This window comes from Mustelus asterias, unplaced genomic scaffold (assembly GCF_964213995.1).
Source record: "Mustelus asterias unplaced genomic scaffold, sMusAst1.hap1.1 HAP1_SCAFFOLD_342, whole genome shotgun sequence".
In the NCBI taxonomy this organism is placed as follows: Eukaryota; Metazoa; Chordata; class Chondrichthyes; order Carcharhiniformes; family Triakidae; genus Mustelus; species Mustelus asterias.
Genome location: NW_027590302.1, coordinates 15,573 through 159,751, shown reverse-complemented (window position 1 = coordinate 159,751; position 144,179 = coordinate 15,573). Strand labels below are relative to the sequence as shown.

Sequence of the window (144,179 nt, the reverse complement as noted above, 5' to 3'; positions counted from 1 at the left end):
GTTCTATGATTTTTCCCCATAACGCTGTTTACCTTTCCTGTGCCAGTACTTAATCATAACCAGTTAATAATTCACTGTTGAATCTGCTCCCACCACTCATTCTAATCGTGCAATCCAGATCAGAAATACTTGCTGTGTAATATAAAATATCACGTCAGTCCTCACTGGTTTGTATTGTAATAACAGTGAATATAGTTCCATCAGATTTAATATAATAGCAACACCGCAAAAGAATAGATTTGTTCCCGTGCTTTCCACATTGCACGGGTAGAAAAGTGCATAAACACTCCATTTTTTAAAATCCTCCAGATTCCAGTTCCCTCGTGTCCAAGAACCCGCCCCTTCAAACCTCTGCTGCCGTTGACACGGTTGCTCTACGATGTGAATATTCAGGAACTTGTCAGTACATAACACACTGGCACAGTCAGTCCCCAGGACAGACTCCGAAATGCCTGCTTCAGACACACACTTCAGGAACGGCAAGTAAAGAAAATGCTGCCGGGGGGATCATTTCTGCTTAGAGTCATCGAGTCATAGAGGTTTACAGCATGGAAACAGGCATTCAGCATGCTTGGTTTCATTGGTCAGAACATTGAATGCAGGATTGGGACATCTTGTTGAAGTTGTACAAGACATGGGTAAGGCCACACTTGGAATATTGTTTTCAGTTTTGGTCACCCTATTATAGAATGGATATTATTAAACCAGAAAGAGTGCAGAAAAGATTTACTAAGATGCTACCGGGACTTGATGGTTTGAGTTATAATGAGAGGATGGATAGACTGGGACTTTTTTCTCTGGTGCATAGAAGGCTGAGGGGTGATCTTATCGAGGTCTATAAAATAATGAGCGACACAGATCAGCTAGATAATCAATACATTTTCCCAAAGGGAGGGGAGTCTAAAACTAGAGGGCGTAGGTTTAAGGCGAGAGGGGAGACATTCAAAAGTGTCCAAAGGGGCATTTTTTCACACAGAGGGTGGGGAATGCCCAACTTGTCCATGCCACCCTTTTTTTTAAAACCCCTAAGCTAATCACAATTGCCCTGTTTGGCCCATATCCCTCTATACCCATCTTACCTATGTAACTGTCCAAATGCTTTTAAAAGACAAAATTGTACCCGCCTATACTACTACCTCTGGCAGTTTGTTCCAGACCTCTGTGTGAAAACATTGCCCCTCTGGACACGTTTGCATCTCTCCCCTCTCACCTTCAACCTATGCCCTCTAGTTTTAAACTCTCCTACCTTTGGGAAAATATATGGACTATCTAGCTGATCTGTGCCCCTCATTAGGTCGAATCAGATGAAAGAATATAACATTAAGGGTAAGACGGTTGGCAGTGTGGAAGATCAGAAGGATCTTGGGGTCCGGGTTCATAGGACGCTCAAAGCAGCGTCGCAGGTAGAGGCTGTGGTTAAAAAGCCGTATGGAATACTGGCCTTCATCAATAGAGGAATTGAGTTCAGAAATATGGAGATAATGCTGCAGCTGTATAGGGCCCTGGTCAGACCTCACCTGGAGTACTGTGCCCAGTTCTGGTCGCCTCATTGCAGAAAGGATGTGGAAGCCATAGAAAGGGTGCAGAGCAGATTTACAAGGATGTTGCCTGGATTAGGTGGCATGCCTTAGGAGGATAGGTTGAGAGAGCTGGGTCTTTTCTCCGTGGAGAGGCGAAGGTGACCTGATAGAGGTGTATAGGATGTTGAGAGGTATTGATAGAGTGAATTCTCAGAGGCTTTTACCCAGGGCTGAAATGGTTGCCACAAGAAGTCACAGGTTTAGGGTGCTGGGGAGTAGGTACAGAGGAGATGTGGGGGGTACGTCTTTCACTCAGAAGGTGATGGGTGCGTAGAATCGGCTGCCGGTGGTGGAGGCGGATTCGATAAGGTCTTTTAAGAGACTTTTGGATAAGTTCATGGAAGTTAGTAAAATAGAGGGTTATAGGTAAGCCTAGTAGGTAGGGACATGTTCGGCGCAACTCGTGGGCCAAAGGGCCTGTTTGTGCTGTAGCTTTTCTATGTTCCATGTTCTATTATTTTATAGACCTCTATAAGATCGCTCCTCAGCCTTCTACGCTCCAGAGAAAGAAATTCCAGTCTGTCCAGCCTCTCCTTGTAACTCAAACCATCAAGTCACAGTCGCATGCTAATAAATCTTTTCTGCACTCTTTCTAGTTTCATAATATTCTTTCTATAATAGGGTGACCAGAACGGTACTCAGAATTCCACGTGTGGCCTTACCAATGTCTTGCAGAACTTCAACAAGACGTCCCAACTCCTGCATTCAATGTTCTGACCAATGAAACCAACATGCTGAATGACTTCTTCACCACTCTCTCCACCTGTGACTCCACTTTCAAGGAGCTATGAACATGTACCCCGAGATCTCTTTGTTCTGTAACTGTCCCCAACGCCCCCCCATTAACTGAGTAAGTCCTGCCCTGGTTCAATCTACCGAAATGCATCGCATCTATCTCAGTTAAACCCCATTCGTCAGCCTAGAATTTATATCGATTCTGCCGAGAAGATCAGCCGGTTAGAAATCTCGAAATTGCAACTGAACGACTCTGCTAATTATTACTGCGCACTGAGTCGGCACACAGCACAGTGACACAGTAACACGGAGAGATCTGTGCAAAAACCTGAACATAGTGAGGATTACAGACACAGTGATGCAGAACACGGAGAGAGCTGCACATAAACCTGCACATGATGAGGATTGCCGACACTCGTCTGTAATCTGACTGGAGATTAAAAATCGGATATTATTGTTTGTTTAGTTATTGTTTCCATGGGGAATCATGTTATTTGGATTATTTTTGTTTTGGCATTCCTGGCAGTTCTATTGATTTGTAACCTTTTCTAACTGTATTTAATTTTGATGAAATATAACACGGTAAAGGATCAGGTGATGCTCTATTTTAAACAACGATCTGGAAAGCACTGTTGGAATGAAGGGTGAATATGGTCAACAGTAACGTTCAAACGGATAATTGCTCAGTGCTGGGGAAGGAAGACAATAGGGTCAACGCTCCAGAGCAATGCATGGAGAGCGGAAATAATTAGATTAGACCTTTAAAAGGACAGTATCTAATCAAAGGCCGTATTTCATCCTTCAGCGCTGTATGATTCCACGAAGGATGTTATATTTTCAGGCAGTTGCTATCAGCCTTTTTCTCTATTTGTTTATTTGTTGAGTGAATTCAATTTTCTCCCTGCTTCTGGGATTTGAAATATCTACAGTTTTTATTATTTTGATTCCTAGTTTGACTTTATGGTGGTTGGGGTTCTTGCAATCGCGGGAACTTGTCCCAAAGTCTCTCAGTTGTCGTTTGGGATCAGAATGTTCAGCTTCCGCAGTGGTTTTATTGTTACTCACTGGGTGCTGCCTCTTCCGGCTCTCTGGCAATTTCAATTATTTCTGTCCATCAAATCATCCTCTCCCGAGAACTCTGGGCAGAGTATTCTCTAAGTTGTACATTGTACTGAAGCTGCAGAAGAGGGATCGCTCATTCAGTTCAACAGATTCATGTACGTGTAGACTCCATACTATTCAGCCCCCACCAGTAATCTAATTGCCCATTTCACACACCCTGTATTGGTCTATCGTTTCAAACTTACCCATAAATGTATCAGTACACCCTGGTCCAAACACGCGGGGTGGCAACAAGTTCTAAATTCTGACGTCTCTTTGTTTAAATTCCTTCATTTTAATACCTTTTAATAACGTTTCTGTTCGTGACGATAACATGTTCATGGCCCAATGCTCTGGAGATTACCCACAAATAAACAATAGTTCCACAATCACTCCATTGAACCCATCCATAATTTAAGTCATGTCTGCGTATCCTCCTCCCGGTTCTCCATTCTCCAGAGAAGAGAGACTCAGCACGTTACACCTTTCAGTGAGATGTGGAATGTTGCTGATTTCTTTACTTATATGTGCATAACGAGAGTCGGAAAATTCTAACTGATAGAAGTAGGAGCGGTCCGACCAACTTACGAAGCTGCTCTGCCATTCAGGAATGACGTGGATGATCTATTACTTCACCAACAACTTTCTACATTGTCCTCAAAATCCTTGGATTATTTTAATATCCAACTATCAATCGAATACAGCCTTGCATACACCCTGCAATGATAATCCACAACTCTCTGTGGGATAGAGTCTACAGATTCACAACAGTGGTTTGATTGAAGACATTCCTCTCTTCTGGGTTCAAATGTCTGTACCCTTATTCTGAAACTGTGACATCAAGTTATAGACTCCACAGATTGGATATATCGGCCACGTATCTGTTCTATCAACAACTTAATAATATTGTGTGTTTCAATGAGTGTACCTCTAATTCCTCCCAATTCTAGGATTAAAGGCCCGGGCTACTCAATTTATTCACATTGGACAATCCTGTTATCTGAAAACTCGGTACTCACTCAGGGTGAAAACAAAGAGGATTCCCATCGTTCTGCTGCCTGGAACAAATGATCAGATGACCGGGAGCTGGAGACTGCAGACCTGCGCTTCTCTGGGAGACTGAACTTCAGAGCTGCACTGAAATACTTCAAACCCGAGCACTGGTAACTTGTGCCAAAGCCAAAGTTCACGACGAAAAAAAACTTGAGGATTCAAATGCGACGCTCATCTGTTAATATTCAGTCCATTATCCACGACCGCTATTTCTGCCTTGGAGCTTCCAAAATCATTTTGCCACCGCACCGCCCGCCCCCCCCCCCCCCCCCCCCCCACCGCCTCCCTGGCTGTTGCGAGCCGCATTTTTGGAATATTCTATGGTCTGTAGTTGAGTGGAAGAGGGCCGTGCTCACGAGACCTTTGATGGAGCGTACGGACCTGCAGTTTCTTATGCTATATTGTATGAATGACGGTCAGTTTTAATGAGTGAGCTGACATTCATCGTTTCCTTGGATCTGTGAGCTGCGTTTCAAAATCCCACCCACGTTAGGCTGCTGTACAGGAGATAGGAGATGGCGTTGTTTTGTCAGTGGAAGCTCCCACCCTCTTTTCCCCGCAGTAGTGAGTTGGGAGATCGGTCAATGTGATTTTATTGGATGGTATTATTTCCGCTCTTATTTCTGTAGTGCCCCTTTCCTTTAGCAACACCCTGAGGGGGTTTGCGGGAACTCAGTTACATGTTTGAGCAGAATGCCGGAGCCTCAGAACAGGCAGCTTCCCTCAGTCCAGAAAGTGATGATCAGGTTACAATATCACACCTTCCACTGACAACATCCACGCATTAATTTACCACATACCCAGCGATTCCTACACCATCGATATTGTCTAAATTAGATTATTGTGTGCACCATATTTGATTAATGATTTGAGGATCTTGTGCAAGATGCGGGCCTATATATATTGAAATATTGGAGAAAGTGGGACTCTTCGCTGTCGAACAAGGAAGTTTGAGATAATATTTGATTAATATTGACAGTTATTCCAGTTGAATAAATAAGGAAACGTGGCACCTAATGGCAGAAGGTTTGTCACCAGATGACTGACATTGAAAGGCATGGCATTTGAGAAAGAACCAGCGGCAATTTGAGCAGGCATTTGCTTTACAATGTGATTTGTTGTCATATGGAATATACTCTGAAAGACTTGTGGAAGAAGAGTTAATAGTAAATGTCAACAATGAATTGGACAACTAAAGCCATGGAAACATTAGCAAGGCAGTCGTGTAGGCACAGTGGAATGATAATAAATTGGTAACTCTGCAAAAGTGGCCACCGAGGCACGATGTGCTGAATGATATCATTCTATAATTGAATGATGAAGGAAGTTCTAGATGTTCCCAGTATCTAAAAATATTTCAGTTTGCTGAACATTGACTGTTCGAAGGTCCGTGCTATTTTTACGCAAATTATTAAAGTTTGCCGTCAGCAGCCTCTTTGCAGAAAGAATTTATGGTTTTGCCCGATTCACACTGCACAGACAGCCACAGGTATCATGTGCTCTGGTACCGATAAAAACACTACAGGAGGCGCTGACGTGTTTTGTGGGAGGAGTCAAAGAATCATAGAATCCCTCCAGTGCAGAAAGAGGCCATTTGTCCCATCGAGTCTGCACCGACCACAATCCCACCCAGTCCCTGCCCCCATATCCCTACATATTTACCGACTAATCTCTCTAACCAACGCATCTCAGGACACTCGGGGCAATTTTAGCATAGCCAATCAATCTAGCCCGCACATCTTTGGACTGTGGGAGAAAACCGGAGCACCCGGAGGAAACACACGGAGACAATGTGCAAACTCCACACAGCCAGTGACCCAAGCCGGGAATCGAACCCAGGTCCTTGGAGCTGTGACACAGCAGTGCTAAACATTGTGCTACCGTGCCGCCCGATTGGCAGCTGATTTTCTTCAGCCCACTAAGTATCGGGTTGCTTCTTCGGTTTAACGCTGAAGATGTATATCTGGGAGACGTGGGAAGTTTCAAATTGTGCTGAATATTCACAGTTATACAGATTGACAGTGCAGAAACTATCTTTGGATTGTAATATAACCTAAGTGATGAGAGTTCAGTGTGTGAGCAGCGTATCTGCCCCCTCTGGCAGCTGCAGAAACGGGCTGAGTGATTGTATTCGGATTTTCAAGAAAATCTGATTGCCAAGATGTTTACAATTGCAAAAAGATATCTTCTGAACAAAAATGTAGAAATAGTACTTAATGTCTGGTTTAAAAACAAAGTTGCTGAATGTCAATATGAGATAGGCACTCAGTGGATTCTATAATCACTGAATCGGAAAATTGTGCAGCCTCCATCGTGCCATAACTGTCTTTTAAAGAGCTATTGGATTTTGTTCCTGATACCTCCTTTTTGTCGACAGCTCTGAAGATCCCACCCCCATACCCCATCAGTTTATGCAATTCCCTTTTGAAGATTTCCAGTGAATCTTCAGTGACATATTCCATATTAAAGTAGTATAGTTTAACAATGTTCTATTTATCTCCCTTCAGGATATTTTAACAATTATTGTAAACCTTGGAACTGTTCTTTGGAAACAGTTTTGCCTTACTCTCTCAAAGTTCAATGTTAATTTGAATTAGATTCCCCATTCACCATCATGGATTAAAGGAGAACAATTACAGTTTCTCTAATCTCTCTATGCAACTGAAATCCGTCATTTCCTGACATCATTCCAGTCAACATCTTCTTTGAACTCTCCAAGACCCTCATATCCCTTCTTCTACCTACTGACCAGAATGAGACACAATTCCTCAGTTCAATGACGTATAAAATTTTAACATAGCTTCCTTACTTTTGTACTATGTCTCAAATTATAGACAAACATCCTCTGCGGATTATGAACAATTTTATAATCTGCTCATCCCAGTGATATCCATGCGTGCCTGCATTCATTCTGTTGCGGCACACGTTTAAAATAGTCGCGTTTAGTTTACATTGCATCGCCTGATTAGCGTCATAGATAGAGTCATAGAGGTTTACAACATGGAAACAGGCCCTTCGGCTCAACTTGTCCATGCCGCCCTTTTTTTAAACCCCTGAGCTAATCGCAATTGCCCGCATTTGGACCATATCCCTCGATACCCATCGTACCCATGTAACTATCTAAATGCTTTTTAAAAGACAAAATTGTACTCACCTCTACTACTACCTCTGGCAGCTTGTTCCAGACATTCACCACTCTCTGTGTGAAAACATTGCTCCTCTGGACACTTTTGTATCGCTCCCCTCTCACCTTAAACCCATGCCCTCTAATTTTAGACTCCCCTACCTTTGGGAAAATATATTGACTATCTTGCTGATCTGTGCCCCTCATTATTTTATCGACCTTTATAAGATCACCCATCAAACTCTTACGCTCCAGAGAAAAAAGTCCCTATCTATCCAGCCTCTCCTTCTAACTCAATCCATCAAAATCCGATAGCATCCTAGTAAATCTTTTCTGCACTCTTTCTAGTTTAATAATATCCTTTCTATAATAGGGTGACCTGAATTGCACACAGTATTCCAAGTGTGGCCTTACCAATGTCTTGTACAGCTTCCACAAGACGTCCCAACTCCTGTATTCAATGTCTGACGGATGAAACCAAACATGCCGAATGCCTTCTTCGCCATTCTGTCCACCTGTGACTCCACTTTCAAGCAGCTATGAACATGTACCCCTAGATCTCTTTGTTCGGTAACTCTCCCCAACGCCATACCATTCACTGAGTAAGTCCTACCCTGGTTCAATCTAACAAAATGCATCACCTTGCATGTGTCTAAATTTAACTCCATCTGCGATTCGTCAGCCCACTGGCCCAATTGATCAAGATCCCGTTGCAATTGGAGATAACTTTCTTCTCTGTCCACTATGCCACCAATCTTGACGTCATCTGCAAACTTACTAACCATGCCTCCTATATTCTCATCCAAATGATTAATATTAAGGATGTAATATGAATTCCTTCTCAAAACTTTGTCTTTCACACATCGCTGCATTAGGTTCCGTTTGCTTCGTGTCTCTTCATAACCAAAGGATATGGGGAAGACAGGATCAGACTACTGAGTTGCACGAACAACCTTTATCATAATGAATGTCGCAGCAGTCTCTCAGGTCCGAATGGACTCTCCTGCTCATATTTTCTATTTTTATATGTTTCTAGAATCTGTGTATATCCTTCTGAATCTTACTACTATCCTCCTCAGTGTTTCACACTCTGAATTCCAAATCTGAAAGTGTGGAACTTCTTTTTTAGAAGTTGGAGTTATTTTTCTGCACCATAAGGAGTAGTGGTCCTAATATTGACTCCAGTTAACATCATTGTATATTCTACTGCAGACAGAATAACCATCGTTCACGACCTCTCACTTCTTTCTGTTTGTTATCCAATATAATAATCACACTGTTGCTATCCCTTTAATACACGTGGCGCAGCTTCTGAACAACTTCATTAAATGAGACTTAATCAAACGACATTATCAAATGCCTTCCAGAAATCCACATACACCACATCCATCGGTTCCCCATTGTCCACTGCGCACGTAATGTTCTCAAAAAATTCTACCAAATTAGTCAGGCATGACCTGCCCTTCATGAACTCATGCTGTGTCTTCCCAATAGGACAATTGATATTCAGATGTCTTGCTATTTCTTCCTTGATGATAGATTAAATACTTTTCCATGCTGCCGAAGTTAGGCTAACCAGCCTATACTTACCCGCCTTTTGTCTACCTCCTTTCTTAAACCGTAGCCTCACATTTGCTGTTTTCTGCTGGAACCACCCCAGAGTCCAGCGAATTTTGGTAAATTACCACTAGCGCATTTGTTATTTCCCCTGCCATCTCTTTTAGTACGTGGGATACATTCCATCAGGGCCAGGAGGCTTGTCTACTTGTAGCCCCATTTGCTTGCCCAACGCTACCTCTTTAGTGATAATGATAGTTTCTAGAAACTGTGATAGCCTTCTTGTCATCAATTATTGTCATGTTATTTGTGTCTTTCACTGTGACGGGGAACACAAAATACATGTTCATTGCCTCAGCCATTTCCTCATTGCCAGTTATTACATCTCCCTTCTCATCCTCTGAGGGACTGATGTTTACTTTAGCCACTTTTTTTCGTTTTAGATATTTGCAGAAATGTTTGCTATCTCTTTTGATATTCTGAGCTAGTTTACTCTCATAATACATCTTACTTCGCTTTGTAGCTTTTTTCGTGACTATCCGTTGACCTTTAAAGATTTCCCAATCCTCTCGTTTCCCACTAATGTTTGCCAATTTGTATGCATTTTCTTTCAATCTGACACCCACTTTATTCCCTTAGATATCCATGGCTGATTATCTATTTTTCTATGGTCCTTCCTTATCACTAGTATAAATGTTTGCTCAGCACTGTGAAAAATCGCTTTGAAGATCCTCCACTGTTCCTCAATTGTCCCACAATAAAGTTTTTGTTCTTCGGCTTCCTGAGCCAAATCCTCCCTCATCCCAATGTAGACTCATTTGTTTAAACACAAGATACTGGTATTGGATTTTACCTTGTCACGCTCCATCTGTACTTTCATAGAAATCATAGAAACCCTACAGTACAGAAGGAGGCCATTCGGCCCATCGAGTCTGCACCGACCACAATCCCACCCAGGCCCTACCCCCACATATTTACCCGCTAATCCCTCTAACCTACGCATCTCAGGACTCTAAGGGGCAATTTTTAACCTGGCCAATCAACCTAACCCGCACATCTTTGGACTGTGGGAGGAAACCGGAGCACCCGGAGGAAACCCACGCAGACACGAGGAGAATGTGCAAACTCCACACAGACAGTGACCCGAGCCGGGAATCGAACCCAGGTCCCTGGAGCTGTGAAGCAGCAGGGCTAACCACTGTGCTACCGTGCCGCCTTTAAATTCAACCATACTGTGATCACTTCTTCCGAGGGGAACCCTAACTGTAAGATCATTAATTATTCCTGCCTCATTGCACAGGACCAGATTTAGGATAGCTTGCTCCCTCGCAGGTTCCATTACATACTGTTGAAACAAGCTATCGCGGATGCATTCTATGAAATCCTCCACAAGGCTGCCTTGATCAACCTGTTTTGCACAATTTTAATGTTATCCTAGCCATATTACTCCAGTTCCACATATTCATGAACGACAGGTCAACAAAAACTGTCTGCATCTTAACACACAATTTGTGCTCACCATTGTTCCTCTGCTCTCCTACAATGGTTTCCATTCGGCAGAAATTCATTTTTAATATTTTCAAGCTTGTAGTTAAATTCTTCTATGGCTCCATCCCAGCAAATAATCCCGATTGCCCTTTCCATTTCCCATATTCCAGCAAACGGTTACTTATCCTTTTGCTTCTGGATCCTGTTATGTTGCGAGAAAGTTAATGACGCTGCTGTGGATGGGTTTCTGGAGGTTGCGTTGTGAGCTGTTGCATACATGCATTCCTGTTAGAGGATATTTTGACTCAGTGCTCGGAAACATATCAGAAATGCAGATTCAGTGCATCTCAGTATCCAACATGACCAACAAACGGAGCAAGCGCTACGGAGAGGAGAAGCTCTGGAAAACGGGAGATGGAGAGGAAACCAACCCCAGCTTTTACCAATCTCCACATTACCAAGGACCAGAACACCAAGCGTTGCTGATTCAACAAGTCCATGGCCATTGATCTGTTCTGCCTCCTTGAACAAGATGTGGAGCCTTATGTCAGCGTAAAACAGTGTTGTCCATGGCAACTAAGTTCACAGTTTCCGTCAAATTCTCTGGATGTGGAAATTTTCCAAACAGTGCATATGACATATCGATTCCCATTCACAGATTATTCTCTCAGCTCTGTCAGAAGCAAAGAAGTGGAAAACTGAGTGATGGGCAGGACAACAAGCCGAACAACTGAACAATAGTTAGCTTTTGAACTTGGGAGAGAAAAGATAAGTTTAAATCAAGATTAAAGTCAAAAATGAAACAGGAACTGGAATCTGAGCAGGGCACAGTTAATGATTGTTGCAGCATGGTGCACAGATGTTAGAGTGGCATTGGAGCTGAAGTGTGGACAGAATAATAGCTGCTGTGCAAAGCAGGGGAAATGTTCTTAATGAACCAACTCCCACAGCACATCAATTCTTTGTCGCTCAGCAGCATGCCCGTAAGCATTTACAGTTGATAGATCAGAATTCTCATCTAGTGGTTACTTAGGGTCGTATTCAACAATGTAAAATAGCGCCTTGAATGCCGTTCTAATGTGCAGAGGGCAGGTAAGATCATACCCGAGCTCTTCAGAGTTTGAACTCGAGCCCACACCCAACACAGAGTTGGACATTCACCCTTATCTCGTCCCCGTTTCTCCCAGATGAACATATGGTCGGACTTATGTGAGTATGAGCTTGTAGGTTTCAAAACTGGAGAATTAATCCAACTCGTGTTGTACGGGTTTGATACGCAAAGCCAGCGCATCATCTGCCTATCTGTCCCTGCACCTGATTTCAAATTTGCCTCTTTAGTTATTAATGTCTTCCATGCTCTTCGCTTCAAACTCCATTGAATTATCGCACATCTGTCCTCTGCCCATAACAGAACGCCACCTCTTGCTCCTCTAGTTACCCATTGGCTAATCCTTTACTTCTGGTTCTCTCCACCACCTTTGCATGCCACATCATTCTTGCCTCCCCTCTCTTCTCACATTTTGTTTTTTTTTTCACATCTGCTTCTCCCAGACCTTCCTGTTTCTCCTTTCTGGTCTATTTATTTCAGTACATCACAGGATGCAGTAGCACATCTCATTATTTATTCTACTCAAATGGCCTGATGTATAATTTTAGTGTTTATGTTCCTCCTTACAGCGAACTTAATCACGATTTTCATTCTGACGTGCAAAAAATGTGGTCTCTCCAAATGTGTTGCTTGTTATCTGGTGGCGATGTCAGTGGCTGATCTACTAGTCCTTATCCTTGACCTGATATTGAGACAAATTCCAGTAGTTTATGAGAAATCGTTTTATTTCCTGTATTCTATTCCCGTGTGCAATTTTCATGCTGTTCTGCTTTATACAGCTACTGACTGTTCAGTCTGGTTCACCGTCACTTTCACCGTTGATCGATTTGTGGCCATTTGTTGCCAGAAGCTGAAAAGTAAATATTGCAGCGAGAAAACGGCGGCTGTGGTTCTGGGAACAGTGTCAGCTCTGAGCTGTCTAAAGAACATTTTCTGGTGCTTCATGTTATTAGGTAGTTATACGTTGTTAAACGACCCCTGGTTTTGTGCTTACAGAAGAGATATTCTGTTCTCTTCATTCGGGGTAACAATCGAATTCATGCACAACATTCTAACGCCATGTGTTCCATTTGTCCTAATTCTGCTCCTGAATGTTTTCACAATCAGACACATTTTGGTGATGAGCAGGGCCCGCAGCAGACTGCGGTCTCACAGAAGTGAGGAAAATTACAAAGATCCAGAGATGGAGAGTCGAAGGAAATCCATAATTTTAGTGTTGGTTATTTCGGTCAATTTCGTTCTTTTATGGTCAACATTAATGATATTTTCCATATGGAGACGGATGCATGGTTTAGGATTTCCGTCTATGCACTTAGATTTTTACGTTCTGGAATTGAGCTTCATGACGCAGCTCCTGAGTTGCTGCACAAACACTGGGATTTATGCCGTCACCCAAACTAAGTTCAGAGAGCAGTTGAAGAATGTGGTGAAAAACCCCTTCATTGTAATTGTCCAATTCATTCAAAAATGAGACCAACTGAAATACTGAGAGTTTTCAAAAGTATACCATTTTTTAAAATATGCAGGGGTACTGGTATGGGGCATTGACATGAGTTCAAAACAGAAACCCTTGCAATTCCTCCTCTCTCGTTGGCCAATCCAACTGTCCAACACCCTGCTCCTTCACACAAGTTCAAAAGAAAACAGTCCCTGAAAGCTCCGCTCGACAACTTGCTGGTGCAACTATTCATGAATTCACCATTGCACGCTCATTGGATAGAAATCCTTACCCACTCACCCTATAGGAACTGGGATTACAGGGAGAGTGGGGAGGGGCTGGAGCTTCTGTAGAGGATGTGAGGCCATTCAGATGCCGTGAGAGAAGTGTGACATCTACTTAATCCCGCAGAATTCGAATTAAGGAAGTGGGGGTGGGCAGGGCGGTTGGGGGGGGGGGGGAGCTAAGGGAGGTGTAAATATCCGTGGCATCCAAGCTCACAACGGACTCTCCACATTCAATATTTCACACTGACATAGTCAGATTGTCTCTGAGCTCACACTGGACCCCACATTCCATATTTCACACGGCCATAGAGTCATATTGTCTCTGAGCTTGCACCGCATGCACCACATTCAATATTTCATACTTACGTCATCGACTCATACTGTCTCTAGACTCACACCCGCACCCTCTACATTCAATATTTCACATGGGCATAGACTCACACTGTCTCTGAACTCACACCTAATAATCAAGGATGGGCACAAATCAAAATCGAGTATTTTCGTTAGTGAAGGCTGGTGAATAATTTGCAATGTCTATGCGCACACGTGTGTGTGTACGTGTGTGTCTATGTGCACGTGTGTGTGTGTGTCTCTCTGTGTGTATGCATCTTTGTTTGCCTGTGTGCGTACGCATCTCTGTATATGTATGCATCTGTTAGTCTCAGTGTGTGTGAGTGCAAGTGGTTCTGTCTTTTTCTGAGTGTGTTTGCTTTGTCTGTTTGCATCTGTGTGCGTTTATGTGTGTGTGCGTGTGTCTGCCTCTGTCTCTGAGTGTGCCTGTGTCTGTGTGTGCATATGTGTGTATGTTTGTGTAGGTGCGTGTCTATGTATATGTGTTTGTGTGTGTGTGGCTGTTTGTGTGTGTGTGCGTGTGTGTGTGTGTGTGCGTGTGTGCGCGTGCGTAGGTTTTCGTGTCTGTGTCTGCAAGTGACAGAAAGTTCTTAGTCCTGATTGCCGAAGGACTGAACATGTTGTGCAAACTGGTCTCTCAGTCTCCATTTGGTCTCCTTAATGTATGTTCTCCCCGTATCTGCTTGGGTTTCCTCTAGGTACTAAGGTTTTCTCCTACAGTCCAAAGATGTGCAGGTTAGGTTAATTAACCATGGTGAATGCAGTGTTACGGGGATAGCTGGGGGAAATTGCCTGGGTAACGAACTCTGTCAGCGCGTCGGTGCAAATTCGATGGGCTGATGGCCTCCTTCTGCATTGTAGCGACTCTATGACTCTAAATCAGTTGTGTGTGTGTTCATGTATGTTTGTGTGTGGGCGTGTGTGTATGTGTGCGTATTCATGTGTGTGTGTGAGCGTATGTGCGTCTGCCTGTGTATGTATGTAACTCTGTGTGTGTGTGTCTGTGTGTGTGTGTGTGCGTGTGTATGTATGTAACTCTGTTAACTTTAGGATAGTAATGGACAAGGATGAGTGCTGTCCTACGGGCAGGGGGCTAAATTGGGGGAAGGCTAACTATAGCCGGATTAGGCACAAATTTGGTGGAGTTTTTTGCGGAAGTGACAAAAACGGTTGATGAAGGAAGGGCTGTGGATGTCGTCTATATGGATTTCAGTAAGGCATTTGACAAAGTCCCTCATGGCAGGTTGGTTAAGAAGGTTAAGGCTCATGGGATACAAGGAGAAGTGGCTAGATGAGTGGAGAACTGGCTTGGCCATAGGAGACAGAGAGTAGTGGTCGAAGGGTCTTTTTCCGGCTGGAGGTCTGTGACCAGTGGTGTTCCGCAGGGTTCTGTACTGGGACCTCTGCTGTTTGTGATATATATAAATGATTTGGAAGAAGGTGTAACTGATGTAATCAGCAAGTTTGCGGATGACACGAAGATGGCTGGACTTGCGGATAGCAAAGAGCATTGTCGGGCAATACAACAGGATATAGATAGGCTGGAAAATTGGGCGGAGAGGTGGCAGATGGAGTTTAATCCGGATAAATGCGAAGTGATGCATTTTGGAAGAAATAATGTAGGGAGGAGTTATACATTAAATGGCAGAGTCATCAGGAGTATAGAAACACCGAGGGACCTAGGTGTGCAAGTCCACAAATCCATGAAGGTGGCAACACAGGTGGAGAGGGTGGTGAAGAAGGCATATGGTATGCTTGCCTTTATAGGACGGGGTGTAGAGTATAAAAGCTGGAGTCTGATGATGCAGCTGTATAGAACGCTGGTTAGGCCACATTTGGCGTACTGCATCCAGTTCTGGTCGCTGCACTACCAGAAGGACGTGGAGGCGTTAGAGAGAGTGCAGAGAAGGTTTACCAGGATGTTGCCTGGTATGGAGGGTCTTAGCTATGAGGAGAGATTGGGTAAACTGGGGTTGTTCTCCCTGGAAAGACGGAGAATGAGGGGAGATCTAATAGAGGTGTACAAGATTATGAAGGTTATAGATAGGGTGAACGGTGGGAAGCTTTTTCCCAGATCAGAAGTGACGTTCACGAGGGGTCACGGGCTCAAGGTGAGAGGGGCGAAGTATAACTCGGATATCAGAGGGACGTTTTTTACACAGAGGGTGGTGGGGGCCTGGAATGCGCTGCCAAGTAGGGTGGTGGAGGCAGGCACGCTGACATCGTTTAAGACTTACCTGGATAGTCACATGAGCAGCCTGGGAATGGAGGAATACAAACGATTGGTCTTGTTGGACCAAGGAGAGGCACAGGCTTGGAGGGCCGAAGGGCCTATTTCCTCTGCTGTACTGTTCTTTGTTCTTGGTTTGTTCTTTGTATGTGCGTATTCGTGTGTGTGTGAGTGTGCGTGTGTCTGTGCGTGCCTGTTGGTCGCCATTCAAAAAAATTAACAAGAAACATTGGTCACCAATAATTTCTCCTTGTCCCCTTTTTTAATTAAACAATGTCAGGATAGGCCGAGCATATGTATGATACAAAATAAATCTTTCCTTATACCGCTCAAGCACTCTTTTTCAGAAGTTAAAATCACAGATGGGTTTACACAAAATGAAGTTCCATCAGCACCTTGGAAGCAAATAATTCGAGGGCATTTGCAGCAGGGAAGAGCTACAGACTAAATCTCCCTCTGCAGTGCACCAACTGCAATACCCAGGATACTGCACAAGTGAACGCAAAATGATTCTGGGTCGATGAGAACCAGTCTTGTGGAAAACGGTAAATGAATTGGGGTTCAAGTTCTAAGTTAGTAGAAATGAAATTGTATTTTCTTAAATTAAACAACTTATTTAGAATGATAGCGTCCAACAATTGAGAAGGATGCTACCGATTCTCTGATAGATTATTTCACCCAGGCCAGTTCATCCACCCTATCCCCATAACACTACATTTACCATGGAAAATCAATCTAACCTGCACATCTTTGGAATGTGGAAGGAAACCAGAGTACCGGGAGGAAACCCAGGCATACACGGGGAGAATATACATCGGAGAGACCAAATGGAAACTGGGCTACCAGTTTGCGAAACACCTTCGGTCCTTCTGCAATCAGGACCCAGAGCTTCATGATGCCTACCATTTGAACACAACACCCTGTTGTCCTGCCAGCATGTCCGATCTGGGCCTTTTCCAATGTTCCTGTGAACCTTAACGTAGAATGGTGGAATAGCAATTCATCTTCCGACTTTACAGCTTTCTGGACTAAGCTGTGAGTTCAAAAATTTCAGAACGTGAACTCTTTATTTCACCTTCGCCCCATTTCTATTTCTTTTACTTCATTACTTCGTTTCCTCGTGTTCATCCATTTTTATTATTTTGCATTCTTATTTCTATTTTTCCATTTCGAAAATCTCACCTTTTCGCTCTCCCCGATGCCTTCTCAGCTCGGGCACGCTACCGCATTCCTACACCCTGCACCTTTGTTCTGCCATTTGCACATTCCGATTAATGGACGCTTTTATCACCATGCTCGGCCTTTATCATCACCATTTACATTCCATTTTTCTTTTTGATCATTCCATTCCTATCAATTTTAGCACCGACCCAACCCACCCCCCGCCCCGCCCCCGCCCAACGCACACCCATACCCCTCACCTTCACAGTAGAGATATTGTCTGATTTTCCATTTCTTCAACTCTGACGAAGTATCATCCTGACTCAAAACGTTGGCACAATTCCCTCTCCACAGATACTGTCATACCTGCTGAGATTTTCCAGAATATTCCGTTTTTATCTCACGCATGGAATCGCTGAATAAGGAACTGAAAACAATAACAATGTTCCTACCGAACGTTATATAACTCTCCTTTTCTCTTGGAACTGCCGTCGTTTCACGTTAATTTAATACTGGTGGGAAGCAAGGTCAAAGCAGGCGGCTCAGGCTTCGTGAATTATTCCGTATCGAACGAAATCTGCATTACCAATCTCAGAGAAAATTGGGGATAATCTATGGCAGAGAGGATGGAATAGTTCAAAGAAGTATCAATAGTGTGAAAAGTTTAAACAAAAGACCAGGGCAAGTAAATGCCGGACATTCTGGGTGACATGTGGAGACAGGGATTGATAAAGAACAAGGAGACAGGGGAAGGCATGAAAAGGAAATCAAAGGCTGAATTATAGCAACATGGATCAAATGCAATGAGGGGATATGAGCAAGCTCTGTAGGGGAAATCCCAAGATATTCTATAAGTATATCAATGGGAAGAGGAAAACCAGGGACAGAATAGGGCCCACTAGGGGCGAAGGGGTGAAGCCAGAGGATATTGGTAGAGTGTTGAATGAATACTTCGCATCAGTCTTCACCCAAGAGAATGAAGGCAAAGATGTGGAATGCAGGGTGAGGGACTATGAGGTTCTTGACTAAATTGACATCGGGAAGGACAAACTATTTGAGATGTTGGCAGCCTTGGAAGTAAATAAATCTCCAGGTCCAGCTGTTGTGGGAGGCAAAGGGAGAGATTGCAGGGGCTCTGACACAAATTTTGAATTCTTCTCTGCCGACGGGAGAGGTGCCAGACGTTTGGAGAACAGTTAATATAATTCCATTATTTAAGAAGGGTTGTAGAGAGAACTACAGACCAGTGAACCTCACGTCAGTGGTGGGGAGCCTATTAGAGAAACGTCTGAATTAGATCACCTTTCTCCAGTTGGAGAAACAAAGCTTGATCAGGGATAGTCTGCTTGGCTTCGTCAGAGGGAGGTCATGCCTAACAAATGAGATTGATTTTTTTGAGGAGGTGGCCAGATGCGTAGTTGAGGATAGCACAGTCGATGTAGTTTATATGGATTTCCACAAACTTTTTGGCAAGTCCCACATGAGAGACTTGGAAAAGAATGCAAATTCACATGGGATATAGGATAATTTGATTAAGTGGATTGAATTGGCTGAGTTTTAGGAGACGGAGGGTGATGACAGAAGGCTGCTTTAGTGACTGAAGCCTGTGTCCAGTGCTGTACCACAGGATGTGTTGGGCCCCCTATTATTTGTCATTGATATAAATGAAATTGATAAATATCTGGGCGCGAGGATTAGTAAGCTTGCGGATGACACAAAGATTGGACTGGTGGTTAACAGTGAAAGGGAGTGTCATGGGCTACAAGAAGAGAATGAATGGTCAAATGAGCAGTAAGTGGCAGATGGAACAGAACCCTGAAAAGTGTAAGTTGATACACTTTGAAAGGAGTAATTTGACAAGAAAATAATCAATGAATGATAGGGCAGTTAGAAGTTCTGTGGAACAAAGTGTCCTTTGCATGTTTGTCTACAGATCTCTGAAAGCGGAAGGGCATGTTAGTAAGATGGTGAAAAAGGCACATGAGACACTTGCCTTTATCAATCGTGACATAGATTACAAAAGCAGGGAAGTCCTGATGGAGTTGTTTGGAACTTTGATGACGCCATTGCTCTACTCTCATCGATCATCTTGGTGAACTCCTCGGAAAAATCAATCAAATTAGTTAACTTAACCTGCCCCTCTGACTTTCCCTCATTGGACCATGCTTTTCCAAATGTTCATATATCCTATCACGAAGAATCCTCTCCAATGACTTCCAAAACACCGATGTGAGAATTACCCGTCTACAATTTCCTGGATTTCTTTTTCTTGAACAGAAGAACAACATTAACTACTCGCTCTGGGACTTCTCCAGTGGTAGTGGTGGTACAAAGATCTTTGTCAAGGCCCCAGCAATCTCCTTTCCTACCTCTTACAGTAAGTTGGTGTAGATCCCATCATGCCCTGGGGATGTATACACCTTAGTGCTCGTCAAACGACCCAACACGACTTCTTTCTGGATCTCGAAAAGCCCTAACACATTAGCATGCTCCACGCTACTCCAAAAATCCTGCATATCATTCTCCTTCGTGAACACAGATGGAAAGTACTCCTTTAGGATCTCGCTCAAATACTCTTCCTCCAAGATCATGTTCCCTCCTTTATCCTTGAGTGGACTTACATTCTCCCTCGTTTTCTCTCCCTCAATGTCAACAAAACGAAGGAGATAGTCATCAGTTTCAGGAAGTGTAGTGGAAGAACAAGTGGAAATGGTCGAGGGCTTCAAATTCCTAGGTGCCCCGATCACCAGCAAACTGTCCGGGTCCCTCCATGCCGACGCTCACCAACGCCTCTACTTTTTCAGGGGACGAAGGAAATCTGACGTGTCCGCTGCGAATCTCACCAAAGCTTACAGATGCACCACAGAAAGCATTATTTCTGGTTGTATCACAGCTTGGTGTGACTCCTGTTCTGTGCCAAGAACGTACAAAACTACAAGGCGTCGTGAAAGAAGCCCAGTCCATCATTTAGACCAGTCTCCCACCCATTGATACTGTGTACACTTCCCGCTGTCTTGGAAAAGTAGCCAGCATAATTAAGGATCCCACGCACCCCGGACATAATCTTTTCCACCTTCTTCCGTCGGGAAAATGATCCAAAAGTCTGAGGACAAGTACCAACCGACTCAAGAAAAGCTTCTTCCCTGGTGCCATCAGACCTTTGAATGGACCTACCTCGCATTAAGTTGATGTTTCTGCACAACCTCGCTTTGACTGTAACCATACATTCTGAACTCTGTCCCCTACTTCATAGATGAACAGTATGCTTTGTCTGTGTAGCACGCACGAAAGAATACTTTTCACTGTATACTAATACAGGTAACAATAATAAATCAGATCAAATCATAAAAGAAACGGCAAGTAAAATTGCCATGGTGGTACACTGGTGGGCCCTCACAGCGCCAGGGCCCCGGGTTCAATTCCGGCCTCGGATCACTGTCTGTGTGGAGTTTACACGTTCTCCCCGTGTCTGCGTGGGTTTCCTCCTGGTGCTCCGGTTTCTTCCCACAGTCCAAAGATGTGCTGGTTGGGTTGATTAACCATGCAATGTTGACCCGTGTGTCAGGGGTCTGAGTGGGATTGTAGTCGTTGCAGATTCGATGGGCCGAATGGCCTCCTTCTGCACTGTCGGGATCCGATGGGATTCTATGATTTTCACCACATCTGCAATAGCAAAGTGTGTCCAATAGATGGCTATGAAACCTCGATTTTTGGCATTACAGGTAACGGAGTTTGTCTCAATTATTACTGCAAAGGTCTCGGTCTCTGCTCATCTTGAAATGCACCCAGCCTCTGTTTATACGCCACGAAATCACATTTCTGAATGTATGACAATAATTCAGTTATTTCTGTACTCGGCAAATTCCCAATTGTTATTATGGTTATTCAGAATTTAACTGATATACAGCAGCATTGAATTAAATCTTGGCTAATGTCATAATACTCCATTTCTGAATTTTTACTTGACGAGAACCTGTCTGTCCTGATTCTGTACCAGAAGGTGTTACTGTTTGCATTTCGCAAGGCTCTGGAACCTGCCACGTATACACGACATCTCAGTCACTGCTGCACCAGCCCAGCTTCCTGTTTATAACCAACAACATCCCGTCACTGTTCGTATTGTGTTATGTCATGTTTCTTTATTGCTGCACTTGTCCCTGTCAAAGCTTATATTAATGGAAGGTCTTTGCCATTAATTACTGTGCCAGGCTTTGTCTCAGTTTCTATTATCCAATGTCAGGAATCAGATAAAACTACACGAGGCCCTGGGTCAGCCTAATTATGTTCGATCCTCTTTTGTTATTAATGCGCCAGACCAAACCCCTGTTCATTTCCTGCAAGATACAGTCTCAATTTTACTTTATTCAGTACTGCCCCACTTTTTCTTCCACTGAGCCACCTCTCAATTCATTTCACATTATATCATGTCGTTGTTTATATTCCAGTAGTGTCTATTTTAGCCTACATTATAATAAAACCTTTTTCAGATTTTATTATTGCAGAATTTGTCCTTGTTTATATTAGAATAGATCTGGTCGTTTCCATAATTGCACCACTCTATTTGTATTACAGAAAACCACGCTGATTATTAATATACTAGATCCTGTTTCAATAAATACTAAACTGGACCCAGTATCCGCCTGTATCCATATACTGTATCCATAATTAGTGCACTGTGCCCTGCCTCTGTATTACTGCACAAAAGTCTGTCCTTATTTATGTTAAAATAGACGACGTCGATGAAATATCACATCGGCTCTTCTCTTTGGTATTTGAGTGCTTATTATTTCAAATAGTCTATTTCCTAATAACCCTCTTTGGAGAAAATTCACTTTCTCTTTACAATTTCCCTTTAATTGTCTCAATCATCAGTTTCATACATCTCCAGCTTCCGTGAATGTATGAAAATCACAAACAGTCCATGTATTTTAATTGAAGATTATTTAATACTGTAATAATTAATTGATTAGCTTTCTGTTGTATACTCTTGTTTCTACAGTAACTTTTTGTGTACGTGTCGGATTATCTCGCTTTCGAGATCAGATGGAAAATGAACTGAAATCCATCGCGAATGATGAGCAGATTAATGGAAAATCACCATCTCAGCATGTCACAGACGCTGCTGATATAAACCTCTGATGTTTGCTGACTTGTGCAAATGATTCCAAAAATGAACCTGGACCTTTCCCTGAAAGGAGATAAATGCACCTGTAGTTCTCAGACTTCGTATTGCTATTGATGCAAAGGACTGAAACGTTTGCTGCTCTCCAGAGAAGGTTCAATATTTATGTTTCTATTGTTTTTAACCGTTGCATTCACCAATTCCATGGTAATGAAACGTTTTGGTAGATTGAACTTCCTGTAGGTATTATTCTCCAGGTAATCGAATATAAGACAGGGCCACCTGTATCATAACGACTTGTGTGATATTCACAGCGACCCGAGCTGGTGAACGTGGACTGCATCGGATCAGGAAGGCAGCTCATCTCCACCTTCTAAAAGGCAATTAGGGAAGGGCAACCGATGCCAGTGACGCCCGCATAAATGATTTGAAATAGTGCAGCAATACAAGACAATAAATCTGGTCGAATATAAACAGATATACCAGCGCAATGATAACATGAAATGTGCGTTAGAGTAATATAAGCCAATTTGTGGGTTATATTGAATAAGAGAGTCATGATCAGATATAACATAAAAATAAACAGTTATTTGTGTGATCTTTGTAGAAAAAGTGCTTTGTGGAAAAATAACTAGTGGGAGTCAAATATAACAAAACGATGTACAGGTTTTTATTCAGAATTGATCAGGTAATGGTTTCCAAAAATAATCATGGAGAAGTAGAGCATTAGAATTTTAATGACCGCTCCAGTGTATCAATAACAGAGACTGCTGGGCCCGGGGTCAGACTGGAGTCTGATATAAGGAAACAATGAATTTTAGGGCCTTAGTGCAAGGTTTTTGTGTCATGGTGAGTGACACAGGGATCTCTGTAGCAATCACAGAGTGGAAGCATCATTACAGAGGAACGAGTGACTGACTCCACCTGACGAAGAGCTGATATTCTGAAGGAGACAATCATGGCAGATTTCTGAAATCTGCGGGACAATGCTGCATTTGTCAGAGGAACAGAAAACAATCTGTTCTTTCCCTTTCTGAGCAGCTATTTACACAGACAAACTGGGGTCAGGTCCTTGCAGAAACTAAGGTTTAAATTTTCAGCTAAGGACATATAATGACTGAAAAGTTTAAATACCAAAACGTCATCAGAGCGGAAAACAAAACTGTGCAACATATGTCAAGGGTAATTGTGCTTTTCCTAAAAAAGTTCTATCCAGTGTCATTCTGTTCAAAGTGATGGTTTGTGAATAGTAATTAATGTATGAATGTTTCCTGGCATTTACCGACATGTACAGACACGCAGATTCTGTCAAAAGACAGAATCAGCACAAGATGACAGCTGTATAAATATTGCATTTTATTCAGTCTCAATTCAGGACAGAGGTAGATCCAGAAAGGATGCTGGCACAATTATATGGATGGACCGTTCAAATGGCCCTATTGTCATAATCCTTCAAATTTTAACCCCATCAAGGATTTTCCTAATTTGTTTTCCAAAGCCACGGTAAAATCTGATTCCATCACCATTTCAGGCTGTCCATTCCAGTTCACTCACTGTGTAAAAGTATATAAATATCCTTCTGTCCTCCTGTTCAAAAAAAAGATCTGAACCGATTGATGACAGACCGCCCTCCCAGTTGAAAAGAAGTATTAATTTAATTACCCCTCCCCCAACTTCATGATTTTCAGCAGTTATGAAATAGAGTCACAAGAAGATGGATTGAGATACAGGGAGAGATAGGAAAATTGAAACGAGAAAGAACTACAGGGTGCTGACAGATAAAAAGCTCAGAAACAAAAAGAAAAGACAGAAAGGCAGAGAAAATGATAAAATTATGAAAGGTATGAAGAATTTTGTCCTCCATTGCTAGAGTGGTGAAGTTTAAAAACAGCGAGGTTATTTTGCAGCTGTATAAAGGGCTGGTGAGGCCACACCAAGAGTACTGTGTACAGTTTTGGTCTCCCTACTTGAGAAAGGATATACTGGCACTGGAGGAGGTGCAGAGGAGATTCTGGAGTTGAGAAGTTTGGCTTCTGAGGAGAGACTGAGTAGACTGGGGCTGTAATCATTGGAATTGAGAAGAATGAGCGAAGATCTTATACAAAGACATGAGATTATGATGGGAATAGATACGATAGAAACAGGGCAGGTGAAACTGGAACTAGGAGGCATGGCCTCAAAATAAAGGGGAGCAGATTTAGGACTGAGTTGAGGAGGTATTTCTTCACCCAACGGGTTGTGAATCTGTGGAATTCCCTGCTTGATGCTACTTATTGATGTTTTTAAGGCAATGGTAGATACATTTCTGAGTAGTAAAGGAATTAAGAGTTATGGTGTGCGGGCGGAGTCCACGAAGAGATCGGCCATGCTCATGTTGAACTGCGGAACAGGTTAGAGGGGCCAGATGGCCTTCTCCTGCTCCTCGTTCTTATGATCTTATGTTCTTATGTAAGAAGCTATTATTTCCTGCCTTCACGGAACCCGAGTGAGCTGAGTGACTGATCCATTGGCCGTCCAGTTATGACCTGGAATGGAAACTTAAAACAGATCACAGGCTCATTTGTAAATGTCACCTCAATTTGATCTGTGTGTCTCTGCCCTGACTCTCTGGACAGATATAGGCCGCATTTACAGATGTCCTCACCAGATTGTGTCCCTTGGATTTATTTTCTGCTCAGAAGTGAGATGTGCGGTTTGGAACCGGTAGCAGAGAAACAGGAAGATGTGTTACCTGAGAATGAAACAGTCGGCGTCAGTTTGATGTTATCGCCGTGAACAGCCTTCCTGCCTGTGAGGGTGAGCTCACCCTGACAGCATCAAGAACAACAACACAGATTGGTGCCGGTCTCAGTATTACATTCAACTCCATTTCTATTTTAAAGAATAAAATAAATTATAACATGTGGATTAACAACATTAGAATCATAGAAACCCTAAAGTGCAGAAACAGACCATTTGGCCCATCGAGTCTGCACCGACCACAATCCCACCCAGACCCTACCCCCATATCCCGACATATTTATCCGTTAATCCCTCTAACCTACGCATCTCAGGACAATAAGGGGCAATTTTAGCATGGCCAATCAACCGAACCCGCGCATCTTTGGACTGTGGGAAGAAACCGGAGCACCCGGAGGAAACCCACGCAGACACGAGGAGAATGTGCAAACTCCACACACACAGTGGCCCAAGCCGGGAATCGAACCCAGATCCCTGGCGCTGTGAAGCTAACCACAGCATTTTGCGCTGAGATAACGGATGCAGAGTCCGAATTAATAAAAACTGAGACCGTGGCCGGAAAGTTATTGTCCCGTCTGCACGGGAATCGGAACGGGTGAGAGGCGGACCATGCAAAGGTCCGTTGCTGTCGGGATTCTTTTGGTCCAAGGACTGTTTATTCTGCCATGAACACTTCATTGAAACCAATGAGGTATTTATGGAAATAAACACAGAAATAGAAATCCCAGATTACGTTGTTGACTGACAGAAACACAACAAATATTTCCCCACCAACACAGCACAGACACAAAGAGAAACACGAAAATAAATCAACGGCTTCTAATAGGGATTGTATATTATTTTGGAAATTTTTTTCTTCATCAATTATTTATGATAAACAATTGATGATGAAATTTATGTTCAGAATTAGGAAAAACTAATTCTAATCCCGAAATATAATGGCACGGCCAATGTTTTTGTGGAGACATCCTGTGTTTGCATGTCTCCTCTGTCCGTCTTTTTCCTGTCTAATTATGTGTCGTTTCCCTCCATAATAGGTCCACAACATGAAGTCAACTTCCAGCCAATATATCACCGCAGCCCTATTCACAGGCTTTTAACTAAATGGATCTAATTCAATGAATTGGAATCCGTAGAGGAAACGTTACTCCAACATGTGTCATGAGCATTCAATGACCTCAGAGTGTTCAATGGGAACTGTAGGGGAAATTTAACAATGTATCCAACCGGGTCTGTACCTCGTGGCGGGGTTTGATGTGGCAGTACCAAAGGATCTTTCTCTGTACCTACCCAGTGCTTTCCCTGCTCTTGGCCCTGCCTCTTTTCATATTGCAGTATACCCTGTCTCTGTTCATATTAATGGAGTCATAGAATCATAGAATCATCGATTCATACAGCGCAAAAGAGGCCCTTCATTCCACCTAGTCCACATTAACACACCTAGACAAGCTGACTGTTCATACTAAGCTGGACACCTTTCATTTTTATATTACACGTCACCATGTCTCTGCTTATATTAAATAAGGCCCTGACGATGTTTATATGAATTTCAACCTGTCTCTGCTTGTAGTTAACTGGATTCAGTCCCAGTTCTGCACTTTAATATGCTCATGTTTATGTTACATTCGACACGGCCTGCTCGTAGTAATGTGGAAACTGGCTGGGGGAACATAATTCTCTGTATCCTCCGACACATACAACTCTATGGAGTAGAATGTTGTCTTCTGCACTGGCAAGCAACAATATCTGAAATCTAATTCTGCTGACTACTATGAAAATCGCCATTAAGCCCTGCATAACATGTGCAGTTGATCTAATACTGTCCGTTTCAGGAAACTCCCGGGAACCTATTTTTAACCCAATATATTTATTTATTATATTCTCTCCATTTCGCAAATAAACTGCAGTAATGTAGCCATAATTCAAACAGAGGCATAATCTAGAGCATTAGTAACAGTGACCCAGAGTTAAATATAGACAGAGTAAGGAAAAGCTATCATGTAAGCCGAGATTAGGTCTCGTGCAACATAAATTAAGATCTGGCCTGGTGGAGTAATCACAGTAAGAAGTTTAACAACACCAGGTTAAAGTCCAACAGGTTTATTTGGTAGCAAAAGCCACACTTTTGCTGCCAAATAAACCTGTTGGACTTTAACCTGGTGTTGTTAAACTTCTTACTGTGTTCACCCCAGTCCAACGCCGGCATCTCCACATCATGACTAGTGGAGTAATAACAGGGACAGCCTGTAGTTTACTATAAGCAGTGGCCTTATTCAAGTAATGAGGTAGTGCCGACTGCCAATGGGGGATGGTCAAAGGTCAAATGCTGGTATTTCCAATGACGCCTGCATCCCAGGAAATAAACATTAAAACGTATGTATGACATGGTCCAGTGAGGGAAAACTGAGACAATGCCTCGTGTATTTCTAACGGATGCAGGAATTTGTGCGATACAAACAGGGACAGAATCTCATGTATTATTGTAATTCCAATTGCAGAAGCCAGATCGATATTCACTGAGGCAGAAACTAGTGTATTAGCTATGATTATTAATACAGGACCTATACTAAAATAAATTGAGACACACCCTCGTACATTAGTAGGAATTTCTGATATGGGATGTCGACCGGTGCACACTGAGACATGTAATGCAGCAAAAAGGGTAGCCAATAATAAAATAACGGAGAGAACATGGTTCAAAGGATACAAATACATGGACTGCTGCAGCACCAACTGAAACAAGGTCGAGTTTATTAGAAACTACTTAATTAGTAGCGCAATAACTCTGACCAAACCGTGGGTTAATGCAAGAAAGATAGCGCTGTTCCCAATTATTATGCAGAGATAAATGTTCCAAGACAATAACAATTGAGACAGAGCTTCTTGCCAGATTAATTTAGCCATAGTTCAGTGCAGTCACAACGAAGAAGGTGTAACATAAACAGGGCCCTGGCCTTGTATGTGAACAACTGATATTGAGCCGAGTGCAGAAACAATGTAGAAAGTGCCTGCTGTAATATGATCAGAGACATCACCTCGTGTAACATAAAGAGAGGGGGATAGGGTATGGACTATGTGAATATAAGCACAGATTTGATTTGTTTAAAATTATTTAATGGGATTTGGCGTCACTGGGAAGTTCAGGTTTTGTGGCTCGTTCCTAATTTCCCTTGAGAATGCAGTGCTGAGCCTTCTTCTTGAACCATTGCATTCCATACTGAGGAAGTACATCCACAGTGGTAATAGCAAAGGAATTCCTAGATTTTGATCCAGTGACAGTGAATGAACAACAGTATAGTTCCCCGTCCAGATGGTGTGTGGCTTGATGGGGAACTTGTAGGTAGTTGCATTCCCACCCATCTACTGCCCAATCCTTTGAAGTATCAGAGTTAATACATTGGAGTGTCCTATTGAACTTGTTGCTGCATATCTGGTACATGGTTCACACTGCTAGAGTTGTGCGTCCATGATGCAGGGAGCGAATGTTTAAGGTGGTGGATAGCTATTTTGTCCTGGATGGTGTCGAACTTCTCGGGTGTTGCTTGAGAGACACACGTCAGGCAAGTGAAGAATATTCAATCGCATTCCTGATTTCTGCCTTATAGATGATGGACAGGGTTTCGAAAATGAAGATCGGGTTATTCACCGCAGAACTCCCAGCCTCTGACCTGTTGCTGCAGCCACATTATTTAAATAGATGTCCCAGTTCAGATTTCCATCAAGGATAAACCCCAGGATGTTGATAGTGGGGGATTCAGCGATGGTAATTTCATTTAATGTCAAAGGAAGATGGTTGGAATCTCCCTTATTGGAGAAAGTCATTGCCTGCTACCTTTGTGCCATGAATGTAACCTGCCACTCCTCAGCAAAACCATGGCTGTATTCTAAGTCTATCTGCATACGCGCCCGGACTGTTTCAGTATCTAAGGAGTCAAAACTGGTGCTGAACACTGTGCAGTTATCAGCTAATATCCCACTTCTGACCTTTTGATAAAGCGATAAGCTGAGGGCTCAGATATTATCCCGAGGAACTCCTTCAACAATGCCCTGTGACTGAGATGATTGGCTTTCAACAACCACAACCATGTTCCTTTGTGCCAGATATGCCTCCAAACGGTGGAATGTTTTCCCTTTTTGATCAAGTGACTGCGGTTTTTCTCGAGATTCTTGATGTCACAACCGGTCAAGTGCTGTGTTGATGCCAACGGCATGCTTTCTCATCTCACCCCTTTAAAACAGAAATCACAGGCATCCTTCCATATGCAGTAGAAGATGGGCATACAGGAAGCACATCCATTTGAGATTAGTTTTTTTCTCATACGTTACCTTTATTGATGACTGAGGAGGCCAATTTTAGAGAGCTTACTTCTGTCACACGTGCTGCACATAAAGTCGTGTGTATGGTCGTTTTCTGTGTTACGAATAAGACTGGGAAGATTTAGTGGAGAGAACATTTTTCCCAAAATCTTATAGTCCCCGCTTTGCTGATGGTGTCGAAAGTTTTTGTTGGATTGACAAAAATAGGGTAAAGAACGTACAAAGCAGATGTTGTCCAGAGCAAATATTCCAACACAAACATTGCACTGCACATCAGATAACCCAGTCTGCCAGCAGATGAAGAATTTAAAGTGTCGGTTTTGTTTTTAGACAGTGTGATGTTTTTGAATCATGCACCTCTTGTTTTTAGACAGTGTGATGTTTTTGAATCATGCACCTCCTGTGGAACTGATCCTATTTTCCAATAGAGAAGGAGAAGGTCGTAAATATTCAGAAAGATAGCAATTGTTTTCACCACTTAACAGCCTTTCACGAAGTTAAATGATTTCATTCACCAATAACATCCGTTCATGAAGATGAATATATTGCAACATTAATCTCCAGGTTGCAGGCGTCAATGGCCAGGCCAGAATTTATTACTCATCGCTACTTGCCCTTGATAAGAACAAAGGACAATTAAGAGTACAGCACAGGAACAGGCCCTTCGCCCCTGCAAGCCTGTGCCGATCATGATACCCTAACTAAACTAAAGGAACCTTCTGTCCTTACTCCGACAGTACCCCTCGATTCCCTCTCTATTCATGTACCCATTAGTTGCCTTCTTGAACCGCTGCAGTCCCTGAGGTGTAGGTACAACCACAATGCTGTTAGGGAGGGTGTTCCCAGCGACAGTTAAGAAATGGTGATATATTTCCAAGTCAGGTTTATTAGTGAATTGGTGGGGAATTTCGAGGTGGTGATGTTCCTAGGTAAATGTTACGGTTGTCCTTCTAAATGGTAACTGTCAGTCGTATGGAATACGCTGCCGAAGGGTCCTTGGTGAGTTTCTAAAGTGCATCACATGGAAGATACACCATTTTTTTCCTGTTGAGTGAATGTCGATGGAGTGCATGCTAGCAACTGTTGTACCAATCAAGCAGGTCGACTTGCCCTAAATGGTAGTAATCTTCTTGAATGATATTTCAGCTGCACTCATCTAGCAAAGTGATGATAATCCCATGACACTTCTGACTTGTGCCTTGTAGATGTTGGACACGTTTCGAGGAGGATACAGGAAGTGAGTTACTCACCACACGATTCCTAGCATATGACCCGATACCCGGAGCATTTCTATAGCTGGCGTCACTGGGAAGTTCAGGTTTTGTGGCCAGTTCCTAATTTCCCTTGAGAATGCAGTGCTGAGCCTTCTTCTTGAACCATTGCATTCCATACACATCGGTGGCTGGTCAGTGGTAACCCCCAAGATATTTATAGTTGGGGATCCAGCGATTGTAATGCCATTGAATGTCAAGGGACGATGGTTTGATCCTCTTTGTTGGTGATGGTCAGTGCCTGACAATCCTGTTGCTCGAACATTACCAATAATCATAAATCATTAAGGACAAAAAACCATTTGCACTACCTGTCATCAATTCACAAAGCAAAATCATTATTTCACCAATTATTTTCAGCATTTTATTTGATAGAAAATGTAAATGCAACTTATTCAATATGATTTATTTCGATTATGTTGTACTGCTGTCACACTGACCTTCCTGTCAGCAAGGAATCAGATCTGTCCCAGAATTCAGTGGGAAATGGAATTAAATCAGCCCGAGGATACGGAGCAGCTACCCAGCAGCCTCTACGCTTCATTGACAAGTAATCACCTCATCATCCCACAGAAAGTCCTGGTATATAACTGGAATGTATGATTATTTTAAAGGTGACGGTGTAAATGATACTACCTGTACATAATGTGAAGTGATTGATCATAAAATCCCGAATCATTACTACGCTATTTTGGACAGCAATTTAACTCTTGTAACTGTCTAGTGAGTGCCACATTTTTTATGTTGCCACATTGTTACATTTTCTACCCTGTTACCTTCACTAATTCGAGTGAGGATTTGTTGAGTGATTTGTTGCACATGAAAGGATGTCATGTTCCATATACTACAATACTCCCTCCTCAACCCAATCATGTTCTCGTTTTCTAATTTGGATATGAAGATTTATCATCAGCAGAGAAAAGAACAATCAGTGCCAGAAGACAGTTCCCTCCTTTTGTTCGTGAGGTTCACCTTCTTAGTTCCCGATAACATAGGGTTCAATTTCACCTCGAAAATCTGGAAGGATTGAAAGAAATAGGCTGACGCAAATGAAAAAAAGAACCAGTTTCAATTGATGAAGTTGCTAAAACGAGTATGAGGATGTCGAACAGCATCTTTCAGGCCCATCTAACGAGGCATCGATCAGTCCTTTCACTGATTCCTCAATCAAGATATTCAGGCTTCCAACTATCATTCATTGTTGCATCAACGCTTTGGGGACATGACCTAACAGTAATGTCATTGGACCAGTGATACAGAGGCCCAAGCCAGTGATGTGAGGACACAGATGTATATCCGATCATGACAGCTGGTGGAATTTGAATTAAATTCATAAATATTGAATGCATACTAACTGCGACCATGGAGACTCTCTGATTTCCCAATGAAGGAAATCTTTCATCCCTACCTGATCTCACCAAAATGTGGCTCCATATTGGCAGCAATATAGCTGACTGTTCAACGTCTTCTGAAAAGCCCTAGCAAACTATTCAGTTCAAGATCAATTCGGCATAGGGAACGGATGTTGGTGCCGACGGTGAGTTCCACGACCCATGGAACATTAAAGGGATAGAAAACACAAATATACGTGTTTATGTAATACAACATGTATCCTCTCTCTGAGCCCTCTCTCACACTCTGCCTGTGTTTCTTTCTATCCATGCATCACAATGACCTGATGTGTTGCAGAGAATATCATTGTTGCTAATAGGATGCGAGAGAAGCGGAATAACTTTCCTTTCCTGAGAAGTGGGAACATTCATATAGGTTAACAACTTTGAAAAGGTAAATTGCCTCCAGTATTGTTGCTGGGTGGATTTGTTTACAAAAAGGCCCCATTGACAATGTGGATAGTTTGAAGATGGCCTGCAGCCAAGCGCTCAGTCCTGAGGAAACAGATTATTGATTTACTGAACAGTACCTCCAGATGCTTCCTGTAAGTAACTCTGGGCATTTGGCAGCAACCTGGATTGCTGCCAAATACTGTGTGGGACGGATTAGCTTGAAGGTGAATGGAAAAAAAATGGACAAGGCCATTTCAACAATAAATGTTTCATTATCACAGAAAGACAGCATTTTAAGTAGTATTCCTTCACATATTTTCAATGAATGCGTTATTCATAACACGATTAAATAGTTCAGAAAATAGTAGGATGACCGGATGGCATTTAATTTGTATAACTTTCAATTAAATGTCATTCCAATAATTAAAGCATGTTTGTGAACAACTTCATGAAATATGAGAGAGAGATGTTGATGGTCACAATCCACCAGCCCAATGAGATCAGTGAAATGGCAAAAAATTGAAATGAATAAAATTGAAAGAAAATCATAAAACTGCCCTGGATATCGGGGATTCCTGGAATATTCTGAACGCACCTCATTTAAACGGCAACGTCTCTGATACCTGATTAGCACCGTGTTCTGTTGTACAGTAAAATCTGATTTCTATTATTTACCAGTCCCTCTCATAGCTGCCATTGAATGGAGAAATTATCAGTTTGTATCCTGATTCAATGAAGGATGAAATATTTTTCTTTTGATATTGTGTGATATGCCGCAAAGTCCTGATATCCTGTGTTCCCCGTACCAGTGAATGTTAGACAGCCGGTGCCAATAAAATGAGCTGCAATGATTTGGATGCTGAAGGAGAAGCTTACTGATCACCGTGTCCTCTCTGATTCATTAGCTTTACTGCCAACCGTCGATGCCAATTTTATGTTTCTCCGTCAACTCACTGATTATCAGGCAGGCGGCTTCCTGATATCACTAGTTTCCGCAGGGGTGTCTTATGTTCAGCGGCATTTTGAGAAATGTCAGGACACACTTAATAATACCAGGAAATTCTTGTTATCTACAAGCCCAAATTGCACAATGATAGCCATCTGCACTCTAAATAGATTTTTAAAAAAATCTAGTTACTTAGTTACAGAAATCGATAATAATTCATCTGATCAATTAAGCTTTATTATTGTAATTTGACAGAGACCCGGAATTGTTGCAAAATAGACTGACGGTCCCTTTATTCTCTGAAAATGTAATTTATGAATTTTAGTTTTGTCTTCGTGTTAGGGGCGTGCACATAAATTGACGATATTAACAATGAAATTAGCTTTTTTATGAAGCGATGATGAACTGCAATAATACCATGAGAAATAATGGGCGCATTACATTCAGTCAAACAAATATCCCGATACAGATAAAATGTCCATTTTAATATTAACCTCTTGTAAATCTCGGAGTCCATTCTGTTGGGGTGTGGAAGGTGGGACGTGGATCCAGTCGCCGCCTCCAGCAGGGAATCAACAGGCGGCGCCTGGAAAGCCGCCCCCTTCTGCCGGGTATTTAAATGCCACTCACGGGACCGGAATCCTACAGTCTCCGGGAGCTGGTTTGTTCACTGAGTTCCTGACACAACCATTTCCCTAAAATGACCAGAAAGATGAGGTCGGCGATTTCTCTCAGTTTGTTGCTGACTTTCTTATCCGGTGAGTAGTTTTTTATTGTCCAAGTCTCTCACTGTTACTGTCTCATTGTTAGTCTATCTCTGGCATGTTCCAGAAACAGGAATCATTTCACCAGGATTAATTCTCGTGTTTTTTTAAATATATATTTACACAGGTGTCCAGTCGGAGGTTATCTTGACTCAGCCAGAAGCAGAGAGCGGGCGTCCCGGTGGCTCCCTGAGACTGACTTGTAAAACCAGCGGCTTCGATCTTGATCGTTACGTCATGCACTGGATCCGACAGGTTCCCGGACAGGGGCTGGAGTGGTTGGTTCACTACTATTCTCCATCGGATAAACGGTACTCCCCAATCCTTCAGAGCCGATTTACTGCGTCCAAAGACACTTCAAACAACTTTTTCGCTTTGACAATGAACAATCTGAAGATTGAAGACACCGCCAACTATTACTGTGCAAGACACAGCAGTGGTAGTGATTACCGGGTATCACAGCAATTTCTCTCAATACAAAAAGCTCCTCAGCAGTAATCGACTGAGATTGCGTCGGTGCTCAGTTTTACAACCCAACTCTATTTGCAGAGAAGGGTTGTTGATGTCCAACACTCGTCAAATAGCACATTTTAACATGGGAGATCTGTCAGAGTAATTCAGTTATCAGTTTACAATAACATGCTCACGTGTTCTTCTATGAAATCTAAAATATTTGTGCCAATTATGAAGAAGAAATAATATAAAAGCTGCAATTATATGAAAATTCATGGTGACTTTACTTTGGTAGATTTTGTGAATATTTAAAGTAATTGTCGATATCTGTCTATTCTGAGCAGGGACGGTTATTGTATGACCCAGCCCAGGTATTGTAACACTGTGATTTATTCGGCGACTGGGGAAAAGGGACCATGGTGGTGGTGACTGTAGGTAAGAACCATGCATTTATTCGGTAACAGCTTCATTTATGTTTTTGTTCAATATTTTTATCTGTTTTACCTGTAATGTGGGTTTTGTGGAATCTGAACTGAGAAATTTTAGCAATGTGATTCTGCTGAAAAGGGGTTATGGAATTCATTCCTTTCTTGTGATTTGGTATTTATCTGCTGAGGATACTGTGTCGCTTATTTAGAAAATAATCTCCGATGGGATGTGGGATAATTCCAGAGTTTTATTGTTTTATTGTTCTACCTCCATTTGTTTCAAATCTCGGGCTCCAGATCTTTCCCTGGGTCTCGAGATTACTCGCCCAGTGAAAGTACCACTATGTCACCAGTTCCCCAAGCATCGTAAACCGTTTGGCGTTTTTACGAGGTTTAATCTAGTGTCATCTGATGGCTGCAGGTTGTATCATCAACAGTATAAGTATTTGTAAACTTACCCAATGTTAACAAAATATACTGAGTTTTCTATATTAATTTACTGTACCTGTCCCGCTTACCCACAATGCTGATATTTATGTTTTGCTAAACTATCCATTCACTTGGTAGCAGATGGATTTGGTAGATTCGAGATTGAGATTTCCTTGCAATGTTGCATTTGATTTTGCTGGAAATCAATTGTAGAATTGAACTGCTTCTAAATGAAACGTGTTTGAATCCCTCAGTGATATAATTTGGTGTTTTTTGCGATGAATAGATTGTGAGTTTGAATGAATTCGAATATGTAGAATTTTTGAAACGGTTTGGAGTTTCTGCGTTATTTAATCTAGGTGCCACTGAGCGGTTACAGGTTTTCTGTTTCATACAGAAAATATAAGCGTTTGAAACTGCTTGAAGCACGATTGTGGACAGTAAACAGGCTGTTAGTGCATTTATACATTTTCAATGATTAAACGAAGCCACCGTTTACGACGCTCGTTCACAACATAGTTTGGCGTTTGTGCAATATTTCATCTCGGTGTCATCCGATGGCGACAGGTTTTACCATCCACTTCAAATATTAATGCTTAAAATGTTTGATATATGAGCCAATATGAATAAAATGCGGTGAAGTTTCAAGACTAATTCGTCAGACATGTTCCACCTGCTCACAATACTATCGCTACTGTTAGTATCAAATTAATATAATTGAAAGAATCAAAATTCTGATCTTAAGAAATTTTCTGAGAGGTGGAAGTCGCTGGTAGTTAAGAAATTGTTCAGATGATTTTATTTGCTTTGTAGGAATGTTCAGACTGCATATCACTAGAGAGTGAAAAGAGGAAGCTTGAAATTTAAACAGATTGATTCAACTGCAAAAGGTTGAATTAACTTTGCATTTAATAATAACATCCTGTCTCTTGTCCATGTGCTATACACGAGACATAATTATAAGTGGAAACGATGACATGATCGAAGAACAGATTATACCTGAGCCTTATACTTGATTCATATTAAATATTTAATTGAACAACAAAATACAGTCTCAATTTGTTCATCATGCTTCAGTGCCACAGGCGATCTAATGAGTTGTTCTGATCAGGTTTTACAGTCATTAAACTGGATCATCTTCAATGGAACAATATAATTAATAAGATACAGCGATAGTCAGTGTTATTAACTCTAATAAACACTTTTATTCATGACAAACTGCTGAGATATCTATATTATATACAATGTTTAAAATATTGATTTTATGATTTACCAATGCGCTCAAAAATAAACATTTTTTATTTTTTGTAAGTTAAATCGGGACATATGGAGTAAAAGTACAAAAAGCAAAACATTCAAATGTGAATGAAGTTAAGCAAAAGTAACATACATGTCTCAATATTTCCATCCACTGTCTTGAAATGTATTGTTTAATACTGTTGAATTGTTTGGGTATTTTAATTAAACCCCAATTATTCCACAAAGTTCTAAGTAGAAACAATGTTTGGATTTTTGAAACCTACTTATTTAAATTATTTTCATTACAGTGTGCAAAGCAACTCATTGCAAAACTAACAGACGATTAATAATAAATTACAACATAATATTAGTACTGAGTAATTCAACATAAACAAGTTCCTACAATTGAGTTGTACACAGGTGTGCAAAATATCAAAAGATTTTACGAATTTTAGTTGCACCTGAAATTAACTTAGAAAACAATACTTTATTTATTTAGCTGTGCTCAGCTCAATAGGCTGTTTTGTTTTGATTATTTTTTTGAAAAACTTTAATTATGGAACCAGAGCAAATCAGTCGGTATCGGTTTGTAACATGAATATTTCCTGATGTGTTTAATTCTTACCATACCACTATGTCTTCGTTACGGACGCCCATTCAATACGAATCTGTTAGATTTGATGTGCTCCATTTCAGTCAAGCTACATTGTCCCAGTATTCGAGATTTCAGACGGACAACGAGACTCGACTGGAGTCTAGAAATGAATATCAGCTTATATTTAAAGTGGTTATTGATTTTTTTGTTATTGCAAGTTAACCATTGATCAATTAGAATCAAACGGTTTGCATGAAATTGGCTGATTAAACAGACCTATCTGCTCGGAGCTCGATTGGTGCACCGTTTGTGCGTGTCATGTTTCTGTGCGCGTCCTCACTTTCCTGACTGGTTGTGGACCTTCTGGTTTCTTCTCCTGTGCTTCAGGGAGTGAAAGTTGATCAACTTGTATCTGCGAGGAATGTGAAAGTGTGACTTGATGTTTGACCAGGCGCCTCAGAAATGAGATCCCGAACCCAGATTGTGACAGTCAGAAAGAACAATTCGGAAATGTCAGGCAGACTGTAGAAGAAGATTTGGTTATTTTTTACCAGCGATGTATCGGTCTTGGGAATGTTGAATTAGGAAGTACAGAGGGCGGTTTGTTTTATTTCAATCCTTCCTTCAGCAGTTTTTGGCCTATTTAATGGGGCAATGTTTATTTATTAGTATCGCAAGTAGGTTTAAATAAACATTGCAATGAAGTTACAGTGAAAAGCCCCTAGTGACCATTGTTCGGCTCCTGTTCGGATACACTGAGGGAAAATTTAGCATGGCCAATGCACCTAACCAACACGTCTTTCGAACTGTGGGAAGAAACCGGAGCAGCAGGAGGAAAGCGAAGCAGACACTAGTAGAACATGTATATTCCACATAGAGTCACCCAAGCCGGAAATCAAATCCGAGTCCCTGACGCGGTGAGCCAGCACTGATAACCACTGTACCACCGTGCTGCCAGTAGGGGTTTAATCAGTCTAGCACATTTTTAATCCAATCATGGAATTTTAGGGGGCTGGCTAGGCCAGAGCTTGTTGTCTATACCTAACTACCTTTTGGAAAAAATGCTTATGTTTCGCCTCCTTGAACTGCTGCAGTCCACGTGGTGTGCGAACACTCACAATTTTATGGACGGGAGTTCCAGGATTTTGACCAAGCGGCAGTGAAGGAACGGCGCTCTATTTACAAGTGCAAATGGTCAGTGGTTTGGAGGGGAACTTGCAGCTGCTCCCAATATCTGATACACCTGTACTTCTTGGTGACGAAAATTGTGGGTGTGGGAGACACTGTAGAAGGGGTTCTGGCAAGTTGCTGCAGTGCATCTTGTATATGTTATACAGTGCTGCCATGTGCGTCCTGGTGGAGAGGATGAATGTTCAAGACGGTGACAGGGGGCTAGTTTGTGGGCTTCTTTGTCCTGGACAGTACCGAATTTCTGAGAGTTTCCCGCGTTTCACTTATTGAGCCAAGTGGAAATTATCAAATCACAGACCTGCTTTGCAGGCAGCAAAATCCTTTTGGGCGAAGTGGATTGGATTACTCATAACCGGATTCCAAGCTTCTGACTGTGTCTTGTAGCTGTTGCATTTCTAACGAAACTGAATTGAACACTCCCGCGGGCATATCTCATGGGACAATGTAGTGGGAGTTACATTTTACATCAAAGCAATCTTGTACCTCGAGAGCAGCAGAGGACAGGAGCTTTTGCATGAAGGAATGTGAATTTGTTCCCAGTTTTAAACGGAATCAGCATCGAACTAACTAGTTGTGAGTTCCCGAGCCCGATAAATAGAAATCAAATTTTCACTTTCTCAGGTAAAATGATGCACGTTAATTGATCTGAGCAAGATTTCTCAACTAAATGCATTAATTTGAATGAAGTAATTCTATTGAAGAACTTTGAGTGTTAGAAATTCATTGACTATAAGTGAGCTGAGCTTCAGCACAATGTCAGAATAAACAGTATCAGGAAGTGACAGTAACTCTCCAGAGAGTGGAGCCTGGTCTGATCTGATGGGAAGTTGCCAGTTATTCTGACAACTTAAATAGATAATGACGAGACTCCCACTCCATATATCCATCATAATGAATAAATGTTTCAAAATGTAATATTGTTCTTTTACACATTTCATGAGTCATGAGTAAGCTGGAGTGAGATCCAATTGTCTAACTCTGTTACAAATCAGTGAACAGCATTTCTGTGAAAGATTTAAATGTTTATCCAACCCATGGCCATGTTGTGCTCAGTTACTCACCCCACTCACTGTGAGAGTGGGAGAGTTTGATTGGAGTGTGAGACTGATTGAGAATATTGAGACTGGGAGTGAGCCAGGCAAAGACGTACACACATTACACGCACGCACGCATGCTCTCTCTCCCCACCATATATCTCTCAGATACACAAACCACTTTCAAAAACACCTCTCTCTCTCTCTCTCTCTCTCTCTCACACACACACACACACACAGGTTTCCCTCTTACACACAGAAAACCCATATATACCAACGCTCTTCCATAAATTCTCTCACACACCCACACACAAACTCACTCTCTCACACAGTCTTTCTCTTACACACACACACACACAGAGAAGTACTCTCGCTCTCCCATACACTTTCTCACACACCCACATATGATCGCACTCTCACACACTGTCCCTCACACAGCCTCTCTCTCAAACACAGTCTCTCATACACACACACCCCCACACAAAAACACGCACACAAATACACATGGTTTATCTCCCTTACACATATAGACAATAAGAAGTCTCACAACACCAGGTCAAAATCCAACAGATTTGTTTGGAATCAGGAGTTTCGGAGCACTGCTCCTTCATCAGGTGAGCTGGTGATTCCAAATAAACCTGTTGGACTTTAACCTGGTGCTGTGAGACTTCTTACTGTGCCTAGCCCAGTCCAACGCCGGCATTTCCACATTATGGCAGACAGACATGTTCTCTCACACACAAATTCCCACTCTCGCACACATATTCTTTCTCTCACACACATTGTCACATATGCGCGCTCTCTCATGCACTCATTCTCTCATAAGCTGTCTCTCATCTGAAAACTTTCTCAAAACCACTGTCTCTGGCAAACACACTCCATTTCTCTCTTTGACAGGAACACTCTGTCATACACACATTATTTCCCACACGATCTCCCTCACACAACTCTCTCGCACAGTCACTCGCTCACACACTCTATCTCTCACACACAAAAGCAGTCTCTCTCTCACACACACACACACACTCACACAAACAAATTATCTCACAGACAGAATCTTGCGCTCAAACACACATTCCTTTCTCTCTCAACAACGCATTTTCACGAACATTCTCTCAAATGTTTTCTCAGACATTCACACACGCACTTTGTCACACACACAGATTCTCTCCCCTTCATATTCTCACACACACACTCCCTCACACATTCATACTTACTCTCACACACACACTCTCTCTCTCTCACGCACACTCGATTTCACAAATTCTCTCCCTCACACTTTGTCTCTCTGTCGCACACATAATTTCTTTCACACAAACAGTCGCTCATATATGCACACTCTATCTTATGCTGATAGTTTATCATGTGCACACCCTCGCTCTCTCACACACAATCATTGTCTCGCAAGTACAGACACTCTCACACACAGTCCCTATATCTCAAATACAGACACTCTCAAACACACTCCCTATCTCTCAAACAGAGGCACTCTCAAACACACTTTCACATTCACAACCGCTCTTCAAAAACACACATTCTTTCTCTTTCACACACTCTCTCTCTCACACATACTGACGTTCACACACTCTCTTACACAACATTGCCTCTCCTTCTCAATCACTCGCACATAATCACTGTCTGACATACACTCTTACTCACGCACACCCTCGCTCACGCACACCCTCACGCAGGCATCTCTCTCATTCATACACATCTGCTGTCGCTCTCATCCACATTCAAACATGAACTTTATTGCTCTCTCTCTCTTTCTCTCACGCACAAACACACACACACACGCATGCACCCACACACTGCCCACACTTTCCCTTCAACACACAGATGAGAGTGACTGTCCTTGACAGCATTTGACAGAGTGTGGCATCAAAATAGCCATGCAAACTGGAGCCAATGGGAGTCAGAAGAAACATTCTCCTCTGGTTGGAGACATACCTGCCATAATGGAAGATGTATTAGGTAGTTGGAGGGCAATTATCTCAGCTCCTGGACCTCACTGCGGGAGTTCCTCGAGATAGTGTCCAGGGCTCAACCATCTACAAGGACAGCAGATACGTGGGAACATCAAAAACTGGAAATACCCCGACAAGCCTTTCATCATTCTGACTTGGAAACATATCACCGTTCCTTCACTGTGGCTGGTTCAAATCCTGTAACTGCCTCCTGACTGCAGTTGTTGAAGAAGGCAGCTCACTAAAATCTTCACAATTATGGATCGGAAATAAATGTTGGCATAGCCAGCGGCTCCCACATCACAGGAAAAAAAACACATTCTCTGACATCGGACCTGGAGTAACTGGGAATGATCATTCACTCATGCATGCTCATTCACCTCTCTCACTCGCCCATCCTCACTCACCCACACTCATTTACCCACCATCGCTCACACACACTCACCCGCACTAATCCACCCGCACTTAGTTACCCTTACACACTCACCCACACTCACTCGCCCTCATTCACATTTGCGCTCTCATTCTCACTTACCTAACCTCACTTACCTACCCTCACTCACCGACTCACCCTAACTCACTCGCCCTCATTCATCCTCATCCACCCTCAATCACTTACCGTCACTCACTCTCCCTCGAACACCCTCACTCACTCACCCTCCCTCACACACTCACCCTCACTGTCACACCCACGCTCACTCACCCACCTCACTCACTCACAATCATTTGCTCGCATCACTCAACCTCACAAATTTACCCATCCTCACTCACGCTCACTCACTCTCCCTCATCACTCACCGTCAGTCATTTGCCACTTTCATTCACTCACCCTCGACCACAGGCACTCACCCATTGTCAGATACTCACCCACCCTCACACACTCAGTCTGACAAGTCCACCCTCACTCACTGACACACAATCTCTCACTCTCAGTCACTTATTCGGTGGGGGATGTGTGCCTGCAATGAGAGAGGAAGAAAGAACTGAAGAGAGGTCGGAAGACAAGTGATGCCAATTGCGGGAGCATGACCAGGGAATGCAGAGAGCTGGAGGGAAGTGCATGGGTCTCATGAACAGGGAAAACAGTAAAGAGCCGGGGGTGGGGGAAGCACCCATTGTCAGAGGAGGCCAGAGGAAATGGCAGAGAGCCTGTTGGAAAGTGCAAAGAGCCGGGGGAAAAAGCAGAAGGAGACAGCAGAAAGGAGAGAAAGCTGCTGATTGGAAAGAGCCAACGTGGAGTTAACACCACAGTCAGCTCATCCATGAACTTGCTGTCTCTACTCTTTCTTTTGGGGAGTGGGGCTGCTGAGGGGGAGAGAGGAGGGAGAATCAGTCAGTTTCAAAACAGACAACTTCCAAAGCTGCAACAATATAAAGGAAGAGACAACCTCTTCATCACAAAGTACTGTTGATTGAGAAACAACTAGTGGCTGAAAAAATATAGAAAATCTCTGCTCTTCTCTTTAATCCCATACAATGTACATCATTCAGATAACATCAAAATATCATTTTATTGTGCTTTGATAGAGACGGGGAAAGAAATGTGTGTTTCTACAGAGGGAACACACAAGTGATGATTCCCAAAAGATAGAACTAATAGAATCTCAAATGTAGGTGTAAGTTTAAATGCATAAGTATAACAATAAGTTTTATAACTGTATGCATATTGTAAGTTGTATGATATCTTAATCACAATTGACAGATTCTAACTTGTTCAATCGGCCATTCTTTTCCAGTGACACACTCTCCGCCTATTCTCTACGGACTGGTCTCCTCCTGTCAGCAACACAACACCGACGGTTCCGTCACCTACGGCTGTTTGGCGATGGACTACTCTCCAGAGGTCACCAAACTGACCTGGAAGAAAAATGGGCAGCCGATCGCCACTGGGTTTCAGACTTACCCGTCAGTGAGAAACACGCAGGGAACCTACACCTTGATCAGCCAGTTAACCATCACCGAGTCAGAGGGAGAATGCAGCAAAATCAACTGTGAGGTTCAACACAGCGGATCAGACAAGAGAACTGAAATGCCATGTAAGTTTTGTGGAACCAGGGGAAAAGAGAACTGCTATGACAAAACTGTATTGGGCCTTGGTTAAAACTCATTTATAGTAGTCTGCATAGTCCTGACCCCTGGAAAATCCAGGTCTATTGACTGCAAATGAATTGTTAAAATAAAATGCCTTTTATTTGTTGTTAATTTCTCCTACAATAAATGACTAACATAAGTTTTTTGAAGGTTCTAAAGATGACATCACTCCAACCGTTATCCTCACCGTGAGTTCCAGTGAAGAAATCAAACGCAGGGAATTGGCAACCATCGTCTGTTCAATCATCGATTTCTATCCAAGATCTATCACAGTGAAGTGGCTGAAGAATGGACAGTCCATGGATTCAAGAATTGTCAGCTCCCCCGCCTGGGAAGCGAACGGAAACTTCTCAGCGAGCAGTCTGCTGACAGTCTCCCCTGGGGAATGGTTTAGCAAAGCAGTCTATACCTGCCAGGTCACTCATCAAGGGCTCACCCAAAGTCGAAACATCACCACATCTTCGGGTAAGAGACGCAAATCAAGAAGCAATGAATCATTTTGCAGTCCGAAGATAATCAAAATCAGAATTTCATTGAAGTTCGTATAAAGTACAGAAAAACCTTTACTTTACTGTACTTCCTGAGATCAGGAAAGGTATATTTGCATTGGGAATACTGCAATGCTGATTCATTAGACTGATACAGGCCGAACGAGTTGAATAATGAGAATAATTTTCACACAAGAAGCTGGTTTTCCGTCGTGTAGAAAAGAGTAAAGGTGATGGTCAGTGGTTGATACCTGGGAGTTGATTTATTCCCATTTAGAGATTGAAGACTGAATATTGCTGTCTTGATTCTGAAGATTGGGTTGATTTTCATTTTCCATTCCCAGATTCTTCCCACTGCACTGATTCCACAGTGACGATTCTGCAACCATCAATAGAACAGGTCTTACTGGAGGCGACTGTTACCTTAACCTGCATCATTTCTAATGCTCCTTATGGAGTCAACGTGTCCTGGATCCGAGAAAAGAAGTATCTGAAATCAGAGATTGCCGAAAAAACGGGAGAGGATCCTGACAGCGTGGTCAGCAACTTAAATATCTCGACACAAGCCTGGCTGAGTGGGGCTCTGTTTCAATGCGTGGTAAACCATCAGGATCTGCCCACTCCTTTAAGAAGTTTCATCCACAAGGAAGAAGGTAAGTAGAGAGAATGAAGCGATAAGTGAGTCTCTGTGTCTATTTCAAGTGTAAGTGTAACAGTCAATATTTATTATTCAGTGTGTTTCTGGTCTAACCTGATTCGTAACTCAACCAACTAAACAGTCAGGGTCTATAAAATTGTTTTAGAGTGGAAATTGATAAATTGATGAATGAACGATGAATTAAAGGTGGTGATATTAAGTTGAGATGGAGTCACACCGCGCATCATACAACACAGGGGCAGAAACCGGCCATTCAGTCCATGGAAATGCCGATTCCGACATTCAATAAGTTGATGATTAATCTGATATGGTTATTCTCCACTCCACTTTCCCACCTTCTCCCCATAATCCGCTATTCCCTTATTGATTACTAATCTGTCCACATCAGCCTTCAACACATTTAACGATTCACTACAGCCCTCTGCGGTAAAGAATTCCATAGATTCACTACCTCCGAGAGAACAAGTTCTTCCTCATCGCTCTTCAATAGGTGACCCCCTTATTATGAGATTATGTGCCTCTGACCCTATACTTTCCCACAAGGGTGGGAGTAACTCCTCAGCATCTACCCTCTCAAGCCCCTTCGGAGCATTCTCTGCTTCTCAATAAGGTCTCCTCTCATTCTGCTGTACTCCAGTGACAACAGATCCAAATTATTCAACCGCTCCTCATATGAAAATCGATTCTGACCCAGGATCAACCTCGTGAACCTTCTGTGCCCTGCCTCCAATGCCAGTATATATTTACTTTTAAAAAGGGAACATCTTCACGGTGCATCAGGTTTGATCCCACTGGTGCCTTTATCATTTCAGCAAGACGTCTCTATTTTTATTCTCCATTCCTTTTGAAACAATAAAGAAAAAAGAAAATTACAGCACAGGAACAGGCCCTTCGGCCCTCCAAGCCTGCACCGACCATGCTGCCCGACTGAACTAAAACCCTCTACCGTTCCGGAGACCATATCCCTCTATTCTCATCCTATTCATGTATTTGTCCATACACCCCTTAAATGTAAGTATCGTATCTGCTTCCACGACCTCCCCCGACAGCAAGTTCCAGGCACCCACCACCCTCTGTGTAAAAAACTCGCCTCGTCCATCTCCTTTAAACCCTGTCCCTCGTACCTTAAACCTATGCCCCCTAATAATTGACTCTTCCAGCCTGGGAAAAAGCTTCTGACTATCCACTCTGTCCATGCCACTTAATCTGTTAGACTTCCATCAGGTCGCCCCTCAACCTCCGTCGTTCCAGTGAGAATAAACCAAGTTTCTCCAACCTCTTCTCACAGCTAATGCCCTCCAAAACAGGCAACATCATGGTAAATATTGTCTGTACCCACTCCAAAGTCTCCAAATCCTTCTGGTAGTGTGGAGACCAGAATTGAACACTATATTCCAAGTGCGGCCTAACTAAGGTTCTATAAAGCTGCAACATGACTTGCCAATTTTTAAACTCAGTGCCCCGGCCGATGAAGGCAAACATGCCGTATACCTTCTTGACTACCTTATCTACCTGCGTTGCCACTTTCAGTGACCTGTGTACCTGTACACCCAGAGCCCTCTGCTTATCAATACTCTAAAGGGTCCTGCCATTTACTGTTTCTTTCCTCTCTATATTAGACCTTTCAAAATGTATTGCCTCCCATTTGCATTACGTCACAATGATTAACATTCCACTTGAATTATATTTTACCTGTTCAACAGGAATCCTAGATTTCAGTAAATTAAGTACAATGATCCCTATATCTCATGTTGCAACAGTTTCTGCTGTTTTTCTCCATCGGAACGACACGGTAGCACAGTGGTTAGCACTGCTGCTTCACAGCTCCTGGGATCGGGGTTCGATTTCCGGCTTGGATCACCGTCTGTGTGGAGTTTGCACATTCTCCTCGTGTCTCCGTGGGTTTCCTCCGGGTGCTCCGGTTTCCTCCCACAGTCTAAAGATGTGCGGGTTAGTTTGATTGGCCATGCTAAAATTGCCCCTTCCTGTCCTGGTTAGAGGGATTAGCGGGTAAATATGTAGGGATGTGGGGATAGGGCCTGGGTGGGATTGTCGTCGGTGCAGACTCGATGGGCCGAATGGTCTCTTTCTGCACTGTAGGATTTCTATGATCTAAATAATATTCACCCCTTTATTTTCCCTATCAAAGTGAATAAATTTACATTGTCCTACATTATATTCCATCTGCCAAGTTTTGTCCACTTACCATCCTTACTATTTGCCTTCCCAACTCTTTTTGCTTCATCGGCAAACTTGGCAAGTATACATCCAACTACCTTGACTCCCTCATGTCTATAAATCATAAATAATGATGGTCCCAGCATTGGTACCGGTGGCACTTCACTAGTTACAGTTTACCATCCTGAAAATGCCCCCCGATCCAAACTCTCCATCTTCTATTAGTTAGTCTATCCTCTATTCATGCTAATAATCTATCACCAACAGCATGGGTTCCTTTCTTATTAATTAGCCTGTTGTGCGGTTCCTTTTTTTAAGTCGCAGTATATTATATCTACTGGTTCCCCTCACACCCCTCCGAGTAAGATGGGAAGAGTCTAGTGTGGAGTAAAACACTGACACAGAGCAGTTGGGTCAAATGACCTGTTTCTGTGCTGTTAACTTTCTGAAACTTTCTAATTCAATCCACCATGTTCCACAGAAAAGTGTATCCACGTCTGCTCCGAGCTGGGAAACGGAACAGATTAAAAAGTGGAAAATTGAAACCATTACGATCCAGAGCAAATCAAATTTCTCTCATATCTAACCAGCAGTTTCATTGTCTCTGGAGTTCTCCACTTTATTGACATTTATTGTACATTTTCTGCAGATCCACAACCATGGGAACCGTCCGTCTCTGTCCTCCTGCCCTCGGCAGAAGAAATCGCCGCTCAGAAATTCGTCTCCCTCAGCTGCTTAGTCAGTGGTTTCTCGCCTCGAGAAATCTTCGTCAAGTGGAACGTTAATGACAAGCCGGTGAATCCCGGGAACTACAAGAATACCGAGGTGATGGCGGAGAACGGCAATAGCTCCTTCTTCATGTACAGCCTGTTATCCATTGCAGCGGAGGATTGGGCCAGCGGCGCTTCTTACTCCTGTATGGTGGGACATGAAGCCATCCCCTTGAAGATCATCAACAGAACAGTGGATAAATCCAGCGGTAAACCCAGTTTTGTGAACATTTCCCTTGCACTGATGGACACTGTTAATTCATGTTATTGAGAATCAATCGGTTACATTTCGAACTGCAATAAAAATAATAAAGGGCTTTTCCTCCAACCTAATTTAAATACACAATCGCTTCATTAGTTGTATTTCTGCTTTGCTAATGTTAGAACTATTTAGTTAGGGTGGGATATTTACAAATCTCGGACCCATGTCTTGTGGAACCAGTGAACCCAGCTCAGAGACACCATGGGTTTGACACATTCATTTCAAGATTTTGCAAAATAACTTCACCAACTTTCCTCCCGCTGAGGATAAATCCGACAATTTCAACATTTCTGACAAACAAGCACAGCATTTAGATCTCGGTGTTCCTGCTTCTCTCATTGTCCATGCCATTACCCATTGGTGCCAGCTTTAAGCTGCTGCATCACACCCACTGGGAACTGAAGTGAGAGCAACACAGAAACATGGAGGAACAATCCCCATCCAAGAGCGGGAGGAGGAAATTGTTAACACACTGGATTCTCTCTCTCCCAACGGAGAGTCAGGAGTGTGACAATAATTAACCTACTATACCCCCACTACCCAAAAAAGGGAGACAAGGGGCATTAGTCAATCCACTGTAAACCCACTTCCTCAATAAAGGGAGTGGGAGGGGGAGCATTAAGCATCAGTTACAATTCAAGCAGTGCAGAAGGAGGCCAATCGGCCCACCGAACCTGCCCCGACAACAATCCCACCCAGGCCCAATCCCCGTAACCGAACACCTCTCCGACAGTAAGGGGCAAATTTGCATGGCCAACAAACCCGCACATCTTTGGACTGTGAGGAGAATTCGGAGCACCCAGAGGAAACCCACGCAGGCACGGGGAGAGTATGCCAACTCCATACAGACAATGACCCAAAGCCGGAATTGAACTCGCGTCCCTGGCGCTGTGAGGCAGCAATGCGAAACGTTCATCCAAGGCACCCCAGATCCCCAACAAATAATGTTGGAGGGAGAGCAGTTAATTCACTCTACCTGCACTTCCCCGACATAGGGAGGGAGGGGAACAGTATTTAATCCACTGCAACTCCACTCCTCCAATAAAGAGAGGGAAACAGTAGGTAATCCAGTGCACACCCACACCTCCAACAGAGAATGGCGGTAAAATGATCACAGACGCACACGCAAAAACTTAACACTGAAAGAGATGGACACACAATTGCATGCACACAGATGCAGATACAAACGCACACTCCAATGAATGCATACAACGACACACACTGAAATATGCAGAAAATACACACACATACATGCAAATGCACAAATGTGCACTGACGCAGCGCACAAACACATAAGACATGGACCCACAAACACGCAGATACATACAAATACACATACTCAGGCACGCAGATACATGCAAACAAACATGCATACATATAAAACAGACAAGATGACTTACGGAAGGTCATGGAATGCAAATGCCAACAAGATGACAGAATATGGATATAAATATGCATGATTTCCTACACATATCTAGCCATACAGACCAATGTCAACAGACTACACATGGACACACAAATAGGTAGATCAACAGACAGCAAAACGTTCAGAAACACAAATATAGACGCAATCGTTAACATGCTGATACTCAAGAGAACATGCTCGTATTTTAACACGCCCTATTTATTATCTCAATATCTGTGCGTCAGGAATCATCACATTAGTTTATGCTGCCATACATGTGCTTCGACGTGCCCTCACTAGTGTTATCTACTCTCTGGCTCATTGATCAATACACAAGAAACATAGAAACATAGAAAATGGAACTCGGAGTAGGCCACCCAGTCTTTCGAGCCTGCAGCGCCATTCATTTAGGTCATGGTTGATCATCAAATCCAGTATCCCGATCCCGACTTTTCTCCATATCCCATATCCCTTGATCCCTTGGCAATAAGGATTATGTCTAATTTCTACTTGAGCATGAACGTACACATTTGTAGACATGAGACATAAACGTATATTTTTTAAAAACATGGTTATGAAGATCTGAGCGGCACGGTGCGATAGCTCAATGGTTAGCAATGCTGACTCACAGCGCCAGGGACATCTGTACGATTCCCGACTTGGGTCACTGTCTGTGCAGAGTCTGCACGTTCTCCCGGTGTCTGCGTGGGTTTCCTCCGGGTGCCCCTGTTTCCTCCCACAGTCCGAAAGACGTTCGGGCTAGATACATTGGCCATGCTAAGTTCTCCCTCATTGTACCCAAATAGCCGGAATGTGGCGACTCGGGGATTTTCACAGTAACTTCATTTGTGTTAATGTAAGCCTACTTAGAAACATAGAAACATAGAAACCCTACAGTACAGAAAGAGGCCATTCGGCCCATCGAGTCTGCACCGACCACAATCCCACCCAGGCCCCATCCCCATATCCCTACATATTTTACCCATTAATCCCTCTAACCGACGCATCTCAGGACACTAAGGGGCAATTTTTTAGCATGGCCAATCAACCTAACCCGCCCATCTTTCGACTTGTAACAATAATAAATACACCTTAAACGTACTAACACATAAGCAAACACAAACACATACACAGGAAAAGCATCAATGTAATAAACAGATCTATGACAAAAAACTTTTTAACACATATATGAGCAGGCATGAACGCAGAAACATGCATTGATACGGACACAAATAAATAAACAGACTTCAACACACGAAAAGACGCACACACATTGACAGAAAAGCAGAATATACACACAGAAATTACAAAGCAATACTCATTGGCACAAGGTCACACAGAAACACATGCACATGGGCACACAAACAAATCGTAATGCAAAGCGTTGCACACACTTAAACAAACGCAAACACACAAATACAAAGGCCAGGCTATTGTTGAAAGTATAATTCAAGTTATTTTTGAGCAGACATGTTCTCCAATAATTGTTTCTATAACAAAATAATTCAACAAATACACTGAACAACGTTCTTGGTGAGAAACTGATATAAGTTCATGACAAGTGTTTCCATCATAAATAAGCAAATAAGGTGGGAACTCACATTCGAGCTCTTAAACAGCAACATTTACAGTTTACAAATATACAGATCAGCGAATCTCCCTTAAAACCCACCATAATATTCTCCAGGAATAGATTGCACGAAATGGTTCGAAAATGAACTAACACTGAAGAAAGGTTGTCATATTTTCCAATATATATTGTAAAAGGAATGCAAAGGAAGAACAGGTGTGGAGACAGTTACAGATTTCGGTGACTGAGTGTCACGAAATTTGCAGTAGATATACAATGAAAACGTAATCCGAGAATAAATTAATAGCTTACGAAGGAGAATATGAAACACAACAGTAAGATATAGTGGATAAATAAAGCAATCTAATTCTGTTTCCTCGGCTGTGACCCCATATATACCACAGACCGCATCTGGATTGAAGACAATGAGGATGATAACAACAACATCTGGACAACCGCTTCCACATTCGTCGTCCTATTCTGCCTGAGCATGTCCTACAGCGCTGGTGTCACTCTGGTGAAGGTGAGAATATTCAATTTACTCACACTTCAAACAGACAGAAGCCGTTTGAGAAACCTCTAAATGATTAATTGATTAAAAACTCTAATAATGTCCCAGATCATAAACAACCGCTTCATTATCTTTCCTCTTTTTTACAGATCAAGTGATCGACTGAATTTTGGACGCTGTAGATTTCCCACAGCTGATTATTAAGATTTCTGCATGGCACAAATATATTATCTGCTGTTGGTCACTCTAACAGTAAAATTCTCTCAATTTATCTTTCAGTATTTCTAACTCAGGCAATCGTGGTCGGTATTTCTGCTTTTCAGTCTGGAAATTTACGAGATAAATGTTGTAAATTAAATGTATCTCGTAGTTTCCCCTACATTTCATGTATAAATAATTACCTTTTCGTATTCGTTATATACAATTGTTTCCTTTTCTTTATGTTGAGATCCTGTTTTTTTTTCTTTTTGGTGTCTGTTACAGTTGTACATATGTTAGGCAGCTCAGAGCACACGTGCTCTTTTCTCAATATGGAAATCAATCGTTTTGTTCTCTTCTGTGAACGTGAAAAAAATCGTTTCTGTAAAATGTTCTCTGAATTTTTTAAATAAATCTTGAATGAAAAATGAACAAATTATCACTTTGCCAAACTCCTTTCCCCATCAGGCAAAATGGATGTCCATCCTTGTGTCCAATCTGTGCTTCAAACCAAATCTCTCAGAGTAAAATATCATTCTCTTCCCCACTCCACGAGGCACCCTGTCCAAGTATAAGGATCTCCCACACCACAACTCAGTCTTGTGCAATCTCTCAGGGAGAAGTGGAACATTGAGACACACAATTAGAAAAAAGTCCAGCAGAGGGCGTTTCAGCTTTACTAGAGTTTCAGCATTGGGATATTGACTCGCTCTCAGTGAATATATGCCAGATACTTACTTTTATGCCGAACATAAATAGACATTAATGATTGCAACCCAGTTCAGTGCAACCAAATATAGCTACTTGAATAGGCATCTACGGAACTATGGCACAAAGTTCCTCAGCAACAGCACTGGTAGGCACTCTCGGTGTTGGCATTCTCAATAAAACATTCCCCTCTAAAACATTTTCACCATTGAGAGCAGAACGGTAAAATACACTGCAGTGTTTTACCTATAGTGACGTGTGATGCGACAATGACCATGCTCCAATGTCAGCTGCAGGTTCCTATCAGTCAATGCTTTTACATTTTTTAAAAATCTTCTTGCCTGAATATCATAAAACCATAAAATCCCTACAGTGCAGGAGGAGGCCATTTGGCCCACTGAACCTGCACCGACTCCCCGACAACAATCCCACTCAAGCACTGTCCCCGGAACCCCACATATTCAGCCCGCTAATCCCCTTAACCTACACACATATCTTGGGACACTAAGGGGCAAGTTAGCTTGGCCAATCCACCTAACCTGCACATCTTTGGGGTTTGGAGTGAAACAGCAGCACCGGGAGGAACTTCCTATTACTGGAAAAGATAGATATGCTACACATCCTCTTTCACCATATTAATAGTCCCGAGAGACCACAGCAGTTTAAAAGGCTGCACACCCCCTCTCCTTCTCAAGGGTAATTAGGAATGGAGTGAAAATCTAGACTTCCCAGTAACGCTGACATTACTTCATGTATTAGTAATAATTAAAGCCCGTGAGAGGAATTTCACTGGAGTCTTGGTTATCACTACGCTGATAGTGGAGCAAAATCCGTGAAAACAAAGTGACAAACTCATTCAAAAATTATTTACTTTCTTTAGTACAATTATGGTGGGTGAAGTCGGTAAATATACCTCTTGAGGCTGGTATGAGTCAAAATACAGTCACGCTTTATTCTCACAAGCTTGAGGGAGAACCTGACCCCTTGAAAGCGGAAGCCAAAGTTCTCTCTGAACACAAGAAGCGTGGACATTTATACATCAGGATTCCCAATACAAGCCATACAGCAAAGTCCAGTTAGCAGTCCTTGATCATAAATTATAGTTCCTGTAACAGCTTCTGATAGTCTCTGGATCATGGTTAGAGGCTATTTGGTATCCTTGGGTCATAAAGCACAATTCTCCTGGTCGTTGCAGTCAAGGTGCCACCTCTGGTCCCCTGCTCTTCCCGCGGCCTTTCCTTTGAAGTGACTGTGTACGATTGCAGCTGTTCCAGTGGGAGTCCTCCTGCAAACGGCCATTCTCGCAATCTACCATTTGATAGCTGCTTCCTTTGTTTAAATCATAGACAAGCCTACGGGAAAGAAAGACTAACATCTATATTTAACTGGCTGTTTTATCAGAATGATATAAACAAGCGAGGGAACCATGAACAAATGGCTTGTGCTACTAAAAGTTAAAGATGAAAGACATGAACAAATGGCTTATACTACTACCAGGAGCAATATAAACAAAGGGGAGACTAGCCATAAGGAAGGGTTATGTTTATGATACATTCCAGGTACAAAGTTCAACCTTTTAGGCACAAAATACATTGAGTACAAAAAAAAAATTAACCCTTTCCCTTCTTCAGTGGAGATGTTCCTTCCCCAACTCTGGTGTATAATTCGGGAAGCATTTCCTCTGCAAGAGTAGTGACTGTAATGCAGCTCGGGGTGATTCTCTTTGCGATCTGCCGGCCACACAGCACCAATGGAAAAGCAAGGAAGTGAGGCGAGTACAGCCTGACACACGGCAGCAGGTTATTGAGGGGCGGGGTTTAGAAAGGGTGGCTAAATATCCAAACCCTCCCCTTTCACAGAGCGGACAGAGACAATGCGGCTGCTCAGCATCTGGGCTGTGTGGGGAATATTTCAGACAGGTAAATGTGGATGCGCTCCTTCATTCCCCAAGCTTGACTGGAATCAAATTTCAATCAGCCACCGGACTAAACTTTTCCTTATTGATATATTATTTTCCAGATTTAAGTCATGAGAGATTCTGTCACTCAGCCGCTACCCTCAGATGTTAAGTCAGAAGGAGCAGCGGTCATATTAAGCTGCAACTATGAAACTACACAGAGCAGCTATGTATTGCACTGGTACCGACAACTCCCAGGAAACCATCCCGAGTTTATAGTGCGGAGAAATACATACAACAGTGAAGATAAAGCAGACTTTTCCAAAAACCGTTTCTCTATGGAGCTTCGGATATCGACTAAATTCACCAGTTTAACCGTTTCGGACCTGCAGCTGACTGATGTCGCCGTGTATTACTGCGCTTTCCAGCTATCACAGTGATGGAAAGCAGTCTCACCCCTGCACAAAAACTGCCTTTGGATTGTTGGTGCGAGCTCTGTTCTGTTGAGCGTTAAGTAGGACTGCGGTTGTTGCAGTGCAGCTCAGATACACACCGAGAGGAAACCAAATTAACCCCGGATCAAACTGTCACCCAACAGTTAGCAGGAGACACTGAGAAAATGAACTGCACAACTGCAGTGGAACAGACAAACATCACATAATTATAACTGAAGCCACCCGTTATAATCCCCGCCCTCAATGATCCGACGTCCTGTGTGAGCTGGATGTGAGTGAAAGGAAACACCTCGATCTGTGCTGCAGCCAATGTCCTGGTGGGAGACAGCGTTCTGCTGTGTGGGTTGGTTTGTTAATGATCATCAGAAAAACAATAGTTAAAGGAAAAGGGGAAACAAGATTGGCCTCAGGAGACACCCTGAAGCACAAGCAGCTCATTCTCAATTCTCAATTACTACTTTGTGGAACATGTTGGTTGCAGATACGCTGTTTCTGATCCAGAAACCCACACTGATTAAATATAGCTCTGAACAGGCCAGTTGTAAGCTGCTGGAGAATGAGAGAGGAGATGATAAATGGTTGTTTCATAGGCGGCAGGCGGGGAACGGGTAGTAAAGGAGACAAAAAGCACATTAAAATATCATGAGCGCATTTATGACGTTTAACTTCTGTATAAAGGCGACTTGTAATCAACTAATGTAATAAGTCCACTTGTGGCCACGTGAACATACAAATTTGGAGCTGGAGTAGGCAACTGTGCCATCTCGAAACTGCCCGACATTTGATAAGATCCTGGCGGATTGAATTGTGACATCTGTATTTCCATGTCTCCCCTGTACACTCTGAGTCCCTGGTCATTCAATAATCGACCTCACCCCGTCCTAATTGTTTTCAATGAACTTGCCACCACTGATTTCTGGGGAAGAGGATATCACAGACCAAAGAACATCATGGTGACAAAAAGGCATAATCTCATCATTTCTGAGGAGACCTTGAGGAGTTTATTAACATTATCTCCCAAGTTTTTGTCCCTGCACAAAGGAAACATCCTTTTAGTTTGGAATTAATCTCTGCACATTCTATACTGACCCAGCGATGATAACGGAAAAACAGTATAATTCCAGGAATGAATGATACGAATTTTTTCTGTTTTATTCAAATAGGTTATGTATTTTTTAAAATATCTTTAACACTATGCTATATTACTCTGCACACAACTGGCCTTGACAGGCCGGAAGGAGATTTATTGGAATGGTATTTGTGATCAGGGAGCTCTCCAAATTTGGTCAGCTCAAACAGTGTAAAACTGATAGCAATTCCGCACCACTCGAGGTCACTGGGGGACGAGACACCAAAACTATCTCCAAAACAAACCATTTTAAAATTAATTTGACCGAGTGTGGGATTCGTTGCTGAGTCCACAATTTATTGTATTCCCTAATTGCTTTTCAAATGGTGGTGATGATGTTGGGGCTGCCCTCTTCCAGGCCAGCTGATATCAAGAAAACCAAACTCAGCTGTGAGTTCAAACTGCAGTTTCACTATCTTGCGATTAAACTAATACAATATCACCATCTGGTGGTGACTTGCACTTACGGCAGGCGCTGGCCTCTGTGAGTCTCGGGGAAGTTCAGTCACTGGATGGCTGGAACTGGCATCCGGTTGATGAAGTGCCAATATGGAATAACATTGTTCATCCCCTGTTGCAAACTTTCATTCCTAAATTGGAATGGAAGTTTGCAACATGTGCTCGGGTGGTGCATTCGCCTATTTGTCACCAGGCACTGTATAAGAATTTTGTGACCCATTCCCCATGGGAGATATTGTCTGGAGTTGCAGTTCGGGATTATTGTGTACATTAATATTTAAAATAAATATTATTGAAGATATATGGCACGGGAGATACGTTTCAAGATCTACCGGACAGATGTTCTTGCTGTTTTGCGCAAAGGAAATAAAACTGTTATTTTTAATGTTGCCGGGATGCTTCTCTCTGACACCGCCGTGTATCTCTGTGCCACGGAGCCCACACTGCTGCAGAGATAGAGCGGATCCCAGACAATAACCCCACACATGGGAGTTCCAGTTAGGTACCACTAGATGGCGGTCTTACGCTGATAAACATAATCAATAATTCACTCTCCATGTGAGTCACAGGGACCTTCCCAAGAGGTCAGAAAAAAAACACAATCTCAACAAGAGGTGAGCAACATTTGAGGAGTTATATTAGTTTATTTTAACTTGCATTTGTGCTATCGCCGATCTTCTTAAATCTATTCCATTTAGCTCAGTTGTTGCCCTTGGATGCAGTTTCCGTGTCTCTAATATTGAACAACTCAATCCCCCTCTCCCCTGACAGGTTTCTGAAGTCTATTACCGCGGCCTGGTCACTGGGTTTATTTGATCCGAGAGATGTACTGCTTCCGAGAAAGTGTAGACACAATGAAGAAATTTCACAATGAAGTGACTGTGATCTTTTAAATAGACATTGAGCACAGAATTCCCCCAATGACCAGTGAACTTCAGAATGTTTCCTCAATGATGTTTGTTACTATAAAGCAACCAAGAATTTGCAGCTGCCAATTAACAGAGCAGGGTTTCATCCCCGCAACCCCATCCGGAAAAGTGCACCCGTTCCCCTATCGAGGTGCTGAAATCAGCTCGGCTCGAGGGATTTCCTTTCGATATCAGCCAGCTCATAACTGAGAGATCTCACAGACTCATCGAGACACAATGATTGAAGTGGCAGGATACTGGACACACTTGGGCTGATCACAGGTTAATGAGCAATCTTGCATAACTGACAGTCACATTGTGGCTGCATCTGCCCGCGATTCTGAGCAACCCGCAGCAGACAGGGTTTTCAACCTATAGTTAAAGACAGTTTTTGTGCAGCAGTCAGACTGCTTTCCATCACTGTGAGTTTCAGCGAGAGCGCTGTAGTACAAGGCAGCGTCAGTCAGCTGCAGACCCGAGATGGTCAAACTGGTGAATTTACTCGATGCCTGAAGTTCTCCAGAGAAGAGGCTTTCAGCAAAATCTGCTACATCTTCACCAAACAATGAGTTCTTCCCCACTGTAACACAGGGTGTTGCCGGTACCAGTGTAAATTGTAGTTGTTCATTGTAGTATCAAAGGTACAGATTAAAGTCACCGTTTCTCCTTCTGTCTGTTATTCTGAGGACAGCGACTGAGTAACAGAATCTCCATGACCCAGATCTGAAAAACATGTTCGAACGAAAACAGATCAGAACAACTGAATACGTAAAATTCAGTTCAAAAACAAATTTGTAAAATTAAAGTAAATATGAAATGCGTTTGGTCCAAAATTACCTGTCAGGAATGTTCCCCGCACAATCCAGAAGCTGAGTAGCAGCATCGTTGTTGTCTGCTCTGTAAAAGTGGAGTTGGATATTTGAAGACACCCTTTCCAAACTTCACCCTGTATATTTTGCTGTCGTGTCTCGGAATGCTCTCACTGCATTTCCCTGTATCCGCTGTGGTGCTGTAGGGTTGGTAGCTGGTGAGCTGTCTGCCAGTGAATGGATTCACCCCGTGCTAGCTTCAGTCAGAGTTCCGATCGGACGAAATAGTTTCCTAGTTAGACACGTGGGAAGAGATTTGTAACCGGAAACATGGGGTCACTGATGGGGTGTATTTATTCCGGCTTCAATTCTTCATCTCCGATTCCAGTAGAATCGATGCCAGTGAATGTGGGCGGATAAAACCCGAGTCTCAGCTTCTTTGATCAGTTCGACAGATAGACGCCTCAGTTGGATACGAAGCAGGCGTTTGACTCCTTGTAAATTCTTCCGAATATTAAACCCAGGTCCTGGTTCTAATCTGAACTCCCTGGACAACTGCTTCAGCAGAAATTTCATATGATCTGAAAAATGCTTCGAATTTACAGACTCTCTTTGCTGAGTTTCGCTCTGACATGCAATGGGGTGACTGGAGCAGATGAGGTGATGCAGCTTCCTCGGTGGGAATGTTGTGAGTGAAGGGGGAACCGGATCCATGAACTGCACCACGACCACTACATTTAGCAACGCATATTGGTACAGACAGTCCCCGAATCAGCCACCCCAGTATCTGGTGATGGCCAGAACAGAAACCGATCAACGCGGGAGGACCACTGCCTCAATCGGCGGAGGCAGCAAATTCAGCGCCCTGACTGTGAGAGACGCCAAAGTTACAGACACTGCCACCTATCTCTGCGCCGTGAGCCACAGTGTGACAAACATAGGGTGAGCCCATACAAAAACATGCACAGACTGCGAGAGCAACCCTGCTGAGTCCGGAGTATCGGCAGAGTGAATGGAATTATAAAAAGTCCATTAACAAAGGAAATGAGCGCAACACAAAATAAAATATAGAATCTAATTGTTAAAATTCCGTCAGAAATGAAGATAGATGAGAACAGAGATGGAGAAGAAAAAAGAAGGAAGATGTAAACCACAATGAGCGAGCAGCAAATTGAAATAGAAACGTTCAATCTTCATAGGAGAAATGGACAGAAAATGAGGGAACTATCGAAAGGGAAATTGAAGACACTGAAAAGCATTAATAAACGGGTTGAAGATCAGATTAAATCATAAATAAAAGTCGAACATAGAACAGTACAGCACAGAACAGGCCCTTCGGCCCACGATGTTGTGCCGAGCTTTATCTGAAACCAAGATCAGGTTATCCCACTCCCTATCATCCTGGTGTGCTCCATATGCCTATCCAATAACCGCTTAAATGTTCCCAAAGTGTCTGACTCCAGTATCACTGCAGGGAGTCCATTCCACACCCCAACCACTCTCTGCGTAAAGAACCTACCTCTGATATCCTTCCTATGTCTCCCACCATGAACCCTATAGCTATGCCCCCTTGTAATAGCTCCATCCACCCGAGGAAATAGTCTTTGAACGTTCACTCTATCTATCCCCTTCATCATTTTATAAACATCTATGAAGTCTCCCCTCAGCCTCCCCCGCTCCAGAGAGAACAGCCCTAGCTCCCTCAACCTTTCCTCATAAGAGCTACCCTCCAAGCCAGGCAGCATCCTGGTAAATCTCCTCTGCACTCTTTCCAGCGCTTCCACATCCTTCTTATAGTGAGGTGACCAGAACTGCACACAATATTCCAAATGTGGTCTCACCAAGGTCCTGTACAGTTGCAGCATAACCCCACGGCTCTTAAACTCCAACCCCATGTTAATAAATGCTAACACACTATAGGTCTTCTTCACAGCTCTATCCACTTGAGTGGCAACCTTTAGAGATCTGTGGATATAGACCCCAAGATCTCTCTGTTCCTCCACAGTCTTCAGAACCCTACCTTTGACCCTGTAATCCACATTTAAATTAGTCCTACCAAAATGAATCACCTCACATTTATCAGGGTTAAACTCCATTTGCCATTTTTCAGCCCAGCTTTGCATCCTATCTATGTCTCTTTGCCACTACAACTGCCCTCCACCTCATCCACTCCTCCCACTAATCGTGGTGTCATCAGCAAATTTACTGATCCAGTCCTCAGCCGCCTCCTTTAAGTCATTAATAAAAATCACAAAGAGCAGAGGACCAAGCACTGATCCCTGTGGTACTCCGCTAGCAACCTGCCTCCAGTCCGAAAATATTCTATCCACCACCACCCTCTGTCTTCGATCAGATAGCCAGTTACCTATCCAATCGGCCAACTTTCCGTCTATCCCACACCTCCTTACTTTCATCATAAGCCGACCATGGGGGACCTTATCAAATGCCTTACTAAAATCCATGTATATGACATCAACTGCCCTACCTTCATCAACACACTTAGTTACCTCCTCAAAAAACTCAATCAAATTTGTGAGGCACGACTTGCCCTTCACGAATCCGTGCTGACTATCCCAGATTAATCCGCATCTTTCTAAATGGTCGTAAATCCTATCCCTAAGGATCTTTTCCATCAATTTACGAACCACCGAAGTAAGACTAACCGGTCTATAATTACCAGGGTCATTTCTATTCCCTCTCTGAAACAGAGGAACAACATTCGCCACTCTCCAGTCCTCTGGCACCATCCCCGTGGGCAGTGAGGACCCAAAGATCAAAGCCAAAGGCTCTGCATTCTCATCCCTTGCCTCCCAAAGAATCCTAGGATATATTTCATCAGGCCCAGGGGACTTATCGAACTTCAGTTTATTCAAAACTGCCAGTACATCCTCCCTCCGAACATCCCTCCGATTTTTTTAATGACTTAGAGGAGGAGGCTGAAGGATGGATCAGTAAATTTGCTGATGACACCAAGATTGGTGGAGTAGTGGATGAGGTGGAGGGCTGTTGTAGGCTGCAAAGAGACATGGATAGGATGCAAAGCTGGGCTGAAAAATGGCAAATGGAGTTTAACCCTGATAAATGTGAGGTGATTCATTTTGGTTGGACTAATTTAAATGTGGATTACAGGGTCAAAGGTAGGGTTCTGAAGACTGTGGAGGAACAGAGAAATCTTGGGGTTCATATCCACCGATCTCTAAAGGTTGCCACTCAAGTGGATAGAGCTGTGAAGACGGCCGATAGTGTGTTAGCTTTTATTAACAGGGGGTTGGAGTTTAAGAGCCGTGGGGTTATGCTGCAACTGTACAGGACCTTGGTGAGACCACATTTGGAGTATTGTGTGCAGTTCTGGTCGCCTCACTATAGGAAGGATGTGGAAGCGCTGGAGAGAGTGCAGAGGAGATTTACCAGGATGCTGTCTGGTTTGGAGGGTAGGTCTTTTGAGGAAAGATTGCGGGAGCTAGGGTTGTTCTCTCTGGAGCGGAGGAGGCTGAGGGGAGACTTAATAGAGGTTTATAAAATGATGAAGGGGATAGATAGAGTGAACGTTCCTCGGGTGGATGGAGCTATTACAAGGGGGCATAACTAGGGTTCGTGGTGGGAGATGCAGGAAGGATATCAGAGGTAGGTTCTTTACGCAGAGAGTGGTTGGGGTGTAGAATGGACTGCCTGCAGTGATAGTGGAGTCAGACACTTTGGGAACATTTAAGCGGTTATTGGATAGGCACATGGAGCACATCAGCATGATAGCGAGTGGGATAGCTTGATCTTTGTTTCAGATAAAGCTCGGCACAACATCGTGGGCTGAAGGGCCTGTTCTGTGCTGTACTGTTCTATGTTCTATGTTCTATCTATTTCCTCCAGCCTATTAGCCTGTAACACCTTCTCTTCCTCAAAAACATGACCCCTCTCCTTGGTGAACACTGAAGAAAAGTATTCATTCATCACCTCGCCTATCCCTACTGACTAGCATGTGTTTTTTTCTTTAACATTTCTAATATTTACTTGCTATTTAAATCGTTGAATGTTCTGAAACATGTCACTGAAAGACCGACCACAGCAAGTTGCCCGACCGGTAAATTTTGGCTTTACTCATTATCCCGACTAGGGGATTTCACATTCACTTCATTGCAGTATTAATGTCACCTTTCTTGTGACAATGATCAATAAACTTTAAAATAATAAACGGAGAAAAAGCTACAGATGGCATTGAACAGATACAGCACCTGAGGTTTATTAACAAGGACGCAGATTTCAGAACACAAGGGGACACGTGTAAGCCTGCACACATCATTGTTGAGAACGCAGTTCAAATACTTAGATCCGTGTCGCGACTTTTCGTTCCTTTGTCGTTAATCTCAGTGACAGTGTGGAAGAGTTACTGGGAAAGATGAAGTGGGGATGAGAGAGAGAGCACCACATTAAGCGGAGGCTCGTCAATCGATTCGTGTTAACCTCAGAGACAGTGTGTGGGAAAGACTGGGAAGGATACAGTGGGGATGAGAGAGCACAGTGCTCAGCGGAAAGTAATCGGAAAATATCTGTACTCCTCAACGTCTTTACTCCAGGATCAGTGTAGCAACCCTTCATGCGATCCTAGAATCAGAATTTATGTCACACTATTTGTAACTCCCACAGTTGCGTGGACCTGCAGAGTTTCACTGGCTGTCTTGTCTGGAGACAATACACATCTTTTTAGCCTGTCTTGATGCTCTCTCCACTCCCATTGTTTTGTTTCTTAAAGACTGGATTAGTTGTAAGTATTCGCATTCCAACCATTATTCATGTAAATTGAGTCTGTGTCTTATAAGTTCTGTTTGTGAACAGAATTCCCACTCACCTGAAGAAGGGGCTCAGAGCCTCGAAAGCTTGTGTGGCTTTTGCTACCAAATAAACCTGTTGGACTTTAACCTGGTGTTGTTAAACTTCTTACTGTGGCAACCCTTTTGGACAGAGAATTAAACATTCCCACTGATTTCTGTGTTAATAACGTTTCTAACATCACCACAGCGACTACAGTACAAATGAGTTTCCTTGGGTTAGAAAGTGCTTTGGGATATCTGGAGTCTGTAAAAGGCTGTCAATAAATATATTTCCTTCTGTTTACGAGTCAAATTTCTTTCTAGAGATTAACTTCATTGTCCATATGCTTCCACGGTCCCAGTAAAGTTTATTTTTAATTTCATTTTCTTTAGTTCAGTCCGTTTGTCTCCCGAATTGGGTTAATGAATGTTCACCACCTCCTCTGATTTCCCGGGTTCTGTCTGCAGTCTATTCAGAAATTCTTTCCACTCCAGAGGACATCGGCAGTCTGGCAGGAATAGGAATCCGGGAATTTACCGAAGGGACACTGTAGTGCTCAAGGAATGCTGCACCGTCAGAGCTGCCAGCCTCTCGATGACCTGTGAAATCTTCCGTCTTTCCTCTCAGGTGGAGGTGCCGTATCACATGTTCACTGTTTCCAAGAAGAGTAGGAGAAATGTCCTGCTTGATATCTGTTCACCAATCACAATCACTGAAACAGTCAGAAAGCTGCAATATTATTGAATGAAATGACACGCTGATGCCAAATTGGTTGTCGTGTTTCCCACAGTGACAGGGAAACAGTTTGGGACATCAAACTCTATAAATATTCTAATGCCCATTCTCTAAACTGCCCCCATTGTTTTAGTTTGGTAATATATTTAATAATAAAAAAGTGTATTGGAATTATAATTTTAAGATGCCAACAAGACTCACTCTGATCACAACGTTTGTCTAATGCTCTGTTATGTTGAGTGAGGCTCTGACAGTTTTGTACAGGTTCAGCCCAGCTGTGAGTTCTGTGGGTCTCAGTGCGCAGTGATACACTAGGAGTCTGCCAGCTCTGTTTTAGACACCTTCAGCTCCGCAGAAAAACGGCACTCTGAAGATCTGTCTGTGTTCCCGGTGTATTTATTTGTCTGCACTAGATACTCCATGGACCCGCTGGGATACTGACGGTACCAGAATAGATAAATGTGGTTGCTTGACGTTGTATAATTACAGAACAACCTAACATCATCTCCTTCAGTGACGGTGACTGCAGCCGGTGGCTGTGTAACAGAATCTTCTCGGGAATGTCCTGTAAGGGTACAAATAAATATTAACTTACACAATGCGACTTGTCTGTTTCCGCCCAGAATCTGCCCGCCATGTTGAACAACAAAGTCATAAAGTCACGACAGTGCAGAAGGAGGCCATTCGACTTATCGAGTCTGCACTGACAACAATCTTACGGAGGCCCTATCCCCGTACCTCCACATATTTACCCTGCTAATCCATCTAACCTACGTATCCCAGGGCACAAAGGGTCTCAAACTCTCAAACTTAGCATGGCCAATGCAACTAACTAGCACATCTTTGGAATGGGAGGAAACCAGAGCACCCGGAGGAAACTCACGCAGACACGGGAAGAACGTGCAAACTCCACACAGACAGTGACCTAAACCGTGAATCGAACCCAGTTTCCTGGAGCTGTGAGGAAGCAACGCTAACCACTGTGTCACCGTACCGCCCACAATAATAACCTCAAAGACAAATCAGACAACTGAACGGAAATATATTTTTCACAGTATATTCGCTGGAACGGGAAGGTGCTTGTGGTGATCGAATAAAACTTCCATCATAAACATTCCACACTTACTAACGAGATCAGTTCCTCTGTAACTGTAACAGGAACTGCTCACTCTCTGTGTTTTAAAGTCTGGCGTTTGCAAAGACATTCACTGGCACCAGAGGAGTTTGAATCTCAGCCCAACTCTTCCTCTCTCATTCCTTGGGGTAAATGTGCCAACTCCCAACAAACAGTGTTCTGTTTTGAGACCAGCGAGATCCGAATGACTTTTCGAAATTGGGATCAATCCATTTCCCCGATCACCCACCCCTCGCCCCTTGCATTGAGCCCATTGAGCTCAACAGAATATAATGTGTGGTAAAGATGTGAAACACAGAATTGAATAACTTGTGAACCTACCGGTTAAAAGAGCTGACGCTGTGAGGAATAAGTACAGCGTAACAGGAGACATGTTTGAAGGGAGCTCGGACGGATTTGACCAGAGCTGGTTGAACCTGAAATTGTTTGCGGCAAGAAATGGGTAGAAGTTGAGTCACATCCTGGCTCCTGCTGATTGGTTCATTGCCAACAACGTCATCACGTGGCATCCAATCGACTCAAGCTCCTGTTTTCCTGAATTCAACCAATAATTTCACAGCTCCTTTATCTCCAGTTAATTCTATTGGTGGAGGGACGAAAGGGACAAAGTGAATTTCTTTATCGCACGACAGGGAATTTGACAGGAATTGAAAGGATTTTTGGCCGTTTAACCCTTCCAATCACTCGGGTGAAGATAACGGAAGGAAACAGCGTTTGATTTTTCAGTACCTGTGCCTGAGGTCCCAATTAAATTAGCTTCTCTCTAACGATGAAATATCTCCACAGCCGTAAGCTGCAGCCCGGGAGTCATGAGGGATTGGAATAGAACAATGTGTTAAATAGATAAACGCCACATTGTAAATGAAATAAATGATTGAAGGGAGTGGATTGTGTGTTTGATGCATATGCGCAGAATGGGCATGTATGTTCAACGCACGGGCTCAGTGATGTTGGAGTGAGATGTTATTTAGAAATATTTATAGGTTTCTTCCTTTAAAAATAACAATGTTTACAATAACTTAATATTAACTAACAGAGCCACAGGCTTCCACCAAAAATTGATGTTTGCATTTAAACCTATTTGATTCAATATACTGGTCAAACCTTCTTTCACAGCATCTTCCGAAACCGCAGTCTCTAACAACTGTGGTGATTGCGCCAAATCCTAATCACTGGACTACCAGGAAACTGCCTCCAAGGTTTTTAATCTAAACTACGCATGCTAACTTGGCGCTTTGCTTCTATTCCAACATTTACTTTTTGTACACCAGGGACAAGTCTGTCTGACAAGTGCCCCTTCATATAAACACATTTACTGCGGATGCTGGAATCTGAAACAAGAACAGAAAATGCTGGAAAATCTTAACAGGTCTGAAAGCACCTGCGAAGAGAGAATAGACTGAACGTTCACTGTCTGGATGACCCTTCGTTAGAGCTGAAGACAAATAAATTTGGACGAGATTTATACTGTAATGCTGAGGGATATGGGTGTTGGGTGGATGACCAAGGTGTCACATATAAATAAATAAAAAACAAAGGGAATTAATCATGGCTACGATGGCAGCCCATTTAGAGATCAGAATGTGTAAATGGCAGGGCAAAGAATATGTAAGAGATGGCCCGAGTGGGGTGGAGGGAGAGGGGGCAACAAGATCGAAAGTGAGATTTTAAATAAACAATGCAAAACATGGAAATTAATATATATAAGCAATATAAAATAATAAAAATATATAAATAAGATGAACTTTAACAAAACAAAATACATGGAAATGGGGTGAAGATGGAGGAGAGATGTTCTGAAGTTGTTGAGCTGGGGATCCACACTGATTTTAGATGGCGATCTAATCCAGTGTGATCTAATCCAACTCCATTGATTCTGTTCACTGCCAACACCGGCTTGATAGCAATGACTTCTGCTGGTGTCATTGATGGGAAGTCGAAGACACTAAGATGCATGGAATGAAGCTTGTGTTCCTTTACATCTGCAAGAAACAGGAAAAGTGTTTTTGTGAATATGTCGAATGATGCAGAGGATGAAATGAAAATGGGGACTGGGACAGCGTTGAGAGAGAGTAAGATGGTATTGCTGGAGACAGATGTCGAGTGTCTTCGTGTGGTGGCGCATGGAATAGCTTGTGTTCCTTTATGTCTGCAAAAAACAGGAAAGGTTTTTTGTTAAGACCGTCGAATGATGTGTATGATGATGCCACCACCAAACACATCTGCCCTTCACTCCTTCTGTCAACATTCCACAGAGACCGTTCCCTCTGGGATGACCTGGTCCACTCTTCCACTATTCGGAACACCTCCCCCGTCACCTTCCATTGCTGTTGCAGAAGGTGTCACATCTGTCCATTTACCTATTCTATGCTCACCACCCGAAGTCCAAAACATACATTCCAGGTTAAGCAGCGTTTCACTTGCACCTCTTTCAATTTGGTGTATTGTATTTGCTGCTCCCAATGTGGTCTCCTCTATATCAGAGTGGGTGATTGCTTTGCTGAGCACTTTCTTTATGTGCGCAATCAGGATTCTGACTTTCTGGTTCCTTTCCACTTTAACATACGATCCTGCTCTCATGCCCACATGTCTATCCTTAGCTTGGTGCAATGTTCCAGTGAAGCTCAACGCAAATTGGAGGAACAGCATCTCATCTTCTGGCAAGGCACTTTACAGCTTTCCGGTCTCAACATCGAATTCAACAACTTCAGATAATTTGCTCTACCCCATCTCGTCCCCCTTTGTTTTCACTCTATTTTATTTAATTTTTTACTGTTCTCTAACTTTTATTTCTTTATTGTCTTTCTTCATTTTTCCTCCTACTGTCCCCCTACTTCATCCCCCTCCCCTTATCTTCTTCCCCCCCCCACCACTTCCCCTTTTCAACATTCTACCTCTGTCCCATCCCACCGATCACCCCGCCACCACAGCCGCCCACCCCCCCCCCCCCCACCCCCCCCAACATTTTCATCTGATACAGCTTGCAGCTTCTCTGCCATTTAGCCATCTACTCCCTTTATTCTCTCTGTGGATAGCTATTAGCAGTATTTACCCCTGGTTTCTATAGCTATGACTCATCCTTCGTTCCCATCCCCCTGCAGCATAAATATCTCCCATTTTGTATGCATTTTACCTTTGACAAAGGGTCATCTGGAATCGAAACGTCAGCTCTTTTCTCTCCTTACAGATGCTGCCAGACCTGCTAAGATTTTCCAGCGTTTTATCTTTTGGTCGAAGGCACTAAATTTAGGATAGCGATATTTGTAGAGGAGTGGATCAAATCCCTCCACTGTCAGATTTTCACTTATATTACTATAAACGTTGTGAACATCTTTGGTCAAAGATGTGATTCCTAAAATTAAATGCAGTAGAATGCATCATCATTCATTTTGATTAGAGGAACCAGCAGATAGAATGTAAAGTGAGCAACTGACCGGCTTGTCGAATGAGCGTGGTTGCTCCACCAGTAAGCTGAAACTACTCCATGCACATGGACTGTTTCTGTCGTGTAGTGGTTAGCACGTTTGCTCCACACGCTGAAAATCCACCTTTCGAGACCAGCCAGGAGCGTTTCCAACCGGTTTTATTTCAAATTGATTCAAATTTCAGAACTATCTTGTTTCTCACGAAACATTAATTAAGCTGTTGAGTTCTTGCGGCATTGAAGACGGGAATCACTCAATAATTAGATTAAAAGGGAAGGTTTGTGATGAAGAGCATAACAGAATGGATTGACTGACACAAGGAATGATGGACCAGGTGAACATTGGTTGGTTCTCATTATTTTTAAACTTTGCTGCTTTCCTGGATGAACTCCAGCTCTCCATTCCTCGGCATTAAGTAACCATTCGACTGGAGACTGGCAATTATTGAGCAAGCGTGTGTATGTGTGTGTGTGTGTGCGTGTGTGTTTTGCGAGAAAGTCCTCGTGTCGTAGGTCAGAGTGCGACCGTTTCCTTGGTGTCATGCTTAGCAATCTGAACTTTCGCCGTCCCAACTCAGGCTTATATTGGGACAGATGAATGAGTGAATGGCACCCGTAGGTGGACCCCCTGCAAAATATATATTCAATTGGTAACAACTTTTGAAATGATTAATCCTCATTTTATTTCATTTCATGTCAAACAGGGTGACACATCCGTGTATCTAATTTTTTTTAAATCTCAACTCTTTCACTACGTAAGGAGATAAAGTTCAGTCAAAGAAAACTAATCCAAATTGAACGAGAAAAAAAGACGCTGAAGTTAATGCAAATCATTTTTACCAGAACATTTAATCCATCCATCCATCCATCCATCCATCCATCCATCCATCCATCCATCCATCCATCCATCCATCCATCCATCCATCCATTTTTTCCAGAATTTTTTACCACAGTCAGGTTTATAACAGTTCGATACCAGCATTGCTCTTTGCACGTGGTGAGCTACATGAAATTTAATGCAGTTGAAGACAGCTTACTCATTTTTTTTCAGGAGGAACCAACAAGGGTAATGTAAATATGAATTGCTGTGGGTAATTGACGGGCTTGTGCAATGGGACTGATATTGCTCCCGGCTGTCCAAATTGGCACAAATATTGAGCGACCATTTGCAGCTCGTTGTCGTGTGGTGGGTTCCGTGGTGTAATGGTGAGCACTCTGGACTTTGAATCCAGCGATCCGAGTTCAAATCTCGGCGGGACCTTGCTTCAATTTGCAAATGCAGATTGTTAAAAAATACTTTTTCAATTCTATCAAATCAAGTCCAATTCATGGTCTCAACAAGTTGAGAAATTTCCGATCCAAGCTGACAAGACAGGGCAAGCGACCATTTACCCTGTCCTGGGCCCGATCTACATGAGCCAAGCTGATTGGAGGAGGGAAAGCAATACCTCCTCCAAGACTTGATCTCTTTTGCATCTTAGCCAAAAGGCCGAGATACCGCTTTTAAAAATTGCTTCATATGAAACATATGAAGCTTCAATGTAACCTAATGACCTCAACCAAGTGCAGCATCCAATCCAAACTACACTTGATCTTAGCCAAAAGGCCGAGAAGCCTTTTGCAAGTACAGATGATTGATATACTGAAGGGCATTTTGTTTAAATTTGTTAAAAAGGACGAACCGAGAAGACAATTTACGAGCCAGTTCAACGACTATCACAATGCACATTGCTGAACCTCTGGCACCAGATGCCTGCAACGTCAATGCTTTTCATATTTTCGCTACTCTTTAACTCCTCAGTTGAAAGAGGGAAGCAGTTGGTGTCGGAGAACAATAAATTGACTGGAGTTCGGCATGTGTGTGCGTGCGTAAGTGCGCACGCGCGCGCGTGTGTGTGCGTGTGGCGGTGTGTGTCTGCGTTGTGGTAGAAAAGTCTCCTGTCTTCGATCAGAGTGCTGCCGATTCTAAGGTGTAACGCACTCTGGCCTCTCGCTCCGACTTCTTGATTAAATTGGGACAGATGAGTGACTGAATGCCACATGTAGGTGGACCCCTTGCCCACTATGGCTTCCCTGCCTTTCAGCGCTGTGTATTCATGAGCAATTGCCCTCTGGGGCTGATGCAATGACGCCAGGAGAGTCATTCGCTGCATCATCTGCAATGTGACTGCGGTGGAATTTGATGAAATTTCCCTCAGTGTTTAGATTTCCACTTTCTGCGAATTTAAAATGAAATGCCCTTCAGCAAACCCAACATCGCTGCAAATAGCAGCTGGCTGCTCTGTTGTAGGATCTCTGGTCTAATGGTGAGCATATGAATCCAGCGAACCGAATTTAAATTTAGGCGGATCCTTGCTCTTCTTTGCCATTGTTGAGGATGGATTTGTTGAAGGACCTTTTGTTTAAATTCCTCACAAAGCAGGAATTGGGGTGACAATTTGTCAGCCAGTTCAACTTCTATTACACTGCACATTGCTGAGCCACTGGCGACAGATGCCTGCATCAACAATGTGTTTTTTTAAATCTTTCACTACTCGTTAACTCCTCTGTTGAAAGAAAGGAACATTTGGTGTTACACACCAACAACCATTCGACTGGAGACTGGCAATTATTGAGCAAGCGTGTGTGTGTATCTGTGTGCGTGTGCGTGTGTGTGTATGTCTTTTGGGAGAAAGGCCGAATGTCAAAGGTCAGAGTGCTGTCGTTTCCATGGTGTGACTCTTCGCAATCTGGACTCTCGTCATCCCACCTCTTGTTTAAATTAGGACAGATGAGTGAGTGAATGGCACCCCGAGGTAGACCCCCTCCAAAATATATATTGAATTAAGAACGTATTTTGAAATGATTAATCCTCATTTTGTATTATTTCATGTCAAACAGGGTGACACATTGTTGTATCTTATTATTAATTAAAACATCTACCCTTTAACTACGTAAGGGGGCAAAGTTCAGTTAAAGAAAACTAATCCAAATGGAATTAGAAAAAAATACACTGAAGTTACGGCAAATACAGGGAGAGAACTCTATTTAGGACCTTGTGATAGGATGTAAGGCTGGAGTGATTGAATGACATTGCGGATGATTGTTGTTCCCACAGACACAATCTCCCGGATCCTCGTTCAAATCTCACGCAAAATGAGAAGAAAATTTCCCGCTGAATTAAGCACAAACTCTTCGAATGCCGGGGAAGCAGAGATAGGGTTAACTCAGAAAGCAGGAACCGTGAGATTAATTGGGCAGCAGGGTGGCACGCTGGTTCGCACTGCTTCATCACAGCGACACTGACCCGTGTCGTTGTGATTCCCGGCTTGAGTCACTGCCCGTGTGGAGTTTGCAAGTTCTCCCCGTGAATGCGTGGGTTTCCTCCCACAGTCTGAAAGAGGTGCTGGTTAGGTGCACTGACCCGAAAAGGCGCTGGAGTGTGGTGACTCGGGGAATTTCACAGTAAATTGCTTGTCACTCAAACCAGGTGGGTAAACGGCGTCTCAGCATGTCCGAAGTCAAACTGTCGCCCCATTTTCAGTCGTTTCAATCAGCTCACCTCTCAATTTTCTAATCTAACGAGAGAACAGTCTCATCCCACTGCATCACTCCTCCCAGAACAACTGCCTCATTATAGGATTAAATCCAGTGAACCTTTGTTAAACGTAGAGAATAGAGGGAGCAAAGAGCAAAGGGGGGAACAGTGATCGATGCACAGACAGAGAGACTGAAAGAGTGAAAGAGTCTGAGACAGGTTTTCAGCAACAGAGAGGGACAGAGAGTGAGGCAGACACCCACAACCCAATATACAAACAACAACTCTCTGAACCCACAAGCATGGGATGCTCTGATTGGGTGAATAAGAATTAAGTGAATGTCCGCAAAAATTGTCACTTTTTGAAAATGTCTAGATTCTCTGTGAGTGTGCTGTGCTAACAGAAGCCTTGCAGTCAGTGCTCAGGTTATCAAGTCCTACCCCATGTGAACCAATTCCAACATATCACGGGAAATAAACAAACAGAATCCGCTACTTGTCCATTTCGGAACAAAGGCTTGCTCCACAATTTGAACCCGGGACCGCTCGCACGTTTGCGGATTTTAACATCCGAAGCGAAAATCACACCCCTAGTCCATCAAGCCATCTCTCAAATAACATGTCAACCAAATGTATTTTCACTGCCATGTAAAAGCGGATCCGACATCTGCACTGAAATGTGTTGAGGTTGGAAAAACTCAGGAAGTTAACCGGCGTGTGTGCAGATGGAAACAAAGTTAAACCTTCACCTCCATGACCTTTCATTAACATTGGGAATGTTTAGAAATAGAAGAAGTTTTAAAAAGTGAAATCGAGCAGGGAGGAATCATCACAACATCTGGCAGCGTGGAAGCCAGGAGAAAATAAATGAGGGAAACAGAGAATGACAGAATGATTACACCACAGAATGAGACGATTACAACGTTACTTGCACGACTCACATGTGCTGTGGGTGTAGGGGAAGCAGAGGACGTACTGTACATATACTTCAACAGAACTGCAGTGATGAGGTTGGTGGGCTTGAAAATTGAACGTTACACATCGAATCATAGGAACATGGGAATTGGGAGCAGATGTCGGCAAATTCAGCCCTTTGGTCCTGCTCCACCATTCAATCAGATCATTGTTGACCTCTCCTTGATCTGAAATCCACCTCTCCACCTGTTCTCCATATCCTTTAATGCATTTTTCTTTACCAGAACTAAATCTATCCTTTCTTGAAATCATTGAACGATTCAGATTCGACCGCGCTATGGAGCAGCGAGTTCCACCAATTCACCACCCTCTGCGAGCAGTAGTTCCCCCTCATCTCAGTGTTCAATGTACCGGCTCTCAAACTATAGACGTGATCTCTTGTTCGACATTGCCCCATAGGAAGAAACGTTTCGTCTACCTTTGCTCTATCAATCCATTTAGAGTTTTATATATCTCGATCAGATTCTCCTTCATCCTTCTAAGCTTCAGCAGCTTGTGGGATTATTTCACCTCACCCTCAATTCCATGTCCCAACGAATTCAATCCGTGTTGTCATCAGCTGAAGGAGGCATTTATGTTCTATCCAAACAGAACATTTTGAAGGAGAAACATGTCACAAGTGAAAAAGATCTGAGATAGAAATAATAAGCAAGGGACATAAGTTAAGTCAGTTTAAAAAACACAGTTCACTAGTTTCCCTGGTAGTTCAGTGTTTGTGTTCAACACTCCCCATGGGATAACTTGTTTCAATTCCCGCTGAGGAAAATAAGACTATTTGCTCTCAGCAAACCATCAATAATGATCTGATTTACTCTCCGATCGAATACAGGTCTACTAGAATCAGCCGAGTGAGGTTTGCAAGTTTATATCAGAGCTGGAAATTTCACATGTGCAACAGTTCAAGAATAAATACAGAAAGAGAAGGAAAGTGTAAGGCAGCAAACTACGAACGGTTGAGACGTTTTTGCAAGGTAAAATCTGTCTGGTAATGGGTCAGATTTTACTGTTTACAGTGACACTGAATTATGAAACTGTTCCCTCACCCTGCATTGAAAAGCATTTGGAAATATTTCTGTCCGGTTCCGAACAGTCGGAAGCAAAAGTGATAAATGCAGTGGAGTGTCCGTTGTATGTTATCATTGGCTGAGCACATCACTGGTGTTGAACCACAAGTTGCCATTTTGCAGGAGAAAGCTGTTTGTGGCGAAACTGGTCTGGCGTGAAAACAAAAGCAGCCTGGATAATTTAAATTCTAAAACACGCTGTGAGCTGGTGGTTAGAGTTTGACTTTTTCGCTGCTGTTTAGATTACTGGTCTGGAATTGAAGATTTATTGCCACCATCCAAACTCTGAAAACAAATGTGAGTTATTGCCTGGATGAACATATAAAACATAATATGATCCTTAAGTGCAGACTCTGTGCAAATTCAACAGGAGGTTCCGTTGTCATTTCTGGCAGGAAATTGGGAAGAGACGAGCTGATGGACAGTTTAAATGATGCCGGCCCTTCACTGCAGCTCATTGTGTCTCTGACGTGAGATGATTTCTGTTTGTTTCGCAGTTCAGACTTACCTGAATCAGTGACGGAGCAGGCTCCTTCCTCCTGATGGCCTTTCCAAGGTCCATTGCGTTTAATGAATTTCGGTAACATTATCATTAAATAACATGATCGTGATGCGTTGCAACGTGGTAGCGCGGCCGAGCGGTCTAAGGTGCTGGATTAAGGCTCCAGGCTCTACGGAGTTGTGGGTTCGAATCCCACTGCTGCGAGCATGAATTTGGCCTAACAGCTCAGTTTGAATACAGGAGTGTGTGCCGTGTCGTTTTTGTCAGGAACAACGAGCAGACACATGACCAACTGAAAAAGTTGCTGGGGTAAAGCAGCGTGTGTGCAAGTGGCTCCTTTCGAGAGCACACACAGGCTGAATTTCTGACTGCGGAGTCAGAAGACCTGTTGAGATGTTCCAGCATTGTCTGTTTTTGTTTCAGATTCCAGCATCCGCAGTATTTTGCTTTTACCGCCACCATTTACATTCCGTTTTTTTTGTCTATCACAACTTTGTCAACTCTTACGCACGGCTCCCACCCTCACCCCCCGTATCTCCCACACTTAAAGTGTAAATCTCGTCCTCCTTTACTGTCTTCATCTTTGATGACTGACCATACAGATTTGAAATGTTGGCTCTATTCTCTCTCCAGAGATGCCGTCATGCCTGTTGAGATTTTACAGCATTTTAAGTTTTTCTTTTAAGTTCCAGCATCTGCAGTAATTTGCTGTTCGCTGAAGGAATCATTGGTGTTCTATCTAAACATGAGGGTTTTTTTTTCCGACAATCCTTTCTTGAGTATTTGAAAAACGCTACAATGCACCAGTCAGATGAAAGCATTTGCTCCCATCTTCCCTGGTGGTCTAGTGGTTAGGATTTGGCGCTTTCACCGCCGCGGCCCGGGTTCGATTCCCGGTCAGGGAATGTTGATTTTATAGCTGCCGCCCAGCACATGATTTAGGAGGGGCTGAAATTACTTCCTGATCGATAACAGAAGTGATCATTGTGCCAGTTTGAGCTCCCTGGAGAAACAAAATAAACCCATTTGCACAATCCCGTCAATTGTCCCCGGCAATTTATGTTTACATCCTCCCTTGCTTTATATCACAGAACATCCGTTTTGTTCTTTTCACAGGTTGATTCATGGCGTTACCATCAGAAAATGTTGGAAATACTCGGCAGGTCAGTTAATGTTCCGTGGCAAATGCGTGATTATTTCTGAAAGCTGAGTTACTCTGAAATTGAAAACATTTGGAAATGTTTCTGTAAAGGTGAAATACTGCTCATGCTGGAACATGAAACACAAAAAAAAGTACTTGAAAATCTCAGCAGGTCTGACAGCATCTGTGAAGAGAGAACAGAGCCAATGTGTCGAATCAGGAAATCTGATGAAGGGTCATCCAGATTTGAAACGTTTGTTTCCTCACAGAGGTTGTCAATCCTGCTGAGATTTTCCACCATTTTCTATTCCTGTTTAATAAGTTTCTGCTCAGGATTGAACCAGGAAATTTGCATGTGTACGGCGACCGTGATAAGTACCACACTACAGAAACGCTGCGATGCAATGATGTAAGGAAACTGGCTCCACAAACACGTCAATTACCGACAGCAATTTATATTTGCATTGTGTCTGCTCGTACCTCCTGTTAAAATGTTTAACGATACAATCTACTGCGTAGAATTCGTGTGATAACATGCACGACCTACCTTGCATTAAATTGATCTTTCTCTACACCCAAACTATGACTGTAACAGTACGTTCTGCACTCTCTCGTTTCCTTCTCGATGAATGATATGCTTTGGCTGTGTAGCGCACAAGAAAAATACTTTCCGCTGTATGCTAATGCATGTGACAATAATAAATCAAATCAAATTTACTCCATGAAGTTAATTAATTGAACATTTAGCAGTGATGGGCTTCGATCACGCGCTTTAACTAACGCGACTGCCTTGAATTCAGGACCTGAGACTTGAATGCTGTCAGCAGAATCCATTGGTACCGGAACTGATATTGACAGTGAACAGAATCAATGAAAGAAAACTGGACGACATGTCCCATTGAGCCTCCTCCACGACAGAAATAAGGCAGATCCGCAACCTCAACCCCAATTTCCCAGCTTATACCAATAAGGTCTTCATTCCCTTAGATTCCAAAATCACTCCAACTCAACCTTCAATATCCTCAGCGACTGAGGATCCACGTACCTCTGGGCAGCTGCACAATTCTAAAGATACACAAGCGTTTGGGAGAAGAAATGTCTCCTTACCTCAGTCATAAATGGCTGGCACCTGACCCAGAGAATGTAGGTCCAGAGTGCCTGACCAAGACACTTGTCGCCATTCTAACCCACTTATCCTCACACATTTACCATGGCTCATCCATCTGACCGACATCAACTGCACCGCGAGTGAGAGAGTGAAAGCAGAAATATGACTGTGGCGATTTTACTGAGCGCATTTTCTTTCCAATAATTGGAAAAAAAAATATTTTGTTGGATCCATATTCAGTTCATATTCAACAACGAAATACAATCTGGGAACTTTCAAGCAGTAAATTTCGATCATGTTCGACCCTGTTTCGAATCGGACAGTCTATCCTATATGATAAGCCTCACACTATAGAAACTCTGCTCATGATCAATGTGACCGGCCTAGGATATCAAACCGTGCAGTCTGATTGCTATTTAGAACCTTGCGTGGGTTCTTAATTATACTGGCTGCTTTGCCGAGGCAGCGGGAAGAGCCAATGGATGGGAGGCAAGTTTGCGTGATGATCTGAGCTACGTTCACGACCCTTTGTAGTTCCTTGCGGTCCAGGGTAGAGCAGGAGCCATACCAAAATGTGATACAACCAGAAAGAATGCTTTCTATGGTGCATCTGCAAACGTAGGTGAGAGTCGTAGCTGACATGCCAAATTTCCTTAGTCTTCTGAGAAAGTAGAGGCGTTGTTTGGCTTTCTTAACTATAGTGTCAGCATGGGGCGACCAGGACAGGTTGTTAGTGATCTGGAGACCTAAAAACTTGAAGCTCTCGACCCTTTCTACTTCGTCTCCGTTGATGTAGACAGGGGCAATTTCTCCTCTACGCTTCCTGAGGTCGAGGACAATCTCATTCGTTTTGTTGACATTGAGGGAGAAATTATTGTCGCCGGGCCAATTTCACCAGCTTCTCTATCTCATTCTTGTACTCTGTCTCCTCATTATCTGATATCAGACCCACTATGGTGGTGTCGCCAGCCAACTTGAAAATCGAATTGGAGGGGAATTTGGCCACACAGTCATGGATATATCAGGACTGTAGGAGGGGGCTGGGAACACGACCTGGTGGGGCACCAGTGTTGAGGATGACCGTGGAGGAGGTGCTGTTGTCTATCCTTACTGATAGTGTCCTGTGGGTTAGGAAGTTCAGGATCCAGTCGCAGAGGGAAGGGCCGAGGTCAAGGCCATGGAGTTTGGAGATGCGTTTCGTCGGAATAAGGCTGAGCTGTAGTCAATAAATAGGAGTCTGACATAGGCGTTTTTGTTATCTCGGTGTGCCAGGGTTGAGTGCAGGGCCAGGGAGATGGTGTCTGCTGTGGACCTGTTGCGGCGGTAGACGAACTGTAGTGGACCCAGGCAGCCCTGGAGGCTGGAATTGATTCGTGCTATGACTAGCCTTCGAAGCACTTCATAATGATGGATGTCAGAGCCATCAGACAGTATTCATTCAGGCACGCTGCTTGGATTTTCTTTGGTAGTGGGATGATGGTTGTCTTCTTGAAGCAGAAGTAAAGAGAGGTTGAAGATGTCTGCGAATACCCCCGCCAGCTGATCCACGCAGGATCTGCGTTCACATCCGGGTACCCCATCCGGGCCAGTCGCTTTCAGTGGGTTGAACTTCGAGAAAGCTGCTCCGATATCTGCAATGATGACCTCTGGTACAGTTTCATCCAAGGCTCCCAGGGTGGAGGGAACGCATCGTTTCTGTCATGTCCTGATTACACATTCACCGAACCAAAGATTCCCTGTTGGAAAGCGGGCGGAAGTATACTTTTAACCTCAGAGTGAGGAAATGAGCAATAATTCACGTTTATTGCTGAATATTAACTGAATACTGTATTTTATACTGTGTTACACTTCCCCTTCCCCTTCACAGTTCCGTATTCAAACCCGACAGAACATTTTTCGCAGACTCTCCTTTCCAACTCTGAATGGTCAGAAAGCTTCCCTCAAACCTGCACAGTCCGGCTGATTGCTTTTGATTTGTTTGTGATTATTAAAGGCGAAGCCACGTTTCAGATGGGGAAACAAACCCAACAATGATTCTCTCTTCTCCGGCTCCACATTGGAGACAGGGACAAGCAGCAGGATTTTAACCCGCAGTCTCCAATCACCCGCTGACAGCAGAAAGGCGCGAATGCAGATGCACCTGTACGTTGGTTTAAACTCAGAGTGAGAATTTATTGTTGAAAATTAACTCAACAGAGTATTTTACACTGCATGTTACATTTCCCCATCCATCTGTGCACACACAAACGCAATACTTTTCACTGACTCCCGTTTCCAGCTCTGACGGTTCAGAAAGCTTCTCTCAAACCTGCACATTCCGGATCTTCCTTTCGTTCGTTGAACAGAAGCACCGCTGATCAGCATTTATTGCCCATCCCCAGTTGAGGGGCAACCACTTTGCTGTGGCTCTGGAGTCATGTGTCGGCCAGACCATCGAACAACTGCAGATTTCCTTCCACGACGGACATGAGTGAATCATGATTTTTAGCAACAATGGATGTTGTTTGATGGCCATCAGTGGATTTTTATTCCAATCTTATTTATTGTATTCAAACTCCACTGGCTGCCCTGGCCGTCCCAAGAATATTAGCTGGTCGAGGGATCACACCACTGGACGATCGTCTCACCTAAAACAACTGCTCCAGGTGAGGCTCGAACTCACAACCTCGGCATAGCCCGCTGCCTGCACTGCTGTATAAGTACCGCGCGCTAACCGATTGCGCCACTGGAGCAGTGCGTTTGAATCGTTTGTGTCAGATTATTAAAGGTTACCGCAGCGTTACCTCCGTGAATAACAGTTATTCGAGGCCACATTTCAGACAGGGAAACAAATCCATCGCTGATTTTTTTTCCCGGCTCCACAGTGAGTGAGACAGGGAGAAGCAGCAGGATTTTATCCCGCAGTCTCCAATCGCCAGCAGAAAGCGGCGATTGCAGCTTCAATCAGCGGGTTACTGCCCATCCCTGGGACACAAGGTCTATTTCCGTTCAAACCTCCCCATAAACCGAACACAAGCTCAGCAAAACGCAGATATATCATGTCCGGCTCACTAAACCTTCGAGAAGCATTTACACAACACACGAGTGATTCGCAAACAAAATTCACACGAACTTTCCAAAACTTTTCAGTGATAAATTCCTCCATTTGGTTGAAAAACTGAGTGTTGTGAATCGGGAAATGAGCACCATGGGATTTGTGTTACGCAGTGACTTGTTTCCCATGGTTCGCCCTCAGGTTTGCAATTCCATTTGTGTTGTATATTGACGTGAATCTTATATCAAAATTAGGAGAAACCAAGGGCAATATTAACTCTTGGAACAAATCGTGAGGGAAATGGATCAAAATATTTGGAAGGAGGTGCAGCTGAGAATGGTGTTATTGATGATTGAGTGGAAAGCATTGGTTCGCTGGGGGTCTGGTTTTCAGTTCCATTCCCTCCTGTTGAATTCCTCCCTGTGATAAGAGACATGGATTCATTTTACCTGCACGTTCATAGGAGAAAGGGAATAACCAACACGCTACAGCAGTGCTGCGGGATCAACGGAACTAAAGAGACTTGTATAGAATTGTAAACAGTGCGGTCATGCTGCAGTTCTGGAACAGGCTTTGCAGAAATAGAATTGTGGTCATTGACACACTAGTTTAGAATACATGTAACAGCTGCTGCAGTCTCTGTGGCGCAATTGGTCAGCGCCGTCGACTGTTAACTGTGGAGGTTGGTGGTTCGATACCACCCAGAAGCGGAATGTTGCTATTTTCTCACCATCAGCATTCACAGGCAAACAGTTGCGTGTTGGCAATGAGTTTGTGGGCGTCAATAAAAATAGTTCTCAATTGTGACCGGCTGTACTGTTATCTGGTGTTACCAACATTATTCAATGACGATTGACTTTACACATATTACATACAAAATTATATACATGCTTCCATTATTCCATTAAACTTAAAAATTACAATCGAAACATGGACTTTTGGCTGAGCATTTGTTCCAATTCCATATCCCTGCTTCCATTCATTCTTGGATAGATCATAAATCTGTCTAACCCAGAGTGAAATATGTTCAAGGATGGAGCATCAGAACCCTCTGGCTGGAGAATTCCGAAGATTCACGAGGCTTTGAGTGAAGCAAATTCTCCTCATCGCACTCCTAAATCATCAGCGCCTTATCCTGAGATTGTGCTCCCGTGTTTTAGATTCCTGGATCAGGAAAAAATAATGCCTCAGCTTTTCAATGGTACCTATTCTTTCTCGTGAAAGCTGTTGAGATTTTCCAGCATTTTCAGTTTTTGATTCAGATTCCAGCATCATCAGATTTTGCTTTTATTCTGTCTAAAATGCGGGGATCCAAACTGCGTACACTATTCCAAATGTGGCCTCAACAAAACCCTGAATTACTGTAGCAAGATACAAACACTTCTAAACTTAACTCCGTGCTCAAGGCTGGAAGGAGAGCGTGACAGTGGATAATTCGCACTGTGTACATTCCTGCAATCAGTAACTCTAATGTAATCAGTAACTGGATCAGGAAGATGAGATATCTGTGTCTCTTTGTACAGTCATCTCTAAACTCCATCTCCTCTTAATGCCGTGTGGCATACATTCGCTTTCCCTGCTTTCCAGTTAAAGCTCGGGTTCACCAACTGTCTGTGTCTTTATCAAGCAGCTAATTGACCCTGGGAGCTGGATAGCCAGAGGGAGCTGGATGTGGGGCAGCGACAGAAACAGGAAGAGACGCGACATGACAGTGATCTTTCTGTCGATAGATCTGCCTCAGTCCTTCCCTCTCTCAGTCTAACTATCCATTTCCCTCTTCTGTTTTTGTTCCTCCTATTCTCTCCCTGTCTGGGTGGAATCAAGTTTAATTGAATTGATTCTGAAATGAGGCCGTTGTTGAACTCGGGTTGATTGTAATGGCGGAGGAGACTCAATGGGACATGTGATCTAATCCAACTCCAATGATTCTGTTCACTGCCAATACTAGTTCCGACAGCAATGACTTCTGTTGGTGTCGTTGATAGGAAGTTTAAGGCACTAAATTTAGGATAGCGACATTTGTGGAGGCGTGTGATCAAATTCTCCCAATGTCAGATTTTCACTTAAATTACTTGAAACGTTACGAACTTTGATCAAACATGTGATTATTAAAATTGAATGCAGCAGAATGTGTCATCATTCATTTTGATTAGAGAAACCGGCAGAGAGAATGTAAAGTGAGCAACTGACGGGCTTGTGGAACGAGTTTAGTTGCTCCACAAGTAAACCGGGTCTGCTTCAAGTCATCCATCGCAAAGTTTCTGTAGTGCAGTCGTTACCATGTTTGCCTCACATGCGCACCGGTCCCCGGGTCAAGACCGAGCAAAAACATTCCGAAATGGGTTAATTTCAAATGATTCAGATTTATTCTTGCTTTTCACGAAACATTGATTGAACGGTTGAGGTCTTGTGGCATTTAAAATGGGAATCACTCAGTAAAGAGATTAAAAGGGGAGGTCTGTGATAGAGAGCATAACACGATGGGTTAACTGACACAAGGAATGATGGACAAGGGCAACATTGGGTGGTTCCCAATATTTTATACTTTGCTGCTTTTATGGGTGAACTCCAGCTCTCCATTCCTCCGGCAATTTCACCGCTCAAACTGAGACTTTCTCCATCCCGCTTTGTTAATCCCACAGTTACTTCTTTCTGAATGAAAACTGCTTGCAATCAGTCGAAGTCAAATAGTTTTGTGCTTCATTCAGCGAGAAGTTTTCTTATCATTTAGCCCGATATTTTTATCCAGAAATGAGTGACATTTGTGCCAATGCAAACGGTTAATTCTGACCCATTATCAACCAGATTTTACCTAGTGTCACCATCTCCATCGTCAGCGCTTTCCATCCTATCTCTGTCCTTCACTATCTGTGTTTCTTTTTGACCTTTTGTCCATGTGACATTTCCAACTCGGAAGCAAAACTACAAACCTCACTCCACCGTTTCTGGCAGAGCGGCTTTGGACCAGGAAGTATTACAGTTTGTTTATCAAAAACATTAAGTCTTAGTGCATCGAAGCCAGCCTGTGACCCCGAAAGCACCGAACACTAGCCACGAGACCAGCAGGATGTAATTTTCCTGATTCTCGCAGTCACGGATTACAGGAATGTGCATAGTGCCAACTAAACACAGTCACCCACTCCTTCCAGTCTGTTAAGATATGGAATTGTTCATATTTTCACACTAGCTTCCAGTATGACCAAAGCAGATCTGTAACAAGCTGATGTTGTTCAGAATTTTTACCACACTCAGGTTTATAACACTTCGATGCCAACATTCCTCGAACGTGGTGAGCTACAGTGAAATTTAATGCAGTTGAAGATAGCTTATTGAAGATAGCTTACTCATTTTTTTCAGGAGGAACCAGCAAGGGTAAAGTAAATATGAATTGCTGTGAGTTTTTGATGGGATTGTGCATTTGGGGCTGATATTTCACTCTGCTGTTCAAATTGGCACAGGTATTGAACGACCATTTTCAGCCTGCAGTTCAAAACTCGGCTTTAATTTGCAAATGCTGATGGTTGATTTGCTGAAGGGCATTTTGTTTAAATTTCTCACAAAGTACGAATCGAGAGGACAATTTGTCAGCCACTTCCACTGCTATTACAATGCACATTGCTGAGCTTCTGGTGCCAGGTGCCTGCAACATCAGTGTTTTTCATCTTTTCGCTGCTCTTTAACTCCTCTGTTGAAAAAAGAAACAGTTGTTGTCACACAATAACAATTCGACTGGAGTCTGGCAATTATTGAGCAAGTGTTTACGTGCGTGTGTGTGTGTGTGTGTGTCTGTGTGCCTGTGTGTCTTTGTCTATGTGTGTGTGTGTGTGAGAGAGAAAGAGGGCGTTGGTGTGTGTGTGTGTGTGTTTTGGGATAAAAGTCTTCCATCAGAGTGCTGTTGATTCAATGGGTGACGGTTCACACTCTGGCCTCTCGCCTCCTAACTTTTGTTTAAAGTTGGACAGGTAACAGAGTGAATTACACCTCTAGGTGGACACAAACCCCACTGTCGCTTCCCCGACTCTCAGCGCTTTGTATTCTTGAGCAATCGTTCTCTGGGGCTGATGAAATGACGCCAAGAGAGTCATTCTCTGCAAAAACTGCAACTTGCACATTGCTGTGTCTCTGGCGAAAGATGCCTGCATCAGCAATGTTTCTTTTCATCTTTCGCTGCTCTTTAAATCATCTGTTGAAAGAAATGAGCAGTTGGTATCACACAACAACAACAATTCGACTGGAGATTGGCAATTATTGAGCAAGTGTGTGATTGTGTGTGTGTGTTTTGGGAGAAAGGCCGAGTGTCATAGGTCAGAGTGCTATCATTTCCATGGCGTAACGCTTCGCAGTTTAGACTCTCGCCGTCCCACCTCTTGTTTAAATTGGGACAGATGAGTGAGTGAATGGTACAAGTAGGTGGATCCCCAACAAAATATATACTGAATTCGTAACATCTTTTGAAATGATTAATCCTCTTTATGTTTCATTTCATGTCAAACAGGGTGACAGATCCTTGTATCTTATTATTTAAAACCTCAGCCCTTTGACGATGCAAACAGGTCAAGTTCAGTCAAAGAAAACTACTCCACATTGAACGAGAAAAAAAGACACTAAAGGTACTGCAAACCCCACCTCAAAACAGAAAATATTGGAAACAGCAGGTCAAACAGCGTCTGTGGTGAGGGAAACAGAATGAATGGTTCGGGTCGCTGACGTTTTATCCAAACTGGAAGAAGTTAGAGGTTTAATAGTTTACGAGCAAATACAGAGTGAGGGAGAATAGAGGGCGAGAACCCTATTTATGATCTTGTGATAGGATGTAAGGCTGGAGTGATTGAATGACAATGAGGATGATTATTGTTCCCACTGACACAATCTTCCAGATCTTGCTTTAAATCTTGCGCAAAATGAGAAGAAATTTGCTCTCTGAATTAAGGACTAAACTCTTCGACTGCCCGGGAAGCAGGGATAGCTTTAATTCAGAAAGCAGTGACGGTGAGATTAGTGGGGCGGCACGGTGGGACGGTGGTTTGCACTGCTGCCTCACAGGGACCCGAGTTAGATTCCTGTTTGGGTTACTATCTGTGTGAAGTATGCACGTTCTTCCCGTGGCTGCATGGGTTTTCTCCCACAGTCGGAAAGATGTGCTGGTTAGGTGCACTGACCCGAGTGGGCGCTGGAGTGTGGCGGGTCGGTGAATTTCATCATAAATTGCAAAGTTAGCCTTACTTGTGACTAACAAAGCAAAGCGGGATAGAGAAAGACTCCGTTTGAACGGTGACACTGCCAAGACTTCACCAACGAAAGCAGCAAACATAGCGTGGGGCTCGAACCCACGACCCTGAGATTAAGAGTCTCATACTCCACCAACTGACCGCGAGGGACACATATCAGAACTGGCACTTAATATTCTAAAATGCGTGGAGACAAATATGGCTTTGCCATCTGGTGTCTCAGCTTGTTCTGATTACAATGTTTACAATTAATCAACCGACAGAATGCTTGACGTTACAATGCATTCCTCTCTATCATCAATAACTTCATTTACATCTTCCACTTCTTAGCTTCACCTCCTTTCAAACATTGCAAACTCCTCCTACATCTTTCACCTGAACATTTTTGATCTAAATACTCAAAACAGGTGGGGGAAACAGCGTCACAGTATGTCCGAAGTCAAACTGTCACCCCATTTTCAGACGTTTCAATCTGGTTAAGTGAATGTCCGCAAGGATTGTCACCTTTTGAAAATGCCTGGATTCTCTGTGAGTGTGTCGTGCTCACAGCAGCATTGCAGTGTGTGCTCAGGTTCTCAAATCATATCCCATGTGAGCCAATTCCGCCATGTCACGGGAATGAAACTAACAAAATCCACGTCTTACCCATTACAAAACAAGGGCTTGTTCAGGATTTGAACCCGGGACCTCTTGAAAGCTTTTGGACTTTAAACACCCAAAGTGAGAACACCCCTAGACCAACAAGCTACCGGTACAAAAGCGCGTCAACTAAATATATATTTTATTGCCATCCAAAAGCGGATCAGACATCTGCACTGAAATGTGGCAACGTTGGAAAAACTCAGGAAGTCAGACAGCGTCTGTCCATAGGGAAACAAAGATAAATATTCACCTCCAAGACCTTTCATTAACATTGGGAATGTTTAGAGATGTTGGGAGTTCAAAACAAATGAAATCCAGCAGGGAGGAAACATAACAACATCTGGTAGGGTGGAAGCCTGGAGAAAATGAATGAGGGAAACAGAGAATCACAGAATGATTATACCACAGGGTGAGACGATTACAAAGTTAGTTGCACGACCGACGTGCGTTGTGGGTGAAGGGGAACCAGAGGACGTACTGTGCATATATTTCAACAGAACCACAGTGATGAGGTTGGTGGGCTTGAAAGTTGATCGTTACGCAAAGAAACATAGGAACGTAGGAATTGGGAGCAGGTGTCGGCAAATTCAGCCCTTTGGTCCTGTTCCGCCATTCAATCAGATCATGGTTGACCTCTCTTTGATCTGAAATCTACCTCCCCACCTGTTCTCTATACCCCTTTGATGCGTTTTTCTCTATCAGAAATATTTCTATCCCTTCTTGAAATCATTCAATGATTCAGACTCCACCGCGCTATGGGACAGCGAGTTCCATCAATGCACCACCCTTTGCGAGAAGTAGTTCTTCCTCATCTCAGTTTTAAATCCACGGGCTCTCAAACTATACACGTTCTTGTTCTTGATTGTCCCATAAGAAGAAGCTTTTGGTCTACCTTTTCTTTATCAATCCATTTAGAATTTTATGTACCTCTATCAGATCCCCTCCCCATCCTTCTAAACTTTAGCATTTTGTGGGACCATTTCACCTCACTATCAATTCCATGACCCAGCGAATTCAACCCGTGTTGTCATTGGCTTAAGGAAGCAATTATGTTCCATCCAAACAGGACATTTTGAAGGAGAAACGTGTCACAAGTGAAAAAGATCTGAGATGAAAATAATGAGCAAAGGGACATGTGTGAAGTCAGTTTGAAAAACACAGTTCACCGGTTTCCATGGTAGTCCAGTGGCTTGTGTTCATCACTCTCCCTGTGATGTCTGGTTTCAATTCCCGCTTTGGAAAAGAAGACTATTTGCTCTCAGCAAACCATTAATAATGATCTGATTTACTCTCTGATCGAAAGCAGATCTACTAGAATCAGCCGAGTGAGGTTTGCAAGTTTACATCAGAGCTGGAAGTTTCACATGTGCAACAGTTCAAGGACAAACACAGAAAGAGAAGGACAGTGATAGGGTGCATTGTATGAACGATTGAGAAGTTGTTGCAAGGTAAAATCTGTTTTGGTAATTAGTCAGATTTTACCGTTTACATTGACACTGAATTATGAAACTTTTTCCCGCACTCTTCATTGAAAAGCATTTGGAAATGTTTCTGTCCGGTTTCGAACCGTTGGAAGCGAAAGTGATAATTGCACTGGAGTGTTTGTTATATGTTGTCATTGGCTGAACACATCACTGGTGTTGAAACAGAAGGCGCCATTTTGCAGGAGAAAGCTGTTTGTGGCGAAAGTGGCGTTAAAATTAAAGTAACAAAAGCAGCGTGGATAAATTAAATTCTAAAACACACTGTAAGCTGCTGGTCTGGTGATTAGAGTTTGACTCTTTCCCTGCTGTTTAGATTACTGGTCTAGAATTTAACATTTATTGCTCTCATCCAAACTGTGAAAACTGTGAGTTATTGCCTGGATGAAGATACAAAACATAATTTCGCCTCGTGTCCTTCAGTGAAGAACCTGAGCAAATTCAACAGGAGGTTCTCTTGTCATTTCTGGCAGGAAATTGGGAAGAGACGAGCTTAAGGACAGTTTAAATGATGCCGGCCCTTCACTGCAGCTTATTGTGTTTCTGACATGAGGTGATTTCTGTTTGTTGCGCAGTTCAGGTTTACCTGAATCAGAGAAGGAGCAGGCTCATGCTTCCTGATGGCCTTTCCAAGTTTCATTGCTTTTATTGAATTTCAGTAACATTATCATTAAATAACATGATCGCGATGTATTTCGAAGTGGTAGCGTGGCCGAGCGGTCGAAGGCGCTGGATTAAGGCTCCAGTCTCTGCGGAGGCGTGGGTTCGAATCCCACCGCTGCCAAAATAGATTTGCGTTTTGGTCTAACAGCTCAGATTGAGTGCAGGAGTGCGTGCGGTGTCGTTTTCGTCATGAACAATGAGCAGGGACATTGCCAACTTGAAACATTGCTGGGGTAAAGCAGCGTGTGTGCAAGTGGCTCCTTTCGAGAGCGCAAACACAGGCTGAATTTCTGACTGCCGAGTTGAACAACCTGATGAAGGAGCAGTTCTCCTGAAAGTTCGCAATTCCAAATAAGCTTGTTGGACTTTTAACTGGTGAGAATTCTTATTGTACCCACTCCAGTCCAACGCCAGCATCTTTGCATCATGATATAAATAACAGGATTACAAACAGTGAGACTGTATTCCCTGCCCAGGAATTAAGGTGATGGACTTGAATTTTCTAACTGAAATTCAAATCCTATCATGTACACTTCCCATCATTCCTCGTTCTAACCAGATATTTTCAGAATTAACCTGGCTCTTGTGATAACCACCGAACTACAGAAACACGGTGATGACCTCGGGGCAAGCAGATCCGGTTTACTGAAGAAACAACTAGACTGGCTCCAGAAGCCCATCTTTTGCCCACAGCAATTGATATTGCATTGTCTCTGCTGATTTTTCCTGTCAAAATGAATAATGATACTTCCTACTGCATTAAAGTTTCGTAATAACATGTTCGAGAAAAAGTATTCATGACGTGTAAAGCAAATCAACTGAACACCTGAAATTTGCGGCATTTGATCACTTTCCCCCACAAATGCTGCTGCCTCGAATTCAATGCCTCAGAACACTCATCAACGCTTTTAACAGAGGTGATCCCTATCAGATCTGGTGCTGCAGGGAACGTAATTAGTGGAGTAGGATTGGCTCACATGTCCCATGGAGTCTCCTCCGCAATTTAAGGAGATCATGACGAATCCCAGGAATCAACATCAATTTCCAAACGTATCCTGATGGCCCTTCATTCCCTTAGATTCCAAAAATATCTCCCCCTGAAACTTCAATATTCTCATTAAAAGAGGATCTACAGACCTCTGGCGAAGGGTCACCCAGACTCGAATCGTTGACTCTATTCTCTCTCCGTAGATGCTGCCAGACCTGCTGAGATGTTCCAGCATTGTCTGTTTCTGTTTCAGATTCCAGCATCCGCAGTATTTTGCTTTTACCGCCACCATTTACATTCCCTTTGATTTATTTTCCATCACAACTTTGTCAACTCTTCCCCACGGCTCCCACCCTCACACAACATATCCCACACTTAAAGTATCAATCTTGTCCTCTTTTCCTGTCTTCGGCTTTGATGACTGACCATACAGATTTGACATGTTGGCTCTATTCTCTCTCCAGAGATGCCGTCATGCCTGTTGAGATTTTCGAGCATTTTAAGTTTTTCTTTTAAGTTCCAGAATCTGCAGTAATTTGCTGTTGACTGAAGGAGTCATTCGTGTTCAATCTAAACATGAGGTTGTTTTTTCCCGACAAACGTTTCTCGAGTGTTTGAAAAGCGCTGCAATGTATCGGTCAGATTAAAGTGCTAATTTGTATCTTCCCTGGTGGTCCAGTGGTTAGGATTTGGCGCTTTCACCGCCGCGGCCCGGGTTCGATTCCCGGTCAGGGAATGTAGATTTTATAGCTGCCGACCAGCACATGATTTAGGAGGGGCTGAAATTACTTCCCGATCGATAACAGGAATGATCATTGTGCCAGTTTGAGCTCCCTGGAGAAACAAAATAATCCCATTTGCACAATCCCGTCAATTGTCTCCGGCAATTTTTCATTACATTCCCCTTGCTGCTTCCTCCTGTCAAAATGAATAATAATGCATTCTGCTCCACTAAATTTCACTGTAGCTCACCACATTCACAGATCATTCGTAACCTCTGCGTCTTCTGTAGCTTCTTGTGGTAAATCTGCTGAACAACATCAGAGATTTGTATCTCATTGTTCATCATTACTGTCTCCATTGCTTCATTCCAGGTCACGGTCGCGACAGACATAGTCACACAGTCATTCTACCTTCTGCAGCAAATGATATACTCTTCCTTTGCTATCAGATACTTTCACCTCCAGAAACTGATTACATGATAAGTAAAATGTTCTGTTTCGTTGACAGTTTATCATCAATCCCGGGCCTTGGAGGTGAATGGATTGACTCTGAACGACTTGACCACCTGGCCTCCAGCATCACCAGCTAAATGTTGCCTTATCCATCACTCCTTGTTTCATTGAATCATCCTCCCTAGCTTTATATCACCGAACATCCGTTTTGTTCTTTTCTCAGGTTGATTCATGGCGTTACCATCAGAAAATGTTGGAAATACTCGGCAGGTCAGTTAATGTTTCGTGGCAAATGCGTGATTATTTCTGAAAGTTGAATTACCCTGAAATTGAAAACATTTGGAAATTTTTCAGTAAAGGTGAAATACTGCTCATGCTGGAACCTGAAACACAAAAAAAAGTACTTGAAAATCTCAGCAGGTCTGGCAGCATCTGTGAAGAGAGAACAGAGCCAATGTGTCGAATCAGGAAATCTGATGAAGGGTCATCCAGATTTGAAACGTTTGTTTCCTCACAGATTTTTGTCAATCCTGCTGAGATTTTCCATCATTTTCTATTCCTGTTTAATAAGTTTCTGCTCAGGATTGAACCAGAAATTTGCATGTGTACGGCGCCCGTGATAAGTACCACACTGCAGAAAGGCTGCGATGCAATGATGTAAGGAAACTGGCTCCACAAACACGTCAATTACCTACAGCAATTTATATTTGCATTGTGTCTGCTGGTACCACCTGTTAAAATGTTTAATGATACAATCTACTGCGTAGAATTCGTGTGATAACACGCACGACCTACCTTGCATTAAATTGTCCAGTCCTCAGCCCAGGTATCAGTGCCGTTGAAAATAAGGAGCCGTTTTCTCTGTTGGAATGGCACGCAGCAGCTCGGCTGTCTGCCCCTGAAATATGCACGTTTACTGCGCGCATCACAGCAGAGTGGAACAGAGACCTTTCCTTTTCCAGATCTCTGAATTTGACGCACCTTTTTGCCAAGTGAAATCTATTAAGCGCAATGCTTGGTTACTGCGCATTCCCTCCGGTGCAGTCACCACCCCGGGTCTCATCTTTGAGAATAGACTCGGTAGAGGGGACATCGAACAATGGGGTGTCTGTGAATTGCCAAAGTGGCTTGGCGATCAACGCTGAAACTGGAAATTACAATGAACATTTTGCTGTCTCTCTCTCTCCCACTCTCTCACTTACAGCATTAGATTAAGCCAAAAGCCTCTCGACTTTCGATGTTGACAGTGGAGAAATTGTTAGAAGGGAATGAATAAACGAGAAGGAGTTATGAGAGCCGAGAGGCAGGTTGAATGTTTGGTGGATGTGCTGGGAAGTGTGTGCGCGATATGAGTAGTGTGGAGGAGGTGAATAGGTTCGCGCTCTCTTGTGGCCGGAGCTGACATGATTTTGCAAGTTGAAGATTTTAAATGTGCAGTTCCTGCCGTGAGCAGCAGGGGGCGGTAAAAGTGAGGTGGATATTGAGGAGGCAAAGAATGGGGAGAGTGAGGAAAGTGGGAATTGCAGAATGGTGCGTGTGAGCGTGTAGGGCTGGTGGAGAGTTGGTTGGTCAAAAGTGTGTGTACTTGGTTTTGGTGTCCTTGTGTAGTTTGCTGTGGTGATGGCATTGGATGTGAGAGTGAATGAAAGGGGCAGCAGAGGGAGTGAGTGTGGAGGCAGGCAGAGAGGCATCGGGTTTGTCTGCATTGAGGGAACGGCAAAATACTTTGTTTGCTGCGATTGAAGGTGTGGAGAAAAGGATGCGTCTCGCTGTATTGGTCAGGCGGCACTGCTGTTCCTATTCACAGGTGCTATCCCACTACTGAGGAGCACAGGGGATTTGACCTGCTCCGTTTCCGACCTGGGCCGGTTCACCCCTCCTTAGCGCACCTGGTGCTCCCAGAGTCCTCTCGGAACACCATGCGGATACTGATCTTAGTGTGAACACCCGATCAGCACAGAGAACAACAGCCCAGAACTCGCGACCTCAGGCAACCCAGCAGCCTCAGCCTCCCAGCAGCGGGGTTACAGGTGCGCGCCACAACACCCGGCACACGCAATGCTTGATTCAGCCGCCTTCAGTTCAAACAGCAGCAAGAGCTCGAATACAGACATCACTGCAAATATAATAGGCTGCTTCACTGACTCAACTGGTAATAATTTGAGGACGCTTCAACTTTGAATGCTCAAGTTAGTCGAATTGACAACGTAAATTCATTTGTGCGAATTATTCTTTGTTTCATGGAACCTGTGTGAATATGTTCACTCAGTTCAGTCCTCAGCCCAGGTATCAGTGCCGTTGAAAATAAGGAGCCGTTTTCTCTGTTGGAATGGCACGCAGCAGCTCGGCTGTCTGCCCCTGAAATTCGCGCGTTTACTGCGCGCATCACAGCAGAGTGGAACAGAGACCTTTCCTTTTCCAGATCTCTGAATTTGACGCACCTTTTTGCCAAGTGAAATCTATTGAGCGCAATGCTTGGTTACTGCGCGTTCTCTCCGGTGCAGTCACCACCCCGGGTCTTATCTTTGAGAATAGACTCGCTCGAGGGGACATCGAATAATGGGGTGTCTGTGAATTGCCAAAGTGGCTTGGCGATCAACGCTGAAACTGGAAATTACAATGAACATTTTGCTGTCTCTCTCTCTCTCTCTCCCACTCTCTCATTTACAGCATTAGATTGAGTCAAAAGCGTCTAGACTTTCGATGTTGACAGTGGAGAAATTGTCAGAAGGGAATGAATAAACGAGAAGGAGTTATGAGAGCCGAGAGACAGGTTGAATGTTTGGTGGATGTGCTGGGAAGTGTGTGCGCGATATGAGTAGTGTGGAGGAGGTGAATAGGTTCGCGCTCTCTTGTGGCCGTGGCTGACATGATTGTGCAAGTTGAAGATTTTAAAAGTGCAGTTCCTGCCGTGAGCAGCAGGGAGCAGTAAAAGTGAGGTGGATATTGAGGAGGCAAAGAATGGGGAGAGTGAGGAAAGTGGGAATTGCAGAATGGTGCGTGTGAGCGTGCAGGGCTGGTGGGGAGTTGGTTGGTCAAAAGTGTGTGTACTTGGTTTTGGTTTACTTGCGTAGTTTGCTGTGGTGATGGCATTGGGTGTGAGAGTGAATGAAAGGGGCAGCAGTGGGAGTGCGTGTGGAGGCAGGCAGAGAGGCATCGGGTTTCTCTGCATTGATGGGAACGGCAAAATAGTTTGTTTGCTGCGATTGAAGGTGTGGAGAAAAGGAAGCGTCTCGCTGTATTGGTCAGGCGGCACTGCTGTTTCTATTCACAGGTGCTATCCCACTGTCGAAGAGCACAGGGGATTTGACCTGCTCCGTTCCCGACCTGGGCCGGTTCACCCCTCCTTAGCACACCTGGTGCTCCCAGAGTCCTCTTGGAACACCACGCGGATACTGATCTTAGTGTGGACACCCGATCGGCACAGAGAACAACAGCCCAGAACTCCCGACCTCAAGCAATCCAGCAGCCTCAGCCTCCCAGCAGCGGGATTACAGGTGCGCGCCACAGCACCCGGCAAACGGAATCCTTGATTCAGCCGCCTTCAGTTCAAACAGCAGCAAGAGCTCGAATGCAGACATCACTGCAAATATAATAGGCTGCTTCACCGACTCAACTGACCATAATTTGAGGAAGCTTCAACTTTGTGTGCTCAAGTTAGTCTAATTGACATCTTAAAATTCATTTGTGCGAATTTTTGTTTGTATTCATGGAACCTGTGTGAATCTGTTCACTCAGTCCCGCCCTCAGCCCAGGTATCAGTGCCGTTGAAAATAAGGAGCCGTTTTCCCTGTTGGAATGGCACGCAGCAGCTCGGCTGTCTGCCCCTGAAATACACGCGTTTACTGCGCGCATCACAGCAGAGTGGAACAGAGACCTTTCCTTTTCCAGATCTCTGAATGTGACGCAGTGTTTTGCCAATTGGAAGCTATGATACCAGAAGACCATGAGACATAGAACATAGATAAACTACAGCACAAACAAGCCCTTCGGCCCACAAGTTGCGCCGGTCATGTCCCTACCTACCTCGGCCTATATATAGGCTTACCTATAACCCTCAATCCTATTAAGTCCCATGTACTCATCCAGGAGTCTCTTAAAAGACCCTAACGAGTTTGCCTCCACCACCATTGACGGCAGCCGATTCCACTCACCCACCACCCTCCGAGTGAAAAACTTACCACTAACATCTCCCCTGTACCTACACTCCAGCACCTTAAACCTGTGTCCTCTTGTAGCAGCCATTTCAGCCCTGGGAAAAAGCCTCTGAGAATCCACCCGATCCATACCTCTCAACATCTTGTACACCTCTATCACGTCACCTCTCATCCTTCGTCTCTCCAAGGAGAAAAGACCGAGCTCCCTCAACCTATCCTGATAAGGCATGCCACCCAATCCAGGCAACATCCTTGTAAATCTTCTCTGCACTCTTTCAATAATTTCTACATCCTTCCTGTAATGAGGCGACCAGAACGGAGCACAATACTCTACGTGGCGTCTGACGAGGGTCTTATAAAGCTGCATCATTATCTCCCGACTCCTAAACTCAATCCCTCGATTGATGAAGGCCAGCACACCATACGCCTTCTTAACCACCTCCTCTACCTGTGAGGCCGATTTAAGAGTCCGATGGACCTGGACCCCAAGGTCCTTCTGATCCTCTGCACTGCTTACCCTTGATATTATACTCCTTCATCCCATTTGACCTGCCAAAATGTACCACTACACATTTATCCGGGTTCCAAAATGTCCCACTACACATTTATCTGGGTTATCTGTGTTGTTTAAGTTTTTATGTAAACTTTTATCGTGCCTGTATAATATTTCACTCCTTTGTTTAGGTTCCTTCACAATTGAATTTCATAATGGACACATCACTGTGAAGAGGTCAGTCAGAATTATCAGCAAGGATTAATCAGCACTTTCTAATTGGAGATGTTAATCAGTGGAACCTCTCACACACAGATTTGCAGAAAAGATTAATTAATTTAGGACTGAAGTAAAGTTCGTAATTTTATTGTTAACTTTATGAACAGGTTCTTGTTGAGGATTCTTGAATTAAGGAGAAAGATCACAGAAGGTGCTTTTAAAAAGGAACATTGCAGCTCTGAAAATCAGTGACATCTCCAGAATATTAAACTCCAGCCAGGGGCCGCATGGTGGTACAGTGGTTAGCACTGCTACCTCTTATTACCAGCGATCCGGGTTCGATTCCGGGCTTGGGTCATTGTGTGGAGTTTGCATGTTCTCCCCGTGCTTTGTAGATTTCTTCCAGGTGCCCCTGTTCCCTCCCACAGTCTGAAAGATGTGCTAGTTAGGTGCATTAACCCGAACAGGCACCGGAGTTTGGTAATTAGGGGCATTTCTCAGTAAGTTCATTGCAGTGTTAATGAAGCCTTGCTTGTGACTAATAATTTTTTTTAAAAAAAACTTTAAAGTTATAGGGATGATAACATCAGCAGAAACAAACCAGATATTGTCAGACTATCAATCCAGGCTGTGATTAAAAGCAGAATCCAATCCTTGCAGTCTATTATGAATTTGCTGGTGTCTCAGCTTGTGAATGCTTTTCCACACAAGGAGCAGGTGAAAGGCCTCTCCCCAGAGGAGTGCGTCGGTGAGTCAGAAGGTTGGATGACTGCTTGAAACTCTTTCCACAGGTACTGCAGCTGAATGGATTCTCCTGAGTGTGAGTGCGGTGGTGGGACTGGAGGGTGAATAACCGAGTGAATCCCTTCCCACACACCGAGCAGGTGAATGGTCTCTCCCCAGTGTGAAGTTAGTTGCTGATGTCTCACCAGATCAAATGACTGGGAGAATTTCTTCCCACACATGGAGCAGCTGAATGGTCTCTCCCCGGTGTGAGTGCGTTGGTGAGCAGTCAGGGTGGATGACTGTCCAAAACTCTTTCCACAGGAGGTGCAGCTGAATGGTTTCTCCTCAGTGTGAGTGCGTTGGTGAGCAGTCAGTTTGGATGACTGTCCAAAACTCTTTCCACAGGAGGTGCAGCTGAATGGTTTCTCCTCAATGTGAATTTGCTTGTGTGTCCAAAGGCCAGATGACCGAGTGAATCTCTCACTGCACACAGAGCAGGTGAATGGCTTCTTCCCAGTGTGAATCCACTGGTATGTAGCGAGGCTGGATGTGCTGTTGAACCTCTTCCCACAGTGAGTGCAGCTGAAGGGCCTCTCCTCAATGTGAATTCTCTGGTGTAACATCAGGTAGGTTGTCTTGGTAAATCCCTTCCCACACACACAACAGAGGAATGGTTTCTCCCCAGTGTGAATGTATCGATGGATTTCCAGCTGGAATGAAGATTTGAATCCTTTACCACAGGCCCCACATTTCCAAGGTTTCTCCATGGTGCCAGTGTCCTTGTGTCTCTCCAGGTTAGAGGGTCAGTTGAAGTCTCGTCCACACATAGAACAGGAGGTGCAGCTGAATGGCCTCTCCCCAGTGTGAACTCGCTGATGACTCACTAGACTGGATGACTGAGTGAATCCCTGTCCACAGACTGAACAGGTGAAAGGCCTCTCCCCAGTGTGAATTCGCTGGTGTTCTTCAAGGCTGTGTGAATACCTGAACCTCTTTTCACAGGACGTGCAGCTGAACGGCTTCTCCTCAGAGTGAATTCACTGGTGTGTCACCAGGTTGGAGGACTTTGTGAATCCCTTCCCACATGGAGCAGGTGAATGGCCTCTCCCCAGTGTGAACCCGCTGATGTTGACTGAGATCGGATGAAGACCTGAAACTTTTTCCACAGTGAGTGCAGCTGAACAACTACTCCTCAGTGTGAATGCGCTGGTGTAACATGAGGCCGGTTGGCTGAGTAAATCCCTTTCCACACACACAACAGGTGAATGGCCGCTCGCCAGTGTGAATGCGTCGGTGATTGTCCAACAGGGATGGGTAATTGAATCCTTTCCCACAGTCCTCACATTTCCATGGTTTCTCCATGGTGCCGGTGTCCTTGTGTCTCTCCAGGTTGGATGATTAGTTGAAGCCTTGTCCACACACAGAACACGTGTATGGTTTCTCCTCGCTGTGAATGCTGCAATGTTTTATTAGGCTGTGCAACTGATTGAAGCTTTCTGCAGTCCGTTCACTGGAACACTCTCGGGGGTGTGTGTGTGTGTCGGTGCTTTTCCAGTCACACTGAAGTTTAAAATCTTTCCCTCAGACAGAACAAACGAACAATTCTCATTTAATCCTCAAAGGTGATGATATTCAGGTCCTGGTGAACCAGCTGACTGTCAGATGAAATTTGGCATGAATTTTGGTTTCCCATCTGTAATCCTCTTAATATTCTGTAAAAGGAGTTCACAAAAGTCATCACTGACAGTCCATTTTGAACAGACAATTCCAGTTTCTCCTGAACATTTTTTCCTCTCTCGTTCCCCCAAATCTGTAAATCTCGTCCCACACACTCTCCCTCCTCCCCGGGCTGAAATCCAAAGTAAGACTTTTAACAACACCAGGAAATTTCCACTCCATCTTACGAAGGAGCAGCGCTCCGAAAGCTAATGGCATTTGCCACCAAATAAACCTGTTGGATTTTAACGTGGTGTTGTTAAAACTCTTACTGTGTTTACCCCAGTCCAACGCCGGCATCTCCACATCCTGAAATCCAAACCCATCTCCCCATTTCTTTCCTCCACTCCCAGTTTTCTCCCTCCCTCTCCTCTGTCTGGGTTCAGTTCTCCAGCTCCGTCTGCAGACTGACAATAAAACCAATGGGTCTTATTGGGGGTGTTGGGGCCTCCAGCGGGTGTTTGTGAATCCTCCCCGCCCACCTCACAATGCCCCGGGGTGATTGACGGCAGGTCCGGACCAATAAAACAGGGAGCGGTTGGTCCTCCAACCAATCGGAGGGGGGGGGGCCGGGGTGGCGGCGGGAGGCCCGAGGCTTTCTCAGTGCGCATGCTCCGGGCCGCACAGGATCCCGATGGAGGGAATCTGGGCCTGTTCTGGGGAAAAGCCCGAGCTGATTTCCCCGGTTCACAACCCGCTCCCGAGCTTTGTATTCGGGGCTTGGGGCCTGACATCCACCGGCCGGCTCCATCCCCCCCTCATTCCCCACCTGCCGGCTCCATCCCCCCCTCATTCCCCACCCGCCGGCTCCATCCCCCCCTCATTCCCCACCCGCCGGCTCCATCCCCCCCTCATTCCCCACCCGCCGGCTCCGTCTCCCCCCCCTCATTCCCCACCCGCCGGCTCTGTCCCTCCCTCATTCCCCACCCGCCGGCTCCATCCCCCCCTCATTCCCCACCCGCCGGCTCCATCCCCCCCCTCATTCCCCACCCGCCGGCTCCATCCCTCCCTCATTCCCCACCCGCCGGCTCCATCCCCCCCTCATTCCCCACCCGCCGGCTCCATCCCCCCCCTCATTCCCCACCCGCCAGCTCCATCCCTCCCTCATTCCCCACCCGCCGGCTCCATCCCCCCCATTCCCCACTCGCCAGCTCCATCCCCCCCTCATTCCCCACCCGCCGGCTCCATCCCCCCCTCATTCCCCACCCGCCGGCTCCATCCCCCCCTCATTCCCCACCCGCCGGCTCCATCCCCCCCCTCATTCCCCACCCGCCGGCTCCATCCCCCCCCTCATTCCCCACCCGCCGGCTCCATCCCCCCCATTCCCCACTCGCCGGCTCCATCCCCCCCCTCATTCCCCACCCGCCGGCTCCATCCCCCCCCTCATTCCCCACCCGCCGGCTCCATCCCTCCCTCATTCCCCACCCGCCGGCTCCATCCCCCCCTCTTCCCCCACCGCCGGCTCCATCCCCCCCTCTTCCCCCACCGCCGGCTCCATCCCACCCTCATTCCCCACCCACCGGATCCATCCAAAGAACAAAGAACAATACAGCACAGGAACAGGCCCTTTGGCCCTCCAAGCCCATGCCGCTCCCTGGTCCAAACTAGACCATTCTTTTGTATCCCTCCATTCCCACCCACCGGCTCCATCCCCCCCTCATTCCCCACCCGCCGGTTTCTGATGCAATGAGAATTTCCAGCGCCTCAATCCTGAGCTCCCAGCGGCACTGCGCATGCTCCACATCACAATGCCCGGGCAGTGATTGACGGTAACTCTGGACCAATAGGATGAGGGGGCGGAGCTGGAGGACCGAGCGGGAGCAGCTGGTCCTCCGAACAGTGGTTACCGTTGCTGCCTCATGGCGCCAGGGACCCGGGTTCAATTCTGGCCTCGGGTGTGGAGTTTGCATGTTCTCCCCGAATTTAACGTGGGTTTCCTCCGGTTTCCTCCCACAGCTCAAACATGTACGGATTTCATGGATTGACCATGATGAATATGTGGGGTTGCGGAGATAGGACAGAGGAAACGGCCTGGGTGAATGCTGGTTCGGCGAGTCGGTGCAGACCAGATGGGCTGAAGGGCCTCTTTCTCCACTGTCGGGATTCTATGGTTCAATCGGAGTGAATGAGGGAAATATCTGAGCCCAGATTGGCGGAGACTCTGCATCATTATGAAAGCTGCTTTCTTTCAAACTCCACGAGAAAAATGGACCTTTTTGTTTGTGGTTTTAAGCAGATGATGGGAAAGGAAGGGATCTGGGAAGTAGCAGACACTTTATGTTGCTTTGGGAGAGTGGGACCTGTGTAGATGTCATGTTTCACATAACACACAGTCAGCTTGTGGTTTCAGCCTGAAGACAAATCTCCTAATTGTATAATTGAAATCAGTCAATGGAATTTTCAGGAAATTGTCTGCTTGGAGAGGAAGATTTATGTTACAGTAAATGAAAAGCAGAACAGACTGACACCTAAACACAGAGATCCACAAACACTCTCTCCCTCTGTCTCACATAGAAGCATCCTTTCCTCACATACAGATACAGGCACATGCGCGCAGCTATATTCCTCAATACTCACACGCTCACGTATACACCAACTCCCACACATAAACACACAAGGGATACTTCATGTCCTTTTGGGCAGACAACACCTGCCAACCTGACTAATTTTGGAGTTAAAGTGTTCATGTAAGGGCCAAAAATTGCAAGGGAATCAAGGAAAAAATGATGCTCCAAAGATGATGTTGTTTTGACCATTCAATTCCACCTCTTTATTTGAACCTTAAATCTATACTGAACCACGCTTGGTACAGATACAACAGCAAAACATTAACATTGAGTGATCATTGCCACCTATGCAGTGTATAGACTGAGGTGATCAATCATATATTTGCTGTCAGGCATGGAAATGTTTGTCTGAAAAATGTAATGTCGGTGTGGTGGAAATCTGAGAAGTGATACATATCTCGATATATTTGGATATATGTTTGGATTTTGATCTCTGGAAATTGGGGAGTATTTGTGCAGAATTGTCCCTCATGAAATTAAATGAGTGTGGTAGAGTCCATGATGAGATGGACATGCAGAAGAGCAGAAGAAATGGACTTGAAGTCAAATGATCATTTCTCACAACTACAAGATTTATTGCAGTGATTAGTCAAGGCTCCTCCAATTGCACCTTCCAATCTTGTGAACTCTGAACCTAAAAGATCATGGACAGCAGGTGTGTATGAACTCCACCGCCTTCACGTTCCCCTCCAAATTGCACACCATCCTGACTTGGAATTATATTGCTATTATATTGCATTGCATCATTGTCACTGCATTGAAATCGTGGATCACCTCCCAAAGAGAAGTGGGGCGTGTACTGACACCATATGGACTGCAGCTGATCAAGAAGTTGGCTCACCACCATTTTGGAGTGTGGCTTTTGCCAGCCACACCCACATATCATGAAGTAAAAATCCATGTGTGCTAATCTTAACACCTTGTGAAGTAAACCTCAAAATTTCAAAATACCCCACTCATTGAGGGAAATATGCAAAGCTAATGTGTAAAAAGTAGCTGCATCTTGCTTGTTTCTGTACAGGATTTAGATATTACTATTTCCACAGCCTTCAGTAAAATCAATGGCATAAAATCAATTTCCGAAATAATTGAGATTCTAAGGGCAGCACAGTGGTTAGCACTACTGCCTCACAGCGCCAGTGACCCAGGTTTGATTCCTGGCTTGGGGCACTGTCTTTGCAGAATATGCCTGTTCTGCCAGTGTCTGTGTGTGTTTTCCTTCTTGGTGCTCTGGTTTCCTGCCACAGTCCAAAGACGTGCTGGTTGGGTGCATTGGCCATGCTAAATTCTCCCTCAGCGTACCTGAACAGATGCTGGAGTGTGGCGATGAGGGGATTTTCAAAGGAACTTCATTGCAGTGTTAATGTAAGCCCAGTTGTGACACTAATAAATAAAATAAATTGTGTTATGAGCCCCATTTGGAGATAGTATGCAATATATAATTTAATTCTGGGATAATTGCAGTCACTAACTTTCCTCTTGTAATTTTGGCAGATCATAGATGCTAAATCCTGTCACACTAATGGCCTAGTTATTGAAGGAAATTCTGAGACAGGCTACAAGGAGACAGAGCATAATGTTGTTGTGACACTGTGATCCAATATTCCCCTCGCATTGACCATAGCTGCTCCAATGTGTTAGAACATTGCACTTTATCTAACAGTCACCGTTCACATTGTACATCTTCATAATTAATTGCAGTATTCCTGATATTCATGTGCTACTGAGATACCAGTGAGTTCACATATGACTGTAGGAGAGGGTTTCTGTTCTTATTTCTACCTTCAGGTGACTTTCGATTTCTGAACAATTCCAATTTCCTTCTCTGAATTGAGATAATGGTCTGTGCAATCAGGTCTCTATATGATATGTATCCTAGTTTTATTATTGGCCCTTCAGCCCCAGCTTGCACGCGATAACAACAAAGAAATCACGACAAACCATTTGTTCTATTCAATGGCAGGGCGTTTACCCAGCGTCCCAAGCGACGAGGAATGCCTCCGATCCAGGCAATCACGACCGCGCAGGCGCAGTAGTGACCGTGTTCTGAGCATGCGCAGAGGGAGTGCTGTGGAGTTGAAGTTGTTGTTTCTTGTCTCCGTGGCGGGTAAGGAAGCGGCGTGTCTGAGGGAGCGATGGGCGCAAAGGGAGGGCGGTAAGGTTTCATGAACACTTCGTGAATTCAAACCTCAAACACGAAGGTCCTGGGCCAGTCCCGGGTTTGTCCAGAGCCATTCTACTTCTGCAGAGACAAGCATGGATAAACGGCCGCCATCTTTCCTGGGGCGATGCGCAGTAATGCGCATGCGCGGTGCTCCCTGTCAGCAGGAGGAGAGAATGTTGTGATTTTCACAGAATCCCAACAGCGCAGAAAGAGGCCATTCGGCCCATCGAGTCTGCACCGACCACAATCCCACCCAGGCCCCATCCCCTTAACCCCATGCATTTACCCTAGCTAGTCCCCCTGACACGAAAGGGCAATTTAACATGGTCAATCCACCTAACCTGTGGGAGATAACAGGAGCACCCGGAGGAAACCCATACAGATGTCTAGGAGGAAAATGTACAAACTCCACGCTGACAGTGACCCACGCCGGGAATCGAATCCATGTCCCTGCTGCTGTGAGGCAGCAGTGCCACCGTGCCACTCCCTCATTTAAAGGTCAGTGTTTTGTGCAGACCCAGACTGAGTGGCAGGTTCCTTTCCCTGAAGGACATTAATGTACCGGTTGCGTTTTTACAAAAATCCAGCAGCTTTCATGGTCACTTTTTCCTTCATGCTGTCCCCATAAATTACCAGATTTATTCAGCTCAATTTCACAACCTGCCTTTGTGTTTTTGTGGGTTATCTCTCACTCCCTTGTTTCTGTTTTAAATCAATTTCACAGGTTTTAGGAGGACTTGCAGTCAGGAAATTCAAACCATACATCACATCCGGACCTGGCAGTCGCACAACTTATCACAACGTGAATATCATCGGATTTTGAACATGGAAGAAAAAAGCACCATTCACAGCGGAGAGAAACCGTACGTGTGTTCTGTGTGTGGACGAGGCTTCAACCAATCATCTGACCTGTCGAAACACAAGCGCAGTCACACCAGGAAGAAACCGTGGAAATGTGAGGATTGTGGGAAGGGATTCAGATCCCCATCTCACCTTGAAAAGCATTGCCGCTGTCACACTGGGGAGAAGCCATTCACCTGCTCTGACTGTGGGAAGGGATTCATTCAGTTAACCAACTTGCTGAGACACCAGCGAGTTCACAGTGGGGAGAGGCCATTGGCCTCCTCTGAGTGTGCAATGAAACGCCAACAAGTTCACACCGGGGAGAAGCCATTCATCTGCTCCGAGTGTGGGAAGAGATTCTCAAGGTCGTCTAACCTGCTGATGCACCAGCGAGTTCACACTGAAGAGAAACCTTTTAAATGCTCAGACTGTGGGAAGTGCTATAAAAGTTCTGGGGAACTTTTGTCCCATCAACGTGTTCACACTGATGCGAGACCATTCAGGTGCTCTCACTGCGGGAGTGGGTTCAAGACATCCTCTGCCCTAACTAAACACCAACGCACTCACACTGATGAGAAACCTTTCAGATGCTCTCAGTGTGGCACTGCATTCAGACAATTGAGTAACCTGTCTGTACACCAGCGCACTCACACTGCGGAGAGGCCATTCACTTGCTCTCAGTGTGGGAAGGGTTCGCTCATTCATGTACCCTGCAGAGACACCAGCGAGTTCACACTCACGAGAAACCTTACATCTGCTCCAAATGTGGAAGAGGATTCACTCAGTTATCGACCCTGCTGAAACACCAGCAAGTTCACACTACTGAGAGACCATTTAAATGTCCAGACTGTGGGAAGAGCTATAAAAGTTCTGGGGAACTGATGCGCCATCAACGTGTTCACACTGATGAGAGACCGTTCAGGTGTTCTCACTGTAAGACTGGGTTCAAGACATCATCTGCCCTCACTTCACACCAGCGCACTCACACTGAGGAGAGACCGTTTAAATGCCCGGACTGTGGGAAATGCTATAAAAGTTCAGGGGAACTGATACGTCATCAACGTGTTCACACTGGGGAGAGACCGTTCAGGTGCTCTGACTGTGGGACTAGGTTCAGAGAATTATCTCATCTCACTGTGCACCGGCGCACTCACACTGGGGAGAGGCCATTCACCTGCTCTGTCTGTGGGAAGGGATTTGCTTCTTCATCCAATCTGCTGACACACCAGCGAGTTCATAAATGACAACAGTGATTGGATTTTGCCATTATTTACATCCAGAAATGAAGCATGTCGATTGGGCTCTGTTTCTGCTGATGTTCATAAACTCCATCTCAGCTGAGTTAATATTCCAGATAAATGTTAAATCAATCAGATTTGTGTTGAATCTTTTTAATATCTCGAACATAGATCAATTCCTACTGAAGGTCTCTCCCTTGCCCTTGTCTCCTCCATCCTCACCTCCAGCAACAAGCGAGGAGTTCATGGAGCTTCTTTGTCATTAAGCTTGAGACAATCTGATCAGCTGTTTCTGCTGCTTCCCTCCCTTCCACAAGCCCACCGGGCCAAACTGTCTTTACCGTGGTCAATCCACCCGACCTACTCATCTTTGGACTGTGGGAAACCGGAGCACCCGAAGGAAACCCACGCAGACATGGGAGAATGGACAAATTCGACAAAGACAGTCCCCTGAGGTCGGAATTGAACCCTGGTCGCTGGTGCTGTGAGGCAGCAGTGCTAACCACTGTGCCACCGTGCTGCCTACCTCATCTACTAACACCTCAATGAGTTCATGTGTCTTCAGGAGCTGCATTCTGCAGTTATTGCTGCTGTTAATCACATTCAAGACAAAATGTGTGGGATATTCCTGAGGTGTGTAAGAAATGTATCCCAACCACTCTCTTCCATGGTTCAGAGCTTTAGTGGTTAGCACTGCTGCCTCACAGCGCCAGGGACCCGGGTTCAATTTCCAGCTTGGGTCACTGTCTGTGTGGAGTTTGCACATTTTCCCCGTGTCTACGTGGGTTTCCTCCGGGTGCTCCGGTTTCCTCCCACAGTCCAAAGATGTGAGGGTTAGGTGAATTGGCCGTGATAAATTGCCCCTTAGTGTCGGGGCACTAGCCAAGATAAATTCATGGCGTTATGGGGATAGGGCCTGGGTGGGATTGTGGTCAGTGCAGATTCGATGGACCGAATGGCCTCCTTCTGCATTGTAGGATTCTAAGACATGGAACAAAGACTCCTTTACAACTGTGTTTTAGAGTTGGGAAGAACAGCGGTGAATGCTGGCAGTGTGCTGTTAAATCAACGATTGGTTTAAATCTGGGATCTGTTCCTGAAACAGCAGGTTTAAATTTCCAGACTGAAAATGACTGGTCAACATTTTGTGAAGATTATTTTTAATTCATTGCTTGTGGCTTATCCCTAACTGCCCTTGAACTGAGTGGCTTGCTTGCTGGACCATTCCAGAGTCAACCACATTGTGTGGACCTGGAGCCACATGAAAGACTTACAGATGCTGCCAGACCTGCTGAGTTTTTCCAGCATCCTCTGGTCTTATTCTGGAGTCGTATAAATTCCTTCCCTAAAGGGCATCAGTGAACATCGGTGAACCAAATGGGTTTGAACAGCAATGGGTTCATGGTCATCGCTAGACCTTTAATTCCAGATTTTCATTGAATTCAGATTTCACCATTTGCTGTGGTGTGATTGGAAGCTGGCTCCCCAGAGCATTACCCTCGGACTCTGGGTGACTAGCCCAGTGACAATACCACCACACCATCAGATTGAGAGCATTTGTGTGACAGTCCTGAGTCTACAACTTTCAGGCCTGTGTTAATATGTTTAAAATAAACCGTTTTAAAATAAATCAATTCAAGTCTACATTACATACTAGTTGAAGGAATTCACAGGAGCCTGGGACAATTATACAACAGACATGAGGAGCTGCAGTGTGTTTGCAGGAATGCCCTCTTTTATTGATGTGTGTGTGTGTTCTGACACCAGGATAACTAAAAATACACAAACCTGGAACATTCCCTGTCTCCATTCCCAACAGTTACTCTGGGATTGCTCCTTCTGTTCAGTGAGTTCAGGGGAATGCTGGCAGAGGGAATGGAGCCGGGAGAGAGGATCCCTGGGGTGATGCTCAGTGAGTTCAGGGGGATGGAGTCAGAGGGAATGGGGCAGGGGGGAAGGATCCCTGGGGGGATGTTCAGTGAGTTCAGGGGGATGGAGTCAGAGGGAATGGAGCAGGGGGGAAGGGTCCCTGGGGTGATGCTCAGTGAGTTCAGGGGGATGGAGTCAGAGGGAATGGAGCAGGGGGGAAGGATCCCTGGGGTGATGCTCAGTGAGTTCAGGGGGATGGAGTCAGAGGGAATGGAGCAGGGGGGAAGGGTCCCTGGGGTGATGCTCAGTGAGTTCAGGGGGATGGAGTCAGAGGGAATGGAGCAGGGGGGAAGGATCCCTGGGGTGATGTTCAGGGGGATGGAGCAGGGGGGAAGGATCCCTGGGGTGATGCTCAGTGAGTTCAGGGGGATGGAGTCAGAGGGAATGGAGCAGGGAGAGAGGATCCCTGGGGTGATGCTCAGTGAGTTCAGGGGGATGGAGTCAGAGGGAATGGAGCAGGGAGAGAGGGTCCCTGGGATGATGTTCAGGGGGATGGAGCAGGGAGGAAGGATCCCTGGGGTGATGCTCTGAGTTCAGGGGGATGGAGTCAGAGGGAATGGAGCCTATTGGGAACAATGAGTAATTGTAAAAGGAGTCAGAGTGTGAATTGGTACAAAGAGTAAAGCTTGAAGCAGAGAGTCAGTGTGTGTTCACCAGAAAGTGGAGCGTGTGCATGTCTAACAGACAGGGGGGAGAGAGGATGAATGAGGATGAAGACCCTGCCAGCTTTGACAAAGGGTCATCTGGACTCGAAACATCAGCTCTTTTCTCTCCTCACAGATGCTGCCAGACCTGCTGAGATTTTCCAGCATTTTCTCTTTTGGTTTCAGATTCCAGCATCTGCAACAATTTGCTTTTTATGTATGAAGAGAGCTGGGAGAGGTGTTAAAAGTGTCCATGAAGCGATCAGAATATGTGAATGGCAGAACAGTAGTACAGATGTTTAAGGCAGTTGCCCTGAATGTGGGTGGGTGGGGGGAGGGGGAGTGGTTAGGGGGTGGACAAGGCAGAAACAGTTGCGCTGAATGGCGGGTAGGGGTGGACAAGGCAGAAAGCAAGAATGGAGAACTGGAAACATGGAAGTGAGAAAGAAGGATGATAAAATGGATGAATAAGACAAAAAGAAGAATCAGAATTAAATGAAATAAATGGAGTGTAGGTGAAGGAGAGAGTTCACGCTGTGAATGTTGAATTCAATGTTCAGTCCTGTAAATGTTCAGGCTGTAAAGTGTCCAATTGGAAGATGAGGTGCTGTTCCACCAGTTTGCATCGGGGTTCACTAGAACATTGCAAGGACCGACATGTGGACAGGAGAGTAGGGTGGTGTGTTGAACTGACAGGAAGGTCTGGGTTTTGCTTGTGGATGGTGTTCAGCAAAACAGACACCCAGTCTGCATTTGGTCTCTCCAGTGTGGAGTCGACCACATTGGGAGCAGCGAATGCAATAGACCAGATTGAAGGAGATGTCTGTGAAACGCTGCTTCACCTGAAATGGTGTTTGGGACCTGGGACAGTGAGCAGGGAGGAGGTAAAAGGGTAGGTGTTGCACCTTCAACGATTGCATGGGAAGATGGGAAGGCTCCATGGACAGGGGGTGAGATGGTGGGTGTGATGGAGGAATGGACCAGGGTGTCCCAGAGAGAACGGTCCTTGTGAGTTCTTGCTGAGGAGGGTGGAGGTGGCGGGGGGGGGGGGGGGGGGGAGAAGGGGTGAGGGGAAGGTGTGATGAGTAGTGGCATCATGCTGGAGTTGGCAGAAATGGCAGAGGATGATCCTTTGAATGCGGAGGCTGGTGGGGTGAAAAGTGAGGACATGGGGAAGCCTATTCTGGTTCTGGGAGGGAGAGGAGGGGGTAACAGCAGTGGCCTGGGGAATGGGTCGGTCATGGTCAAGTGTCCTGTCAACCACAGTAGGTGAAAAACCACAATTGGCAAAAGAAAGACATGGGCAACACTATTTTGGAAAATGGCATTATCAGGACAGATGTGGCGGAGGTGAAGGAACTGAGAGAATGAGATGGAGTCCTTTAAGGATATGGGGTGTGAAGAACTGTAGTCAAGGTAGTTGTAGGTGTCGGTGTGCTTGTAATAGATACCAGTGATATTATCACCAGAAATTGACACAGTAAAGAGTCTCAGAACACCAGGTTAAAGTCCAACAGGTTTATTTGGTATCACGAGCTTTTGGGGCACTGCTCCTTCATCAGGTGAGTCACTCAGACCTTAACCTGGTGTTGTGAGACTTCTTACTGTACCTACGCCAGTCCAACGCCGGCATCTCCACATCATGACTACCAGAAATGGAGTCAGAAATGTCAAGGAGGGGGAAGAGAAGTCTCAGAGATGGACCATGTGAAGGTCCATCTCTGACAATTCACGAGCATGAACTCTCCCCTTCACCTTCACCCATTTCACCAATTTCCATTTATTTTAAAAGCAAAATATTGTTGATGCTGTAATCTGAAACAAAAACAGAAAATGCTGGAAAATCTCAGCAGATCTGACAGCATCTGTGGGGAGAGAATAGAGCCAATGTTTCAAGTCGAGATGACCCTTCGTCAGAGCTCTGTCACATCTGAAGTGACATGGGCTCTTAGTCTCGCCATGAAAACCAGCAGCAACACAGCAAAGCTGAACATTGCAGACAGGTCGATTGTAGGCCTGGCGCTGTTGGCAGTTTTTGTAATGTTGTGATTATCCCATTTGCCTAACACACGAAGGTTCAAAACCGGGCAGAAACATTAATGAAACTTTACCCGTTAGGGTGAGGGAAGTCTGCATGATTTCAGTTATTTGCTGAACATTATCCAAATCTCGATGTTACAGACATTGACCAGTATTTTACAGCATCGCTCTCGCAAGGCTCATAAAATCCCACCCGAGGCCAACGGTAAAATTCCAGCTATTATCTTTGCTCTGATCTCGGTACAAATGCTTTCAGGAAAATCAGGAATGCGATATTTTAAAACGCAACAAGGAAATAAATGTTTGCATTTTGACACCGTGCACATATTAGCAATTTGTTCAGTCCACAACAGAATTTGTAGGTGCAGACTAACATAGTTAATTACCACCTGAAACATGTCTAATAGTATTGTGTGCTCATAAAGACAGACTCAAAGGTGATACTGTAACTGAACTAGAGGAAATGACGCACATTGCGCAGAACAATCTTTTTTTAAAAATCGGTCTTCACAATAGAGAAATAGAAAAAAACACTTGGCAGATGAGGAAATCGAGAATCAGTGCGGATCTGCTGGACTCTCCTGTAGATAAATTCATAGAATCCCTACAGTGCAGAAGGAGGCCATTCGGCCCATCGAGTCTGCACCGACCACAATCCCACCCAGGCCCTACCCCCACATATTTACCCGCTAATCCCTCTAACCTACGCATCCCAGGACTCTAAGGGGCAATTTTTAACCTGGCCAATCAACCTAACCCACACATCTTTGGACTGTGGGAGGAAACCAGAGCACCCGGAGGAAACCCACGCAGACACGAGGAGAATGTGCAAACTCCACACAGACAGTGACCCGAGCCGGGAATCGAACCTGGGACCCTGGAGCTGTGAAGCAGCAGTGCTCACCACTGTGCTACCGTGCCGCCCATGGGATTTAAGTGCCAGAATGTTTCACACCCAGAATAAAGAAGGATCAAGTATAACTAACTGATCATTTCTAAATCTCTTCCCATTAAAGATATTTGATTTTGTTTAAAGACTGACTCAATCTCAAATAAGCACCATGGGATGTGTGTTACCCAGTGACTCGATCTGTATTGTTGGTCAGTCACATTTGCAATTCAATGTGATATAGTTCAGAGATATGCAATTCAGAATGATGACATCTATGTTAAATAAATGTATTGATATTAAATGTTGAATAATGAAACAAATACCGAGTAATATAGACTGAGAATGATGAATTTGGCACAGTGGTTAGCACTGCTGCTTCATGGTGTCAGGGACCCAGGTTCGATTCCAGCCTTGGGAAGGAAATCTGTGTGGCATCTGCATATTGTCCCCGTCTCTGTGTACGTTTCCTCAAATGTGCAGGTTAGGTGGATTGGCCATGCTGAATTGCCCCTTGGTGTCATGGGATTAGCAGTGCAAATATATAGGGTTATGCGGATAGGATCTGGTTGGGATTGTTGTCGGTGCAGACTCGATGGACTGACTGGCCTCTTTCTGCACTTTAGGGATTCTATAATTGAGCAGAAATAATTGCTCCTTTAGACATTTGCCAGACGGACACTTTTAAATTTTGAAGTTCAATATAAGTTGAGACATCAGGTTGAAAGTAAAAGTTGTCTTCTTGTATTAAGTGGCATGGGCTCTCAGTCTAACTATTGGAACCTGCAGTAACATAGCAGAGTTGAACATTGCCGACAGGCCGATTGGCTGCCCTGTGCTGTCAACAGCTTCTGCAGTGTAGTGGTTATCACATTTACCTAGCATGTGAAAGGTCCCCGTTCCGAAACCAGGCTAAAACTTGAATGGCAATGTTTCCTGTTCAGTTTGAAGGACGTTTGCAGAATTTCTTGCTGAATTCTACGTGAATCTGGTACCTGATAGGGTTATTTATTCGCTGGCTCTCTTGGCTCTATTCTCTCTCCACAGATGCTGTCACACCTGCTGGGATTTTCCAGCATTTCCTGTTTTTGTTTCAGATTCCAGCATCCACAGTTTTTTGCTTTTACTTATTCGCTCTGACTTGGGCCTCAAAATTCATTCAGGACAAAATACTGGATTCTCATGTGAAGAAAAGGATGGCGTATGGGAGGAAACTGGAGCACCCAGAAGAAACCCACATAGAACGTGCAAACTCTGCACAGACAATGATCCAAGGATGGGAATCAAACCCAGGTTCTTGACGCTGTGAGGCAGCAATGCTAACGACTGTGCCACACTGAAGGATCAGCCTGGTGGCAGCTTTACTCATGATATCCAGTTACATTAGAGGCAGAATAGAAAGGAAATAAAATTAAAATACTGCGGATGTTGGAATTGTGAAATTTAAACTGAAAATGCTGGACTGGCAGCATCTGTGGAGAAACCCATTACAATAGATATTTATGATTTTGATTGCTGATTGAGGAGGCAAGGTCCTTTAGGTTTTATTGACGTTTTATACTGTGTTACACGTTTTTTGAGGCGAAAAAAGCGATGTAAATACCTCTGAGGTTAAGTGACGTCCATCTTTGTGCGGGGCAGACGTGCTCCGTTTGACAAGGTGAAGTGTCGGAGCCGATGTGCCCCTAACAAAGATGGCTGCGATGTGGGGGCGGGGCAATGGGCTGAGGAGGTTGGGACCGCACATGCGCATTGCTGCGGTTGTGGTTTGTTGACGGAAGCGCGCGGCTTCTTCTTCGGATCGGAATCAGATTTGAAAGCGGTTAACTGTCGCCGGCGTTGCCATGGCAGCAGGGGCGGGGCTTGCCAACCGCGCGCGCTGGCACAAGTGGACCCTCGAGTTTAACCTGAGCGGCAGCAGCAGCTGTGGAGGCCGCGCGGGGAGCCGGGGGCTCGAGTAAGCGGCAAGCCGGGTCAGCCCGCCTCTCCCGAGGGGACGCCACCGCACACTGACCCGGGGATGTGGAACCAACCCAAAACTTCCCAACCCCGGGTTTTTCACGCGTCTTTTACCCCTCACCGAGCCCCTCAGCACAAAGCAGCCCCTCAAATCCCCCAGAAACCACTCAGACCCCACTTGGCATCTTTTCCCAGGTCATGACCCTGAGATGCCCTTTTGGTTTCAGCCCCTCCACCTGATCAGGTGCCAACTGCGGTGGTGGTTGGAGGAACGATTGCTGGTTTCCAGGGCCGGGTGCTGAACTGGATCTCTCTCAATGTCCCGCAGTGTTTGTTTTCAAGATACAATTTGGTACATGTGGTGATTTGTCGCTTTGTTCCTCAATGGAGGGCAAGTGGATTGGCACCCTGATTGACACTAATCCACTTCTGCAGCCCTCCATTCCCCTGGCAGTTTGGTACACGCAACGGCAGTGTGTGTCTGAGGTTTGCCCAAGCTTTAGTTCATGCTGGCACTATTGTCACCACGTTGGGGTCCTCAACAGAGAGACTCCCTCTTTAAACAAGGTCTTGAAAGGGTGACCAATTTGTGTTTTCTGTTTCTCACAGGAGCCGTGATCAACAGTGTGGCCAGAGAGACTCCATGTACCCAGTCGCATATTCGGACAAACAGCTACCGGACATCCGCGTCCAAGAAACAGACCGGATCCGAGTTGAGAAGGTAAGTTAGATTTGAATGTGTCTTTAGTGTGTGGCTGACAACGCCCCTGGTTTGTCCACAGTGGTGAAGTGCCTTGGTGAACCACAGCAGCCTGTTTGATAAAGGGACTTATTGAGTTAATTGTTACTTCCAGACCTGTGTATAAGATCAGCATATGGCCTCCCCAAACCGGCCCCCTTTACTGATACCCTGCTCACTTTCTGTTTTCATCACCTTGGGCCCATTGAAACAGCTGCCCATGAATCTGTTCATCATGTACATGGCTGGCAACACCATCTCCATCCTCCCTATCATGATGGTGTGCATGATGGCCTGGAGACCCATACAGGCCTTGATGTCCATGTCTGCAAGTGAGTATTGTATTGAATCTGCAGCTCAGAAACAGCTCTGAACTGGCATCACTTGAATGCAGCTTAGAACAGTGTGCTAAGAGTTGGGTGATTAAGGGACTTAGGGAAGGAAGGGAACGAGGTACCCTTTTGCTTTCTAATATTCTCAGCCTTTGGGAAGTGATCTTCCTCTTCTACAGGAGAAAGAGCGGCGAGCTATTTGCTGAGTATCTGCAAAGTGACTAAAGTTTATTCGATGTCTAAGGATCAAAATCGTATAGCAACTGCTGGTAAGGTTAATAAAATATATAAAATCAAAAGTAAAATACATCATTGGATAAAATAATTAAATACTTTTTTCGCACACATTAAAGATGGGAGGACAGGTGATGTGTCACAGCTGCAGCGTGTGGGAGCTCCTGGGTGTCAGTTTGATCGAGGGCAAACACATCTGCAGTAAGTGTTTGAAGTTCAAGCAGCTCCGGTTAGAGTTTATGAGCTGGAGGCTGAACTACAGACACTGCGATGCATCAGGGAGGGGGAACATTACCTGGATTCTTTACACCAGGAAGCAGTCACACCTCTTAGGACAGGACCTACTGATTTGGTCAGTGATCAGGGACAGGAGGATGACTGTGAGTGAGGCAGGTAAGGGGATTCAGGTGGCAGGAGCCTCAGCCTTCACAATTGTCCAACCGGATTGCAGTTTTTTCAGCTTGTTTATGCTGCAGGGTGGATGAGCAAACTGACCTTGGCACCGTGGTACAGGAAGCCATTCAAGTTGGAGGAGAAAAAGGGAATGTAGGGGTAGTATGGGATGGTGTAATCAGAGGGATTCACACTGTTCTCTGCAGCAAAGAGCATGAGTCCAGATGGCTGTGTTGGCTTGTGCCAGGGTTCAGGACATCTGCTCAGGTCTGAAGAGGAACTTACAGTATTGTGTCGGATCTGCAGCTCAAAAACAGCTGCACGGGGGAGGACCCAGTCATTGTGGTCCATGTAGGTACCAATGACACAGGCAGGACAAAGAAGGAGGTTTTACATGGCTAGTATGAGGACCTAGGTACCAAATTAAGAAGCAGGATCTCAAAGTTCATAATCTGGATAATTACCTTAACTACTTACTAATTGTCTTAGGACAAATCAGATCAGAGAGATGAATGAGTGACTCAAAGATTGGTGTGGGAGGTGGGTTCTGGTTCATGGGGCACTGACACCAGTACTGGGGAAAGCATTTTAAAACTAAATAGTAGACAGGGAAACAAATTTGGGGCAAGGAATCAAAGATTTATAGAAATGACTGGATGAAGGGCTGGTTGGCAAATTTGCCGATGACACAAAGATAGGTGGGAAAGTAAGTTGTGACGAGGACATACGGAGGGTTCAAAAAGACAGAAAGGTTAAGTGAGTGGGAAAATATCTGGTAAATGGAGTAGAATGTGGGCAAATGTGAAATTGTCCATTTCGGCAGGAAGAATGAAAAAGAAGCATTTTGTCTAAACGGTGAGAGATTGCAGAGCTCAGAGATTCAGAGGGATCTGGGTGTTCTAGTACATAAATCACAAAAGGCTAATATGCAAGTAAATCAGTAATTAGGAACACTAATAGAATGTTATCATTCATTGTGAAGGGAATTAAATACAGAACTAGGGAGGTTATGCTTCAGTTGTACAGGTCACTAGTGAGACCACGTCTGGAGTACTATGTACAGTATTGGTCACCTTGTTTAAGGAAGGGTGTAAGTGTGCTGGAGACAGTTCAGAGAAGTTTACCAGACCAATACCTGAAATAATGCGGTGATGCCGGCGTTGGACTGGGGTGGGCACAGTAAGAAGTCTCACAACACCAGGTTAAAGACCAACAGGTTTATTTGGAATTTGGAATCCTTCCGCACCTGACGAAGGAGCAGCGCTCCGAAAGCTCGTGATTCCAAATAAACCAATTGGACTTTAACCTGGTGTTGTGAGACTTCTTACAATGCCTGAAATTGATGGGTTGTGTTACGAGGCAAGGTTGGACAGGCTAGGAGTGTATCCGCTGGAGTTCAGAAGAGTAAATGGCGACTTGTTCCTGCAAGGCCTTGACAGGATGGAGGTAGAGAGGATGTTTCCTCTTGTGGGATAATCCAGAACTAGGGGTCACCGTTTTAAAAAATAAAGCATCACCCATTTAAAGTAGAGATGAGGAGAATTTTTCTCCAAGTGTCGTGAGTCTTTGGAACTCTCTCCCTGAAAAGGTGGTGGAAGAAGAGTGTTTGAATATTTTAAGCAAAGGTGGATAGATTCTTGGTAAGAAAGGAGGTGAAAGGTTATTGGAGGTCAGCAGGATGAAGATTTGAGGTTACGATCAGGTCAGAGAGTAAAGACCAGTTCTGCTCAATCTCTCCTCATTGCACAGTCCTGTCATCCCAGGAAGCAGTCTGGTGAACGTTTGTTACTCGTCCTCTGGGGCAATTCTCTGGGTAAGGAGACCCAAACTCTGCAGTGTTCCACATGTGGTTTCACCAAAACTGGATACAATTTCAGAAAGCTTTCCTCACTCGGAAACTGCATCCCTGGGGAATAAAGGCTAACAGACCATCTGCATCTCTCCTTAGGGATGCTGCCAGACCTGCTGAGATTTTCCAGCATTTTCTCTTTTGGTTCCTCATTCAAACAGACGCAGTAATTTGCTTTTATTTGGTTAGAAGTGGGGGATTTACACACAGAAAATTCAAATCAAGGAATGGTTTGTCTCTTCTGAATTTATGTCCTGGTTTAACAGTGATGATCTTTTTGGAAACTCTATTTACAGGATACAGCAATTGGAAATTGGAACATGGAAAACGTTTTGGGGCTGCACAGTGGTTAGCACTGCTGCCACAGAGCGCCAAAGACCAGGGTTCGATTCCAGCCGCGGGCGATTGTCTGTGTGGAGTTTGCACGTTCTCCGTGTCTGCATGGATTTCTTCCCGTGGTCCAAAGATGTGCAGGTTAGGTGGATTAGTCAATAACTGCTCAAAAGATAATCCCAGAAACTACAGGTCAGTCAGTTCAATGCTAGTGATAGGGAAGATTCCTGAAACAATAATTCAGGACATATTTACTAGTCACCTGAGTAAATGTGGGTTAAGAAGGACAGTGTTCAGAGGAAATGGTGTTTATCGAACCTGGTTAAATATTTTGATGAGGTCACAGATCCCGTTGTTGAGGATAATGCTGTTAATGTGGTGAACATGGACTTCCAAAAAGCATCAGATAAATTGCTGCACAGCAGACATCGGAGCACAGGTATGACTCGTGGAATAAAAGGGACAGCAGCAGCATTGACACAAAATTGTCTGGGGGACAGGAAACACACAAAATACTGGTTAATGGATGTTTGGGAGTTCCTCAGGAGCTGGTGTTAACACCCAGCTCTTCCTAATGTATACAAATGACCCAGACCTTGGTGTTCAGGGACAGTTTAGAAATTTGTGGACAGAATCTGTGTCGACCCAGACTGGGTGGCAGGTTTCCTTCCCGAAGGACATTAGTGAACCAGTTGGGTTTTTATGAGAATCCACCAGTTTTAATGGTCACTTTTCCCTGGAGCCGGCCCCGCAAATGACCAGATTCATTCAGCTCAATTTCACAAACTGCCTTTGTGTTTTTGTGGGTTCTCTCTCACTCCATTTTTTTCTGTTTTGAAACAGTTACACAGCATTTTAGAAGAGGAGGATTTGCAGTCGGGAAACTGAAACGAAACATCACATCACAATCTGGTGGAGTTTTCCAATTTATCGTAACTTGAATATCATTTGATTTTGAACATGGAAGGAACAAGCACCATTTACAATGGGGAGAAACCGTACACGTGCTCTCTGTGTGGACGAGGCTTCAGCCAATCATCTGACCTGTTGAAACACAAATGCAGTCAATCCAGGAAGAAACCGTGGAAATGCAGGGATTGTGGGAAGGGATTCAAATCCCCGTCTGGCCTGGAAAGTCATTGGCTCAGTCACACTGGGGAGAAAAAGTTCACCTGCTTCGAGTGTGGGAAGGGATTCACTCGTCAATCCTACCTTCTGACACATCAGCGACTTCACACTGGGGAAAGGCCGTTCACCTGTTCTGTGTGTGGGAAGGGATTTATTCAGTCATCCACCCTGTTGAATCACCAGCGAGTTCACACTGAGGAGAGACCATTTAAATGCTCAGACTGTGGGAAGTGTTACAAATGTTCTGGGGAACAGATGCGCCATCAACGTGTTCACAGCAATGAGAGGCCATTCACCTGTTCCGTGTGTGGGAAAGGATTTACTCAGCAATACAAACTGCAGACACACCAGCGAGTTCACGCTGATGAGAGACCTTTTACATGTCCAGACTGTGGAAAACGCTTTAAAAGTTCCCAGGACTTGATGCAGCATCAACCTGTTCACACTGATGAGAGACCGTTCAGATGCTCTCATTGTGGGTCTGCATTCAAACGATCATCTCATCTGACTGTCCACCAGCAAATTCACACTGGGGAGAGGCTGTTCACCTGCCCTGAGTGTAGCAAAGGGTTTACTCAGTCATCCGTCCTTCTGACACACCAGTGTGTTCAAACTGGGGGGAGACCATTCATCTGCTCTGAGTGTGGGAAGGGTTTCCCTTCCTCATCCAAACTTCTGATGCACCAGCGGGTTCACACTGGGGAGAGACCGTTCACCTGCTCTGTGTGTGGGAAGGGTTTCACTCAGTCATCGAACCTGCTGACACACCAGCGAGTTCACACTGGGGAGAGGCCATTCACATGTGCTGAATGTGGGAAGGGATTTGCTTATTTTTCTGTACTGATGAGACACCAACAAGCTCACAGACAACGACAATGATTGGATTTTGCTGTCAATGACATCCAGGATTATGTTCGTTGGGGTCTATTGGATGATGTCAATAAATTCCAGCCAGTTGTTTGGGCTAATATTGTGAATAAAGGCCAAATAAATCAGTTTCATATTACTATTTTTATATTGAACACACTGTGTTGCATCTATTTAATGTCTCTAACTCACTTAAGTGAGATAAATCGCCGGGACCGGATGGGATGTACCCCAGGTTACTGTGGGAGGTGAGGAAGAGATTGCTGATCCTCTGGCGATGATCTTTGCGTCATCAATGGAGACGGGAGAGGTTCCGGAGGATTGGAGGATGGTGGATGTGGTTCCGTTATTCAAGAAAGGGAGAAGAAATTGCCCAGGAAATTATAGACCGGTGAGTCTAACCTCAGTGGTAGGTAAGTTGATGGAGAAGATCCTGAGAGGCAGGATTTATGAACATTTGGAAAGGAATAGTATGATCAGAAGTAGCCAGCACGGCTTTGTCCGAGGCAGATCATTCCTTACGAGTCTGATTTAGTTTTTTGAAGATGTGACTAGACACTTAGACGGCGGAAGAGCGGTAAATGTGGTTTATATGGATTTCAGTAAGGTGTTTGATAAGGTGCCCCATGCAAGGCTTATGGAGAAAGTGAAGGGGCAAGGGATACAAGGTGATGTTGCTTTGTGTATTCAGAACTGGCTTGCTCACAGAAGGCAAAGGGTGGAGGTCGGTCACCAGTGGGGTGCCCCAGGGATCTGTTCTGGGACCCTTGCTCTTTGTGATTTTTATAAATGACCTGGATGAGGAAGTGGAAGAATGGGTTGGCAAGTTTGCTGATGACACAAAGGTTGGAGGTGTTATGGATAGTGTAGAGGGATGTCAGCAGTTGCAAAGAGACATAGATAAGATGCAAGACTGGGCAGAGAAATGGCAGATGGACTTCAACCCAGATAAGTGAGTGGTGGTTCATTTTGGTCGGTCGAATAGGATGGAAGAATATAATATTAAGGGTAAGATGCTTGGCAGTGTGGAAGAACAGAGGGATCTTGGGGTCCGGGTTCATAGGACGCTCAAAGCAGCGTCACAGGTAGAGACTGTGGTTAAGAAGGCGTATGGAATACTGGCCTTCATCAATAGAGGAATTGAGTTTAGAAATCGGGAGATAATGCTGCAGCTGTATAGGATCCTGGTCAGACCCCAACTGGAGTACTGTGCCCAGTTCTGGTCGCCTCATTACAGAAAGGATGTGGAAGCCATAGAACGGGTGCAGAGGAGATTTACGAGGATGTTGCCAGGATTAAGTGGTATGCCTTTTGAGGATAGGTTGAGAGAGCTAGGTCTTTTCTCCTTGGAGAGGCGAAGGATGAGAGGTGACCTGATAGAGGTGTATAAGATGTTGAGGGGTATTGATAGAATGGATTCTCAGATGCTTTTACCCAGGGCTGAAATGGTTGTCATGAGAGGCCACAGGTTTAGGGTGCTGGGGAGTAGGTATAGAGGAGATAATAGGGGTAAGTTTTTCACTCAGAGGGTGGCGGGTGCGCGGAATCGGCTGCTGGTAGTGGTGGTGGAAGCGGATTCGATTGAGTCTTTTCAGAAACTTTTGGATAGGTTCATGGAGGTTAGTAAGATAGAGGGTTATAGATGAGCCTAGAAGGTAAGGAAATTGTTCGGCGCAACTTGTGGGCCGAAGGGCCTGTTTGTGCTGTAGCTTTTCTATGTTCTATGTTCACTTTGGATCCTTTTGAAGGGCTCTCCCTCTCCTTTGTCTTCTCCATCCTCACCTCCAACAACAAGTGTGAGGAGCGCATGGAGCTTCTTTGTCACTAAGGTTGAGGGGAGGTGATGGCCTAGTGGTATTAACACTAGACGGTTAACCCAGAAACTCAGCTAATGTTCTGGGTACCAGGTTTGAATCCCACCTGGGCAGATGGTGAAATCTGAATTCAATAAAACATATCTGGAATTAAGAATTTACTGATGACCGTGAAACAATTGTCGTAAAAACCCATCTGGTTTAATGATGTCCTTTAGGGAAGGAAATCTGCCGTCCTTGCCTGGTCTGGCCTACATGGGACTCCAGAGCCACAGCAATGTGGTTGACTCTAAAATGGCCGAGCAAGCCACTCAGTTGTTCAAGAAGGCAGCTCACCACCACCTTCTCAAGGGCAACTTGCAATAAATGCTGGCCATGCAACAACATCCATGTCCCATAGATGAAATTTTAAAAGCTGCCTCTGTTGCTTCCCTTACTCCCACGAGTCCATCCTTGACCCCAGTGTCTTTGTTCCCCTCCTGCCCATCTCTCATTATGACTTCCAAAATCCCTGTCATCTCCCAAATCTCTGCCCATATGTCCTGAAATTCCCTGTGTGAATCCCTCTGATTACATTTGTCTTTCACACAGTATTAAACCAGCTCTTACCAAAGTCTCAAATTACTGTGTGAATATGACTGAGGTAAGTTATCTGTCACTGTCCTTCTCAGCCAGTCTGCAGTTATTGACACCATTGACCAAACCATCTTCCTCCAGTGCCTCTCCATTGTTGTCCAGCTGGGTGGGACTGCACACTTTGGATTAATTTCTTATCTGATTGTAGTCAGAGAATCACCGGCAGCCATTGTGATTATTACAGACAGAGAGCAAGTGAATAGAGGGAGCAAAGTAAATGGGGAAAAGAGACAGTGAGAGTGAATGGGATGGAAGTTCGTAAACTGAGACAAAGAGAAACAGATTGAGACAGAAAATGGGGTCAACATTGTTCCTAAGAGATGAGATTAATGCTTTTCAAACCTTCCTGATCATTATAACTTATCAATTTCTGTAAAATATTTTGAGTGAATGTAACAAGGCCTGGATATGAGATTCTGAAACTCCCTCCCTAACTGTCCAGATTAAAGGTGTTTGTTAAGGTCTGTCTCTCCAAACAAGGTTTTGGCCATCCATCCTAATATTGTGCTCTGTGACCCAGTAATTCTAGTTGCTGATCTATCAGTAATGGACTTGCTGCCGTCTGGAACAAAACTGTTTTCACCACTAAGGCTCCGCTGTGATGTAATAGTCTCTATGACATCATCACAGCAGGACTGGATGACATCATCAGAGTCCATTGTTTCTGAATGATCCACATCAATAACAACAGGAAATACTCATCAAGCTGAGCACATTATCTAGACTGACACTGCAGTCTGACATTGAGGGACTGCTGCACTCTGACACATAGTGTCCTTCACATGGAGTTTGTGGAGGCTCTGGGCACAACCTTCCAATCCTTCTCATAGAGTTGTGGTGCCAAAAGGCTGAGAGATTGTAAACGTAACATCCCTGTTCAAAAAATTACAGAACAATCATCTCAACATCAGCGGTGGAGAAAAATGAAATCAATAATCTGGGGCACAATCAACTGGTACTTGGAAAAGTGTGGATTCTTATTTTCTGCATGTTCTGTTTTAATACTGAAAACTTCCCGGATCTCAAGGCTGGAAAATACATTCTGGAAGGTCATCCCCCCATTCCTCTCTCTATCCCTCCTCCCATCCCTCCCTACAACAAGAACCATTCACTCTGCACAGCAGTTTCACCCTCATTGCCCCAGTCTGTATTCCAGCCATTATCACATCCACTCTGCTCCCAGATACTTTACACCATTAGATATTACAATTCAAACTTTATAATCTCTCCAGTTTAATATTTGTTCAGACAGCAGACAAACCATCAATTCCACTCCCACCCTGAGCTATGGGGATATATTTATACATTATCTCATTTCACAATAAAACTCACACTGAGTTTCAGATTTGCTGCAGTTATTTTAATTTTCCCAGCAGATTATTTGGAGTGAGACTGACATCAACTTTTCATGGTCTCAGTCTGTCTCTGTGTTTGTGAGAGTGTCTGAGATAGTGTGTGTGTCTGAGTGTGTGTATGTATGAGTGTGTATCTGTGCGTGCTGTGTGTGTGTTTGTGTGAGATTATAAAAAGATAGAAACTAAAAGCAGGAGTAGGCCATTCGGCCCTTCGAGCCTGCTCCGCCATTCATTTTGATCATGGCTGATCATCGAATTCAATATTCTGATCCCCCTTCTTCCCATACCTTTAGCCCCAAGAGCTATATCTAATTTATTCTTGGAATCATATGTATGTGTCTGCATTTTTCTGAGTATTTGTGTGTCTATGAGTTTGTCTGTATTTGTTTCCGAGATTGATATCAGTTATGAGAATAGATTCGTCTGCATTAAAATATATTCAAATAAAAATAATAGGAATAAGAAAAATACAGCAGCACAATCCTCCAACAAGATCCTTCAGTAATCTGAGAATTCAGTGATTTCCCGTTTACCTCACATCGCCACAAGAGGGAGCTCCCTCGCTGTATTTGTGTGTTCACTGCAGCAGGCGCGGGTTCCATTGCACAGTGAAATGTAACAGAGCAGCAATCCAGGAGAACTGGATTAATTGTTGGATTACACAGTGATATGTTACAGAGCAGTAATCCAGGAGAACTGGATTAATTGTTGGATTACACAGTGATATGTTACAGAGCAGTAATCCAGGGACACACTGTGTGTGTGTGTGTCCCTGGGCACAGTTCCCAGAGAGTTTAAAATCTTCTTACAGCGAGCCAATTCCTGATCCAAACCGCTAAATCACCCTCAATCCCATGCCTCCGTATCTTCTGCAATAGCTTCCCGTGAGGTTACAGAGTGTTAAAATCTGAAATAAAACAGTCAACGCCACAAAGAGTCTATAGGCCCGGCAGTTTGTGTGGAGGCAGAAACAGAGTAAAACACACAGTTAAACATCCATATGAATCAGGAGCAGCAGTCGACCTTTGGGCTGCTCTGCTCCAGATAAGATCCCGGCTGATCTGACTGTGGCCAAAACTCCACTTTCCTCTCAAGAATCCAATGAATCAACCTTAAAAATATTCAATGACTCTGTCTCCACTGCTCTCTGGGGAAGAGAATTCCACAGACCAAAGACCCTCTGAGAGAAAAAAAACATCTCACTCTCTCTCTTTCAGACGTCTTAAATCCGCTCGTTCTCCGGAGCCACACAGGGAAAGCCAGACCCGTGAAGAAGGGAGAGAGGGAGGTGGAGAAGAACAAAATGAAAAATCTGCAAACTGATAACATGATTCACAGCCCAAGACCAAAACGAGTGTTAATGGGACAAGTAAATGCACAAAAGATGATCTGGATGAGGTGTGAATAGCCGGTTAGCAATAGTCCGAATGCAAAGTAAAGAAAACAAGAGGGAAATGAGGTGAAAAAAGCAACAACGAAACACAGAACACACTGGGGGCAGAGATTGTGGTGTAAAATTGTTGGACTCAGTTTTGTTCTGAAGGCTGTAAAGTCTCTCTTTTAGTTGCGAGAAATAATATTATATTTCCCAGTTCCGATGACAGGTCACATTCAGTCTGTTTCTCTCTCCACAGAGGCTGCCTGACTTGTTGAGTATTTCCAGCGTTTCCTGCTTTATGTCACAGAGAATGTCGAAGAATTGTAACACCCGGAACAGATGTCTCTTCCTCGGGACACTCCAGCTCGGGTCAGGGTGGGGGGATAATGTTCACTGTTTTATGTTTGTGTCTGGTGCGAGTAATATTTTAAATTAAATGGAGAAGTTTTTTAAACTGAGGAGAGTAACTGAAACTGACTTGAAACAACGTTAACAAGCCCGGGCTGCTGGAGAAACATTTAGGGATTTGTGAGCAGTCAGTTCCGGCTGGTTTGAAGTGAAATCCTGTCGGTGCTGCGGCAAATCTGAACTCAAACCAGACAAACTGGAACCGCTGGGTTAGAGATTCCGGGTGTTGGGATGTGGAGGCTGGGGGAGGGGGAGATGGCGGGAAAACTCTGAGCCTGACTTTAGACAGGGTGAACGGGGTAAAGGGGAGGAATGACAGGGTTAATGTGGGAGTCAGGGACAATAGCAGAAGGTGGGAAGCTCTGGAAAGGAGCAACCAGGGTAAAGGCCATCAAAGAATGCTTGTTTAAATGAAGATAAAAGCAAAACACTGCGGGTGCTGGAATCTGAAACAGAAAATGCTGGAAATCTCAGCGGATCTGACTGCATCTGTGGTGAGCGAATAGAGTTAATGCTTCCAGTCTGGATGATCATAGGTGCTGCCAGAAATGCTGAGGTTCTCCAGCATTTTCTGTTTGTGTTTAACTGAAGGTTCAGCAGGGAAACAAGCAGCGATTTCACACACACTAAACCCAGGGAGAGGGGGTGACCCAGGATAAGGGACAGGCGCAGCTCAGTGAGGCTCAGCAAAGTCCAGCAATCTGTCCACATTGAGAGCTTAGAGCGCCAAGGGGGAGGGGAAGGACAAACTATTTGGGACACAGCAGGAGGTCACCCCTCCCCCCATTCTGTGGTTCCACAGACCCTCCCACACCTGTTCAAGGTTGGCTCGAGGTGCAGGAAGCTGCAAGCTGAGAGGCTGAGCTGTGAACTGGGCCGGGTTGGGGGTTTGAGTGACAGTCCTGGGGTTATATCAGGACAGGAACTGCCACAGATTCCCCCTTTTTCCTGGGACGTTTCAGTGGAGCTGTGTTGGTGAGTGTTTCATAGAAACCCCTACAGTGCAGAAGGAGGCCATTCGGCCCATCGAGTCTGCACCGACCACAATCCCACCCAGGCCCTATCCCCACATATTCACCCGCTAATCCCTCTAACCTACGCATCCCAGGACTCTAAGGGGCAATTTTTAAACCTGACCAATCAACCTAACCCGCACATCTTTGGACTGTGGGAGGAAACCGGAGCACCCGGAGGAAACCCACGCAGACACGAGGAGAATGTGCAAACTCCACACAGACAGTGACCCGAGCCGGGAATCGAACCCGGGACCCTGGAGCTGTGAAGCAGCAGTGCTAACCACTGTGCTACCGTGCCGCCCACGGCGTAATCTCTTTGTAATCTCTGTCTCACTGTCTCGGTAATGGGGGTGGGTTGTAGATTGCTGTGAGTGTTAGACTAAATAACCTCTCCTCATGCTGCCAGTTCCAGTCTGCAGACTCCATTTCTCAGTCCAGTCTGCTGCTCTGTCTCTGTCTCTGTGTACTTTGCTGCAGTGCTCCACATTCTGAGCAACATCCAGCCCATTGTTATCACCCAAAATTTGCGGCAAACTCCCATCACTGTGGCACAGTGGTTAGCACTGCTGCCTCACAACGCCAGGGTTCGACTCCAGCCGTGGGTGTGTGACTGTGTGGAGTTTACACAGTAAGAAGTCTCACAATATCAGGTTAAATTCCAATAAATTCATTTGGAATCAATGCAAATTACTGCGGATGCTGGAATCTGAAACCAAAAGAGAAAATGCTGGAAAATCTCAGCAGGTCTGGCAGCATCTGTAAAGAGAGTAAAGAACTGACATTTTGAGTCCAGATGACCGTTTGTCAAAGTTGCTCCTTCATCAGCTCTCCAAAAGCTCGTGGTTCCAAATAACCTGATGTTGTGAGACTTCTTACTGTGCCCACCCCAGTCCAACATCTTCACCTCAGGTGTGGAGTTTGCACAATCTCCCCCTGTCTGTGTGCATTTCCTCTGGGTGCTCTGGTTTCCTCTCACTGCCCAAAGATGTGCAGGTTCGGTGAATTGACCATGTTAAATTTGTCCCTTAGTGTCCCAAGATGTGTAGGGTCTAATTTGATTTATTATTGTTGCGTGTTCTGGGATACAGTGAAAATTATTTCTTGCGTGTTATACAGAAAAAAGTCATAACTTGGTAAAGTACACAGGGGGAAAGGAACAGAGTCGGGTACAGAATATATTGTTGCGGTTGCAGGCAGGGTGAAGAAAAAGGTCAGGATGGGGAATAGCAGAGTAAGTGCGTGGGGTTACTGGGATAGGGGGTGAGCCTGGGAAAGATGCTCTCAGAATCAGTACAGACTCGATGGGTAAAATGGCCTCTTTCTGCACTGTAAGGATTCTATGATTAGTGATTTACGGTGAGCAACTTTTGAATAGAGGGGTTTCTGGGGCGCAGAGCATTGTGGGAAATGCGACCGCCATTAGTCAGTGCGTGACTCTAGATGTTTCATTATAGACTGAGGGCAAGTCAGCAACCGGAGCCCTCAATTCTGTTTGTAACTCTCACAGGCTGCCTAGTCTGCTGAATATCTCGACGATACTCAGTTCCTGGCCTCCTGCGTGTTTTATTTATTGTTGCTTCGGTTTGGATTCTATTCATCACCTGTCTCTATGGGTTCACTCTCAATCCCCTTTTTTCTGTTTTAAATCAGTTTCACAGGGACTAGAAGGGGACGATTTGCAGTCAGGAAACTGAAAGTAAATATCATATCAGGAACTGCCAGAGTCGTCTAATTTATCATAACTGAATATCAGTGGATTTTGAACATGGAAGGAAAAAGCACTGTTCCCAGTGGGGAGAAACCGTACACAGGTTCTGTGTGTGGACGAGGCTTCAGCCGATCCTCTGGCCTGTCAAAACGTAAGTGCAATCACTCCTTGGAAAAACTGTGGAAATGTGTGAACTGTGGGAAGGAATTTAATTACCCATCCCAGCTGGAAATTCATCGGCGCAGTCACACTGGGGAGAGGCCATTCACCTGCTCTGAGTGTGGGAAGGGATTCACTCAGTCATCCAATCTACTTGCTCATCAACGAGTTCACACTGGGGAGAGACCTTTTAAATGCTCAGACTGTGGGAAGTGCTTCAAAAGTTATTGGGAACTGATGTCCCATCAACGTGTTCATACTGATGAGAGACTGTTCAGGTGCTCTCACTGTGGGATTGGGTTCAAGCATTCACATAACCTCACTGTACACCAGCGAATTCACACTGGGGAGAGGCCATTCACCTGCTTCGAGTGTGGAAAGGGATTCACTCGGTCATCCCAACTAATGACACACCAGCGTATTCACACTGGGGAGAGACCTATTAAATGCTCTGACTGAGAAGTGCTCTAAAAGTTCTGATGAACTGACTTCCCATCAACGTGTTCACACTGATGAGAGACCGTTCAGGTGCTCTCACTGCGGGACTGGGTTCAGGCGATCATATGACCTCATTCTACACCAGCGCACCCACACTGGGGAAAGGCCATTCACCTGCTCTGAATATGGGAAGGGATTCATTCAGTCCTCCAGCCTGCTGAGACACAAGCGAGCTCACACTGGGGAAAGGCCATTCACCTGCTCTGAGAGTGGGAAGAGATTCACTCAGTCATCCTACCTGCTGAGACACGAAAGAATTCACTAGTAACCATGGTGATTGGAATCTGCTGTTAATCCTATCCAGGACTGTAATATGTTCATTGCGTTTGTTTTTGTTGATGTTAATGAACTCCAGCCAGTTATACTGTTTAATATTCTGAATAAAAGTCAAATAAATTATCTTTGTGTTCAGTACTGTGAATCTTTTTAATATCATCAGCACAACTGAATTCCTTTTGAGTTGCTCTCCCTTTGTCCCTCTTCCATCTTCACCTCCCCACAAGTGCTCATTGGGAATAAAACTCACAATCTTCTTTGTCACTAAGTTTGAGACAATCCAATCAGCTGCCTCTACTGCTTCCCTCCTTCCCCTAACCCACTGGAACAAACCTCCTCTAACGCTCCCCTTTATCTGAGCTCTGAACTCTCATCTTTCTGCAGTTTCTCTCCTGCCTCCCCTCATGTCCTCTTAGAGCTCATCTTGTCCATGAGACCCATCTCTTGATCCCTCAATCCTATTCCCACTGAGCTACTGACAGCACAACTTCTCTACATCAGCTGATATTGTCAATATCTTCCTCTCCTTCAAATCCGATATCATCACCCACTTCTCAATAAAATATCTTTGACACATGCCCTTGTAAACTACCATCCCATCTCCCTTTCCTCTCTAAAGTCCTTGAATGTTTTACCTTCCACATATTGTAACTTGTTTTCCCTTTCTCACTGTATAGTAAAGTTTATTTTGTTTGTGCAGAATCTGTGGAATCTTTTGCCTTTATTCACTTGTTAAGTGTCTTGAATCTCCACCGTTGTCAATTTTATACAAACTCACCCAAATCTAAAAACTATTTTGTGGGAATTGGGGGAATAGAACAGAAGATGGGTTTCTGCTGCTAAGTTACAATCCCAGCTGATGTTACTTCTGGGCAGGAAGGTCCCAGAATAAAACCCTGGCTCAATTGACCGTAACCTTTACCTTTTTGTTTTAGAAATGTGGATGAACAGAGTCACTGGACGGACAATGAGCTTTTAACAAAAACATCTTTTAAACATGAAGATATTGACAATAACACAAGACTCCTTCATTCCACACAATCACAGTGAGGGAGCTCCCTCTAGTGGCGAAGTGAGGTAAATGGCTTCTACCTGGGAGATCACTGAACCCTCAGGCGACTGAAGGGTCATTTTCAAACATAGAAACGTTGGAGGATTGTGCTGCTATATTTTTCTTGTTCCTATTTTTTTATATTAACGCAGACGAATCTATTTAGAGAGTTGAAACTAACCTCAGAAATAGCAACAGGCGAGTTCGAAGACAAACACATTCACAGACATACACTCTCAGACAGACACAGGCAAACTCGCACACACAGACATGCAGACAAAAAAACACTCTGACTTCCACAAATACACACACACTCACAACACAGAGACACACTGAGACCAATTTCAGTCCAAATAATCTGCTGGGCATTAAAATAATGTGAGAAGTCTCACAACACCAGGTTAAAGTCCAACAGGTTTATTTAGTAGCACAAACTACTAGCTTTCGGAGCGCTGCCCCTTCATCAGGAAAGTGGGAGTTCTGTTCACAAACAGGGCATATAAAGACACAAACTCAATTTACAAAATAATTTACATAATCCTGTTCATAAGAACAGGATATGGCGCTCGACTCATCGATCGACAGTTCCGGCGCGCCACAGTGAAAAACCGCACCGACCTCCTCAGAAGACAAACACGGGACACGGTGGACAGAATACCCTTCGTCGTCCAGTACTTCCCCAGAGCGGAGAAGCTACGACATCGTCTCCGGAGCCTTCAACATGTCATTGATGAAGACGAACATCTCACCTAGGCCGTCCCCACACCCCCACTTCTTGCCTTCAAACAACCGCACAATCTCAAACAGACGATTGTCTGCAGCAAACTACCCAGCCTTCAGGAGAACACTGACCACGACACCAAACAACCCTGCCACAGCAACCTCTGCACGACATGCCAGATCATCGACACGGATGCCATCATCTCACGTGAGAACACCATCCACCAGGTGCACAGTACATACACTTGCAACTCGGCCAATGTTGTCTACCTGATACGCTGCAGGAAAGGATGTCCCGAGGCATGGTACATCGGGGAAACCATGCAGACACTGTGACAACGGATGAATGAACAGCGCTCGACAATCACCAGGCAAGAGTGTTCTCTTCCTGTTGGGGAACACTTCAGCGGTCACGGGCATTCGGCCTCTGATGTTCGGGTAAGCGTTCTCCAAGGCGGCCTTCAAGACACACGATAGTGCAGCGTCGCTGAGCAGAGACTGATAGCCAGGTTCCGCACACATGAGGACGGCCTCAACCGGCATCTTGGGTTCATGTCACACTCTCTGTAACCCCCACAACTTGCCTGGGCTTGCAAAATCTCACAAACTGTCCTGGCTGGAGACAATACACATCTCTTTAACCTGTGCTTAACCCTCTCTCCACTCATATTGTCTGTACCTTTAAGACTTGATTAGTTGTAAAGACTCGCATTCCAACCATTATTCTGTAAATTGAGTTGTGTCTTTATATGCTCTGTTTGTGAACAGAACTCCCACTTACCTGACGAAGGAGCAGCGCTCCGAAAGCTAGTGGCTTTTGCTACCAAATAATCCTGTTGGACTTTAACCTGGTGTTGTTAGACTTCTTACTGTGTTCACCCCAGTCCAACGCCGGCATCTCCACATCATCACTAAAATAATGACAGAAGCAAATTTGAAACTCAGTGCGTGGGTTTTATTGTGAAATGAGAAAATGTATAAATATATCCTCGAGCTCGGGTTGGTTTGGAATTGATGATTTCTCTGCTGTCTATAAGGTTACCAAACAAATATTAAATTGTAGAGATTGTGAAGTTTGAGTTGTAATATCTATTGGTCTAAAATATCTGGGAGCAGAGTGGATGTGATGAAGGCTGGAATACAGACTGGAGGAATGAGGATGAAACTGCTGTGCAGAGTGAATGGTTCTTGTTATCAGGAAGGATGGATGGAGAGAGGGAGGGATGGTGAGATGGATGGAAGGAGGGGTGGATGGAGGGAGAGGGATGGATGGAGGGAGGGCGAGATGGATGGAGGAAGGGATGGATAGGTGAATGTGAGAAGCTGAAGTTTACATTTGAAGAGGTTCTCAGAGTCTTTGAGCAGCTGAACAGCGAAAGCCTTTGGGCAGAGACTGTGCTACTGCTGTTTCCCCTCCAGTCCACCAGGGTTCGCTGTAACCCTCTCGGCTGCTGCTCCCCCTGGGTGTCACCTCTTGCCCGCTCTGCCCGGCTGCTGTTCCTTGGCGGATGGGGGATCGGAGAGGAATTGGAGAAAGAGGTGGAACAGTAGGGCGCATGCGTAGCCGCCATGTTTGTTAGGGGCAATGTTTTGAAATTCTTCCCAGTGACAGAATTTGAACAACTTGTCCATCAAAGTGCTTCACTCTTTCACTTCCAATTTCTTACTGATGAGCAGAACAACAAAATCAGGGCAGCGAAGATAATTTGTATTCATACTGTGTCTTTAACAAAATAAAATAGTCCCAGACATTTCACAAAATTGTTACAGTTCTTTGAAAACGGGCAGCACAGTGGTTAGCACTGCTGCCTCACAGCTCCAGTGACCCAGGTTCAACTCCAGCCTCGGGTGACTGTGTCTCCCCGTGTCTGCGTGGGTTTTCATCTGGGTGCTCCTGTTTCCTCTCACAGTCCAATGACGTGCAGGCTAGGTGGATTGGCCATGGTAATTGCTCCTTAGTGCCCCAAGATGTGTAGGTTCGGGGAAGTAACAGGATATGTGGGGCTACGGGGATAGGACCTGGGTGCAGAGTCCAGACAAGTTGGCAGGTTTTTCCCTGAAGGACATGAGTGAATCAATTGAATCCAGCAGTTTTCATGGTCACTTTTTCCTAGTGCCGGCCCCACAAGTGACCAGATTCATTCAGCTCAATTTCACAACCTGTCTTTGTGTTTTTGTGGGTTCTCTCTCACTCCCTTTTTTCTGTTTTAAATCAATTTCACAGGGTTTTAGAAGGGGACGATTTGCAGTTGGGAAACTGAAACCAAACATCACATTAGGGACTGATACCGTCGGCTAATTTATTGTAACCTGAATATTGTCATATTTTAAACATGGAAGAAAAAAGCACCGTTCACAGCGGAGAGAAACCATATTCGTGTTCTGTGTGTGGACAAGGATTCAATCGATCACCTGACCTGTCAAAACATAAATGCAATTATGATGGGGACAAGCTGTGGAAATGTGAGGACTGTGGGAAGGGATTCAATTACACATCCCAGCTGGAAACTCACCAGCGTGGTCACACCGGGGAGAGGCCGTTCACCTGCTCGGACTGCGGGAAAGAATTCATTAAGTCATCCACCCTGCTGACACACCAGCACACACACACTGGGCAGAGGCCATTCACCTGCTCTATGTGTGGGATGGGATTCACTCAATCATCCACGCTGTTGACACACCAGCAAATTCACACTGGGGAGAGACCATTCACCTGCTCTGACTGTGGGCAGGGATTCACTCACCAATCCACCCTGCTGACACACCAGCGAGTTCACACTAGGCAGAGACCATTCACCTACTCCGTGTGTGGGAAAGGATTCATTAATTTATCCAACCTGACAACACATCAAAGAAGTCACACTGACGAGAGACCGTTTAAATGTCTGGACTGTGGGAAGTGTTATAAAACCTCTCAGGAACTGATGTACCATCAACAAGTTCACACTGATGAGAGACCGTTCAGATGCTCTCACTGCGGAACTGGGTTCAGGCGATCATCTCATCTCACCGTTCACCAGCGCACTCACACAGGAGATAGACCATTCACATGCTCTGAGTGTGGGGAGGGATTCACTCAGTCATACACTCTGCTGAGACACCAGCGAGTTCACACTGGAGATAGACCATTCACCTGCTCTCAGTGTGGGAAGAGATTCACTCAATCATCAGCACTGCTCAGACACCAGCGAGTTCACACTGGGGAGAGGCTGTTCATCTGCAATGATTGTGGGAAGAGATTCACTCAGTCATCCAACCTGCTGACACACCAGCGAGTTCACACTGGAAAGAGACCATTTACGTGTTCTGAGTGTGCGATGGGATTTACTCAGTCACCCAATCTGCTGAGACACCAGCAAATTCACAGTTAACTCCAGAGATTGGATTGTGTTGTCAATCAGATTGAGAACTGAGCTATGTCCAATGGGGTCTGTTTCTGCTGATGTTAATAAACGTCAGGTCAGTTATAGAGACTAATATTCTGGACAAAAATCAAATATGTTGTCTTTGATTTAAACATGCTGTGTCGAGCCTTTCTAATATCTCTAACACGTTAGTTCCTTTTGAAGGACTCTCTCTTTCTCTTGTCTCCTCCATCCTCACCTCCAACAACAAAGTGTGAGGAGCTGATGAGTTTCTGTCATTAGGATTGAGACAATCTGATCAGCTGCTTCCTTCTCTTCCACTCACCCACTGGGCCAGACTGTCTGTAAAGCTCCTCTGTGTCCAAGCTCTGAACTCACATCTTTCTCCAGTCTCTCTCCTATTTCCCATCAAAGCCTCTGATTGTTCATCTTGTCCATGGGACCTGCTTTCAACTCCCTTTTCTCTGAAATCTTTAACTCTGAACCCCAGAGTCCAGCGAATGTTGGTTAATTACCACTAGTGCATTTGCTATTTCTCCCACCAGCTCTTTTAGTACCCTGGGATGCATTCCACCAGGACCAGGAGACTTGTCTACCTTTAGCCCCATTAAACTGCCCACCACTACCTCTTTCGTGATAATGATAGTTTCTAGGTTCTCACCTTCCATAGCCTTCCTGTCATCAATTTTTGGCATGTTATTTGCGTCGTCCACTGTGAAGACTGACACAAAATACCTGTTCAATGCCTCAGACATTTTCTCATTTCCAGTTATTACATCCCCCTTCTCGTCCTCTAAAGGACAAATGTTTACTTTAGCCACACTTTTTCATTTTATATCTTTGTAGATTGGGGCGGTGGGGAGCGGGACTCCCTGATGGAACATCACCCAGCGATCTGTGAGGAAATGGAAGCCCCCCTCCCCCCCCCCCCCCCGCCCACCCCCACGCCTCCCACAGATGTCACTCGTCAATGGGCCAAAACATAAAGGCAGCAGGAGGAAGGCCACCAGACATCTCCAGGGCCTGCCTGCAACCCCCCTCGTGCCCCGTTAGCAGCACTTACCTCCTCACGCCAGTTCAAGGCTGCCATGCCAGGTTGCAACTTTTAAATACCTATTCTGATTCGTGCCAAAATTACATCATGCCAAAGAATTGGGAGACGCAGACGTGTGCGGAGATTGCCGTGTGGACTCCGATAATAGCATGCAGAAGTATTTAAACTCATGCTAAACAACGGCCCGCCGATTTTCAGCGGGTTCCCGGCGGCGCCATTTTTCTCTGGCTTGGTGATGCGAGCGGGTCGAAAAAAACTGTCGGGGAAACCACGAAATGGCCGACACGCGCATCTCCCAGCCCGACCCGCCAGAAAAGTGGCGGGGCGCAATGGGAGAATCGCAGCCATAATGTTGAATATTTGTAACCTACCAACATCAATAGCAACATTAACCACGCATAAGAATACATTACGTTAAATATAAACATCCTATTTTTGTTAATAATAGTGAGTTTCCACAGCTGCTCGGTTCATTTGTTTTAATATAATAAAGAACTGAACACTGTTGTGAGTCTGAAACTCGTCCCAACATTAAACCCAAGCAACCTCTCACTACTCTGGTGGCAGCAGCATTAACAAAACAAACAGATTTGTTCACCTCCCGGAATCAAGATTGCTTTCAACACTTACTGATTCTCCACCATACAACAGTTTACATTGTTTTCTCTTTGTATTTTAGACGGCACCTTGGGGTGATGTTTCTGTTTTTCATAAGTAAAATGCTGCCACAATTACTAATTGTTTGTCCACCTGTCCCAGTACCACATCTTCCCCTTGGGCCATCATCGGCTTCATCATTTAGGGCTACCTGTCTTCCACTGAATTACTGACCTGCCCCTTTTTCATTCTGCCCTCTCGTCTTTAGCTGTCACTCCAAATGCTTAAAACCTGTTACATCTACAACATTTTCCCCAGTTCTGATAAGCATAATCGTTTAAAATGTTCACTCTATTTCTGTCTTCAAAGCTGCAGCCAGTCCATTTGAACAATTCCAGAATTGTGCTTTGACGTTTTAGACACTATTTAGCCTCTCCTGCTGTATTCCGGTTCATGTGACCACTGGGAATGAGGGAGGTCATGTGACAAATTATGTATGAATAATCCGGAAATAGAACATAGAACAGTACAGCACAGAACAGGCCCTTCGGCCCACGATGTTGCGCCGATCTTTATCTGAAACCAAGATCAAGCTATCCCACTCCCTATCATCCTGGTGTGCTCCATGTGCCTATCCAATAACCGCTTAAATGTTCCTAAAGTGTCTGACTCCACTATCACTGCAGGCAGTCCATTCCACACCCCAACCACTCTCTGCGTAAAGAACCTACCTCTGATATCCTTCCTATATCTCCCACCACGAACCCTATAGTTATGCCCCCTTGTAATAGCTCCATCCACCCGAGGAAATAGTCTTTGAACGTTCACTCTATCTATCCCCTTCATCATTTTATAAACCTCTATTAAGTCTCCCCTCAGCCTCCTCCGCTCCAGAGAGAACAGCCCTAGCTCCCTCAACCTTTCCTCATAAGACCTACCCTCCAAACCAGGCAGCATCCTGGTAAATCTCCTCTGCACTCTTTCCAGCACTTCCACATCCTTCTTATAGTGAGGTGACCAGAACTGCACACAATATTCCAAATGTGGTCTCACCAAGGTCCTGTACAGTTGCAGCATAACCCCACGGCTCTTAAACTCCAACCCCCTGTTAATAAAAGCTAACACACTATAGGCCTTCTTCACAGCTCTATCCACTTGAGTGGCAACCATTCGAGATCTGTGGATATGGACCCCAAGATCTCTCTGTAGTAACTTCCTTTCCCAACGTTCCTCCAGACACCTCCTTAAACTATCTCAATGTCTACTCCTCTTCCATTCCAACTGGAAACTTATTTCACACATTTCACACTTTCCAGGATATATAAGATGGATGTCTCGATATTATCCGATAATTATTTTTCATACTTTAAACCTATCTCTTGGTGTAAGTCTCAACAATTCAATTTGGATTAAAATTGCAGGATATGATTTAAGACTGCAGCATCTGATATTGTTGTAGGCGCCATTCAGTGAGTTGGATCGGGTTCTGATTGAAGGAAATGTGTAATTTCTGGAGCGGGTCACAGCGGCTGGAATTTGTCTTGTTGGGGAATTTATTTCACAGAAGGAATGAAGGGATCACAGAGCTAGAAAGTGAGAGAAGTGTAATAATTTATCGCAGACTGACACTGCGTTGGACAAGAGCGCTAGTTATCGAGTCTCACACAGTTTCCCTTTGACCCGCCTTCCCTGATCTCTGCTCGTGGAGACCTTGTTGTTCCTCTTCCATCATTGCCAACGGTTGGATCAGCAGTGCTGTGGGTGGGGATCTGTATTTGCTGTGACAGAGGAGTTCATGGTCTGCAGTTACAGACAAGGCCGGAGACATTTGTGACCACCTCTTGCTTTTCCTATGACATCTCAGTGAGTACTTTCTCCCGGCTAAAAATCTATTCTCCCCCTTGGTCGCACTAAGCGGCACACTATTGTTTGTAAAATGGAAATAATGACGATATTTGCGGGGTAAAGATGTTGCCAATATTTCCAGTACGTAGTCTCACAACATCAGGGTAAAGTCCAGATATATCCCAGTACAACGCCGGCAACTCCACATCATGGCTAATATTTCCAACGTGTTTTGAATCTGAGTTTTAAACTCCCGCTTGTTTTATCTTTCACCATGGTGACATGTCCTTTAGATCTAATTCGTGGAGGTTGCCACCAGCTGCTACCCTCAGCAGTTAAGACGGAAGGAGACGCGGTTACTTTAAAATGAATCTCTAACAATACATGGAGCGACTGTTAAGCATTAGACTGCTATTGGCAAGACTCTAAAATACAGCCAGAGTTTATTCTGATAAAACACCCGAGCGGTTCAGCATTCAAGCCAAAGACCATTTTTGGAACAACTCAACATCTTGACAAGAAATTTCACTTGAACAATCTCTGAGCTGTTACTGCTCCGTGAGACTTATAGTGATAAAAACAGTTAAATCTCGGAAAGAAAATCTCGCCTCTTTGTGCAATAGAAACTCTTGCAGCTGACGTCTGTTGTAGAACAGATCAATTGTGAATAACATTGATTCGTACAATCTGTTATTTGTTTGTGTTAGTTCACGATTTTAGCTTCCTTTGTCTTTGCTTGGTGAAAATTAGCCCGAGTCATCCACCTCTTCTGAATTAGTTTCAGAAACTTTACAAGCATTCGCCACCAGGCGGCAGGAGAAGATTTGTTCAGTTGTTGGTTTGATGCTCGGGATTGGTTACAGATTGAGTGTTTTTAAAACATTTAATAAAAGTGAACGTTGCTATCAAGACCAGTATTTATTACCTACCACTAATTGTCCATGGAAAGATCTTGGTGAGCTGCCTTTCGCATTCCACGTAATGTGGCGACACTCGCAGTACTGTCAGGGAGGGGTTTCCATGATTTTGAGCTTCAGTGAAATGAACACAATATGTTAGGATATCGCATTGCTTGAAGGGGAACATATCGGTGCTGATGTTCCCATGCATCATCTGGTGGAAGTAATTGCGGGTTTGGGAGGTGCTGTCAATAAAGGTTCAACCTGTTTATTTAATGATATTAAATTCGGAAATCGGTGACGATGGACGCCTGTGTTTCTGACGGTTAAGCAATAAATTACAGGGAAAACGTTATTTTTATTGTATGTGTGTTGCGAATATTTCTGATGATCAACTAATCCAAGATCACTGAGTCAATGCGTGTATCCTCACTCCCATTCAGCTCAAATCCATTAAACAGTCGCCTCCACATACAACCCCCGCTATATAATTCATTAAAAACATTTGGTGCTTCTATTCCATTCATTGTTGTAAGTTTTTTTAAAAGTCACAAGTAAGGCTTATGAAGTAACTGCGAAATTACCCTAATCGCCGCAGTCCGGTGCCTGTTCGGGTCAATGCCGCTAACAGCACGTCTTTCAGAATGTGGGAGGAAAAGGGAGCACTGGAGAAAATCCACCCAGACACATGGAGAATGTGCAAACTCCACACACTCAGTGACCGCAGCTGAGAATCGATCTCGGTCCCGGCTGCTGTGTAGCAGCGGTGCTAATCACTGTGCTACCGTGCCGCCCGGAACCGAAAGCGGAATGTAATGTAGTCAGAGAGCAGCTCCTCCAATTGGGGAATCCGGCTTTTGGACCAGAACAACCTTCACTGTTTTCTTTCTCTGTCTCCCCCTGACAGATTGAACCTGTGAAAGGACCGATCTTGGAGTATTTCCTCAGAAAATACTCAGCTTAGATTTGAACAGAAACCCTTTGTTCTTTTCGCCCCATTCCGATGGTAGGAATTAAATATCCAAGGAATTTGATATATTTGATTGAAGAGAAGACGCTTTAAGATGATTGAATGTCAACTGATGACTCAGCCGGCAATGAACCAATCAGCAGTGTCGTGCGTGTTACTCACCCTCTAAAGTCTTGAGTGAAACAACTTCAGCTTCAGCTCATTGCTGTTAACTGTGCCGGGAGGTGTCTGGAAAATGCCTCCTGTCACTTTGTGTTCAGTCCTCACAGCGACAGCTCTGTTAATCGGTAAGTTCCCAAGTTGCACAAACCTGTTTGACATCTTTAACATTAATACATAGCTAACAATGGATTGATCACAGAACCGTAAATTAATCCTACCCACATTGTCTCCACGCAGCCTGTGACAAACACTGCAATTTAAAACTGGGGGCAGTTTTCAGTTTTCCCTTCAAATTGCAGGAAATGCGTTTGGGAAACTGATCTCGATAGACGGCGCCAAATGTGCGTTCATGAAAAGTTTGCATATTCGATCCAAACGCCTTCCAGTGACAGATCCTGAGCTGTGGAAAATATTTTTCACTTTAGCGGCATCTATTTATTTACCGGGCTTTAATTCGGGTCAAAAAGCCAATACTGCCTGATAAACGTAGTTAATTGATATTGTTGGATTTGATGTCCCTCTGGACACTTGCAGGACATTGTCGAGGAGACTCTGTTACACAGACACCGGCTGCCGTCACAGTGAGTACAGGGAAGGATGTTCAGTTGTTCTGTAACTTTACAGCTACAGCCAGCGACTATCCTAACATATTGTGGTACCGTCAGCATCCCGGCGGGTCGATGGAGTTTCTGCTGCAGAGATATACATACAGCGGGAGCACAGAGAGATTCCGAGGGGACCGTTTCTCTGCGGAGTTTGATTTTGTGAAGAGCACAATGAAGATATCTAAAACTGAGCTGACAGACTCCAGGGTGTATTCCTGTGCACTGAGACCCACATAGACGCAGAGCTGCGCTGAAGCTGTCTAAAAACTCTTAGAATATCACTCAGCATGTAAACTTGGGTAGTTGAGTGAATAAGAATGAACTATTTATATGGCGCCTTCCTTGATGTACCACAGAGTGTTCACCGTCACTGTTACAATGAGTAGAGAAGAGACGGCAGCCAATTTGATCCCCGGCTGATCCTTCAAACAGCAACATTTTAATGGATCGCTTGTTTCAGAACGTTTATTTTGGGTAGTAATTGACTAGAGTAATTCAACTGCTCTTCTTCACAATCGTGTCCTTGTGAACTATCACCTCCCTCTGAGAGGGGAGTCGGTGCCCTCCATTTAACGTCTCATTCGGCACCCCGGACAATTCACCATTCCCCTAGGGCTGCACTGCCGCATCTGAATGGGTCCTGTAAGTAGAGTCTCTGTAGAGAGAGTGGAATTCTGAAAACATCTGCTTCAGAGGCGATAGAGTTAACAACTGAACCTCACCTGGGGAGCGGCGTTTGTAGATTAGCGCTTAGAACCATAGAACCATAGAAAATTACAGCTCAGAAACAGGCCTTTTGGCCCTTCTTGTCTCTGCCGAACCATTTTATGCCTAGTCCCACTGACCTGCACTTGGACCATATCCCTCCACACCCCTCTCATCCATGAACCCGTCCAAGTTTTTCTGCCGGATAAAGTGGCATTTACCACTTTATCCGGCAGCTCATTCCACACTCCCACCACTCTCTGCGTGAAGAAGCCCCCCCTAATATTCCCTTTAAACTTTTCTCCTTTCACCCTTAACCCATGCCCTCTGGTTTTTTTCTCCCCCAGCCTCAGCGGAAAAAGCCTGCTTGCATTCACTCTATCTATACCCATCAAAATCTTATACACCTCTATCAAATCTCCCCTCAATCTTCTACGCTCCAGGGAATAAAGTCCCAACCTGTTCAATCTCTCTGTAACTCAGCTTCTCAAGTCCCGGCAACATCCTTGTGAACCTTCTCTGCACTCTTTCAATCTTATTTACATCCTTCCTGTAACTAGGTGACCAAAACTGTACACAATACTCCAAATTCGGCCTCGCTTGTACTGCTAATTTTAGATATTGCACCGCTTTGACAATTAATATTTAGTTTATATTTACACATGAAGGTAGATTAGTGTAAACCTTTAATCGAGGTGACCAGGATCAGAACTGAGAGATAGATAGCAAGCAGCCATTCAGTGCTTCGGTCACTTTCCATCAGCGTCACCCAAGTATCTATTCAGGTTGTTTTTCCTGAAGCACTCCTGTGGAGAGGAAAGAATCTCGGAACAGACTGGATACCTAATACTTGGAATCCCTGAAAGTGGTGACTGCTCATCAACCCAATCATGGAAAAGCTGGATCGAAATTTAAAAAAAACGGAAATTAAAAAAAAACATTACTGGGCCCGGCGGAAACAGCCGGACAATAAATTTAACCCTTGGAACGAACTATTACTCGACAAGAGAAAGAAGAGTTTCTACTGGTCCAGCACCCTGGACATTTGAAAGCACTTTACACACTATGGAAATTGATCTCCAGTGTTGCCGCTGTTATGTTGTTAGAAACATTATTTATACAGAAGACTTATGGGTCTCTGCCAGAAAGAGTTGTCACTTTGACCGTCAGAGTGGAGTGACAAGATTTGCGGGTCCTGTTGTTTTCTGGATACTTTGAGTTTGTGAGCAATAGTAACCGAAATATTTTTTCATACGAAGAGGGACTGACTATTCCTCCCCTCAGCTACTTGCCCTATCACTGTTCACCGGGATTTCAAATTAAGGTAGAATTAGCTCTGGTGGATATGTTCACTGCATTGCAATAGTAAAAATACTTTCAGGAATAATGTGACATAATAATAATATTAAACGAACAGCCTTCAGTAATTTATGAATTCTGTGACTTTCCAGGAAATGGTCATTTACCTCAGATTGCCACCGGATGGAGCTGCCTCACCAAGTTTGTATGTTTGCTGCAACGATTACGGGAGCAATAGCATTGTGGATATGCTGCTGTCTAGTATTCCAGATGAACAAGCAGCCCTCCGAAATCACGCTATTCCTTATTATGTACTAGTTTCATTATGAGATATTTATCTCTTCTTCTGGAATTCCTCATTCAGTTGATTCTTTTCTCAGAACAATGAACTGGACAGAAGAACAACAGAGAATAGGGAACAGGAGCTGGATTGGACCATATGATGGGGAAGGAAACTGCAGGGGACGGGCACAATTGAAATGTTCAAGGAACAGCTACTGCGTGTCCTTGATAGTATGTACCTGTCAGGCAAGGAGGTAGTGGTCGAGCGGGGGAACCGTGGTTTACTAAAAAAGCTGAATCTCTTGTGAAGAGGAAGAAGGAGACTTATGTAAAGATGAGACGTGAAGGCTCAGTTAGGGCGCTTGAGAGTTACAAGTTAGCCAGGAAGGACCTAAAGAGAGAACTAAGAAGAGTCAGGAGGGGACATGAGAAGTCTTTGGCAGGTAGGTTCAAGGAAAACCCTAAAGCTTTCTATGGGTATATCAGGAATAAAAGAATGACTAGGATAAGATTAGGGCCAGTCAAGGACAGCAGCGGGAATTCCGAAGAGATAGGAGAGGCGCTAAATGAATATTTTCCGTCAGTATTCACACAGGAAAAAGACAATGTTGTCGAGGAGAATACTGAGATCTAGGCTATTGGACTAGACGGGGTTGAGGTTCATAAGGAGGAGGCGTTAGCAATTCTGGAAAGTGTGAAAATAGATAAGTCCCCTGGGCCGAATGGGATTTATCCTAGGATTCTCTGGGAGGCTAGGGAGGAGATTGCAGAGCCTTTGGCTTTGATCTTTATGTCGTCATTGTCTACAGGAATAGTGCCAGAAGACTGGAGGATAGCAAATGTTGTCCCCTTGTTCAAGAAGGGGAGTAGAGACAACCCTGGTAATTATAGACCAGTGAGCCTTACTTCTGTTGTGGGCAAAGTTTTGGAAAGGATTAGAAGAGATAGGATTAATAATCATCTGGAAATTAATAATTTGATTAGGGATAGTCAGCACGGTTTTGTGAAGGGTAGGTCGTGCCTCACAAACATTACTGAGTTCTTTGAGAAGGTGACCAAAGAGGTGGATGAGGGTAAAGCAGTTGATGTGGTGTATATGGATTTCAGTAAAGCGTTTGATAAGGTTCCCCACGGTAAGCTATTGCAGAAAATACGGACGCATGGGATTGAGGGTGACTTAGCGGTTTGGATCAGAAATTGGCTAGCTGTAAGAAGACAGAGGGTGGTGGTTGATGGGAAATGTTCATCCTGGAGTTCAGTTATTAGTGGTGTACCGCAAGGATCTGGTTTGGGAGTTATGGGTTTACCGATACGGCTCCCGGCTTTGAACACCTCAGCGGGAATCACAACCTGAAATAAAGCACTTTTCACTTGTCAGTGAAAGGATAGAAGATGACAGACAGCGCCGTGTATTACTGTGCACGGAGGCCCACAGTGAATGAGGATCCCGCGGGCCTCATACAAAAACTGGCACAGGTCGAAAATCAATGATTCATTGTCAGGGCAACACATGGGGTTGAAAATTCAGAGAGAATGCACCCATAGTGAAGGTGACAATACAGTCCCGTCTGAGGGTTTTCGCTCACTGAGGTCAATGATTGTCACTGTTGGGAAGTTTGACATTTTTACTCATATTACTACCAGATCAAGTCCAATCGTTCCCATATCACATTCACACAAATCTGCAAATCTCCCAAGTGAAAAACGTTATCAAGTTGTATTTTGAATGTTCCTAATCAGTTGACTGTCTGACAGATCACACATTTCAGAAGTGATCAAATATCAAAGGCAGACTCAGAGTTGCCACATGTTGAAGTTGCTGGGTTAAAAATATTGACTGACTGAAATCCATGCCTTCCCAGTGGAAGCTCATCTCAATGTGGAGCTGGGTGATTACTTTTCCCCAGTGTTCTTAAAACGGTATCTATTAATTATCCTCATGCACTGGGCGGCACTCAAAAACTGTGCATCAGAGGGATTTCAAATTATCTGCTTCAATTTTCACCTTAATTAGGGGGAAAGATCTACCTAAAAAAATACATTGACATTGAGTTCGAAGGCAAGCGAGTTAAACGGAGAAAGAATGACTGATATTGTGACAGAGAAGGTGAGAGTGAGAAAGACACACGCAGCCGGGGCTACAATTTGATTGGAGATCGCCAGCTGTACTTCCTCCTCAACTAAGAGTGATTGGTCCAAAGCTACCAGGTCCAAAGGTGATCCTCAGGGAGACTAGCCAATCGTAGCACTAAGAAACGCCCCCCCCTTTCCTATAATTGAAGCTGTCTCTGATCTGAGTTCGCTCTGTGATATAAGACTAGAAACAGCGACAAATGTTAAGCAGTGTCGCTGTTTACTGCCAATCAGGAACCATGTGTTCCCTGTGTGCTTTACTGATAATAATGGTCACATTGCCCGGTTAGTCTGAGCTCAAATCCTCAGTGTGTGTTTCACGGGTTATATTCACTCACAGATTTCTCACACATTCTATATGTTGTTACAGGAACCAATGGCCAAGATTCAGCTTCCCAGCAGCGCCTGAATTCACGGTTCAGGAAGGACAGGAGGGAATATTGAACTGCAACTACACTACAAAAAAAGTAATGCCAACTCTCTTCTGGTACATCCAGAATCCTGGTGAAGCTCCGAGATATTTACTGAAGAGTTACGGGAAGCGGCAGGGGGATAAGTCTCCCGATTTCCCGGACCGGTATTCTGCTGATTTGGACCAAGACAAGAAAACAGTTCCGTTAAATATCACCGGGGTCCGTGTGTCTGACTCTGCTGTGTATTACTGTGCGCTGAGCCCCGCACTGTTACAGAGGCACAGTCAGCCCGCACAAAAAAACAGCAAGGGCACTCTCGCCTCCTCTCACTGAATCAGATCTGTCAACTGGATTAGGGTTTTATAGTATGACCCAAATCATATAAAGACCAATTTGCCAGAATTTTTACGTTCTGTGCTGCACAATGTGTCGTTATACATCAAAGTCCTGTTTCTATCAGCGGTAAGTATTTTATTTTTCATTTTCAGCGAGCAGCTCTCTTAATGAGAAACTCCGGCCATGATAATAGAACCATTTTAACAATTACCCATCACCTCCAACTTAAATATTGACCCTGTTAATGAAGCCATATTGAGTTTAAAGCAACTCTTATCATTCTCTACACCACAGAGCAGTGATTGTGCAGTCTTTGGGTTTATTTCGAACTGATGATGATACATTTGTGGATTTTAAGAGTAAAATGGGACTTCGGGTAGTGCATGAAGATGGTGAGAGATAGACAGGTAGATAGTAGGAGCATTTTTGCAAGGCAAAGTGGCCACTGCTGGTCTTTCATCTACCCAGCTCACTGACGTCACAAACTGCGAGTTGATTGGATGAAATGTGGGACAATGGAGCAATGAACCGATTGGTTGTCACTTGTCGCTCTGTCAGGAATAGACCAATCAGGTTGCCAGGCCGAATGTCACTGCTCATCTTCTCAACTCTTACCTAAAACTATTGAGCTTTAACTCACTGAGTTCAGATCCAGCATCAGCTCTGTGAGCATTTTGGGTGATACCCTTTATTCATTCCTCACAGCTACTGGCCTCCTAACTTGTTAACTCCCAAGTTACTCAGTTTTCAACTTGTTAACGTTACTCATAGAAAGAATCATAGAAACCCTACAGTGCAGAAGGAGGCCATTCGGTCCATCGAGTCTGCACCGCCCACAATCCCACCCAGGCCCTACCCCCACATATTTTACCCACTAATCCACGCATCCCAGGACTCTAAGGGGCAATTTTTTTTAACCTGGCCAATCAACCTAACCCGCACATCTTTGGACTGTGGGAGGAAACCAGAGCACCTGGAGGAAACCCACACAGACATGAGGAGAATATGCAAACTCCACACAGACAGTGACCCGAGCCGGGAATCGAACCCGGGACCCTGGAGCTGTGAAGCAGCAGTGCTAACCACTGTGCTACCATGCCGCTCACAGAGTATTTTTACTTTTAACCATGTGTTTCCTGCATTTGCAATATATTCTGTTAACTTGACAATCTTGGCTGCAATAAAATGGCAACAAAATGTTCTCTATTTCTTCATTTCTGCAGGTGTTCATGCTGCAGACTCGGTCTCACAGGAGCCGGGTTACAGCGACACAGTTCGAAGGCGACTCTGTGATAATCAATTTCAGCTATTCCACCACTGCTGCTTTCTAATTATTACACCTGTACCGTCAGGATCGGGACAAAGCTCCCAGATTCTTGATCTATATTCCTTCTGCTGGGGATATTTTCCACTCCATCTGACGAAGGAGCAGC

At 44.3% G+C, this 144,179-nt stretch overlaps 2 protein-coding genes, 5 non-coding genes, 1 pseudogene and 1 gene segment (V, D, J or C); 7 read left to right on the top strand and 2 right to left on the bottom strand.

Moving 5' to 3' along the window:
- Positions 1-35,005: 35,005 nt before the first annotated feature.
- Positions 35,006-54,668, top strand: LOC144486442 (Ig heavy chain C region-like). The segment is given in 6 exon segments: positions 35,006-35,044; positions 43,229-43,528; positions 43,734-44,048; positions 44,416-44,724; positions 47,557-47,886; positions 54,358-54,668. Coding segments are annotated over 6 exon segments (1,584 nt in total).
- A 14,606-nt stretch (positions 54,669-69,274) lies between these two features.
- trnaq-uug (transfer RNA glutamine (anticodon UUG)) lies at positions 69,275-69,346 on the top strand. The gene has a single exon. It is a non-coding gene; the product is annotated as a tRNA-Gln (tRNA).
- A 153-nt stretch (positions 69,347-69,499) lies between these two features.
- LOC144486445 (U2 spliceosomal RNA) lies at positions 69,500-69,703 on the bottom strand (annotated as a pseudogene).
- Positions 69,704-74,976: 5,273 nt separating this feature from the next.
- On the top strand, positions 74,977-75,048 carry trnae-uuc (transfer RNA glutamic acid (anticodon UUC)). The gene has a single exon. It is a non-coding gene; the product is annotated as a tRNA-Glu (tRNA).
- A 3,981-nt stretch (positions 75,049-79,029) lies between these two features.
- Positions 79,030-79,124, bottom strand: trnai-uau (transfer RNA isoleucine (anticodon UAU)). Its single transcript has 2 exons — positions 79,087-79,124; positions 79,030-79,065 (listed from the first exon to the last, which is right to left on the bottom strand). It is a non-coding gene; the product is annotated as a tRNA-Ile (tRNA).
- An 8,355-nt stretch (positions 79,125-87,479) lies between these two features.
- Positions 87,480-87,561, top strand: trnal-aag (transfer RNA leucine (anticodon AAG)). Its single transcript has one exon. It is a non-coding gene; the product is annotated as a tRNA-Leu (tRNA).
- Positions 87,562-89,092: 1,531 nt separating this feature from the next.
- trnae-uuc (transfer RNA glutamic acid (anticodon UUC)) lies at positions 89,093-89,164 on the top strand. Its single transcript has one exon. It is a non-coding gene; the product is annotated as a tRNA-Glu (tRNA).
- A 12,410-nt stretch (positions 89,165-101,574) lies between these two features.
- Positions 101,575-117,074, top strand: LOC144486441 (uncharacterized). The gene is made up of 4 exons (XM_078204477.1): positions 101,575-101,636; positions 102,370-103,008; positions 103,179-103,653; positions 116,315-117,074. Exons 2-4 carry the CDS (start codon positions 102,471-102,473, stop codon positions 117,072-117,074), a joined length of 1,773 nt encoding a protein of 590 aa, XP_078060603.1. The 5' UTR covers positions 101,575-101,636; positions 102,370-102,470.
- Positions 110,983-116,028, top strand: LOC144486438 (ER membrane protein complex subunit 4-like). The gene is made up of 3 exons (XM_078204473.1): positions 110,983-111,185; positions 111,797-111,908; positions 115,031-116,028. The coding sequence occupies exons 1-3, from the start codon at positions 111,073-111,075 to the stop codon at positions 115,085-115,087; spliced, it is 282 nt and encodes a 93-aa protein (XP_078060599.1). The 5' UTR covers positions 110,983-111,072; the 3' UTR covers positions 115,088-116,028.
- Positions 117,075-144,179: the final 27,105 nt, after the last annotated feature.

Coding starts and splice junctions, on each gene's coding strand:
- LOC144486441 (XM_078204477.1), top strand. CDS start 102,471: ATGGAAGAAAAAAGCACCATTCACAGCGGAGAGAAACCGTACGTGTGT. Junction 103,009..103,178: donor CAGGTGCTCTCACTGCGGGA/GTGGGTTCAAGA, acceptor CAGTGTGGGAAG/GGTTCGCTCATTCATGTACC. Junction 103,654..116,314: donor CGCACTCACACTGGGGAGAG/GCCATTCACCTG, acceptor CACTGGGGAAAG/GCCGTTCACCTGTTCTGTGT.
- LOC144486438 (XM_078204473.1), top strand. CDS start 111,073: ATGGCAGCAGGGGCGGGGCTTGCCAACCGCGCGCGCTGGCACAAGTGG. Junction 111,186..111,796: donor GCGGGGAGCCGGGGGCTCGA/GTAAGCGGCAAG, acceptor TGTTTCTCACAG/GAGCCGTGATCAACAGTGTG. Junction 111,909..115,030: donor ACCGGATCCGAGTTGAGAAG/GTAAGTTAGATT, acceptor CTCTATTTACAG/GATACAGCAATTGGAAATTG.